This window comes from Dicentrarchus labrax, unplaced genomic scaffold, assembly GCF_905237075.1.
Source record: "Dicentrarchus labrax unplaced genomic scaffold, dlabrax2021, whole genome shotgun sequence".
Classification (NCBI taxonomy): domain Eukaryota; kingdom Metazoa; phylum Chordata; class Actinopteri; family Moronidae; genus Dicentrarchus; species Dicentrarchus labrax.
In genome coordinates, this window is record NW_026136721.1 from 10,654,176 (window position 1) to 10,781,540 (window position 127,365).

General features: G+C 40.0%; 4 protein-coding genes and 1 long non-coding RNA gene across 7 annotated transcripts; all 5 read left to right on the forward strand.

The window, feature by feature from the left end:
- The first annotated feature begins 26,386 nt into the window (after window positions 1–26,386).
- On the forward strand, window positions 26,387–65,053 carry LOC127355294 (FERM and PDZ domain-containing protein 1). Its single transcript, XM_051386023.1, has 16 exons — window positions 26,387–26,766; window positions 35,149–35,262; window positions 43,146–43,268; window positions 43,577–43,740; window positions 49,794–49,896; window positions 50,049–50,094; window positions 51,424–51,528; window positions 53,498–53,593; window positions 54,090–54,215; window positions 54,429–54,548; window positions 55,105–55,241; window positions 55,509–55,728; window positions 55,836–56,018; window positions 56,856–57,000; window positions 57,111–58,436; window positions 59,536–65,053. The coding sequence occupies exons 3-16, from the start codon at window positions 43,150–43,152 to the stop codon at window positions 62,988–62,990; spliced, it is 6,345 nt and encodes a 2,114-aa protein (XP_051241983.1). The 5' UTR covers window positions 26,387–26,766; window positions 35,149–35,262; window positions 43,146–43,149; the 3' UTR covers window positions 62,991–65,053.
- Window positions 65,054–66,648: 1,595 nt separating this feature from the next.
- Window positions 66,649–77,414, forward strand: LOC127355297 (multidrug and toxin extrusion protein 1-like). 3 transcript variants are annotated; one of them, XM_051386035.1, is made up of 16 exons: window positions 66,649–67,209; window positions 68,878–68,979; window positions 69,099–69,173; window positions 69,328–69,476; window positions 69,731–69,773; window positions 71,792–71,836; window positions 71,926–72,023; window positions 72,561–72,658; window positions 72,875–73,056; window positions 74,100–74,208; window positions 74,480–74,555; window positions 74,876–74,945; window positions 75,054–75,186; window positions 75,289–75,383; window positions 75,466–75,529; window positions 75,654–77,414. In XM_051386035.1, the coding sequence occupies exons 1-16, from the start codon at window positions 67,021–67,023 to the stop codon at window positions 75,905–75,907; spliced, it is 1,782 nt and encodes a 593-aa protein (XP_051241995.1). In that variant the 5' UTR covers window positions 66,649–67,020; the 3' UTR covers window positions 75,908–77,414. The 3 variants fall into 3 exon arrangements, with proteins under 3 accessions (XP_051241995.1, XP_051241997.1, XP_051241996.1); XM_051386036.1 differs by having other exon boundaries at window positions 66,650–67,209; window positions 69,105–69,173; XM_051386037.1 differs by lacking the exon at window positions 69,099–69,173.
- Window positions 77,415–82,144: 4,730 nt separating this feature from the next.
- Window positions 82,145–90,662, forward strand: LOC127355298 (multidrug and toxin extrusion protein 1-like). Its single transcript, XM_051386038.1, has 16 exons — window positions 82,145–82,531; window positions 83,246–83,347; window positions 83,467–83,535; window positions 83,748–83,896; window positions 85,378–85,420; window positions 85,571–85,615; window positions 85,699–85,796; window positions 86,120–86,217; window positions 86,645–86,826; window positions 86,942–87,050; window positions 87,765–87,840; window positions 88,437–88,506; window positions 88,601–88,733; window positions 88,852–88,946; window positions 89,091–89,154; window positions 89,233–90,662. The coding sequence occupies exons 1-16, from the start codon at window positions 82,358–82,360 to the stop codon at window positions 89,472–89,474; spliced, it is 1,749 nt and encodes a 582-aa protein (XP_051241998.1). The 5' UTR covers window positions 82,145–82,357; the 3' UTR covers window positions 89,475–90,662.
- Window positions 90,663–94,076: 3,414 nt separating this feature from the next.
- Window positions 94,077–103,100, forward strand: LOC127355301 (high-affinity choline transporter 1-like). The gene is made up of 8 exons (XM_051386042.1): window positions 94,077–94,304; window positions 95,234–95,347; window positions 95,614–95,769; window positions 95,864–96,012; window positions 96,351–96,494; window positions 99,662–99,815; window positions 101,212–101,429; window positions 101,585–103,100. The coding sequence occupies exons 1-8, from the start codon at window positions 94,121–94,123 to the stop codon at window positions 102,146–102,148; spliced, it is 1,683 nt and encodes a 560-aa protein (XP_051242002.1). The 5' UTR covers window positions 94,077–94,120; the 3' UTR covers window positions 102,149–103,100.
- An 8,261-nt stretch (window positions 103,101–111,361) lies between these two features.
- Window positions 111,362–112,272, forward strand: LOC127355304 (uncharacterized). The gene is made up of 2 exons (XR_007881733.1): window positions 111,362–111,522; window positions 111,962–112,272. It is a non-coding gene; the product is annotated as an uncharacterized LOC127355304 (long non-coding RNA).
- Window positions 112,273–127,365: the final 15,093 nt, after the last annotated feature.

The window sequence follows — 127,365 nt, forward strand, 5'->3', positions numbered from 1 at the left end:
AATGCCTGGCTACCCCAGCTGCCACTCCTTTGGTGTCAAATCCTGTCAAACTCAACACATTAATTTAAACTAGTCTTTAAAATATCTTGTTAAACTTAATGATCTGTTATTATAGACTAAGCGATAACTTCAGTTTCTCACTCGTGTTGTTAACATTAACTAATCATTAGCTAGTCTATACAGTTTGTTACCCCTAACTAATTCATTCCCCATGTGTTTTCCTTGGTAACTACTCAGCATTGTGTGTCCCTTATTGTTCTTCAGTGTGAATTGATATTTTCTTCCTTTATTGGGCATTCTGCAAAATACACAGTACAAATACATTGCACTATGGTACAATGTATGTGCCTTGACTCTATTTACAACACTAAAAAATTACAACAAACCAACAAAAATTGGCTTCCAACCACTGCAAGACAAATACATAGTACATAAAATATTACTGTCGCTCCCTGTTTCATCACTACTGTAATCACAGTTAGATACAAGAAATTCAATCACACACGTCCCAGCAAAAGGTAGCTTAGTTGCTACATTTACATGGATAGCAGCAACTTAAAGGTCCAGTGTGCAACATTTAGGATGATCTATCAGCAGAAATGGAATACAATATTCATTGGTTTGTTTTCATTAGTGTATAATCACCTGAATATAAGAATCGCTGTGTTTTCGTCACCATAGAATGATCTGTCTTTATCTACAGACAGAGAGGGTCTTCTTCTACAGAGGCCACCATGTGGAACCAAGAGTATACTCCCTCTTGTGGAGTAAGGGAGCAACAACTCTTGTCTTCATGTACCATGCCTGTGCCATACCAGTGCATGAAACTGGAGCACAGTGACTCTTTTGTCAACTATATCACAACATAAAACAACACATATTTTAGTTAACATTATCAACTCTGAATTAGCTCAACATGGTGCTATAATCAAATCAAATCAAATCAAATCAAATCAAATAATACATATGGTGTGGCGGGTGGCTTCTTCACATCTCCATCATGGTCCCGCCTCTTTTATACATTACAGGTGCTGAAAAGACTTCTGTAAAGGATATACCTGTGCCGCCTTGCTTATAGCTCCTCCGGCAAGCCTCTTCTCTCCTTTGTCTTTGAGATGCATTCTAGGAATGGAGACATCCGCCAAGATGGCGCGCCGAGATCGATTTCGAGACGGCACAAAATAGAGAAATGAGAAGAATCCTGTGTAAGGAGGTTAGGGTGGATGGATGAGTCAACAACACATCAGACTTTAACACATGAGCCAGCTGTTTGTTTCCAGTATCCTACCAACAGTTCACGTTTTTAAAGCATGACCACGATGGTTTCATAACCTTAAGCGTTTGTTTATCATTGTAACATTGATGACCTCTCCTAACCTTAACAAAGTAGTAATTTGAACCCAAACCACGATCTTTCCCTAAACCTAACCAAGTTGTTTTTGTGCCTAACCCTAACCAAATCTTCACCACAGAGTTTTTGAGTCATTTTTTCAACAGTGATTTGTCATGGTTTTGGAAGGCATCGAAAGTTGTCGCCCTGCCGATCAGTCAGAAAACTCTTTTATGTTTATGTTGTTTGTAGGCGAAATTTCTGTAAAATATTGAGAGTTGCTAGTTCTCTGAAGAATCACAGACCCAATGTGATGAACCAAATCTCTTTACTTCATGCAGCATAAAGAGAAGACTTCAGCATGGTTGTTCTCTGAAGGGACTTTCAAAAGGCTTCCCTTATATACCATCAAATAAACAGAAGAACAGTTGCTGACCTCCTGACAAAGTTGATTCATTCAGGTGTTTATCATATGTCAAACACCTGAGGGTTTCATCAGCACAATGGTCCTTTAGTGTTACAGTGTAACTCTGAGTTGACTGTCAGCAGACTTCCTCACAGCTTGAACACAGAAAATCACATAGACTTCACTAAATCAAGACATTGATCAGTCAATCTGAGCGCTCATCTCCCACATGTTCTACAGGGCATGGAAATGAAAAACAACACAGCAGAGAGTGTGACAGTGTCCAGGTTTGCCATTATTACCTGATCAATAAAATGTTATGTGTATGTTGAGAAAGTTAGATATTTGCCATTTGAAAAACAACTGTCACAAAATCAGTAATGATGGTACGGTCAACCTTGGATTATGAAGAAGCTAAGTCATTAGAGACTGTAAACTTTTAAGAAGTAAATGATTAAAAAAAATTTTATTTCTGGATTTTATTTCTGTCAACAGTTTGTGTCAACAACCTGCAGTTGCTTGGGTTTTATTTATTTAGCTTTCATAGATTAGGGTTTGATGGACAGGAGTGTGATACCAGATATAGGATGGTTTGTTTAGAGGAAAATAATATGAAAGAAGAAAAATGATTGACTGTGATGATGTTATTATGACTCCATAGTTATCAAAGATATTTATCTGCCTGAAGGAGCGTCTCAAGTGACCAGCCATCATAAAAAATAAATGCAAATCAGATTTTTTAACAAGGCAAAGGTCACAGAATAGCTCCTGAAAAAACGATTGAGACAAGCTCAGCAGGATAAAACTGACTGTCAGGAAACCTCACTGACATATTGCACGTCACAAACTCTCCTTGTCAAATATTCATCACATCCTTTTTCCCTCCCTGTTTCATTCCAGATTCAATAGTAATAAATACATTAGTGGATAAAAGAAACTCAAACTGGCTCCCACAGGGAGCATGTGAGGCCTCACAATCTCCATGCTGTTTGTACTTTGGAAGAATCAATTAAAAATGTACAGCTGCCATAGATTTATTATTCATACGCACATCTTTTTCAATTCATCGATGAGCAGACACATGTATTTGTCAGTTGGGTAAATACATAAGCAGCGGAGAAGGAAAGAGGAGCTGTGCTCATGCAGGCAGCGTTCTCAAATTTGTGATAAGTTTGGCGAGGTGGGAGTTTCACCATTTTGTGTGTGTGTGTGTGTGTGTGTGTGTGTGTGTGTGTGTGTGTGTGTGTCTCCTCCTCCTATCTTAGATTTATAACCTTTTAGAGAGTAATGAATGTCCTTTTGCTCAACGTAGCTTTCAAAACACTATTCTATCTATCTCTGTCTGTCTGCTGTTTTATCAACTCTGTACCTCCTCCCTCACTTTCTTACACTCTGTTGATCTCTCTCTTTGTTCTTTCTCTGTCTGTCTGTCTCTCAAACTCAAACTCAGAATGCTTGTTCAGGTGCTCCGGTAAAAACATGGATTATTGACCGGTGCATTTTTGAATTTTGACAGATTCTTATCTGATATTTTATCATTTCATCCGTACCCATCTGCCTGCCAGTCAGGTTGCTGGTGCTATAGATCCCTTATGGCTCAGCCAAAGAAACCATTGAAGCTCTGCTATGCAACCTCTCCCCCTGTGCTTTGCTTATAGGATCCACAAGCAGACCTACAAAGATGCGATTGAAGTGAAAGAGTCAAGTCAATCTGAGCTCACTCACTGGCACGCACGCACACACACAAACACATGTGGGTGTTGCGTCTTGTAACATCTGAGATTCTTCAAATGTGCTTTTAAAAAAAGTTTCTCGCCAACCACATCAGTAGAGGCGAAACTTGTGAAAAGGGCTGCCAAGTAAGACACACACACACACACCTACCTCCAGGTTTCTCCTCCATGAGAAGAGTGTCCTTTCTTCCCCTCCTCCTCCTCCTCCTCCTCCTCCTCCTCCTCTTCCTCTTCTTCTTCTTCCTCCTTATTGCATTTTTATTAAAAACATCAATCTATGTGATGCTCGTCTGACATCTGTTCTGGGGAAAGTTGTGGAGCCTTAATGGGGGATCAATAGGAGGAAGATTACTCATGCTCAGGTGGAGGGGTGAAGAGTATAGTTTAGCAGATGTTCCATACAAAGATAAGTGAGGTGCATGTGTATTTGTGCGTGCATCAATGTAAGCATGTGTTTGAACATGTGTGCGTGTGTGTTGTGGTATGTGTGAGATAGCAGATATAGAGGATCCCTAAGGGGAACCCTCTTCCTGAGAGCTTCATCCTTCAGGCAGAAAAGCTTTGGAGGAAGCATTTCATACCTTTAAAATCACACACTTTGAAAAGTGAACGACTGATAGACAGCATCGTTCAGGCTGAACTAACACCTTCGTTTAGACTTAATGCATTGCCCTTGTGAGGTTGGATCTCTCCATCGTGTCTTTGACTAAACTTGATGGTGGAGTATGTGCACACATCTTTGCCCTTCTGGTGTATAAATGTAGCTTTTATCTCCGAGATGTGTTGCCTCCAAGATAAGATGAGATCTGAGATGACTTTGTTGAAATCCCAAAGCGAAAGTATGAGGGTGAGGAAGGTCTGAGATGTTGAATGTTGTGGATATTATGCTCACCTCCTTTCTCTGTGGTGACAGCTGCTGTCATTCCAGCTCTCCACCCCAAGAGGGCGAATTCAGTCAGAGAGCCTCTCTTTTCTGAGGATGTGCACAGGGTCACAGAAGATTTTACTGCGGGCTAGGACCATCAGAAGATCAGGTGTTAAGTTTTAACTGTGGCAAAACTGAAAATGTAAATGTAAAATATGGCATTAATCTCTTGGATAGGGTTTGAAGGATCTTTGGCCACTACGTGACTTGGCTGGTGATGATCCTTCTCTCATCAATCAGTCCATCTCCTCACATGCAATAAGTGCACTGATGGCTCTGAAAATTTCCGCAATAGTAAAATTATTGCGAGAGAGACAGAAAAGAAAAGAGAGTGAAAACACACAATGACCTGCTAAAGCTGCTTTCTGACACAATTCCTTCTGGCTCTTTGCCACAATTTCTTGCTGCTTCTCTCCACATCTGGCGGTGGAACATAAAGGGGTTTTTGAAGGCTGGAGATACTGTAGGTTACTGGATGTTCCTCCACCTGCAGGTTGCTTCAATCACACACACACGTACACACACACACAGTAAAACGAGCTTTATCTGGTATGTTAAAAGCACATCCCAGACACAGGAGGAGCAGCTTGGATGTTTCCAAAGGCGCTGTTTTAGAGAGACAGCAGGAAAGGTGTGAGGAGGAAAAAATATGTGGCCTTTGACCTCAAAGGAAGTGATTTATACAGGACTATAAAGCAAGCCCCCAGGATCAGTGTTGGGCTGTGATTTTTGAGTAGTGGCCACATCCAGAATTGCAGGCCAAGAGACTTCTGCATGCCCAAAACAAACGTTTTTCATATCAAATTATTGAGTCTGTATCCAACAAAAAACAATAAGTCTTAAATGCTGTAATCATTTTCATGACATTCATGTGTGCGGGGTACAGGAAGAGAGGAGAACTGTAACGCACATGTTCTATGGGACTAAAAACATGGAAAACTGAGGAACCCTAAAGATCTTCTTCATACAGCACGGAACTTTCATTGGAATGAATGGGGAACACAGTAATTAGTTTTCTTAATTTATCCATATTATAAAGTCAGGTAGACTTTTTTATTGTATGTTATGGTGTTGATAATATGTATTGTACATATACATCTACAATGGTTTCTTACCACGGACTCCAGTGTCTTGATCCAAATCCCATGATTAAAATATACTGACAAATAACGTATATGAAATGTATATGTATCTAAAATAAACTTCTAGTAACTGTTTTTCTCTGTGTCCCCTTGTCATCAAGTGGTGACTGCCACAGCTGGACAGCCTCTAAAGACCACTAAGTAATTTCACTGCTTTTCTTCTGAGCGTAGCTTAGTGCTGTGGCTGTTGCTAAATTGACTGCACTTATGTAGCACTTTTCTACCTTAAAGGACATAGTGCTTTACAATTGGCCTCTCATTCACACACATACACTGACACATCGATGGTGACAGAGTTGCCATGCAAGGCGCTGGCCTGTCCATTGTTTCTTACCCAAGGACACTTTGACATATGGACAGGAGGAGCCAGAGATTGAACCGCCAACCCAGAGATTAGTAGACGACCTCTGAGCCACAAGCACCCCTGCTACTTGTAAAGCTGCCAGTAATATCCATCAGAATCCATCAAAATTGCTTGTCAGATGGTTGAAAAGCTTCGGAAACCCCCTCCTCCGCCCACATCTTTCCGGAATTGGGATGGCCGTGTCCAACAGTTTCTGTAACTTTCCGAAAATGGACAATCCGACATTCACATCGACTTCATGCCGTGCCTGGCCAGCTGTGCAGAGGTGAGGACGTGAGCAGGGTTTTAAATTCTCTCTTTTTACATTCTTGGCACAACTATTTCAGTCAGTTTTCATGTGAACAACTGAGTGCGAGACAATGAAAGACTTCAAGGAGAGACTGTTTGAAAATGTGCATCCCCATATCTAAACAATATCACGTCACCCCTCTTTATGACTGGCTTTTTACTCCAGCTCCAATGTGGCTGAACAACTATAAACATTTTGGTCGCCGGCATAGCAAGACGAAGAAGAATGCATCTTTTTAGCAAAACCCTCATTTGGATTTTCTGGCTCCAGTAACCATCACAGTGGCAGCAAATGGTGAATCCAAATCTTAACTTCTTCCTCTTCAAATAAATATGAGTGATCCATGCATGTGTCTATGCCAGCTAATGTAACTCACATTACATCACATTATAACAACAGTACTGTAGGTCAGTAGGACCCACAGCTCTGCTGTTGGGACACAGACTAAAGGTGCTTTGCACTCTGTATTAAAACATTAACATCCAGTCCATCCAGTATAACTGCAACATATCAGTAATACTGGCTTCACACCAAAATTTTGGACTTATAGCCAATGCAGTAGACCTGAACATATTGTAATAGACAGAGAACAGCACAGGCAGCAGTGTGATGTGCCACAAGTTAACCAGCAGCTATGCTCACACAATTTTCTCCCCTGGTGATTACAATGCACCACAGATCCACTCAGATATTAGATTCACAGACCCAAGACCCATGACAATACAACAGAACCCTAGCCAACCCTAGTGGATATTGAATATTATTGATTATTTATCATTTGCTGCATTCATCATTCATGACATGCAACATTAAAGCTACCAAATAGAAATGCTGCAAAGACACTGAAACATCCTGGGAGCGTAATTGTAAAGATGTTATATTGCAAGTTGCTTTTATAAATATTTGGTTACATTGTCATTCGGTATAATTTGCATGAATGTAGAAATGTGCCCTCACACTTTACTTTACCACAACACACACAAAAGCAGTTATAGAGGTATTTAATTGCCTTCTTTAGCTTGTTTTCTTTTCACAGCATCAACCAGCGACAGTAAAGCTGAGAAAGCCTGCCTTTCTCTCTCATTTTCCTGTCTCTATCTCTCTCTGTGTCCTGCCCTTGAAAAAGAAGAGGACAGCCTCAGACAGCCTGGGAACAGCTAACTACTAGAGGATCCGAGCAGCGCTACATCAAAGGCCACCCCATTTGCACAGCAGCTTACACACACCCACACATACACAAACACCGGCTTACATATTTGGGGTTGCTTTCTCTGAAGTTCATTACGAGTGGCAGAACTATTACCCTCTTTGACAGCATGTGTGTGAGTCAACTACAAGAGGGGAGAGTTCAGCTCATAAACAGTTCAACTTGGCCAAAAAGTTGTGAGGCTGTGGAACAGTTCCTGCATTATCGTTCGTTTTTCTCTTATTTCCGGTTTGTGGGAGCGAGTCGACTACCTGCGTGTGAAAATGTTTTATCCACAGACACTACCAAAAATATGTCGTGTACAGTAAATAGCTTTCACAAGTCAGTTTCCGTGACGGTTGGTTTAAGTTAGTGTAACAAAATGGCAAGAATCATAAGTAGATGGATTAGTGGACATCTCCTCCCACATCCTCTGATCTTTTACTGCAGCCTCATGAGAAGGAAGCCCTCTTCCACAGTCATCTAGTACACTTAATCTGAAGTGGCAATATTAGAACCCTGAGCCAGTGCCAAGACAAATGCAGCTAGCGCACACAACTGGCTGTTCTCAATGGTTCCTGGTGTACCATGTCGGGGAAAGTAGGGGGGGGGGTCCCACATGAGCAAATGGCTTGAGGAGAGTGGAAATGAGTGAGGGAGGAACGGGCAGATTAACGTGAGAACAGAGGAGGAGTGTATCGTGTGTGGGAGGGACAGATGATGGATACAAGATGTGTGAAGATCCTTAGGCAGGATGAAAGAGTTCGAGGAGTCATATTGAGTTATTGGACTAAGACTTTGAGCAATATGATAATAACGGCAGAAAGTGAGAGAGTGAGAGGTCATTGTGACATCATTAAAAAGGGGATTAATGTGCAGTTTCACCTTAAAAGTTAAGGTGGAAATGGACTCTAATCTCCCTGTGGCCCGCTGTTACTTAAGTAGGCTGGAAAGGCTTAATTTCTAGGCCAGGTCTGGTCAAAACATGAAATTTAAGTCCAGATGAATGGGGGCTCAATCAGGGCCGAGGCCACGGTGGTTGAGGTGGACAGGGAAACTGACTTTGTTGTAAAGTTTGAGCTTGCATTCCTGCATCTACCGGCGGTTGGATACAACTCGTCTCACCACATGCTGGAACCATTACATGATGTCATGGTGGTACAATTTCCCACCAGCGCCTGCATGTGTGAGAGGAAGTGATGTCACAGGGCTCAGGCTGAGCCCTGCAGATGGCACTCTGATAGACCAAGGAAGATACTATCTAAACCGTGTGTGTGTGTGTGTGTGTGGGAGGGGGGTTAATTAGACATGTCAACAGATGCACAGATCCGTTGGTTTATTTCCAAAACACCAGCCTCCTAAGAAGAGTTTTTCATCTCATTCTTTCAGTTTTCAATCTGCCATAAGCGCTGTTACTAATGCCAGTTTGAAATCAAAACCAGTGGATATATGCCTGTAAAGCACATTATGTAACTTTTTTCTCATCACTATCATTTTGATGATGAGGTGTAATAGGGGCAATGGTGCCCACTCTGCCCCCCCATGCACTAGTTCCTGCACTTTATAACTTTATGCATCAACTATGTCACTGGTTTTGGTGAAAATTGTAAGAAAATGTTTTCTGGTTCTGCAACTGGGAGCACCAAAATCCCACAAATACCAAATCTCACATACTTTGCTTTAATACTATTCTGATCAATATTTTAACTCATTGGCACCCAAAGACTATATTTAGTATCATATAAATATGTGCCATAACATTTGTTCGGATTGGTCTAAAGTCTTGAAATGGTACCAATTGGTATGGACATACTTTGGTCAAGTATCAGTACAACCTTCACATGAAAAAACATACTTTTATATATGGTCAAAGTCAGGAACGCTAAAATTATGTTTGTTTTCCATTTGATTACATTTGATACAACACGTGTTCATATCTTTGATATTTAACTTCTTATGAGTTCATAGAAACTACAGTCAATTAAATTTGTGCAACTTAAGTGTTTTTAAGGCTATTGTTTTGGTTTTACAGTCCACAAATGTAACTTTTGGTTCACGCTTACTTTCCAGAAGCAGCAGGGAGCTGTTTTCAGCAAAATGTTCTGGTAAGCAGTACATTACCTGCCCAGTAGTCAACAGCAGACTAACACAGTTAGCAACAAGCATTAGCGTTTAGCAGCATTAGAGCCAGGTATTTTATTCAGGAGTTGTGGAGACCAAAACACAGCTAAAACGAGAGTGAATATTGGACTTGGATATTCACCAGATGACCAAGAACACAACCCTGAATGAATGACAATGTTGCTCTTTGATCAGTTAAGCTTAGCGTATTTTCAACAGGAGGACCTTCTCATTAAGCTTCATTACTTCTCAATTCTGAAATGGCAGTAGTGACATAGTGTGATCAAATTGTTAAGTTTTGCTTCCAATATGACTGCTAGTATTAGTTTTGGCACCAGTATATTTTTATTTAATGGGAAGCACTGAAGCAAATTATTTTGTTAAATGATATATAATAAATTATATATAATTATATATAATCAGCATTATATAAATACCTATTTTAAGCAATACTTTCAAATATTAAGATATAGATGATTAGACCTTAATTGATCCTGTACGTAAAAACAACACATTCCAAGAGATCTTAAAACTGGAAAACTTTTCATCCTAATTTATGAGACACTATGTAGAATATCAATAAATTGTTGAATTAGTGCAACACCAGGGTAGACACAATTATCACTGCCTACAACCCTTTGCATTTACATACTGGTTATGTAAATTGGAACTAAATACTGCCACAGCAACTCATAAAACAATATGCACAACCTGAAAAGTCCCAGGTGTTTATTTGTTTGCATTTCAAACACATATCTTTTTGTGTGTAAAATGGTTAAGCGCTTAATCACTAGTTTCAGGGGAAGGGAGAGAGGAAATGGAGTGGGACGGTTAAAGTGGATTATTTTGCGAGAGGGAAAAATTGAGGGTAGAAAAGGGAAAAAAGGAGAAGGAGGCTGAGCAGCAATCGATGGTTTTTTTCCCCCAGAGCTCCACGGGGATTTGCGCTGAGTGATCTGAAGTGGCGCCCTGCTGTGCAAACCTGAGTGCTTTGACTCCACATAAAACCATTCAATCACAGAGCACCATGTTCTACTAAAAAGCCCCTTATGAGATCATTACCAAGGATGAACAAACAGGCACTAATGAAAAAGCCAGAGTTGTGTGAAGGATATGGAAAACAAGCGGAAAGTTGAAATCGCAGCTTCAGTCATGAGTTTGAATTGTGTGTTTTCTTCCTGTCGCCAAGCTAAGAGGTTACAGAGACTACTGAACTGATGCATTTGACTTTAGTGTTTCTACTTAAAGGGACACTCCACTGATATTAAGATCAGTTTGTTTATCTTCTGTGGCTCTGGAGGTGATTTGTCATATGAGAGAAAATAATCCTGATGATGTCATAGTGATGTCATCAGGGTATAATTGCATTAGCTTGGAGACTACAGATTCATAAAAGATGTGTTACAAACTGGGATTGCTGAGATTAAAAGATCTGGATATTTACCAGGCTAGAGGGGTCTAATGAAAGATTCTGTTAAGTTGCATTATGGGCATTATTATAGGATCCAGCATTTTCAGAGCTTAACCCATACTGACACAAAAAGTCTGAATATTTTAACCTCAGCTGCACCAATTTTCTCCATCCTTTATGGAATTGCAATACTATATCAGTGACGTGCCCCTTTAATCTTCCTGATATTCACAAGATTAAGTATAATTTGGATAGTATAATGGCTATAATGGATGTTTTAAATGATGTTGAAAGGCCCAATTTGTAATTAGTATGGCACTTTTAGAAACACTGAGGTCTGCATTTACAGGTATACAGTAGATACACTCACTCAGAATTACGTTAACATGCATCTAATGATAGGGAACGTTTTGCATTGTATTTATTTGCTGGCACTGGTGTATAGATAACTCTTATTTCTTCTCTGCCTGAGAAAAGTTCCAAAATGCTACTTCATTTGCTGTGTGTGTTTTAACAAACATGTGAAAACCGTGTATCGTTGTGTGAGTGGAACAACTGTAGCGACCAAATTTCCCATCAATAAAGTATTTCTGATTCTGATAACTGATAAGAAATCAAACTCCATTGGCTATAATCAAATATATAACCAAAATGAAGACCAGTTAATAACAGAAACATACAAGATAATAAGACTCTGCCAATGAATTACAGTTAAAAACTGTGCACAGCACTATAACTGAATGATTAGTTGACTTATTGATTCATTGATATAATAAACATTTCTGCATTCTGCATTTTCTGCATTTTCTTATATGATTTTATATGTGATCTTCATGGAATAGACATATGGATAAGAAACACAAAGCAACAACAGATGACTAACTAACTAACTAACTAACTAACTAACAAAAATAATAAATAAAGCCTGTTTAAAGCACAAAACATTGTTATTTTTCTTATGTGATAGTAAACATAGTATAGTATATATACATATATAGTATTTTAGGGTTTGGGACTGTTTGTTGTTCAAAACAAACTATTTCAAGGAAACTGTGATGGGTATTTTTCACTATTTCTCTGATCAAGACAATATTAACAATTGAATCAATAATGGAAATAATTGTTAGTTGCAGCACAAAGGGTCTAGCTGAAGCATTTTCTGGCACACTATGTGCTTAAACACAACATCAGTGAAACGTCACTGTACCAGAAATTAACCATTTGCTGTTGGGAACCTGCCACTATTGTCAAATTCATCAGTACTTAAGAGGCAGGCTGGACGCTGCCAACATCAAACAAACCAGGGGGCCCATTACAAATGAGCCTCAACAACTGCCGACCAAAACAAAATTCTTCTTTCTCTTTGTGGCACTCGGGACCTGGGAACATGAAACCCGAAACGGTCATATTGACAGTTCCTCCTGTTAGCACACAGAAAAACAATGTTGGGATAATGATGCAATCCATCAAGCAGAAACAGTAACAAGGGGCAGCCCCTATGCAAAGTGATACCGCTGTGTTTGAAGGCCCCCATAATGCACCTGCTTGTTTCCACAACACAGGAAAGCTCACACATTTGACCTAACGGCTAAAAACCCTTGGTTGTGCTCATACTCAAGCAGAACGGAAGTGAATCATAAATCAAAAAATCCAAACTGTGGCTGCTCAGGAGGCATCTTTACTTTCACACTCTTGTTGGAGCTGTTTACTGATATCCAGGGTTACATGAGGAACAGACATTGTTATAAGTCAGCTGCCAGTTGTCATGGACAGGTGACAAAGAATTTCTCAGGGCTTGAACAACATTATGCGTCTAGAACACCGAAAGCAATGCATATGTCACTGGTGGATTAAGTAGCCATGCCATGCACAAAGTCCTCCGTCTGCAGGCGTAAGCTGGGTTGAACCACATGAAACAGCAAGCAACAGCAGCACAAACTATATCACAGGTCTGCCAGTAAAGAGTTCTTGGTCAGTGTACAGTGTGCCCTGTTTTAGAGCCACATGCACAGATGAAAAGCCTAGGAACATTAAAGGGGTTGACCACCTGTCCCAGTCCTCTCTCTCAGGCCTGAATGAGACCACAGGGAGATCCTCTTCCTCCAGCACACCACCTGCTACCACTACCTCCCCTTTAATGTTGGGCAACTCTTTAAAGATCCCACAATGGCACTTTGTAAGAGTGCCCAGTTCAGCATGGAGACTACTTGCAAAACCACGTCACACTGTGCTGTGACTTGCCTTAAAATACAAAGTAATAAAGAGTTTAGAATTTCAGATTTTTTGTGGGATCTTATTCCTTGTTGAAACTGTTCCTGCAAAAAGAAAGAAACGAAACAAATAGAGAGAAATATCTGTTGCACAAGTGATCATGGTTTTGTAGTTTTTCCATACCTAACCTTACAGGTCAGTGTGTAAGGATGCTCTATTGGCTGAAATATAAAATTATATTCATAGGTAGGTTTTCATTAGTGTGTAATCATAGAAAAATAAGAATTGTTGTGTTTTTGTTACTTTAGAATGAGCCATTTTTAGTCTGCTATGTTGAAACACCATGTTTCTACAGTAATCCAGAACGGACAAACACTGGCTCTATGTAAGGCCTTTCATGTTTTTCGTGAGTTTCACAGCCACCGTAGTTTCTCCTACACACTCAAATGGTTGAAATCTGCAACTTCACAGCTAGATGCAATTAAATCCGACACACTGGTCCTTTAAGTCATAATATGTAAGTGTAAAAGGTATTTTGTATTTAAAAAAAACATTCACTGTACATATAATACATATTTTTCGATATTCAAGCTTCTAACTGAAACTGAAACAAGCTGTGAACACAAGTTGAAATTAGTTTGCAAACAGTTGCCTATTTATACATCCTGTAAATACACAGCAACATAAATTATAACTAATTATGTCTGCCTGCAGTTTGGAAGGTGGTACACAATGGGTTTTTTTTTACTGGACCAAAACAGTAAAAAAAATGCAAGAAAATGTATTTTATTAAAAATAAGAGAGAATTCAAGCCACTTTAAAAGGAATATGTTCGTTCGCGTGGTTCTTGCATGAGGCCCAATGTGCTGGAAGACAATGAAAAGTTCTGCAGAGTTGAGGGGAGCTGTAGAGTCGGAGAACTGCATTTTTCACCATGATTGACCCCGTTCTCATGATATGTTATCATTTGATCTCTTATTAAAATAAAAGTATTGGTAGCAAGCGCTTAAATTTAGCTTGTTTCACTAATGAATCTGCTTGCTCAGTATTGAAGGGTTTTTTTTTTTATGTGAAAACGTTTTAATCAGACAGTTGTAAAGATAATCCCCATTAAAATACGAGTGTGCTATAAAAGCAGCACTGATCTGGGTTGCATATATCTTATAAGAGAGACATAGCACTTTGGCTTTTGGAAACAGATATGTGGGTTGAAGCTTCGGTACATGTATGACACGTAGAGTGAAGAATGAGATGAAAATAATGCTGGTTGTGCAACTGCAGCCGTTAGAAGTCGGCTCTGTGGTAAAAGAAGAAGAAACAAAAACTGTGAGAAAGCAAAGCTTGTTTCATACAAAGATCAGCCTCCCTCTCTGACTCTGTCTGCCTCTCTTTGCTCAAGGCAAACCTTTTCATCTTTAGTACCCACCCAAACAGCCATCCATGACACTTAGGAGTCCATTTAACTCCAATGGAATAATAAAGAGCGCGAGTAAGGGCTGATCTCTCCAGTAGAAGTAAATTACAGTAATGACAAGCTGTGTAGATTACACAAGATGTCTGATGGATCAGCATATGCCCTTTGATGGAAGTTTATCAAACTGAACACAGCACAGCACTAACAGGAAAAAGGGGGAAAAAGAAAGGAGTTTTATGCCAAGTTGTACTCAGTGTTAAATTTAATGGTACAAGTCAGAAAGAGTTACATCAAAGGCCACTTTAAACAGCGGGTTGGGGTTTTTTTCTCCTCAAATAAAAGACAAACTGTCATCATCATTAAACTTGGCCACAGATTGTTCTTTCTCTGCTTTGGATCGAGAAAAAAAGGTTTTATCTATCCTCCATTCCTCCCACTGCCATGTAGGTCAGTGTCAGTGAATCAGATGTAACATATATTAGGAGAAAAAATGCAGAGCCACAGCCAGACCCAGACTGGCCATCTGGCAATTTTGGCACACGCCTGAATAGACAGTCCACTTTTGAGCCATTACTCACAAAAGTGATTTAATGATAGATATTTGTAAAATACTGTAGTATGAATGTGATGGGGTGTTTCATTGAGTATCTCCACAGCATTTCATTGTGAAATCAAACATACTTGGGTGTGTGCAGAACAAAATGCTGTCTTGGATCAAATTGATATGGTGTAACCACAGATTCTCCTTACTTAATTGTAATTAGATTAATCAGAATTAAATTAGGTAGTATTACAGCCTCTAAAATTGTGGTTTGATCATTGTATATGACATTTTACAGAGTCAGAAAGCCATATTCAGTCGAATATGTGTTACATAAGTGTTGGACTTGTTTGTGACATAAAAATAGCCAAAAGTTCCATCAAAAGTGGGAAGACTTTAGACTTGTTCCCAATGCAGCGGCATTAGGTTTTGATATTTTGAAACCAGACAGAATAGCTCCACCACAAACCATAAAATGATTCTTGATTCAAGTCAAAACTTTGAACAAGTTCAGCTGCAGTGGTAATAAGTGAAATTGTCTCATCCCAACACTGACATATAATCTTGAATAATCATTTTAACAAACAGAGCAGACCCAGAGCTACATTTAGCATTCATTTGGAGTCGTGATTGAGTTCACCTCATGAATATAAGTCCAATACTGACTCTCCCTTTAGCTCCGTTTTGGTCTCCACCAACTTCTAAGGGAAATATTTGGCTCTTTAGATGCTAAATGCCAGATGTGTGGACCGGAGGTCACATGACTTGGACTTGAGTCAGACTCGATTCACAAATTTGATGACTTTAGACTTGATTTAATAAAATAAATTTTAAAAAAAGACTTGCAACTTGGTTGGCTTGACTGGTGACTTTATTTGGACTTTGACTTTGTCCTTTGACTTGAGAATATTTCTTGTCCCAAGCCCAAAGATTCAAAAGTTATTTTAAAAATGTGCTACTATTTAACTTTTTTAAAAACTATCTTCATTTCCTGAATCAGCTTCAACATGAATGCCATTCATTCCCAGCAACAACACTTAATTCCCCAGACCTAGTTATTTTACCCAATCTGACAGCATCCAATCAAGTTGCAGGAGAGAATCATGAAGAACTAACGTAACATTACTAAGCGCCAGTTGGAAAAATTATACCAAAGATAATTTTGTTTCTTTCATTTAGTTATTAAAAAGGCATTACATTTGATGAAGACTTCATTATGGCTTGTTTAGGACTGAAAACTCAAAGTTTAGGACATACTTGAGAGGCTAACTTGGTGTTTGTCCTCGGAGCGTATGCAGCGAAAGCAGCAGCCTGAGAGTGGTGAGAGCGAATCAAAACAGTGAGCTGAAAGAAGCTAAAAAATCCTGAGGGGAACTGCAGATTCACAAATCTCTGTGATTTTGTCAGTACGAGTGACCTTTTTCACATTACACATTACATTACCATTGTTAAAAAAAAAAAAAATTGATGAATGCAGCTTTAAGAAAAGCCACTCAACACAAGGGAACATGTATTATTAAAAAAAGAAATCAGAAGTGGCATGCAGTATGTTTATTTGGGTACACCTCTTCACACGTAGTCGTTTCACAGACCTGTCTTGGTGATTTATACTATTACATTGTGTTGTTTCCTCTGCTGGAGGTGCACATGTGAACCCAGTTCAGATCATCAAAGGAGCTGCAGCCTGTTCTCATGCTTGTTCCTTGGGTCTTTCTATTAAATATAAGAAGATCGGGTTAAGTGATCAAAGACCCTTGGTTTCTGGGGCTTAAGTGTTGCTCTATTTCATCAAAGGCTCGTAGTCTTTTTAACCTCCACTACCTCAAGGTAACATTAAACTAGCAGGTAATGGAGCTTTGCCCTTCCTGTAAATACTGTACGTGATCTTTTCAATGGGAACCAATATGAAAGAGGATATAATGACACCAAATGGCAGCTTCTTTTCTCACATTCTTCCAACCTCTGACAACGAAGGCACCTGTTTCTTTTATCTGCTAAAAACAATACAAACAGACTTCAAAAGCATATCCGGCTGACACTTGGTTTTCCTCTGACCAAAGTGTTTATCAGACAGGCATATATCAGGCCAGTCTGGGGCATTGTGTTGCCAGTAACCCGCTTCCTCCAGCCCCTGGTTAATTGTCACGACATGTGTCCTTCCAAACCACAACTTGGGAGCTATTAGTATCAGCTTCCTGTTGATGACTAATGTATTCACATGGCGCTGTGTGGCACTCATTTCAAGCAGCAGTTAAACACATTTGTTTTGTGTTACTCAGATGGTTAATAAATCAGATATAAATGAACAAATTAACTCTTTGATGCAAATAATCTTATGAAACATAATCTTATGCACATTTTGAAGTTTTGCTGTAGGCTAACAACATTTTCCAGGCACACTCTCACACAGTAAATGGTGTAAACACTGTCACAGTAAAGGGATTCAGTGGCCACCCAGGTTACATTTGTGATACTGTGTGGTGCTAGGGAGGAAATCACCCAACATAACAAATGTTGACCAATGACAGATAGTTCAAAGTCTGGTGGAAAAACTGGAAGTGACAAGCAGGTAATCAGGTGCTCATGTGCTTCTCCGGCTTGAGCTGTTTGATGGTAAAGAAACAGATTTTCTCACAGCCGTGTCTGTGGTTTACTGTATCCATCTGCACGCCAGCTAGATCTTGAAAGGAAAATGAAGGTTTCTCTCTCATTGTCTGTCTCTCTCATTCTCCTGTGTGTGAGAGAGAAAAGGTCTTACAAAGTGCATTGAAGACAGACAGTCTCCTAAACATAAGGCCAGCATGTGTTGCCGTGCCGCACATATAGACTGCTTTGTGTCCAACTCGGCTAGTATGCACAGCAGCCACATCATCAGTCTGCTAATGCCTCTCACTTTGTCCCGCTTCAGTAACGCACAGCGTCACTTATTGTAGGCTGGTAGGCGGGTGCAGGGTAAACAACCCCGTCCTGACACACAGCTCTCTCACCAAGTGCACGTAGATTGCAATTGGTGGAGGCTGGGATGAAATATATTACATAGAGCATTTCCCATCCTACAAAACAGCCAACTAAGAAATGTAAACAACAATAATAATGTACATTTTTTTGTATAGTAACCCAATATCCCCTGAAATGTTCTGCCATGCTTAAGATTTTTACCAAAGTCCTGGTAGTATATAGTGAATTACTTGGATTCTACCAGTACCTCTATAGTGAAATTGGCCCCTCCTGTAAGGGTGCCATTGGATATTCTTGTAGGGGTCAAAATATTTAAGGGTCAAAATTCAAATTAGTGGAACTTTGGCTGCAAAATCTGAGAAAATCTGAGCAGTGCATGCCACTATGACTCAAAAGAAGCTCTCTTTGGCAGCCCCAAGCTCCATTGCTCGGGGCAATATTGCACTGCGGGGTAAAAGGCATCAGTATGCTTCAAACTAAGTGCTTGTCAGATTATCAACCAGTGTCTAAAACCCCCACTCACCACACCTTCACAATGTTGGTATTGGGGAGGCTGCTTCCGTCATTTTTTGTAACTTTCGGAAAGGTTAATTTCTACAATCACACCAGCTTCACAAAGCAGTTGACCCGATGTGCAGAGTTGAAAACGTTTGTAGGATTTGAACTTCTCATTCAAGCTCTCGTTGCATCACACAATTACTTACACACTTTTTGCTTGTACAACCAACTGTAAGATTCACTGTGTTTCGATCCAAATGCATCCCAAAATTTGAATGAATTTTTAGAAATTCAGCAAAAGAAAACGAACGGAAAAAAAGAACGAATGCTTGTCTCCATCCACTACCATTATGCTATCATTAGGAGTTGGTTCATCGAGACAAGCAGTAGGTAGCACCAATTCTCCAGTCAGAACAAGATGACATATATAACAGAACACTAGTCCAACCTAAAAAAAAACAATGCAGAAAACAGGATGGAAATACGACATTTACGTTTCTTTCATGTATTATTGTGAGGAAGGTAACATCAGACCTGTATGAAGTAATCATGGATGTATTATAGAGCCATGGGAGTGATAAGGACTGTTGGAATGTTGGAGCAGAGACAGCTGATCAGTTATGCCAGTTAAAGATTCACTTCGTCAGAACATCACCTTTAGCGAGCGTAAAAACTTTTTTGCCCTTTCTATCAACCTTTTCTAATGCAGTACTACTACAAAATGCACATTATCCAATTTATAGGTTTCTACGCAGGCTTTTGCCCCACATTCAAAGGTAGCCGTTGAGAAGATGCCTTCAGACATGCTCGGACAACACTTTGTACAAACTGGTTCGTTTCAAGCATACCTCGGCCTTAAGGGTTCTTGAATAAGACACTGAACTCCTGTCCCTGACTGTGCACACATTTTTTCTATTGAGATACATTGTGTATTAATGATGACAATAATTAGTTTAGCATTTGACCAGTCATCTAAAAAATATGAACTCCACACTTCCTCTGCACTAATGAGCACCTAATTTCCCTCTGAGAATTTAAATGCTTTAACATAAAACATACCTCACCTTTTTTTTTAGCTTTATCGTCATTGCTGGCCTCGTCTACACTTTCTCTGTCTACCTCTCAGTATCTGCTGCCAGCTGGCTGGGACCCCAAGCCATGCTCTGTGTATCGGTAAATATTCCATACAGCTCATTGGCCACTTTTTTCCCTGAAAGTATATCTGGTGACTTCACAGCATTAATCAGATGTCCTTTGAAGCTCCACTGATCTCACTTTGTAGCCAACAACAAATAACATGCACTTTTATTACTTGCTAGACATTTTGTATTTTTCCCCTAATCCTTTCAAGTTTGTCCTCAGCAGCACTGTATGTGATCCGTCTCTTCCTCCCTCCCTATCCCTCATCCCTCTCTCTCTTTCTATCTAATCCCAGACGAAAGGGAGTTGGACACTCATTCCAAAAGTTGGATTTGTAAATAGCCTGAACCACATCTAAGGGAGAGACGGAATTAGCAAGAAAACACCAACTCAGAGCAGAGAAAGGGAGAGAAAAAATATCATATTGTTCAATATTCCGGCCCAGAAATCCCTAATGTAAGTCCCATATAAGAGGTTAAAGAAGACAGAAAAGTACATTTTCAATCGGGGTTAGACTCCAAGTAAACCTTGGAGCCATCCACAATTTCCATCCTCACTTAACAAGAAGTTTTGTTTGTTCTCTGTTACTCTGAAATTATCAAAGGTAATTTGATCGCTTTTAGTCCCATGAAGAGATTAATCACTGACATGAACAATAACGACCACAAAGTGAAGAGGCGTTCAATGTGGAAAGAACTCTGACAACAAAGTGACCCACAGTGACCATCGCAGCACTTTCAGACTCAAAATTGTCTCTTTCATGTGGGTGACGTGTCCTGCCCGCTTCTCCATGAGACGCCAGCAAGGCACCATGGTCCGATTAGGGAGCTGCTGGCAAACAATACCAGGGCCCAGTGCCATCTCCAGCTGCTTCCTCTCTACAAAGGCCCTCACTGGAAGTGGATTGTACTTATTTATTCCTCTTTTATAAGGCTGACATGAAAGACAGAGCTGTTTATGTGTGTTTATTATGACTTGGGTTCGCAATAGGAACCTTAAGGAAGACTCCCTCAGAGAATCAAAGTGCTGGTGTGCGTTTGATGCTGGACCCGAGTGGTCTTGAATGGTGGGATCAGCTGGTTACTCTGGGCTCATTAATTCTGGTGACATTTAAGCATGATGTAGCGTGACCTCAGCATCTACTCAGTAGCATGTGCTCCCTCTCCTCATTTCAGCAGATTTGGGAAATCACAAAGACTAAAGGAAAGGTGGCACACTGAGTACTCTCAAAACCTGAAAGTGACAACGCTCCTGTCATTGTTGCACCGAGTACCTCCGCACTCACTCTGAAAACTTGGCCATATCCCATGCGCAGCCCTGTGGGGAATGGCAAAGCCTCACGTCTGCAGCCGATTAGGGAGAGAGATTAAGGCCTGCCAGGAGAAACCGGGCCATTGTGGAGGTGTGGGTACTGGGAGAGATGGAATGAATAAAAGACGAGTTCAAACCAAATCAGGCCTGCTGGGCTTATCCACCATCAGCTGCAGAGTGGTTGGAGCTTCCTGATAAAGATGCAAGGAACCACGTTGAGAAAAAGAAGGAGGGAAAAAAATAAAGAGCTGAAGCATTAAGTTTACATAGGTTTCAACCCCCACCACCAACTGCTCGCATGCTATCCAAAAATCTGCTCGCCTTTTTCTTCTACCTTCATCTCATCTCTCACCCGATGTGATGGCCGCTTTGATTCTAGATTCATGCTGGTGCTTTAAGCTCTTAACCAGCCATGGGAGATTTTTCTGTCCTTATTGTAATTTACAGTAAGATATTTCTCTGCATATATTCATTCCCTGATGAGAGAAAACTGTCTAATCCATTTATTCATTAGACACACTACTGACAGTTACATTTGGTTTCAATAACGTCTTCATCTGGTACCCTTTTCATCTTGGTTTATAAAGAAACTTTACTTTAAAAACATAGAATATTTTTTCTGCCTGTAATGATGTTAGATAGCACTTACCGTACCACCAGTGGGCAGGAGGGAACCTTTCAAGGAAATGCCTTTTTTGCACAATTCAAGATGGACAAGGTACACACAAACATATTAAGACTGTCGAACTAAATCAGAGAAGATCGAAACATGGGTGGAAGCTTTATTGTTTCTTTATTGTTCTGCACCAAACCAATGATATCCATGACAACATTATCAATTGTTATGTGGCAGCCAAGTGAGATGTACTAATCATACAACCATTCCTAAGTGTTCAGTTGTGCCCTTTTGAGTCATTTCAGGTATGTAACAGGAACCTACCATAGCAGGCTGGTGATAACTGGACTGCAAATTTGGATGCTTCTGGCTTTGTCCTCTTTCTTTGTTTCACTCTGAACCTACCTGAGCTTTTACTGAAAGGCACTGACAGTATGTGAGTGTATATGGAATATTGAACACGCATTAAAGGATTTCCGAAGTGTGTGTATCGCTTGGGGATGTTTATTAAAACTGGAATGAAACAGACCTGTTTTAAATTGCAATTATTTGGTTTAAAATGTCCCATAATCTCTAATATCTTCCAGTAATTCCAATTCTCCACTCTCCATTTCCAGTCAGTCTCATTCTGAATCAGGACTAGCTCCACCATCTAGTGGTTGTATGTGAAACATATCAGCTTCAAAAACGCATCCACCTCATTCGCAATGCAACAGTCTCCAACACAGAACATGAAATAGTACTCATGTTGCTTCTATGGTAACACAAATAACTCCAAGCCAATCATTTGAAGTTCATCCATACTGCACTAATGATGCTAATAAGGCTAATGACAAAGAGGATCCTCTGTTCTCCTTTCATGTCAGCAACGAAACAAGAACAACATCTCCCTTCCTTAGGACAGCATTGAATGGATTTTGGCTTCAGAGGGTGGCTCAATTCACTTTGAAAATCTAGGGGTTTTTTTATCATGAGAGAGGAGGCGACTGGAGCAAGTGAGAGAAAGCGGGAAAAGGATTGTTTGGAGTCAGAAACACATTTCAAAGGCTTCCCCAAAAACAGCCTGCGAAATCTGAGATGAAACCAGCTAATAAAGCGCCACACGGCAATAAATAATGCAACAAGAGGAAACAACATGAAAGATCTTTTCATCTCCATATAGAGAGGAAACGGGAAAGGAAGCAATGAGAATGTGTATACGCTCAGTTCTGTAGTCAATACAATAGTTTGTTGGACTTTCCTTTGAAACTTTGGTACATTCGGTCAAGAGGAGGAATGTATTTCTCGTTAACAGTCCTGATGGTGTGTTCAATTAATGTCGCAAAAAATGAGAAAGGCAAACAACATGTTTTCATAAAGCTGGGGACATGAGGAACATTATGACATTTGACACTCATCTTGTGTCTTTTCTTCTGTATGTGCTCTAGTACACAGAGGTCTTCACGCACCTCTCTTGTGGACTAATTTTCTCTTTATGTATTGTAAGATTAGTGTTGAATTTGTTTTTGTTTTTTGAAATTTCCCCTTTCCTCCATCAATCTATGTGGATAAATACTATCTCTTCCTTCATTTTAGTACTGGAATATGCTTCTACTACTGCAGCCTGTCTCCCTCCTTTAGTTGAAAAGTAGAGCCAATTCTTATGACTCAGTACAATCAACAGGCCAAAAAATCCCCTTGCACCCACCCAAAATAGTTCTGTCCACCAGCTGACGGCCAAGGACAGAGATCAAACCAACCACAAAGCAAGGGGGTCGAAACAAGAGCAACAAAAGGGCTTCCTCTCCTAATCTCTGTTAAATTAGAGTAGACGTGCGTGGCGGTGTGGGCTTCCTGGAGAGGATAAAGGGGCTCGAGTTGTGACTGGAAGTGGACTGTGTGGTTATGATATTATTATTAATAAAGGCAGCATGGACGGTGGACAAGTGCTGAAGCTGAATGTCTGTGTGTGTGTGTGTGTGTGTGTGTGTGTGTGTGTGTGTGTGTGTGTGTAAGAGAGAGAGAGAGAGAGAGAGAGAGAGAGAGGAAGTGGCAATATAGTTGTGTAACACTGACATCTTGTGGCCAGATGTGTAACTGAGCTATTATCTTGATTCTTGTTACATTTTCATTTTCCTGAGAGGACTGCTGTAATCAAAACAATTACTGAACACCACTAGTATCAACACAATTCTCCTCACAATCATAAATAGAAATTCCTTAAAAACATGTTAATGCATAACCTTCTAACTAATTGCAATGTTGTTACTGTGTAGTATAGACGAGGGCAGGCAATATCTCTCTATCCCCACACACTAGGGGTCGCCAACAATTCACAGGGGTCGCGAAGGCTTCTTAATTCTGAGGGGTGTAAGAAAGGTTTAAACATATAAACTGTGGGTCTATATCTCAGCCTTTTGTTAATTTTTTTAACTATTATTATTTTCTAATATATTTCAGAGGCTTTTATTACCTTTAAGTTATAGTGACAGCTGTAGAGTGACAGGAAACAGGGGAGAGAGAGGGGATGATACGCAGCAAAGGGCCACAGGTTGAACCCCTGGCCGCTGCAGCAAGGAGTCAGCCTTAGTACACCAGCTCTACCGGGTGAGCTACTAGGACGCCTACAGAACCTTTATTCTCTGCCAAACAGCCTCATCCTGCCTTAGAAAAGTATGAGGTTAAAACGTCCAAAGAGTTAATAGAACAATGAGAAGAAAACACGGAATTTGTCAAAAAAATGAGCATATTAAGTATGTATGATTGCTAAAAATTAAACAACAAAGAGAGAATTGCAATATTCACAGGAAATAATCTATAATAATTCATACAAATCGCTTGTTTTACACAAACTTCCAGCAGTTATTATGTATATACCACTGGTATATACCCTTACACTGTATAATGATGATAGGTCAATATTTATTGCGATGTAAATTATATAAATAACCAGCTAGAAATGCGTTTTTGGCTACTCAAGCAAATGGTATGACAAGTAGCCCCATAGGTTTGTAAAAACAATCTGTTGAGATCTTTAAATCTAAACTTAAAACAAATGTTTTGCTGTAGCTTTCAGTTAGTGCTTATTCTCAGATTAGTTCAGGCCTCGCACCTGCTACCTATATCCAATTAGTGACTCCGTCTCAGTCTCAATGAATCTATTGTTCCACTTGGACAACCATCACATTGTAAAGTTTGCAGGTGACGCAGTTATAGTGAGCCTATCTCCTGCTTTACAATGTTTTTTTAAACTGGTGTAAAGAAGCCTTTTTTAGAATTGAATGTGACAAAAACCAAGAACATGTGCACTGATTTGAGATGCCACAACCCAACTCCTGGAAACACTTTTATAAATAAGGTTGAGATTACAGATTATTTACATACATACATAACTGATAAATTGATCTTTGAAAGGAACAGATATGATGATTGAGAAAAGCCAGCAGTGTTTTTTGTGTCTGAGGAAGCTAGCCAAGATCCAGGTTGACAGATCGCTGATGACACCGTCTTATAAATCTTTTATTGAGTCAGTTTTTATTTTTTTTAGAATATGTGCTGGAATGCTTCCCTCAACCTCACACAGAAAAAACTTATTATCAATGGTGAATAAAGTTAGCACCAAATCACTGGGACAAAACTCTCAGAGCTGCACAACAAACAGTAGCTATAAAAGGCGGGATCCATCATGTCAGACTGTACCCGCCCCCTGAACTTAGAAATTAAGTTACTGCCCTCTGGTTCCCGCCTCAGACAGCCACTAGCCAAAACTAACAGATATAAATCCTCTTTCATACCCTGTGCTATTTCTGTTGTGTTGAATGTGTGAGTGTAAATCCCACTGAGGCAAATTCTGACTTGTGATGTTTTGCTACATTAATAAAATTTGACTTGACTTGAATCACTGAGAACACTGGACATACAACCATGCTTGAAAAGCTTGAAGGGATCTTGGTTTTCTCCTCTGTTTTTTACTTATGTGCAGATTACCCTGTATGAGGACATCTCTGGGCATTCAGTGCAATACTTGCATAAAGGTCTTTGCATATTTGAGTCCCAGATGCTGCGTGTGAATGCAGTGTGAATGAATAGCCGACAGTGTTGGACATGTGCATGCTTGGTGTACACAGCAACCTTCACACAGAGATGTGTGGTACTTTGATGAAACACAACTTAATTTCACTGTGTGAACAAAATACTAACAAAAATAAACTGGCACTGAGTGAACCACAGGGTTTTGGGGTTCTTGGAGGTGTGTGGCCATCTCCTCTTTGGTAATCCAGACTTAAACAGTAATACACTGTGCACAGTGTGGTGGAGAGCTGCGAGTAGCAGTAAATCATTGGCACCAGTAGGAGGCGACAGAGACCAATTAACGATCGATCTATCTATCTAGCTCTCTCTATCTATCTATCTATCTATCTATCTATCTATCTATCTATCTAGTTCATTTCTATGTTTGTGAGTTGACCATGTATGCTATTTCAGTTCAAGATAGTCAAGTAAAGTTTGCTGTGATATTTGTTATTTATTACTATACCAATGCTAGGTCAATATTTGTACAGGCACTGCTCTTCACGTTCACGCACGCACGCACGCCAGCACGCGCACATACAAAGCAGCACAACAAATGAAGTGATAGAGATGCAGGTGTGTAAACAGCTCAGTCTCCGTTCCCACTGTTTGTTTTCTCTTTATGAAACAAAGTAAGGGCCGCAGCAGCTATATTAAAACTTTATGCGTTTGTGTGTGTGTGTGTGAGAGAGAGAGAGCGAGACAGGGAGAGAGAGACATAGAGATAGCGAGAGAGAGAGCGAGAGAGAGAGAGAGAGAGAGAGAGATAGAGAGAGAGAGAGAGAGAGAGAGAGAGAGAGAGAGAGAGAGAGAGAGAGAGAGAGAAGATTACCGCCGCCTAAGCCGCGTGCGCCTCACCAGTCCGCATCTCGCGCGCTCACCTGCTCTGGGACTTTGTCAAACGCAGCTTTCTAACCGGGATCTCGAGCCGTGTTGCTCGTGCTGCCTATACACCAGGTGATACGGATTAACTGATTTCTCACTGTCCGAGGAAGGTGCGGCTTTTTTTTTTTTTTTTTTTTTTTTTGCGGCTCTTTTCGAAGTTGTTCCACATCCAGGACGGTCGAGACGGCTCGCCCTGCGCTCAGGAGGGGATTAGAGAGCAGATACCCGCCACTCGGTAAGGTCTTTACATCACCTTGTTATTACACAGCAAACTAGACTGAATAGCAACCAGACATAAAAGTGCCAAAAATAGATTTCTGTCAACAGAAAGGGTAATTTTTTTCCCCTCCAATGCCTCGCTGCAAGCTAGCAAAGCAAATGACGGCGGTGTGGCTCGACAGGCGCCGGACACACAGTTGTAAAAAGGAAAAAAGAAAGAGAGAAAGATATAATATAAGAAGACAACCTCCAAAAATGATGCTCAGCAAGCCTGTATTATCCCACATTGGCCCACTGTTATCCGGTGTATAGGTTATCAATTAGGAAAAAAAAGAAAACAAGCATGACAGGTTAACTTCTCTGTGTACCCCCTAAATGAGAGAAAAGTCTCCTCCACATTTTTTATTTAAGCCTCGCCACGACTTGTAATTCACAACCTACAGTCAGTGAACAAATAACACACATTCTCTACCCAAAAGTACTCCAGCTAACAGAGGGAGGCAGGTGAAACTTATCACCCATTCACGACTGTACCTGTTCAAATCCATAAGTCGTATGATGAAGGCGGGGTGCACATGAAGGGGAGGAGGCAGGTTGATGTGAGGGATTTTTAAGCTTAACACTCTGAGAGGTGGATTGTGTAGAAAGCACTGGGCGGTATCAGGGGGGTGGACCTTGTGCTCTAGATGTTTCACTTCAGTCAGGATAGATAGAGACAGACTGAGGCATTCCCTGGCTCTTTCTTAAAGCAAATGACTCAGTCATTTTCCTTATTCAACTACTGCTAAAGAATTGATGAACAGACTAACAGTATGTAGTCTGTGTGAAATCAAAATGTGTTTTACTAATGCATCAGTGCAACCACAAACACACAGCATACAGACACACTCAAACACACACTACTACATGCATTTGACAGTAAGATGTCGCTCCAGATATTTTGCTGCATCATGCTTCAGCCTCCTGAAACACATCACTCTGTGTTGATGCTATTGTAAGGTGGCACAATCTCCTGCTGTCTGTGTGTGTGTGTGTGTGTTTGCGCCTCCACTCTATCTGCATGTTAGGTGTATGTGCCCATATCAGTGGGTGTGTACAGTCTATACATGCATCTGTGTTTCATGAAGAGACATGAATACAAAGCGAGCCATGACATCCGGTGCAGAATTGAAACAGAAGAAGAAGAATATGAGGCCAGCTGCGTTCTGAAGGTTCTCCCATGCTTTACTAATTTATGACGTTATTTTTAGGCTCGGCTACATTTTTGATGCTTCGTATTTGTCAAGTTTAATACTGAGCGAAAACTCGGGGTGTGTCTGTCAACCTCTTTGTACCTAACTGCGTTCATGCAAACATACAGTGCACACAAGCCTGCAAACATTCAGACATACAAATGTGTGGAGATACTTGTAAAGCCCTATTGCACCGCATGATTAATAGCAATAATAAAGTTAATTGGTGTATTACTTTTCTTAAACCAAGACATGAAACTGTGCACTCATCCACTCAAACAGACACTGTTCAGCTTTAGTCTCTGATGCTAAAGCTCCCTCAGCTCCATATTCACCGTCAGAGCCTCAGAGCTTCACACCCAGTGGTAGAACAAGAAGGAGAGTCAAATATTGTTACTTCTCCAAACCAAAGAAATTACATGTTGAACTTTCAACCCCTACGCCTGACCTCCAATTGAGCTATACTTAGACTACTTTTGGAACCTGAATATTGAAAGAGGTGAATCCCTTTAAAAAGATTGACAAAACATTTGAGGATGTGAAGAAAATTAGAGCCAAAGGAGTCTTACCAGAGAGCAAAAACTGGTACACATTCCCCTGACTTATTACGACATGATGATGATGAATCAGAAACTGGTTAGGAGGAACCTCTCTAATGAGGTCTAAAAGGTTTTAGGTCAACCCTAATCTGCTTTGCTATATAGACAGCACTTTCAGCCAGTTTGGCTTCAATCTGAAACTCCTGATTAAAGGGTTTTCCAACGACAGCAAAAATAGTTCTATAAGCGCTTTTAGGGCAGTAGGCCCATCAGAAGCTATCCATCAGTACTTATTGAACGGAGACAGATAATAAACTGATACCTGCCTGCTGATTCAGTAAACTTTCTATTACTTCAGATTTTACTTCCATAAAAACTGATATGCATCAGGGTGTCATTCGGATTTCCCAGCTACCTACGGTGTGAAGGAAGAGACACACCTATTCTCCTGAGTTGCAGGATTACAGGCAGACATCAATAAATGGGGGGGGGGAGCCATACACTCAGAGCCAGTCTTTTTTTATTTTAAGCTCTAAAGATCGATGTTTCTGCACAGTGCATTCTTTGGGATTCTGAAGAAGAATTACCTAAAATAAAAAAGTGCGCCCACCTAATGTGGTTTGGTACCCCACCCTGAAACCTTGTATAGTATTCTAGAACCTTGCCTTTACAGGGTCAGGTTCAAAATTTTCCCTTACCCCTTCTAGCTCTGCCCCTGGATATGTGTAAAGCTACAGTATGGTCCCACATACTGTACTGTTGGTAGAACTCATTTGGTCATTGTCCCGTTGTCTGTCTGCACGCCTCATATGCTCAGAGTATCCACAGTATACTGTATAGATGTTCCATTGTGGAGACGATCCACTGCTGTTCCAGCTCACTGTCCACCGGATGTGTGAATGAAGTGTCTCACTTGCAGCTCACACACGCCTCTTTCTTTCACTTACACTTTCATTACATGCTGGGTCTATTTTTGCTGAACCAGCTCACTTCTCCGAAAAGTGAAATTCACTTGCAAATACTATACTATACAGGCAATTAACATTAAATTGTCAAGTCTGTGGAACAAGAGACGGAATGTTACAATTTTCTTTTTTCCAATACACAAAGATACAACATAAAGGTAAGATGGTATGCTGATGCTGTAGTTAGGCTATTTAAACAAATAAAGTACAGCCACCAAGTATCTTTTACCACACTGATCATAAATTGGCAGGAAACCGTTATGATATGATGTATAATATTTGATTAGTCAAATACTAAATGAATCACCAACTATTTTGATAATCGATTCATCATTTTGAGAAGAAACAAATAATTAAATGTGAGTTTTTGGTTTCTTGACTGGTCTTGACTATGACCGTAAACTCAATATCTTTGGGTTGTGGACAAAACAAGACATTTGAGGATGTCACAATGAGTTTTGGGATCAATATTTTTCACATTGGACCAAAGAACAAATTACTTAAGAAAATGGTCAACAGATTAATTGATAATGAAAAGAATTGTTTGTTGCAGCCTTAAAAGTTACACAGCTACAGCCAGTGGACATGAGGACAAACCAGTGCTAGCAAACTCACCTCTGTTCTCTACTGGTCTGGTTCCAGTAAGTAGTTGTGTAGTTGGCAGAAGACAAATTAAAGGACCAGTGTGTAGAATCTAGCAATGTAGTACTCCCTTACTTCACCCTCCCCTTCTAGGGGTGTGAGAAAATATCGAAGAATATCGTATGCCCAACCGTTAGATAGCAGTGTTGTAAACGTAAACTGAGGAATATGATGTTGGATGTTACAGCGACTGTGATGAATACAAATGCAGACCCCTCTGTTCTGGTTGCATATAAACTCAGATTTTATTCATATGGTGGTGTGTTCTTCATACTGTGACAGTATTGCTAAAATGGGATTTTTTAAGATTAAATTGCTCCATATCCCCAGATTCCTGTCAATACACAGCCCTACCCCTTAGAAGAAAGGGATAGCATAAAATATGGTGGCCGCAAGAAACGGGAAACCCGCGTTTGGTTTGTCCATTCTGTAGAAACATGGCGGTTCAACATGCCAGCCTCCACAAATGTCAACTGCATCATCTGTAGATAAAAACGGTTCATTCTAAGGTAACAAAAAACATTCTAAAAAACAATTATCATATTCAAGTAACTATACACTAATGAAAGCATAGTTATGCATATTATAGTCCATTTCTGCCAATAGACCCTCCTAAATGTTACACACCTATGTCTCAGTATTAGACAGATATCTATAACAGGAACTGAGTGGAGATCTAAAGCTGTAGCCATTCATCGATTTAACAAAAGTATTTGTGAACTGAATAAATAAAAACAACGTTTGCAATGTTGAATACACATGAATAAATAGTATACCACTGGTGTTACCTCGGATCCTATTTTCATATTTGCCGTAAACACCCATTTACCTTATTGACGGAGTGGAGATGGAAGATAAATGTGTTCCCTGAATCAAAGCCAACCGTCTGCTCCCTGAGACTAAACACTCATTATAAATTGCAATGAAATATGAATCAACTGAGAGGAAGGCAACTTATCATTTAAACCATCATTCCATCTGGCACTGCAGACAAAACCTACATTTGTGAGAAATATCTTAACTTTGACCTTAAGAGAAATAACAAATAACGTTAATGTAGATGGCATGAACTGTAATTCACCTATTAGCATGTGTGACTTAAGAGACACATACATGCATACAGTGTCAGCCACCTACTGTCTGTGTCAATTAAGTGATTGGCATTTACCTGGAAAGGTCATTAGGTTACAGGGATTGTTTGTATGTATGTATGTGTGTGTGTGTGTGTGTGTGTGTGTGTGTGTGTGTGTGTGTGTGTGTGCTTGTATGTCTGTGTCTGACTGCAGTGTTAGCTACTAATTGGATTGGGTCCCCTCTCTGCTGCCCTTAGAGGAGTGAACATATAATTCTTTAGGTTCAAGAGGTGAACGGACGGGAGAACAAAAATTAATGAAAGACATTAAGACATGTTACGTAACAGCTTTGTGAAAAAATACGTGTACCAAGAGCATAAACACAAGGGACACATGCAGTGCAAAAAACATGTTTAACCTAATCATAAACATCTTTCCACACAAATTTTACATTTGCTGTCAAATGTAGACACTTTCCCTAGAACGATGTTGTACATGAAGAGAACTGCAGCTCTTGTGGGGTGTTCCCGGGCTGCAATGGTGTCAAAAGGGGTCCAAGGAAGGAAAAGAAACAGAGACAGGGTCACAGGGGGCCAAGGCTCATTGATGTACGTGGGGAGTGAAGGCTGGCCCGTGTGGTCCGATCCAACATACGAGCTACTGTAGCTCAAACTGCTGAAACACTTAATGCTGGTTCTGATAGAAATGGGTCAGAACACACAGTGCAGAGCCCAGGTGATCAGAATGTTATGGCTGATCGGTTTATTATTCTACACATACCAAACATTATTTTTGAAAAAGCAACTTAAAACATCCACAAAGCTAACCTTCTGATATTATCAAATGATCTAGGACACTCCTGTGTTTATGTGTTGAGTAATATTGAAATTGCAGTTAAAGACTGCCTTTCAACAGGAATTATCAGTGGGGGAAACATCCAGAACAGGCAACCTCACTCTCTAGACCAGTACTGACCTGGAGAGGCATATATCCTGAAGCAGTCACAAAAAGTTGAGTTGGTAAACATAACAGTAGTGTGGTCAGTTTACAGATGATACATTGGTCTCTGGGCATTACAGATAAAACTCTATAGTTACCTCTGGTTTTAATCTGGAGCTTCTTAATGCAGCATTAAAGCCCCTTCATGCCAACTGTACAGGATCCACCCACACAGGTGTGTTCACTTATGATGCCTGATTAGAGCTCCTCTCAGGACTGTGTGGGCATCTCTCACTATCCTGTTAGTGTTGTTGCACCTGTCAGGACAACTCACAGCGTTCTTATTAGCAGATAGAGTTTAGGGACATTATATAATTTACAATATACCTCCACTCAACTTCCAACTGACCTGAGGTCTAATCAAAGGAATAGAAAACAGGGTTTTCATTGGGAGCAGATCACTTTATGCTGAGTCTCTCTAAAATTTCATTTCTAATTCTCATGCTTTCAGAAGTGGACAAAATGTTTGTGTAATAGAAAGTCAAGAGTAAAATCAATTACTTACAGTGTTTTTATAAGAAAGGGGTTTAGGAGAGTGTATTTATCCAGTGTGTAACATTTAGGACGATCGATTAGCAGAAATGGAATTTAATCTGCATCACTGTGTTGTCATTAGTGTGCCTGAAACAATTGTTGTGTTTTCGTTACCTCAGAATGAGCCTTTTATATATATAGCATTTTATATTTACAAACATACCTTCCACAGAGACCGCCATGTTGAGCTGCCATGTTTTTACAGTAGTTCTTCACCTTTTAAACTGTAGTCCTACTATTGCGGAAAAACTGCTTTTACATGCATCTTAGTGTGAGTGTGGTGTATTGGGGTGTTCCTGAGCTGAAACTTTTGCCATTGGCTGATGACTACTGCTGCAAATAACAATGGTGGACAAATCAGTAAGGAGGGTCTCTGAGTGAAAAACATAACAAAAACACTGTGTAGGTAGTGATCTGAACACATCCTAACAGAGTTCACACAGTGACATGTAGGTTCTTGCAGAAGTCATATGTCCTGTTAATCAGAACAGATTCTAACTTGAAATATTTGGAAATTGTTATTGTCAAATAAGTTAGACGCACATTCCCCCGTTACCCCCAGTATGAATAATATACAAACATTTATAATTTACTTTACTTTTCACAAGGTTTTTTGTGTTATGGATTAAAATAAAATTGCAGTCATTACTGCATATGCAAAATATCAGATAAATTCCCACACTGTTTAAATAGTGGGTTCTGGCTCTAGATTGGATTTCTACATCCCAATACAATGACTGTTACTGACAATACCTAAATTAGCTTCTGGTATAAACCATGTTCACTCTAAGTGGGTTCAAATATACACATTGATCCCATATAATATTTGACAACCAGGGGTGACATATATGTTCTTTAATGTTCTTTTGGTTTCCCTACCCATCATACCCTCAACTTCTTGCTCCATTTTTATATCGCTCACATTTCCCTTTCTCATCTTTCCTCTCTGCTACCTCATGTGTTTTCTCCCTCTCTCTGCCTCTGTCTGTCTGTCTCTCTCTCTCTCTCTCTCTCTCTCCCCTCATTCTCTGTCTTCGGGTCTGCGTTGGTATGCCTGTTAGTTGTTCCTGGTAGAGTGAAGCGGCTGCATTATCTAGATACATTATTGATGCACGCAGCACTCTGACTAACGCGCACACACACATGCACACATACACAACCTCCAAGCACTCACTCACATAATAAAAACATACATACACTCATAAAATCAAACACATTGTTGCACATAGACACACACATGCACGATCACAAAGAGCATGTGCCTCAATTTGTTTTTGAATGTGAGTGGGTGCAATAGAGAAAAAGAGAATGGCAGCACACGTGCATGCTGTTTCTTTGTGGCTGAGAGAACACAGCTGATTTATTCTGCCCAACTCTGTTTTTACGAAAAGATGAAGCAGTCATTCTGTTTGAAATGCGCAGGACTAAAATTAAGCACTCCACTGGCAGCCACATGCTGCGCTAATAGGCTAGCGATGTGTGCTTGCTTAACAGCATGTAATACTTTGGGAGGAGTTGAAGACTCGGAGGAGCTGGAGGAAACAATCTTTAAAAATAACTGAAGAGTAATCAGAAAAGAGAGATTCAGAACAGCAGGAAAAGACAACAGGAAAGAGTGAGCGGAGGGAGAATTATGAAAGAGGGAAGTACTGAGGGGTGACAATTTGAGTGGCGGGGAAGGCGGAGGTGGGAGGGGATGAGGGAGAGAAGAGTTCCCAGCATCTCTTTTCCCAGGGCTTTGTAAGGGCCTCATTAAATATGGATGGTGTTTGGAGCAGAGCAGGGGCAAGTGGAACTCCACAAACAGCACAAGCAGCCCAGGCAGGCCCATCCTGCTGCGATGGAGCCCTGCTGTCTTTTTCGCCTCGTCTGTCTCTCCGTCTTCCTCCTCTCGTCCCTCAACTCACTTCACTGTCTTCCCTGTTTTCCTCCCTCCTTCATTTCCTCTTTTCTGACCTTTCTCTCTTCCGTCATCTGGTGACAGAGTGCTCATTTTTTAACCACTTGTCTTTTTCCTCTACTAATTTTCTCTCTTGCTCCTCTCATCCCTGCTCCTCTCCCTCTCTTCTTTCCATTTTCCCTCGCTCCCTGCAATGATTGCTTGATGAGTGTTTGATTAGCACATGTGAATGAAGAGAGAGGCTAAACCCTCCATTGTTCACTCCCCTATTCATAGCTTTCCATCCTTTTTAGATGAAAATCATATGTGGTGCATGGAACTGTCATTGATTTATAATACTGATGCTGATACTCCTGCCTCTATCTATTTTTCTATCTGTCTGTTTGTGTACTTGTCCATCCATCAATCTGTCTGACTATGTGAAATGATTCTGACTGTGGTTCAGACTACAGCAATCTCAAATGTCCCACAGCATATTCTGAACTCTTAATTCTGATGTTGTGTTTGTCCTCAGGAGATGAAGACACATCACACTGGTCCTCTTCAGCAGAACGATGGACGGACAGAAAGCAGAGCGGGACAGTAACTGGCGCCTACATGGAGCCCTGATACATAGGGCAGAGAGCAGGTGTGTGTGTGTGTGTGTGTGTGTGTGTGTGTGTGTGTGTGTGTGTGTGTGTGTGTGTGTGTCAGTCTTTCTAAGTCGGTAATGTGAAACAGATTTTGTTTGTATGTGTGCACAAAAAGAAAGATGACAAGATTAGAGGATTAAGAAAGTGTGGGATAAGGCGAGAATGAGATGGACAGACAAAGTGAGGGAAGTAAGTAGTGAACCAGAGACAGACAGTGTCTGTGTTATAGTTTCAGCCAGACTGTTACCCTAAACAGACCTGTAAGGTTGCTGTGAAGCTCAGTCTAATCTGGCTCAGCGGGAGTGACGCACAAACTCCCTGTCACAGCCTGCAGACACACTCTGTAATCCCATTTGCCTGCTCTGTGTGTTAGTGTGTGTGCATTCAGAGCATTATGCAAAAGTTGTGTATCATGTAAGTAATGCATGTTCCAGCATATGCTTACAGCTTGGAGTGTGTTCACTTTTTTTAATTCAGACAGTTTGACATACCTGTATTACAGAGAAGCAGAGAGCATGTCTGGCTGGATGAATGGATGAATAAAGCACAAAACAAGACTTTGTGACATGTGAGCTTAGGCTACTAAAAAACTTTGTCAGGTTTTACTGTCATGGTTTTGGATAAACACTGAAACAGTTAAAGGTGTGTAAGTGTGTAACAATAAGGAGGCTCTATTGGCAGAAATGGAATATAATATTCATAGGTATGTTTAGTGTATATTCAACTAAAAATAAAAATTGCTGTGTTTTTGTTACCTTAGAATTAGCTGTTTTTATCTCCAGATGAAAGCTTAAAACCTGCTCTCTTTTAACCACTGTGGTGTGCACCTTTGACCTTTGCCAAAAATACATCTTTTGTTTGCCATCATATCATGGACCGGAGGGAGATGAATGGAGGGCCGGAAACAGCCCCAAGGCCAGCAGTTTGTGACCCCTGGTCTAGAGGCTGATGACTCTCAGTGGTGAACAGAAACTTTAGAGATCTCATTGGTATTGGTGGACATGTCTGGTACATATACTCGCTGCTCTTTGTACAGCACATACTATAAGTTATTACTAGCGTGATTATTATAAGAACATTGTCCAAAACATAATAATTATGTGAATATGTTAAAACATAGTAAACTGTAAGGGTATGGCTAGAATATACTACATCGATTTAGTGTAAATTATACCACATTATTCCTTTATGAAAGTGTGCATGTTTTATGTGCGACTCAATAGTTTTTACCTGAATTCACTTGGTTAGATTGTTTAATAGAAAAAGCAGGTATTCAAAATCTTTTGTGCACTTTCAATATGTTTGAAATGCAAAAAGAGAAGTAAGGATAGAGAGAGAAGAGATGACAAAGTGAATGAGTGAATGTACAAAAGAGAGCTTAAGTGTGGGCAGTGTGGGATAATCTTTAAGTGCTGCTGCAGCCCCATCAGTCAGCTTGTGTCACAGTGTGTATTTCTCTGCAGTTGTTGTTACCCTGCCCAACCCCAGCTTCAGCATTAAAAGAAAAATCCATCCTAAAAACACCTCACTGCTGGGAGGTGACATTAGGGTTTCCTGCAGTGTATTATAATGGACACATGCCACCTCGCCTGAAATTAAAGACCACCCCCCGCTAATGTCAATGCCAATTAAAACCTTCAAAGCACTTAACCACAATTATATTAAATAATATTTTTGACTATTGATGGTTTATAACTGCAAATTTGGTTATTGACTGAGTCATTGTGATAAAATGTGTTCATACTGTCATATAGTATGGCAAAAATGGTGAATTTCAAAGTGAAATGATCTTCCCTTGGCAGCACTATAGAGCTGTCCCAACTGTGGGTGGGAGTGGGTGTGGACACAATACTGTAACACACCCATGAGCACCATGAAACAAATACGAAAAATGAACATCCCAGGTCTGTAGAGGTTGTCTGGCTCATTCAAACCTAAAATAGATTTGATAGAATCTATACAGATTTCAGCCTTTTATTACAAAGTAATTGATAGGTTATGTTGGAAATGATTCACAAAAATAATATAATGCACTGTATGAAATGATTCTTTAAATTCCATTTTGCAGTTGTGTTAGAGGCACAGAGAAACAGAGAAACACGTGAGAAATCTGATTCCTCCCGCAGTTGAACAATAATCTAATAGACAGAGAGGGAGGGATTGCATGGTGAATAGTGGAATCGTGGCTGCAAAACATTCATGAGAAAAGAAGAGAAAACAAATGTAATGTAAAGGAAGGACCAGTGTGAAAATGAAGATTTTTCATTCCCAATTTACATTAAACCTTTAGAGCTGATTCAGTAGACTTGAAGATATTTCTTACACCTGTCCCCACAGTGCCAGATTGATGCTGTGTTGTAACTGTGCCAGTGACAACATCCAGGTCACTGGGTAGTGCAAGTACCTGGCAGAACATGCTGTAGCTGTAGAAGCTTTAGAGAAATGTTGGAGTGATGGTTAAATGTTTAACTTGTTTAACTACTTAAGAAAAACTATTTTAAACCAAGTATGGAAAGAAAAATCATTCTTTAGTTGAACTGGTTGACACATGCTTGATTCAAGCCAAATGGTCAGGAACCACTGGATTAAACCACAAGGTATGTTTTTTCTACATATGTTTTACAACTATGGCGCAGAATAATTAAGAATATAATTATTATATAACATCAACCCTTCACCCTTTTCTGAGGACATACACACATTAACACACCTTACAGCTGTGCAGTAGTTGAATGACAGTAGTGTTGCACAGGAGTATTAGTTTGTGTCACACCTAAACCTTTTTGTGTTGAACAATGGTGCGTTTTCCTATTTTGTCTGATTTAGGCTGCTCCAAACTCTGGATGGATGGAATGATACCCCTTGAAATGGATGGTCTCAATCTGTGATTTCTGGTGTTGTTCATTTCTGATTTCAGTGCTAAACTGTTCCAATTTACATAATCCATGTGTTGATTGTGGAAACTGTCAAGGGATAAATCTTGTAAACGATCTATATAAGGAAACCATTATCATTATCATTATTATTATGTTAACCAATTATGAAAGATGATTTGGTAGCTTTGGTAACATATATGTAAGCACAAGTGCAGAGATTTTTCCTGATACATCAGAAAGAGAAAAGCAAATAAATCAGAGGTGTGTTGTGCTTGTGTCCTACTCTGTGTGTAATGGCAGTTTCTCAATAAAACAGCTATCACTTCCCACGACTATGGTACAAGATGTCCCGTTTTTCATCTTGTTTCTACTGTAGCTGTCCATCATTATTTATCACGTATGAGGTTCAGTTGCAGACTAATACTGATCAGTACCACCTTTTTTTTCTCTTTTTGTGACAGCCAGAGAAAATGCATACGGTGTTGTAAAGTACAGCATGACTCCTGTTTGTAACAAGTCAGTGTGAATTCTAAACAAACTAGAGCTGATAACCAACGGCATAACATTTTGTTATCTGGTCAGGTCAGTGAGCTGAACTTAAACGTACAGTATGTAATTTGTGCTGTAGTGTGGGATCATGAGAGTTGTTGTCTTCACCGCCATTGCCATCACTACAGTCATCTTCTCTTGGTTAGGAGTCCTTCAGTGTTCATCTTTGAGGAGGTTTTTTACTGGGAGCTGAATCGTCCACAGAGGTGTGCTCCTCTCCAAAACAAATGGACCTGGCGATTAAAACCAGTAATGTATGAATAAAGTGCCTTTATCTTAAAAATGTGTGTTTCTCCAACGCTGTTTAGCAGACAAAGGATGTCCCAGAGATAACCGCAGGGTTCACTCTAGAGTCATTCTAGTCACAAGCCTTCCTTACCAAATTCTGTCACATCCAAAATGGATAACAATGACTACAAGTGTAGAAAATGATTTAAATCCTATGTTTCCATGAGGAGAAAACAAAAGTAATTGCAAAATGCATGAAGTATAGCCATGACAAGTGTAAGGTTGAGAAATGCGATGTGTTTTGTGATTGATGTGAGAGGGAAGTACAGTATAATAACCCCAGCAGCCTCTAATGTTACACCTTTAAAAAGATAATCTGCCGACATTTCCTGTCTTGATCTCTTATCTTGAACGCTGTGGTTGCAAAACAGGAATTGATGTGCGGTCTCAACACTGTTTTACCAGAGCTGACGAATAGGCTTGTACTTCATCAGTATAGTCAATCAAAGCCACTTAGGAAGGAAAACATGTTTATGGGATTAATGGGGATTAGGTGTGTATGAAGGCTTTGTCCAAGTGTTTGACATTTGAAATGAACAGACATTTGGCTGTAATCCATCCCTGATCATTTAGAAGCAACTCTTCTGGAAATCCTCGATTTCAGAGCTTCAGGGTCCTTAGTGTTTCTTTATATTTGTGTATGTATCATTTACGCTTGTGACATCACCATGCTGGGGAGTTAGTGGGATTATTCTATTCTATTCTATTATAAGTACACTTCAGCATTGTGTCTCTGTAACCTGAGAAGGGAGATACTGTGAGCGAAGCAAACAGGAAGAGTGAGCTATGGATGAGATAGAAGTGAGGGGCAGATAGGATGAAAAGAAAGAGAGAAAAGCCGTAGAGGGGTATTCACAGACAGATGGATGGATAATGTGCTTATGACTCAAGATCCCCCAGGAGACATTGCTGTCTGGCTGTGTCACTCATCACTTTCATCACTAAGCCCTCCTCCTCGCTCATATCCTATCACACTTTTCAATTCTCCTTTCATTCAGTTTTTTCTCATCATATTGTACCTGACGAACAATGCACTGGATACCTTGCATTTTGATTCTTTCTTCAGAGATGTAACTCCTCCTCTCCTTTCCTCTCATCTCCTCTCTCCCTGCCCTCTTGCTTTCCCTAATGGATGGTGCTAATGCCCATCATCATCATCATCGTCCATCTGGGGGAGATTCCTTCCTGCATCTGCTCACTGAGGGACACAACAGGCCTGCTGAGATCATTCACTCATTGATTCCATCCATCTATGAATTCATTCAATTATCTTCCCATCTTCTATTTATTCATTCATTCTTTCTGGACTCCACCTTTTTGATCGTTGATTAATTAATCTGTTCACTTATTCATTCATTCTGTTATTCAGAGTAAGGTGATTCTGCATGAATGCTCACAAGTACACAAGTATATCTATTTCCCAGTTACAGTCTAGATTCAGCCTTTGATGATGTGAAGGGGTATTGGGTAACAGCTAATGACCAAGTCTTTGTCTGACTGCCTCAGTCATCAGATTGGGAGGAAGGTTTCTGTGTGTGTGTGTGTGTGTGTGTGTGTGTGTGTGTGTGTGTGTGTGTGTGTGTGTGTGTGTGTGTGTGTGTGTGTGTGTGTGTGTGTGTGTGTGCATGCTTGTGTGTATAAAGAGAGACAGGAAGACATTGGCTGTGTTGGAAATTATAAACTACGTACTTCCCACTATATACTCATACTCACACTGCATACTGCCTACTAAATGAATGATTAAGTATGCCGATTGTTCCCACTGGAGTATATTCAAACATACGTCTTCTCTGTATCACTTAGCTGTATCGATCACAACAAGCTCCAACAGAGGGCTGTGGAGATAGGTCTGGCTACTCCAGACTAATCTCAACATTATGGTTCAAGCTACCATTGAATGAAAATTGTTGTTTACTAATATACATTTAACATTACCTCTGAATATAATATTTTCCAGTATTATTTTCAGGCAAATTAATGTAAAAAAGGAGGAAGAAAGGGGCACTAAAAATTGGATTGATAGAGGAATAAAGAATTAAGGTAAATATTAATATCACAGATGGAGCAGGCAGTATTAATAGCTACTGTACCGAGAAGCAGAAGAGGAGGCTGCTGAGCTGAGGAGGCGACTTGTCTCTGGCTCTGTAAGTTACCTTATAAAGTTGACCTAAAGCAGCGCTTAATTAAACAGATTAAATATGGAACAGTATATAGAAATGTTGCTGAAGTCATCTGCTGCTTTGGCTGCAGTGGTCTGTGGGGCAACAGGGTTCTGTGAGCGGACTGGCCGACTGGTGAGAAGCCCTCCCAAGTTTGAGCACTTTCTTAATTCGCCATCACTTTTCATAAAACTGATGATATTTGCAATCTACACCATTGATTTCTCGATTTAAATATTCTTAAAAGTGCTTTTTGTGGTAAAATAACTGTCTAAAACCATCTGCCAGTCAAGTTGAGTATGTGCAGTAAGTATATGTAATTACACAAACACAAACTCTAATAGACAAGCTTAGGGATTCTCCAACTCCAGTTACCTCCCATAGTCTGGCAAGTACTGCTGTCAGCTCAGGGAATGGCCATCCTAGGAGCCGGGTGGTTTGATGGGGGGGTCCATGGAGTAGAAAGAGGATGGAGTTGGAGAATAATCCAATTCTGTTTAATGGGTGAATTATGAAGTACTGACTTTTTGGCTCGTTGGCAGGCTAATGGATCACTCTTAGTATAGGCTTGGCATTTTGTAAGCTTTGTGTAATTGTGTGCACACAGACTGTCCGCATGCAGCCCAGAGAACACAAAGACTATATGCATGGACTGTATGTGCTGACAAAACATTTGAAAGAAAATGTATAAATACAACTAGAGCGGAAACTATTAGTCTATTAATGAATCAGCTGAATGAAGCAAAAATGTTGTCTTTTTCAGCTTCTAAAATGTGAGAATTTAAAGCTGTTGCTGTTAACTTTTATTTAAAAAAAGGTTTTTGTTATATTTATATCATTTTATCCTTGCAGTAGTACATGAGACGAATAATCAAACAAATCTGGTTCCTTTGGCTCCTCCTAGTGCTCCTAACAGCATTTGTAAGAAGCCGCTCAGACTGAATAACACAACTACTACTAATAACACAAAGAGCCAAGAAAGATAGTTGGGAATGAAACTCATTCATCAACAAACTTAAAGCCACCAACCCAAAGTGTTATTTTCTTATAGTATATTTCTTGGCTCTGATTGGTAGTTTACATTCAGGCCCAGTGGATTCTTAAAAATGCTATGACTGTGCCCATGTCCATTCCTGAGTTTATGTGGCCCTTTAAGGACAACATTAATGTGTGTGTGTGTGTGTGTGTGTGTGTGTGTGTGTGTGTGTGTGTGTGTGTGTGTGTGTGTGTGTGTGTGTGTGTGTCTGTAAGCTGATATGGCATTAGCTAAACTATTGCAAGCTTCCACAAAGACCCATTAGCTCACAACTACAGGTCCATGTATTAGCCTGACTCCACCCCACAGACACCAGAGGCGACCTATGTCCATTACATCCAGCTCACCAACCACCACAGCCTGTCAGCAATCATTTATGACGACCACCTGCCTGACAGCAAACAGGGACCCATTTAAAGGAGACTCCATTGTTATTGATAATTAGGAATTAATGATATTGATGTTTACTGAGGGTTGAATATGACATGCAAGCAGTTGGCTCATAACTCGGGCTAAGTGCCTATTAGGCTGCATGAAGACACAAGTGACATCATTGTTGGCCTCAGCCCATGCCTAATACCCAGACGTCCCACTGCTAAACATAATGTGTGTGTGTGTGTGTGTGTGTGTGTGTGTGTGTGTGTGTGTGTTTGAATTTTGCAAATTATTTCCACTCCTATGATTAAATTCATCATTTAGCAACATCTTGTATTTTTAAATACAAAGCACCGATGGAAATGGATTTTACAGTCTTATGAAACCATTAATTGAGACACATTTCACTTCCTCTCATAATATTTCAGTTTTCATCATTCAGGAAATCTGGTTTTGACACCTGAGCCATTGGCTCCTGTTTGATTTACTTCATAGTTAATGCAGGATATGTTTCATTACATTGCACTGACACTTTTATCTGTAATGTCTTTTAACCAACTGTATGTATGACTCCTTTGACTTTTGCCCCTTGGTAGGTAAATGGAGGTGCAGGACAGGAGCCGCTCCCCGTCCCGTAGGACCAGCCGGGTGGAGCAGGTGGTGGGACGATGGCTGAGACGGTCCCGAGACTTAGGCAGCAGGTCTCACTCTCTGAGCAGGTAAAGCTCTGTTTTTCTCGTATATAAATTAATTCGACTCTCCATTTCGTCTGACCTGTGTCTTTTGACTGAGGGATAGGCCTATGTGAAAATATAGAAATCATAGGAAATCCACATACCTACCTACCAAGCGATCTCTATCGGCATTTTCTATCTACAGCAACAATTTTTTGCTGTATTTTTCTAATATACACAAATATGAGGTTGTTTACCACAGAACTGATCAAACTGCCAGAGAGTAAGATGTCAAGCAAGGAAAGATGTCATTATTTATGTTTTTATTTTTATGGCCACCTGCTCCTCTCCAGAGACCGGGTTGCAGCGGATGGGAAGACAGCAGAGTCCGGTGGCTCTGATCAGAGGAATTACCCCTTCCGCTTCAATGTTCAGATCCAACGGGACCCAAACCTCAACTCTCATGGCCTCACTCTGTCCTCCCAGACCCCTATCCTGGTTCAGGAGGTCAACCCAGGTATGACAACATTTATGAAATGTAAACACAGAAGAAGGAAAAAGCAACAAAACATTACAAGGTCTTTAACCTTAAACAAGTGCAGAAAAAATCTGAATTAGTTATTAACAGTTGAGCACCTACTTCACCCTCCTGCCAGTTATGAGGGAACATTTATTAAGCTGATCACTGAACTTTGAATCAAGCTGGTCTGATATACAAACCTTGTTGTGTGTATACACAGATATGTAACCCTCTTGTCCATAAAACCAATGTAGCACTACTCAGCACGGACAACTCATGAGTAGAAGAAATACAGTACTACTCAGTATCAGGGAGTTTGATTTCATAGCTGACACTGCATGTTTGGGTGAGCCCAGCTATGTCTGGTTTGTTAACTCTCATTTTCTCCAACACCAGCTCAGGCTCCCTTCCCCATGGAGATCACATTCTACGTGCCAGTTTCCATTGCCAAGGTCTGCAGTGTTTTGGTCTGCTTTGTCTCTTGCCCAACAGGCACAGCTGCTGCTGTTCAGTTTGTAGGTGCAGAGTCCCTATGGCAGCAGCCTTTAATGACCTGTCCCACCCATGGTAATGTTAGGGCCATACCAATGTTCAGTCAGTCAATTCAGTCAAATGTAATGAATTGAATCCAATCATTTGCCTGGTGGAAATTGGGAATTTATTTTCTGCTTCTGTGAAGAGCTTTACTATACAACTACTGCAGGCATGAGGCTGATAGGACCAACCACGGTATCAAATATATTCTGGTCTTTTATAGGAACAGAAGATTTATTTTCTTGTATTCTGCCAGTTGTCTCTTATTTTGCATAGATCAAGCCACCTCAGCCAATGTAATAATGGAGCTGTGCCAGACCACTGCAGGCCTCTGGCCAGTGTACAAGACAAACCATGAAAAGTGGAAACTCCAAGGGAGGCTGATACTGCTTGCTCATCCTGCATACATGCACACAAAATCACATTAACAAAGGAAATATACTGTAGCATTGATGGTGTGTGTGCATGGTGTGTATGTGTGTGTAAAACTAAGTAGGAGCTTTACAAGAAGAGGGATTTTTTTTGCCCTTAATTGAGGTTCTCAGGCAGCACTTTCTCCCAGGCTTTTTACTGTCCCCAAGAACCTCTTCCAATTAAATGCCTAATGTACTGTTTGTTATGCAATAGATTGGTAACACTGGGGTTAGGGGTGCAATTGGGGGCAAGGGAGGTGGGATACACATAAAGCTAGAGATGTGTTCCACAGGCTGAGTAAGTCCTCAATTAAATCCATTCACAGGAACGTCAGAGTGTGTCAGCCCCAAGTGTGACCTTATCATGATGTCACTCATTGGTTTTGGAGTACGTTTTTGAAGCCTTGGGTTTGGAATTATGGATGTCACCATGTTGGTGTTTTGCTACCACCAGCGGTGACGTACAGCGAGTTTGGCTGCGCTGACTGGTTGCGCTTGGTTTCAACTCATCCGTAGCTAAATAAATGGCGGCTTGCCTAGCCACAACTTTCTTACAGCTTACAGACAAACAGTACACTAAAATATGTTTCTGAAATGATTTTGAGCTAATAAATAAAGTTAGAAGTAGGGAATCCTTTTTTTGGGGGGGGGTGATTGCTTTTATGATAGTGACAGCTGAAGATAGACAGGAAAGGGGGGGCAAGAGAGGGGATGACACGCAGCAAAGGGCTGCAGGTCAGATTCGAACCCTGGGCCGCTGCAGCAAGGACTCAGCCTCAGTACAATTCTTTTTTTACATGACATTAGAGGTGGGCGATATACATCGTTTGTGATAATATCGTCATGTTGTTTTGACAATGTGCAAATTTCCATTATCGAGTATTTAAATTACAATTACAAAAATATTGAAACGCACGCAGAAACTCCTCACATCCACTTAATACACAGTGCAGCAACGCTCTCTACAGCATGGCAGGATTCAGTCACACGACTAGTGGGCCTACGTGATCACATGACGTGATCACATGACCTCTCGCTAGCATCTTCCTTGCAGTTTAGCAGCGCGTTGTGATGGTAGAGAGAAAATGCAAGCATCTCCAGTCCAGGGTTTCCTGCAGCACTTTTGCAGCTAAGGCGGCCGCCTTAGCAACACAGCAAAAAAATAAAAAAAACTCTGTCCTGTTTTCTCCCTTTCATTCCAAACCGTGTTGCGTTTACACGTGGTTGTCTTATAGCTATACGTTTGATGATTGCACATGATTTTCTCTCGCATTGTACACAGCCAAATGGACAGAAGAACGCAACCAAAAATTGCGGGCTTCTTCATACGACGAAGCAGGCCTACCTCACCATCCGCACCCTGCACCCCCCCGTCTGATGGCAACCAATGCAGATTTAAGGTTTTTCTGCACTAGCCTAATTTCACAGACCTGATTTCACAAACCCAGAAGCTCTGTCCACTATTTATTAAAGTCTAGGGATATCCTGTAGTTAGACACCTCTACTGGATCCCATGGCACAGCCCTTTTACAGGTCACAATGTAAAACTTGGTTCAAAAAGACCATCAACCACCCAAAAAAATCATGGATAATTTTGATATGCCTGCAGATGTGTAGTACCGCCCAATAATGATGCTTAGCTTGTGTGTTGACTGCAGAGATTGCAGAGAAGAGGGATGCAACACTAGTAGCTGCACATGCTGCTTGATTTGAAAGGGGTTCTTCCTTTTAGAAAGTTACTCTCCAGCGACCAGCTGCTGTAAATGTTGTCACATCTAAAGGAGAGCTGCAGTCTTACAGTCCCTCAGTAACTTTCCAAAAATAGAATAATTTATCATCACATACAGTGTCTTGATTATGGTCTACTTACAGCCATATAGTTGTCACTCAGTTTAGAATGAATTGCCTTTTAGAGCTGATGCCAACTCATGCATAGTGAGTCATTCAGAGAATCCTGCAGTATGTTTGCCTTGCAATGTTTGTACACTACTCTTCTCATATTTTGCATGGTAGATTGTCTGTTCAGAACTGTGATATGTTCATTTTATAAATTACATTTGTTTGTATTCAAGTCTTTATTTTTTCAGTCAAGCACAAACCCTTATGAGATTCAAGTCATCATTGATAACACAATACATTATGTAATCACTATACGTAAAGAGACAAAATACAGAGCTGTGTATTCACCACATTTCTAACTCTTAATGCATTAGACAATGGACAGAGAAATAGTTCAGTTTTATAACATTAATCAGTAGGATTGATCTGCTTGGTCTATGGCACATTCCTAATGAATGCTTTATAACTGAATTAATTTAATGTTTTTGAATAAGCAGAAGTTTACACCGATCAGCCATAACATTATGATCACTGACAGGTGAAGGGAATAACACTGATTATCTGGTTATCATGGCTCCTGTCAGTGGGTGGGCTATATCAGGCAGCAAGTGAACATTTTGTCCTCAAAGTTGATGTGTTAGAAACAGTAAAAATGGGCAGTGTGAGGATCAGAGCGACTTTGACTAGGGCCACATTGCAATGGCTAGACGACTGGGTCAGAGCATGTCCAGAACTGCAGCTCTTGTGGGGTGTTCCCGGTCTGCAGTGGTCAGTACCGATCTAAAGGGGTCCAAGGAAGGAAAAGAACTGGAGACAGGGTCATGGGGGGCCAAGGCTCATTGATGTACATGGGGGAGTGAAGGCTGGCCCGTGTGGTCCGATCCAACAGACGAGCTACTGTAGCTCAAACTGCTGAAACACTTAATGCTGGTTCTGATAGAAAGGGGTCAGAACACACAGTGGATCACATATTATTGGTATGGGACTGCAAAACATTACGACCACCAGGGGGCCCGGGTCAGAATGTTAGAGCTGATCGGTGTATACTTTTATGGTCTGCATGTTTTTATTTCCCATTTTAAAAAACTAACATATTTTCCATGTTTTAAAAGTAGCGATTGTATCGATATACAAATTTGGAGTGAGTAAGTAATTTGCATTGACCAAAGAAATGCTGTTTTATACATAATAAATAATAAAGGAAAACTAACAGATTATGTTGAACAATGTGAATGACCCAGGTTTTTACATTAGATATTGAGCTACTTCTCTTACACTGAACATTGTTATAATGCTGTATGCTAGATGCTAAATCCATGAATGTGCTACAGCTAATAAAAATGACATATTTCCTATCATTGTACGATAAAACACATAGGAAATCTGAATTTAAAATGCACTGTATAACTACAGTGAAATACAGTGCATTGTAAAAAATTTACTGTAACTGCTGCAAATACAATAATAAAGCGTTACAGTTTTATATATGATATGACTAAAAATTAGACAGTTATTCATTAAGTACACCCTGTATACTTTGCTCTACTTATATTTGTACTCTGAAGTGCAGTTTGCTGCTGAGCTGCAAAGCAACAAGGATCTGAATCCCCCTGAGGTCCGGGGGCAGATTACCTCGCTTTCTCCTGTCTGGCTCAACCCTGCTCTGTCACCATCTGCTTCTGCCTGTCCCACACACACACACACACACACACACACACACACACACTGTTGCTCATGTCTCCAGTGGCCCCACTAAGGCTTGGCTCAATGTTTCCTCTCTCTATGTCTGTAGCACGTGCTGCAGCATTTTGGCAGTGAAATATGAATCCTTTATTTAAAAGCATTTTCAGAGCTATCGGTGTCACCTGCATCTGTCTATGTTCACTTTGGATGTTGTAGACAGTAATAACTTGTATCACAATTAAGTAACTCAACACTGGAGGGTTACCTGATGTTGTACAGGAAGTAATATGCTGGGGATGCTGTTGATGATTGTAATATGGAAGGCGATGGCGCAGTGTCTATGTGTATGAGAAACTTTTATGTTTCTTGACACAGTACTAGATTGCACACACTTTAAGGTATCTATGATCATAACCATGATTCATGACTTTGTGATGGTGCACACAAATTAAATACACCCTTTCTCCCAGGATAGTCATTGTAAAGACATAGACAAAATAAGCATTAAATGCATAATGTGTAAAATATCTTGAAGTTTTATATAAATAAAATATATAAACCTAGAGGTAGAGCTATCAGTAGCTTTATAAAATAACATCTTCCCAATGTTGGCATAAAGCATTGGAAACGTCTTACCATGCCTCCATCAAATATTGTGAGACTCTTATGCAATGCCATTCTCATTCCAAGTTTCTTTCAGCTTATTTCAATGTCCCCTTCTGCACAGTACTTTCTGTAATAGCTTGGCCAGAGAGCAGTTAAACGATAGGTTGACATTTTTCCAAGTCTGTTTTAAAACAATCGTCAGGTGCCCATATGAAGCTTGAAGTAGGTTTGCTTGCTGTAAACATTCCTCCTGTTCATACTGGCCATCAGAAGACCCCTTCTTAATGCACTCCCAATTTAAGTGCTTGGGAAGCAAATTAATATTCTTCACAAATATGTTCTATTTAGTATTATTGCAGTGAAGGGCGGTAACACAAAGAGGGAGACTTGAAATGTAAATGTGCTCAGTTTGGGACAGCATCATCAATGTATTTGGAGCAATTGTTGACAATAGGATTTGAAAGAAATCATCTCCATTTGCAAACATCGCCTGTAATTTCTGATCACAACTCTGTTAGCCTGGTGTTTAGCTTTTTCTTCCATGCATCTCCTCATACAATGACACAAAACACGTCTGCTTGTCTATTGACTACTGAAGCAAATCCTACAGAGAGAAGATTTTCCCCCTAATGTTATCAGTACTGGTGACAGCAGCCATCCAATATTTCTGGAGGCTGACCTAGGGACAGTAAGCGAAAGGTGTTTTTGTTGTTAAGGTTTAGAGTTGAAGAGGGCGGAGAAATATACAGTTGTTTGATTCACTCTAAACTGGATGCACAGTGATTAAATCGCTGGTCTCCCTGCGGTGGGACAGTTATGTTTGGAAACCTGTGTGAAAAATTATGCATCAGTGTGAGATGAAAGGAGACGACTAACATGCAAGCTGCTGCATGTCATCAACCCCAGTTGCAGTATGAATGCAGGCCAATTGAACACCCTCAGGCATGACAACACAAGGACATTTTGTGTGTCCAGGTGGTCCTGCAGATGGTCGGCTTGTCCCTGGCGACCAGCTTGTGAAGATCAATAACGTCGCTGTCGATGACCTGACCCCGGAGCAAGCTGCTGAAATAATCAGGTCTCCACTGACAGCTGCATTCACAAACACACACACATATGCATGATAATCGGTGCATATACCACAAAATTGCTGTTTAAAACTAAATAATGCACATCACGTCTAACCTTACTAAGACTCCTTTTACTTTTTTTTTTTTTTTTTTTTTTCAGGGAGTGTCAAGATTCGTTGACAATGACTGTCCTCAGAACAATGCTGGTGAGTCTGCTGTATCTAACTAACCACACACATTTTCACTGCACAGAAACACACATTTTCACACAAAGTTACACTGATGGACACTTAATTGGATGATGATTCATCCTCTTCCAGCAGCATTTTAGATGAAATGTGCTTGTTTCCTCTTGTAAAAACAAACATACACAGGCATGTACTATATGTGTACACATGATGTACAGTGTCTCCATACACATGGGATCTTAAAATGCTGTTGTCAACAAACACATCAACCAGCATGTCAATGAGACGTGGGGTCAAGAATCATTGCTAACAAGTGTCCTGTCGCCAAGGTCCCACCACTACATCAGTGTTAACAGTGACAGCACGGCACGCCCTCGGAAACTCCCCCCACAGACTCAGATAGACACATACTCTGTCATGATCACTCAATCTACAATGTGTGTGTGTGTGTGTGTGTGTGTGTGTGTGTGTGTGTGTGTGTGTGTGTGTGTGTGTGTGTGTGTGCTGGTCCTCAATCTGCGAAGGTGACATATGTGTTTGCACTGAGGTGAAGTAGATCGGTAAATAAATGGCTGCTCCTCAGTGATTCTCATCAGCGGTCTGCTGATGGAAGCACCTTCCCCATCTGATTCATAGCTCACAGCTCCTCTAAGAAATCATTACTGGGCTTTAAGGAATTATTAGTATTTCCTGGAAAATATCCATCTTTGTCATGCTTGTTGATGGTAACAAAACATCAAAAGAGTTCAGAACAAAGGCTTGTAAGATTTTTATTATAATCAGACAGTGATATAAGAGCAGGAGGATTGTTTGAGTGTTCTAAGTGTAAATCCCTCAATAGAACAACATCTATTTGATTGCTTGTGTTGTATTGGAAATAGAATAGTATTACTATTACATCATTAATATATTTCTAAAAATGAATGCACCCATCTATATATCATAATAATTTACTCTCTGCAATATTAGACGCTATCCATCTAGTGTACACACTCACTCTTCCCAGACAGTGCAACATACCTATGAATATTATATTCCATGTCTGCCAATAGAGCTTCCTAAGTGTTACACACTGGACCTGACCTCTCTTAGCTGTGATATTGAAGCTAGCAAAATTATTTGAACTACTTCAAGTTTTAGTCTGCAACCAAGTCCACCAAAGAAAGACAGTGTATAAATAATCAAATGTGTTTGGTAAAATGTCTGTATGCATTCATGGATGAGAAAAACAAAAGCAACAGACCATGCATGTTGTCATTTCTCTCATATGAACCACTTCACTGAAAATACATCTGCATCACATACAACCCTGTTTAAATGATAAAAATGCTTATTGATTTCTCCCAGGGCCCAAAGTCATCATTCATCACACCAGAGAAGAGGGCCAAGCTCAGGTCCAACCCTGTTAAAGTCCACTTTGCTGAGGAGGTGGAAGTCAATGGACACTCTCAGGTGAGTGAGAAATAACTCACAACTCAGCTTTCAATCCCCCATCCCTCTCTTTAATGTTAGCTTATTAGCACATTCATTAACAAATTGAAACCATGTGTCTTGTATTGCTGTAGACAGGTATCACCTTTACATTTTTGTGCAATTTGATATTATGTGTTAATACCAGGTGTAAATGGGGTCTAAAATGCGTGGGATATTGTCAGATTCACATATGCTCATAAAATTTACCCCAAAATATTTATTTGATTTGTCTTATTCCTTCAAATCAAATCCAAATCTTCAAGCAGTGTTATGGAGCTGTTTTTCTATGAGTGGGTCTCTGTGTTGTTTATTTAATGTACTCGTACAAGCTGTCACTTGCAAGCATGCATGGGTGACATGGTACACTATTCCACTGATCAACAGGTGGCTGTAACATGCCAAGATAGGTAGCAGTGCACCAGCAGAGGCAGAAAAGAAGAAGACTTAAAGCTAGTATGAATGTAAACTGTGCTGGATATAAAATAATTAAGAATCAGATTTGCAAATGTTTCATGAGGAAGGAAGAAAATTTTGATTGATCAAACCTTTTGATACTACAGTAGTTTCACATGCTGTAAAATGTTATCTATTATTGCCAGATGTACCTTTGCATAATGACAAGGAGTGATGTTTTATAATTGGTCAGTATTATTCCATACTCTTTTTCTCTTATAAGCTTGGCTCTGGTTGATCAGAGTTCACATCCTGCCAGCGGATGTGAAATTAGCTGGATGAGGAAAACCACAACGGCTGGAGTGCCCATTACTAATCACACAGAAAACACGGATCGATATTTGCCTCATCCTCCAGTCCTAATGTCACAATGAGGACAATGAGCATCAGATTAAGGAGAGAGGTAGATGGGGGGGGGGGTTGTTTTAGCCATCGTTAAAAGGGAGAGGAAACAAGAGAAATAGAAGATGGGAGGGTGACATGGGAGGGGTTGTCTAAAATTTGAAAGCTCTCCATTTGAACTTCAAAACATACAGACATCAATGTTGCATTACATCACAGTGTCAATACATAAAAACACTTTCTAAAATGATAAGAGAACAGGGATGAGGCAGAGAAAGATGACTCACCACAGTGAACAAGTTGGGCAGACAGAAACAGGCCAGAGGATATGATGGGAAGCAACATTCTGTGAGCTTAAAATGAGATGAGGATAATCTTTCTCTTTCCTACTGTGAGCATGTTGTAATATGTAAAGCTATTTAACTGTTAATTTGGCTGCCCAGTAATTCAAAATTACAGTATTTTTTGGGTGCAAAAGCAGAAGTGCTTGTGAAATGTCCTCAGATATATTCCAATAAAACAGACTTGTCATTATGTCTTTATGTTTGGCTGAGGTATCAATAAAAATAAAAATGTGAAATGTAAGTGCAATGGAAACGAATAAATCATGATGTGCATGTGACTTAAACATCCACTTAGGCTTCCGTTCCACTGAAGCGACTACAATGGCAGCAGATGGAAACATCAGATCTGTGCAGAGCGATGAGAAAACTGTGAAGTTCCTCAAATTAATGTATTAACAAACAGAAATGTCATATTTCAATTTCCCATCATTTGAGATTTGAATGGCACTCTTTTAATTACAGTCCTGACTTGGTCTGTTTCCCATTAAAAACAAAACAAAAACTAAGTGTGTTATTTGAATTCAACCTTCATTTCAAATCCATATTCTTAAGGTCTGCCAATCTTGCTTTTATCATTTAAGGAATATTGCTACAATCTGTTCATTTCTAAATTGCAGAGACACTGAACCCATTATACATGCTTTCATTTCCTCACATTTAGATTAATGTTACAGCCTCCTAAATTGTACAAAATGCAGCATCTATAGTTCTAACCAGAAGAAGAAAAGCAAACATATTACATCTGTCTTAATGTCTTTACATTGGTTTGTAAACCTGACCCTTCGCCTGACCCCATGTCTGCTTTGCAGGGCAACTCGCTGCTCTTCCTGCCTAATGTTCTGAAGGTGTATCTGGAGAACGGACAGACCAAGGCCTTTAAATTTGAACCCAGCACCACAGTCAAGGTACTATGCAATGATACAGTCCACCATATTGATATCAATTCCTATTTATTACCAAGTTCATTTCGCCTTCATACTGGATACTTAACAACTGTAGTGGAGTTTTGGGGGTTCAGAGTTGACACTGAGGTTCAGGGTGTGCTTATGTAATGGAAGTATTCCCTGTGATTCATGAAGCCAATTTTCATGCTATAAATGTGAATTAATGTGATGTAATGCCAAGCCTGCACTAAGCTTCATATTTAAACATAACCATATATTGTAACTAAAGTGATATTGGATTGAATGTATAGTCTACTTTAAAAGCCACAACTAATGTAATGCACTCTTTCAGGTTTATCAATATTAGACATACTGTACTTGAGCTTCCTAGATTTGCCAACCTTTCTGAACTTGTTTCATTGAGACCTACGGACCTCAGCTCAGCTCACGTCAGCATTTATGTTTCCTGATGTTAGAAAATATTGTCTCTCAAGATGTAATTTTCTCCTTGCATCAGGACATTGTGATGACACTGAAGGAAAAGCTTTCTCTGAGCCGTATTGAACACTTCTCCCTGGTGCTTGAGCAGCAGCACAGCATTACTAAACTACTGCTGCTACATGATGAGGAGAGGATACAGCAGGTATGCACAGTTATTCTACATGTCTCCTCAGTAGTCTACACTACAGCTCCCTTTGGAAGTGGGTTAGATCTTTGACAGTACTTAATATTTTACCTGAATTATAAAATATATAATTCAAGCAAAGTGTGTGTGTGTGTGTGTGTGTGTGTGTGTGTGTGTGTGTGTGTGTGTGTGTGTGTGTGTGTGTGTGTGTGTGTGTGTGTGTGTCTTCAGGTGGTCCAGAAGAAAGAGGCCCATGACTACAGATGTCTGTTCCGTGTTTGTTTCATGCCCAAAAACCTCCAGACGCTACTTCAGGATGATCCCACTGCCTTTGTATACCTCTACCTGCAGGTAGATTGATGAACCTCTAACCCACAGATAAACTCCAGGCTACAGCAGTTTTCTATGTATTGTGTGGTAGGGGTAGAAAATTGATCTAATCAACTATCTACGATCTAATCAAAGTGTTATAACCAGTCCAGTTAGTGCTGCTGTTGACACATTTCTGCATGATGTAAATCAGCAGACTGAAAGGTCAGCTTGTTTTAAAGTGCAGTTTTTCATCACATCTCACCATAGTTTTATTTCTGCCCTGTGGTTCCTTTATTCAATGATTTTGTCACTCAACAAGTAAAACCTGAAATGTAAATTCATGTTGCATGAGTTGCTGACTTGTTGGCTCACCATTATGAAGGAAAGTTACAGTAAGTTCTTACTTTTAAATTTCCTCCTGTTGTTATGGATATTTGTGCTCAGTTGAATAGCAAAAAAGGAAACACTGTAAACGAGACGTAACAGTAGTTTACAAACCATGGATAGTCCTGAAATGTGTACACAACATAAAATTGTTGACATTTTTACAAATTTGTCATTTTTTCACTATGTGTACTGTAACTGTGTGTGTTAGGGGGTGAATGATGTGCTGCAGGAGCGTTTCGCAATAGAGATGAGATGTAACACCGCCCTGCGACTTGCTGCGCTGCACATCCAGGAGAGATTGGCGAGCTGTGGACAGTCACCAAAGACCAACTTGAAGATTATCACGTGAGACACACGCACTCATTTTAAATTATATTAATAACCACTAAATTCAACTATAATTAACACATTTATTTACTCCACTAGTAAAGTATTGTTGTATTGTGCCATTGCAGTCTTGTACCACTAAGCCTCTTGGGTGAGCATCAAAGATGCATTTCAAGATTTCATAGGGATCAAGGGGATGCTATTCCATTGATATTCCTAGATACAGTTCAGCAGTCTTGTACACAAAAACAGACCCTCTCAGTCTGTGTTTCTGTGTTTCTCCAGGAAGACATGGGGCATAGAGAACTTTGTGTCATCCACCTTGTTGAGGAACATGCGAGAGAAAGATCTGAGGAAGGCCATTGCCTACCACATGAAGAAGAGCCAATCACAGCACGACCCCAAGCAGAAGGGCCTGTCAGTCGATCAGGCACGGATCAACTACCTGGAGGAGCTGAGTGATCTCAAGTCATTTGGAGGGAAATCCTTCAGTGCCACCATGATGGTAGGGTTCAGACTGCTTACTGTATATGTACATTAATTTCTTCTTCTCATTCTCTTCTACTCAATTTCTCCTCCTCTGTCTGCCTCCCCTGCTCCCCCACCCTTCAGCTCCAGGACAGGGAGTCCATGGTGACCCTGTTGGTGGGGGCACGCTACGGGGTGAGTCAGGTGGTCAACCACAAACTGAGCATCCTGTCCACCCTCACAGAGTTCACCAGCATTACACGCATCGAGCTGCTGCCTGAATCTGACAAGGTCAGCCTGGTCAAAATATACCTGCAGGACATCAAGGTAAGAGCAGGAATATACACACACACCATCACACATCTAGCACAGACAAAATACTGGAAACCACGTCAAAAAGCACTTTTACTTTGAAGTAACTCAATCAGCATTACAAACACTGCTACAAAGGTGGGTTATATTAGGTTGCGTACCAATTAGCATTATTTGTTCACCCTTTGTTGGTGCAGTTTGTCTGTATGTACCATGTGTTGTGATTATTTTTTGAGACAGTGCCCTTTTACATATTTAATAGGGTTACGTAATTTTGCAAATTCTTTTGAAGCACCAGCAGTTTGGACACAGGAGATTTAGCCACTGTTGAGATCTGGAAGGTCCCGAATCAAACTGCTGACTGCCAGACCTCTTTAATAGCTTAGGAACACTGCTAATTAGCATTGAACTTACCGTGCCCCCCCCCCATTGTAGGTGTGTTTTCAAAGGTGATTAATTACTTTAAAATTCCCTGACCTGTTTACATTATTTTGTGTACCCCCTCCTGTATACAATATGCAGATTTCAGCATGAAAAGAAATAGAACTGCTTTTTCAACAGTATTAGGACCCTTTTGAATTTGAACCGGGTTACTGTACGCTCATTGTTTTTTCCACTGCTAAAATGATCTTACCATGTACTAAGTCCTTGACACACCGGCCCGGGTTTGACTCCAGCCTGCGGCCCTTTGCTGCATGTCGTCCCCTCTTTCTCTGCCCACTTTCCTGTCTCTCTTGAGCTGTTCTGTCCAATAAAGTCATACAGCCCCCCAAAAAGTGAAAAAAAACAGATGTCACTCCCTTGCTTTCCCTGGCTCATCCCATATCATCTTGTCTCCTTTCTCATACTAAGCCCATCACATTGCTGTTGGAGTCAGTGGCAGCCAAAGATATGTCCTGCCTAATAGCAGGGTACTGTCGAGTGTTTGTTGACCCCAACCTCAACATCTTTCCCTGGATAGATGACTCCAAGAAGCACAGAGTGTCTGCTGAGGAAGGTGCAGAAACACATTCATAGCCCAAAAGATTCATACATCCATAAAGTCATGCACCATTATGTCCTAAATAATGAAAAACTGTTTGTTTTTGTGTTGGTGTATGTTCACAGGTTATGTGTCACGGTGTGGCAGCGACTCAGACAACTCCTCAGACTTGGACATGGAACCGCTGGTCGCCCAGGTGTCTCATGATGAGAAGCCCTGCCCTCGTGTCAGATCCTCATCAGACCCAGACGGAAGAAAAAGAAAAGACAGAGACAGAAAGAGAAACAAAGATGGAAAAGAAAAGGGAGATAAACCTTGGGGGGATAAAAGGCAAAAGGAAGAAAAAGATGCTGACACCGAAAAGGAAAAGTCTCCACTAGATAAGAATAGAGAGAGTAAGAATGAAGATATACAGCACAAGGAAGAGACTGAGAGCCATCAGAATGGACAGCAAATACAGATCGAGATAACAAACAATGATTTGGGGGAAAAAGTGGGACAAGAAGGTAGAATAGGTGGTGAAGAGGTGCGAGCAGCAGAGGAGCTGCCATCTGTGTCAGAAGCATCAGATTCTTGTCAGTCTGACTCTCGGGTCCTCACCAGCCCCTCCAGCGACTCTCTTGATGCTTTGGAGGAAGATGACTTAATTTCATGTTCTTCTTCCTCCATTGACCCCAATGCTCCATCACACACTCATGCCCATATCCACTCTCCCCTTCAGCTTCATCCCTACTCTCATAGGCGCGTTCAGCCGCACCTCCTCGCCCCTCCACCAGCTCACTCCCATCCCCTCCACCTCGCAACTCAAGACAGAGGAGGAGGGGGCTACAGAAGGTCAGGCGATGGAGCCGATCCCCAACTTCTCGCACCCGTCTCGCCCTCTCCCAGCTTTCACCACATCCAAAAATGTTCAGGTAACCCTTGCTCTGATGACAGCTCCTTGTGTTTTGCTGAGCTATCCCGCCTTGTGGACTTCCTGCCAAGCCCTCCGGAGGCCAGCGATGATGAGGACGAAGAAGAAGAGCTGAGGAGGAGGAGGAGGAAGATGTTGAAAGAAATGGATGAGTTGGTGAGAAGAGCGGGTGAAGGTGGAAGTGTGAGCGGGGAGGGTAGTTTTAAAGAACATCCACTGTCCCCTTCCCTGTCCTCCCCCTCCTCCCACATGGAGTTTGTGTTTAACTTTGACCAAAGCGACGCTCGCTGCTACTACAAACTCTGCTCCAACATCACCCCTGACAGCGCTCGCAGCCTCCCCCGCCCACTCCAACATAAAGAGGGAGAAAATTGGGAGGAGGTGGAGGGAGATCCGACTAAAGCGGTTGACTTGGAGCCTATCCCCATCCTTCAGCCACCGCCTGGCTTTGGAGACAGCAGCTCTGATGAGGAGTTCTTTGACGCCAGAGATCGCTTCACGTCACCTGAAGACCCAACCTCGGGAGCCAAGCCAAGAGGTGATGTGGTTTTCATTGTGCTCACATGCATTTCTGTCATTTTCAAACCCTGTACAGTGGTGCAAGTACAGGCTGCTTTTGCTGTCATCTAGTGGTTAATGTTTATACTGTCCAAAAGGGATACAACATTCATACAGCAGTGTGATACACATGCCGGGAATGTAGTACACGGCACTTCTGACCACACCTACTGTAACATTGATGCACACTATAGAGCCTTTACAGCTCAGTACAGTCTGGCTCTCCTCCCATAAAATATTTATCCATTTCATCCATTACACTTGACTGTGTATATATTTATTAGTTCAGAACTGGAAAGTAACTAAGAGCATATTCTACTAAGTACTGTGCTTATGTATAATTTTGGGATCCTTCCAATTTTTGCCACTTCTTCTACCTTCACTTCTATACTTCTACTCCACTGCATTTCAAAAGAAAATATTGTGATCTTAACTCCATTTAATGTACTGTATTTGACAGATAGTTACCCAACTACTTTTTATACTAAATAGTTGTTCCCAACCTTTTTGGCATGTGACTTCTTACTAAAGAACAAAAAAGAACAAAAGGACATATATCTTATAGTAGTATAGTAGGAGTAGTGGCTATATTATATAGCCTCACAAGTGAAGCCAAGGGCAAAGAAAGTGTCTAAATGAGTCACTTCTGCTTGTAAAGCTTAATTGCTAGAGCGTAATAAGTTTTTCATAATCCCCTCTCTAATATGGATTTTGGCAAGTGGGCAGTGAGAGGAAAGTGGTTAGAGAGATTTTAGTGATACAAAAATAAGATTTGGAAAAGCTGTCTCTCCCATCCCCAGTGGAAACAACACCCTTGGTACTCATAGTGACATACAACTCACTGTTAGATAAATAAACTAGTCCATGAAATCACAAAAAAAATGTTTTAATTGCAGCTACCCTGCCGGCCCCCTCTGACAAAAACCTTCAAGCAAAAATACAGTGATACAAAACTGGAGGTTCATTTGTCACTGAGTTCATTTGGATTACCTACAGTATGTCTGCTCCCTGCCTCTGTGTACTAATCAAAAATCATTTTGCTATACATTCTGGTCTGAGCCTTGTTTACTATCTTACAGATATTTGCACAGAGATGAAACTGGATTTCCTCAGCACACTCAGTCTCAGTGACATCAGAGTCTCTGTAAATGATGCAGACAAAGATGGAAAAGAGGAAGACAGAAAAGGAGGAGACGAGGAAGGAGGAGGAAGAGAAACATTGTTCCAGCTCAGAAAAAGATCCCGTAAGCGCCGTTCGTACATGGAAACTGATTACACTTCTAGGGTGTCATATCCGGAGCCAGATCCAGAATCAAGACAGGACCTGGTCTCTAGTAGGCTTCATAAGAACCTTTTGGCAGAAGCCAATGATGCACAGATGCTGAGTTCAGATCCTGAACCTTCAGAGCAAACCCAGAATCCCAGTCCTACTGTCTCCTCCCTGGCTCACTCTGAAGGGGAACCGTCTCAGCTCGAGTCAAAACCCATCCTGTCCAAACCCCGCTCGGATGGACCGGGCTCTCCTCGTGGTTTTGGGCCTCATGAGCAGACTAGAGACCCACAGGCCCCCTCCATGTCCAGGAAGCAAGAAATGGAAATGGAACCTGATGCAATGGAATCCAAATCAGTCACAGATCTGGTGAAGGCAGCATCTCCTACCATCACCGTTGTCCGCTGCCGGGTGGATCCTGATGGGAAGGAGTGTGCTGATCGGAGGGGTGATGGAAAGGAGGAAGGGGAGGGACAGGAGGAGATGGATGAGGACAAAGAGGATGGAGAGAAGGAGGAGACAACAGGTGTGTCGGGAAATGGGCCGTTCACTAGTCATATGTTTTTGCCAGAAATCACCGAGGGAGAAGGTAAGGGGAAAGAAGAGAAGAAAGAGGACGTGAGAGGGTCCTCATCCAGTTCAGAGAGACCACTCATAGGCGCTGAAAGGCAGCCAGATGCCAACACACTGCCTACATGTTTGATAGATGTGAATAAAAAGAGCAGCAATGGCCTTCTGGGAGCCTATCTGATTGCCCTAGAGCAAAATTCATATGCAGAGGAACATATGTTTGAAGGTGTGCGTGAAAATTTAAACCCTCCATCATACTCACCACCACCCCCTCCACCTTCATCCCCTCTTCCTCCAACACCAGTTGTTCACAAATCCCAAAGTGACTGTTTGGTGAGGGAAGAAGAGGGAAGCAAAAACACGGGAACCTCAACCAAAATGGCTTTATCTAATTCTGAGGAGACGCCACTTTGCCAACGAAATCACACTATCAAAGCACAATTATGTTTAGAAGTCACCACCTGTGTTCATGAGGAAGAAGCCATCGGTATTGTTAGTTCTACTATGACTGCTAGTGATGAAGTTACTGACAACACCAATTCGGACAGTGTTTTCGATGATGATGATGAGGTGTGTAATTCCTTAAATTCTAATGCAAGTGACAAGAAAGATGACTGGACTGTAGCTAAAAAGCATAGCCTCAGTGCTAATTCAGCTACAGCAGGTAAAGGGGATTCTCAAATGACTATTAAGTCTCTTTCCAACACAGTCAACTCTGATTATACTCGTGCTATTAACTCCATCACTGCAAAGCTTGGAGCCGCAACAAGTGTCACATCTCCTACATTTAATTCAGGTACTAGATTGAAAAGCGAGGTTACACATGAAAGTGCTTCATGTTCGAATCATAATGTAAACAAACCCAGAAGTGATTCCACCACGCCAAGTGTTGAAGCTAAGGATAGTTTAGCTAGTCCTAGCGTAGCAAAAGCTATCACAGCCACGATCCACAATCTCTCCAAAGAGCCTCTCTCTTCAACTCACTTCCTCTTCCAGACCTGTTCCCCTAGCATTATGGGCCGCTTGTCTGCCTCCACACTGAGGGGGAAGATTCAAAAGCTACCCATGTATTTATCGAGATCCCAGGAAACCCTCAACCAAGCTGGGGTAGGGAATGTAGCTCAGAGTCCTGCTGAGGACAACCGTAGGGACAACGTTGAGATCACCGTCACAGATGTTCATGACGTCACGCAAACAATAGACTTTGACATGGTCACCACTGCAGAATCAGTGGAGTCAGATGATTCGGATGCAACGGTTACAGGATCAGAGGTGGATGGGGAGTTTATTATGGAAACAACCTCAGAGAAGAGTTTTCACTTTGTTCCAGAGGCGAAGGAAGTAAGCTCTTCATTCCCTGTCCAGACTGAGCCCAAACCCCAAGCCCAAAATCAGCTTCTGTGCACTGGACTTATCAAGAACACACCAGGACCGATAACCGAGCCTCCAGTCTCAATCGTGAACAGCCTCCAAAGAGACACTTCGGGCCTAAAGATGGACACTCCTGGCCCTGTAAAAGATGCTTCACCTTCTATCCCCCCTCCAATAGTGGTGACAACACAGAATCTAAATGGGCCGGGAGTCCCTTTTCATAGTCAGTCACAGAAAGGAAGACGAGCCAGTAGTGACAGGCCTTTGATGGGTCTTTGTAAGCCTACAGGGCAGAATTCAGACTCTCCAAATACACTTTCTTCAGGCTGCAGGGTGTTTACCATCTGTGAGGATCCATCCCAGACAAAGACCCAAGCCGAGGTGGGGACTACCCCGCCTTTGAAGTCTGAGTTTGGCTGCAGTTCTGTGCTAGCATCTGGATGTGAGTCAGTTATGGAAGGGGTGCAGATGCCACTGGATGCTTGTGGGTGCCCAGCGGTCTACACCAACTGCTTCAGCGGCGGGGACAGCTTTGATGAAGAGCTGACTGTCTACGAGTTCTCCTGCCGCACACAGAGCAGTGGTGTGACTCAGACTTCTGGAGCAGGTCTTCCTATCATGACCTCTCCACCTGTTCCCTCCTTTCTCTCCACATCCTCCACCCACTCTCCCTCTTTTCCACGCTCCATCCTTTTCTCCTCCTCTACCTCTGAGCTCAGCCCTCTCCTCTCACCACTGTCCGATGCCTCTGACCGTTTCCTGTCTCAAACGCACAAGGACACCATCAGTCGACTAGGCCAACAGTGCTACCCAGAACCCCCAACAGGTTTCCAAGTACTCCGTGTAGATGTGGACCAGCTCCTTTCCATCCTGGAAAGTAGTGGTGCAGACAAATCTGTGGCAGGCCATGGAGGTCGCCATCTGAGGGACACCTGCCCTGCCCACTTTACAGAGAACAAGCGGGTGCTCCAAATAGAGGCCCGGCGGCTGATGTCAGGCTGCCAGAAGGTGGTGGGAATTGGACAGAGCCCAGAGGAAATGCTTCTCTCCCTGGCTGACAGTTTCCGGACCCTTGTGGAGTTGGCAGGTATATGCCTCTGGTTCTCTGGTTGCGATAGGTGTGACCGCAGGAACGCCGAGGCAGTTGCAGGTCTGGCAGATGTGGCCCGCTCATTCAGGGACTTCTGTCTAGCAGCGGAGCGAGCCAGCAGCAAGCGCAGCTGCCAGGACCTGAGCACCAAGCTGTTAGCCAAACAGTGCACCGCGCTCACCGCCTCTGTCTTCTGCCTCACTCAGCTGTTCCGCACCCTCACTGCACTATGAGCGGATCACAACCTCTGAAGTCTTTGAAATGACCTTCAAGCAACCTGTGGCATGTAACCTCAGATACATGAGGTCACCAGTGAGCCCACAGCTACTGCAGATGTGAGCAGAGTGTGACCCAGGACAGTCATGTTTAGGATGTGCAGTAGAGAGCTCAGTGACACACTGTGTCACTGAGCTCCATGACACCTCAAATGATCACAGAAACTCTCAACATCATAGAGCCAGATTGAGATCGTTGAGTGCATGTGGTTACTGACTATATGCTGTGCACGTACTGTAGCCCACAAACCAAACAGTCAGCCAACAACCAGACTGTAGAGTGGTGCAAGCTGCAAAAGCAGAATCTGCTTGCATTCCAGTATTGAGGAACTGCTATACTTGAATGTATTTTATGTTATCTATTATGTTTATTTATGTATTAATTTATTGAATTAGTGAGTTACTACAATGAGCAAGTAAGGAATGTAAAGACAAGAAGGAAGACATTTGGAAATGTTTACAGGCAAAGCTTTAAACAGAGGAGTAGTGGTGTGTGAGAGTAGTGGGCCTTTTACACACACATACATAAGCACACAACCTCAAATACACAGAGTGAATCAGTATTTGATTCCGATCATACACAGGCCTTTGACTGACTGACCATGTGGAGATAAGAAACACTGCAGTTTACTGATACTTACATATCTTTACATTGCCCAGGCTGTCAGTGAGGACTTCTTTGAATGTTACTGTTTACAAAACCAAAAACTAGAGTGAGAAATTATTTCACCAAATCATAGAAATCAAGCCTGAAGCTGTGTTTGCCATTTTATAAATCTAGTAGCAGAATGCTGATGTATGCGCATTACGTGACTTTATGAAACTGTTTGGATGAGTCCTCTGCACATTCAATTTGTTGTCATTTTGCACAGACATTTGGTATGATTTATGGCAATGTAATACATTTGCTAGCTTTTCTCTAATTTATTTGTTAACACTCTTTCACCACCTCCAGTTGAAACACCTCCAGTGCATGGTGATGTGGCTGTCAACCACCGGTCTTTTCCATACATTTATTAAGTTTTTATATTTAGTACTAAACTGTCCATTAAGAACAGGAATCTCCATTCTACAGCAGACTTAGGGTCACTTCCCAATAGATGTTTTTAGTATTATACATAGTTTTATGAGAATTCTAGCAACTTTAAGTTTCCTGCATTCTGCAAGCTTTTCATGATCATAAAAACCTGCACACCTCTGAGCTCTGGGGACAGTCAAGTAGGAAGTAGACTACCATGTCCCTTACACTAAGTGCATTATTACTACAGACTTCCCAGTATAACCACAAATAGTTATAAATCAGTGACTGAAAACAGACACAGATAGCCCAAGCAGTGCAGGATTACAGTATGTGGCATGTTTGCTATCTGTATGTGCATTTTCAGCTTCTGATTGACGTATCGAGTGGGAGGGTCTCAGAGAACAACTGACCCAATCATTGGTTGACAGCCTTTCATTTGAACTCAACACATTCGTCACAAAATCATGTACAACACTGATTAACGCAAAGCTTATTATTGTGGATAAGCTGTTGTATTACAGCATTTTCACTTGGAATGTTTCTTAAAATAAAAAGGACTGATGCACACTGGAACTGCATGTTCACTGGAGAAATTAAAGTTATCAGAAATAATTTCACCACTGCAGTACTGGGAACACAATTTATTGCAAACAGTGTTTCTATATATATTTATAATGGCAATCGAAACACTTTATTTGTTAACTTGTCCTGTTTGGTTCCCTGGTGGTTGCAACAGAATATCATTTCCTGTATTTTATTCCCAATTTGCAGCAGAGAAGAACTGATTTACCTTTACCTTGATCTCCTTGAGAAAATTGCCCCAAACAAATGATGGAAAACTTTTTTAAAAATCATCATCTGTGCTCACAAAGCATGCTGTCATAAGCCATAAAATGCATTGTTGTTTCATCAGGGATTTTATCTGTGAATGACTGAATGATGATGTCTGCTCTTGCTTTGTAATGCTCAACTCCCACCATTAAAAACAATGTCAAGATTACCGCTTTATGATTTCTTTATTGCTCTCACGTGTGCCTTCTTTGCTCAGTCAGCAAAACAGCCTCAAGGACAGGTTCATTTACTATCACTTTATTCCACAGCACAACCAGAAGGTGTAGTTTCCAGAACCACTGGGGGGAAAAGTATGTTATTAACGAGAATTTTAAAAAGTGGTTTTGCGAAACCAAAAATAGATTAGTACACTGTTTACAGAGAGGCCTATTTTTACTGAAACTTTAATTGTTAATTTATTCAACTGTTCAAATTCTTCTATTTCTGCAATGTGAGTCAAAAAAAGAATTAAGAAATAGCAATTTACACGCTGATTTGCTACACTTCTTTACTCTCTTTTTCTATGAAATGACAACCTTTTTATGGATGGTCCATTATGAACACAGTCAGACTGTAGGTCATGGTCAGTCATTAAAACATCCATCACATCACATTTCTCATACATCATTCTCTACACTCTTACTATGCTATACTATAAATACATTCTTTACATTTTTTCTTAAATTGCATTAAATTATTTTACCACTAGAGGGCAATGATACTTTATACTGTCAGTGTCTCTCCCAGAGCATTGTTCATTCAAACAATCTACAGTATGAACTGGGTACATTCCACCTGCGAACGAAGATCATGTGATATGACTGAAAGCTCCAGAACAGCTTCTAAATATGACCTTGAGATTGCTTTGACTACCTTCTGTGTGTTTAACAGAGAGAGTGTGCAAACTCACAGATAGCTTATGAACCCAGAACCTTACTGTAAGGTGCCACTGCTCACCAACAAAGAGCTTGAGAGACAAAGAGAGACACATTATACACCTGTTTGCATGTACAGGCAATGTATTGCATAACTTAACATTTCCTGCGTCTGCTGAAATGGAAGCAGTCTAACTATGAGAGTATTCTCAGTGTGTTCTGCAAAAACAACAGTAAATACCAAGAAAGTGAATTACGTTTCCCCTCACTTAGTCTTCACAAGAACCATTTATATTTTCAGTTACCTTAGAATGAGACGTTTTTATCTACAGAGAGAGCGGGTCCTCATCTATGGACGCAGCCATGTTGAACCACCATTTTTTACAGTAGCCCAGAACGGACAAACTGACTGTAGATAGGGCCTTTCATGTTTTTGTGAGTTTTGCAGCCACTGAAGTTTCTCCTGCACGCTCCACAGGCCATTCCCAGGTCGTCAAATAAAGACACGAGCGGTGTTCAGTTAGTAGCAATCTGCAACTTCACCACTAGATAGTTGCATACTGGACCAGGACTGGTTTCCAAACTATTTGTGATGTCACAAATCATGCTGGTAGGCCCTGCCTCTTACAATCAGATGTTCAATGAGCACAGAGAAACTTTCCACTTTCAGCAGATGAATGTGAAATCATCCCTCCATGGTCAAACTGCACATACAGCCTTCTGCACAGTGAAAGAAGAACAAGAAGAGAAACATGTCTGAGTGGGGGGGGGGGCTTTAAAACTGGCACAAGGAACATGATCCAGTGAGTAAGGAAGTTGAGCCAGGACCGCGTTGGTCTCGTGATGTAGCCGTCGCCCGTCAGCGTGACGTGGCCACAACCATGAGGAACGGCAGTAGCGTGCTGATCGCTGTAAAGCATGGTTGTATATCAACACCGCTGATTACCGAACAAGACCGCATATAGCATCACCATTAGAGTTGTTATATAACATCCGGCACGTGCTCTGTTATCAGAATCACATTATAACATATAAGGCCCAACCTACGTCAGATCCGTCACATGATCACAACCCGTTTCGGTCAGAAAGCGCGAGTCTATTTGTGAGGACAGCACAGCGTCCACCCCGCTGGCACACACACTGGGCGGACATTGGTGAGACATGTCCCGTGACTGCGGACGGGGTCTATCGGAGGCGTGAGAGCGCAGAGCGGCTCCACAGCTCAGCCGGACGGTACATTTAACGCGCGTCTGTTGCGGGTATGGACGGCCCTGCTGCTCCAGCAACTACAGACACTGAGGGGGGGGTCGGAGTCCTGACAGCCGCTCAACCGGCTCCTTCTGTTCACGGCTCCGGCTGCCGCTCTGGCCTGAAGAAGCGCATCCGAGGCTGTATCCCGTTAGACTACCGGAATGAGATAGTCCAACTCCTCAAACTAGCGGGACCGGTGGTAAGATTTCATATTGTGCAGGGCTTATTATATCCCTTATTGATCCGCCGTAGGGAGAAAGTTTAAACAGCACAGGGGAATGTAGGGCAAAAAGTAGAGAAGAGTAAAAATACAATAAAGTATAATAACATAAAAATATTATAAAGATGAGAATATATAGCTACACTATGTAAAATATGCAATAAAGGAATGTGGTGTGCAAAAAATATTTTAAACAGTGTATAACAAAGTAATCAAAAAGTAGAGCACAACAGGCAGACTGGCACTGCTCCCCTCCACACTGATAATGAATTGAGCTCTGTACTTCTAGCCCAAATTGTGTGAATAACAATACTAACACACATTTGTAACCCTCATCTTAGAGAGCCATGTGTTAACATCAGGTAATATAGGCTCTGCGTTTGGAAACAACGACATCTACAATATATCTGTTGTGCATGAACAGCATCTTAACTTATTTATATATCCTAAAGTTAGATTACATACATCAGGATTTCATTTCAAACTGATTTTTTTCCTTAGGCACGTTTTTTGTAGCTTACTGTCACATTGTTAAATCATATACACTGATCAGCCAGAACATCCTGACCCCCTGGGCCCCCTGGTGGTCCAGTCCCATACCAATAATATGTGATCCACTGTGTGTTCTGACCCCTTTCTATCAGAACCAGCATTAACTGTTTCAGCAGTTTGAGCTACAGTAACTCGTCTGTTGGATCGGACCACACGGGCCAGCCTTCACTCCCCATGTACATCAATGAGCCTCGGCCCCCCATGACCCTGTCTCTGGTTCTTTTCCTTCCTTGGACCCCTTTAGATAGGTACTGACCTCTGCAGACCGGGAACACCCCACAAGAGCTGCAGTTCTGGAGATGCTGACCCAGTCGTCTAGCCATCGCAATGTGGCCCTTGTCAAAGTCGCTCTGATCCTCACACTGCCCATTTTTACTGTTTCTAACACATCAACTTTGAGGACAAAATGTTCACTTGCTGCCTGATATAGCCCACCCACTGACAGGAGCCATGATAACCAGATAATCAGTGTTATTCCCTTCACCTGTCAGTGCTCATAATGTTGTGACTGATCGGTGTATGTACCAACCAACTGAATGTCTCGTATGGAAATGTTGAGTTATTTTTTTCCTTTTTTATAATGATATTATAGTCAGATATTACAGACCAGAATTCACCCACTATGTAAGGAGAACCTTGTACCTTTTGTCAAACAAGGTATTTAAAGGAACACTAGCAGTGTTTAAAGCTTTAGAAAACTTGGGAGTTTTTTTCTGAAACAGGCATACGTATATATGAAAAATAGTTTGCAAAGCACCTGAAGTTACACAAAACATCAACAAACGGTCTATTCTGACTTTTCTATCAGAAGTCCAGATGCTAGGATAGTAGTGGTGTTTCCTACGTCTGCAAATGAATCCAAGAAGCCCTCAATGCATCACATAATCACCAATCCTCATGATTTATGGTATATAGCAGTAAAGGTATTAAAAGTAGTACCATTTAGCTTTACCACCTTCAAACTAACATCTAACAACTGCATGTTAATTGTGTATAAGATGAGATCTGCCACAGGCGTTCACACAGTGTGATTTGAAGTTTCATTGACAACTTATGTTTCAACTAAACATTTTATTTATTTTCTATTACTTCCAGGTCATTTCCCAGTTGATGGTCTTCATGATCGGTGTCGTCAGCATGGTGTTCTGTGGTCACCTGGGGAAAACAGAACTTGCAGGAGTATCTTTAGCAGCTGCGGTGAGGAGAAATGCTTTGGAGCCATGCCTGTGTTTATACTGGCATCCCAGCCTGTTTGCTGGTTTTTCCATATAAAATCATACCTTTGAATTTGTATTGATTGATAATGTTGTGGTCAGTTGCAGGTGGTTAATGTCACTGGTATTTCCATTGGCACTGGTTTGTCATCAACGTGTGATACCCTCATATCTCAGGTAGTGTCCTCACCGAAGGGTGTTCTTTCCCCTTAAAAGCAGCTCAACAATGAGCTTTTGTATCAAGTTTGTTTTCTTGGCCTATTCACACCTTTGCTTAGTAGTGTGATCAGTGTTGTTTAACTCCACTTATTTATCTGCCTCTTTCATGCAGACGTATGGGAGCGGTAACTTGAAGCGTGTTGGTGTGATTCTCCAGAGGGGGATTCTGATTCTGCTGCTGGCCTGTTTCCCCTGCTGGGCCATCCTCATCAACACTGAACCCCTCCTGCTCGCTGTGAAACAGAGCCCAGAGGTGGCCAGGTCAGTCCCAGTGGTGTATTTTTATATAGAGATGGAGTGTACATAGGAGTTGAGGATGGAGTCAGTGACTGCGTTGCTAACGGCTAGATCAGAAGCAGCAGTACTGACTCGTCTTAATCACATGTGGGGATTTTAGCCTGCTGTACAGAAACCTCTACTATTTACCAATAACTTCATATGTTACAGATCCATTATATACAGGATCAGTTCTACATGTTTTTCACATACACATTGTTTGTCTTTTTGTCATGAAGTCTCTCCCAGCTGTATGTGAAGATCTTCATGCCTGCTCTGCCGGTGAGTTTTCCTTCATGACTACCTTAAACTCGCTGGCTTCACAGCAGCTGGAACCGTAAGAATGGAAAAGGACATCTGCAGTTACGTCACATTACACAAACTGAGTTTGCTGAATGGGGAACCCATTGCATGTGCATGTTGCCGGTCATTGTGTGTAATCAAACTATTTGCAAGATCACATCAACACATGTGTACATTGACAAAGCAGTCCCGTGTTGCAGTTGCAGTATACAATATTATCATGATAATCATGTAAATATGCTTATTACTTTTGAAATAGAACTAAAACATACTGGCACCTTACATTTTGTTAAAAAAAACAACACATGTTTATTGCATCACAGACAGGACAGCTCATCTCCTTCTTTATTTTAGAATCTTTTTTGGGGGGGATAAAACGGCAAGCCGAGCCTTTAGCCATGGTGACAGGCTTAGGATTTTGGAATGACTGTAAAGATGTTGGCTCCTGTTTGTCCCCTTGTTCAAAAGAAATCAGGAAAGCAGTAGATTTTATGCTGGAGAGCTAAACAGCTTTTTCAAGTCAAGCCATGTGAGGATATTCACAATTATCACGATAATGGAAATTCAAAACATAAAATTTATTTTGGTGTCTTTTATAGCAATAACATTATGTATCGTCCCATCCCTAATCAGGTTACAGTTACAAGAAGTGTTTGGAGGAAAGGTGCAACTGTTTGAGACACAGAGCTCCAGTGGTACCTACAAACATACAGTACATACATTTGGTCGCACAGTTTCACTTAATGTGAGATCCTGAAAGTGCACATGTATAGTCCACAGTTAAAAATTGTTAATTTGTCAGTTAATTTAAGTTATAACGTCTGGACAATTTATTAACCAACTGGACATTGGGTACTGACAGAAGGGTTTCATGACATTTTCCAAAATCTCAAAGTCCTGTGCATGACTAGCTGTGTAAGGTCATAATGGGGTGTACTAAGATCGGGCTTTGCAATAGTGATCTTACTGACAAAATACTAGCAAGGAGTTGATCCAAGTGTACTTGGAAATGTAGGCTTTGCCCAGCTTGCTCAATAAAGTTTAAATGGACTTTCTAGCTTAAAGTATGATTGAGTAGATAAAAGTTGAGTATGAATAGTTGAAAAAGAGTGCACAACAGTGTCAGCTGAAAGCTAAACTGCATTGCTTGAACAATTGCTGGGAGCTAAACTGCATTGCTTCACTAAGGAGAATTTAAGTTTTGTTATTTCTGTATTATGATGTTGTAAACTAAAAAAAGTCACTTCTTAATATCCCCTGCTGTCACTCTAGTGCTGAAATCAAACAGTTACAACATACCATACACGGATCACATATTTTGTGAGGAGTTAATGGGCGACGCATATTTAAAACTGTTGATTTACCTGCTCTGTGCTTGTAATACCTCCACCAAATAACGTCTCTTTCTCTCTCTCTCTGTTTCTCTGCAAAATACGACATCAAGTCCCTGACCATTAATATACCAGGCTGCCCACCAAAGTAAATCTATTTGTGTCAAAGATTGAATAACTTTCCTGTGGAATGAAATGAATGCGTCAGCTCAACGGCTCTTCTGATTGGGTTTATAGAGATCGCATGATCAAACTAATGAGAAATAATATCGGACAATTACTGTAATTTCTACATTAACCAAATGGGTCTGTTTTTGGTTAATCCTGTGAAGCAAATACCTTACAAATCAATGTATTTTAGCACACTGCTCCAATTTTACCTTAAAGCAGTCCTGTTCAATAATCTGCAACAATGGCACATGATACACCACTAACTATTTAAGGGTTAGCCAAACTTATAAGAAACTAATCTTTATTCTATCACTGTATGTTGTCTTATATCCTGGCTCTACATTCGACAGATTGTGATAACTTATTGACTATCTGATTCTGATGAATATTTTAGTCAAATTTTACTTAATCATTACTCTCAAGATCAGATTGGCTCCTTTGCTGTGCCAAATTAACACTGCTGAAATTTCACTTGTGTCTGTTTTCCTTCTGCAGGCAGCTTTTATGTACCAGTTGCAAGGGAAGTATCTTCAAAATCAGGTGCAAAGCTACAGATGTTAAATATTGGCTGAAGCACAGTTATTACAACTAACATTAAGACTAACAATAGGTTCTGCTGTGGTTTACAGGGAATTATGTGGCCTCAGGTCTTAACTGGAGGCATTGGAAATGTCTTCAATGCACTCATCAACTACATCCTCCTTTATCCTCTGGAGTTGGGGGTCGCGTAAGTTTTGCATCATCATAATTATTTGTTAGAGCTTAATTGTTAGTGTACTATAACAGTCAATCTTTAGATCTTTCAGACAAGCATTATCACTGTGCTGATGATTATAACAGCTGTAAAAAATATGAAAAATGCTAAATTACACTTTGGTTTTTGTACAGATTAAAGGAACGAGTTAGAACGTGTTAATTAGTGAGTTTTAGAGGGGCTGGTTGGTGGATTTCCCTGTCCCTTTAATGTAGATATTTGTTTATTATTTATAAATAATCTATATCATTAAGTAATTTTCTTTCACAGTTCCCACTAGGATTCTCTGTTGCTGCCAGTGTCCGGGTCGGGAATGCTCTTGGTGCAGGAAACATTATGTGTTAGAGCTTAATTGTTAGTGTACTATAACAGTCAATGTTTAGATGATTATAACAGCTGTAATAAATATGTAATATCCTAAATGTTGATATTTCTAAACAAAATAGTTATATCTTCTTTTTTTTCTACTCTGGTTCTAAAACCTGCTGGTTCTCCCCGATACTACTGAAGTGGATCAGCTGTAGCCAATGTGATCTCACAGTATTTGCTGGCTTTGTTCCTATATGTTTACATCTGCTGGAAGGGTCTGCACAAGGCCACATGGGGAGGTGAGTTTTTTTTGCCCGATTTTGACCATGACATGAGTTTGATGTTTAAATGTTTTTTCATTCTAAACTCAGCTACAATAATTCTGTTGTACTGTCCAATACTTTATAATCATGATTCATCATTCCTATCTCTTACAGTGCAGTAATATTATTTTTTATAAGCATTCCAGTGTGTCATTTTTTGATAAATTTACCTTACACACATTTGACCCACAGGTTGGTCACTCGACTGTCTGCAGGAGTGGGGTCCCTTTGTCAAACTGGCCATTCCCAGCATGCTCATGATTTGTCTGTCATGGTGGATATTTGAAATAGGAGGATTCCTGGCTGGATTGATAAGTGAGGTTGAGCTGGGAGCTCAGTCCATAGCATACCAGCTGTGCATTGTAGCATATATGGTAACTCCTCTTGCAATTAGACATGCTAATAGTGTGTTGGTTATTGCTCCCATGAAACAATCATCACTTTTCTTTTGGGATGAACTGCAATATTTAAAAAAATATGCAACAAACAACCCACCAACTGGCATCAGATTTGGATTCTGATTAGTGCACAGAAATATGTGTGATCAGCTTTGTCCAACTGCGCCCACTTTAAACCAATTGGAAAAACTCAGAAATGCATGTGAAATAACCGTTACATTTTGACAGAAAACTCTGTGTTAATGCAGGACCCATAGCTGATAGTCAGAAGCAGATAAAGAAAATAGGTTTTCCTTCCTTCAAGTTTAAACATGGGTTTAAAAATCTTTTGTGACAGTATAATTGCATTTTAATGGTCATTCTATGTTTAGTTTGACCCAACTATAGCTGAATGTCTATTTGTATCTTCCTGTAATTTGTTCTTTGTGTAAGTAGACTGAGGACAACTTATACATTCAGAGTCAAATTCCTTGTGTTTTTACACATACTTGGCCAATAAAGATGATTCTGATGCAGCAGTTTGACAGTCATGAAAAGGCCAGGGGCAAATATCCATGCAATATAATTGTTAAATGTAATGCTACAGCACAGAAAAAGGAACGGAGAAAATAATAATCTCAATTTTGGCTCATAAAAGGTTACACAAACATATGAACATGACCCCCCATAAAACCACAACATGTTATTTTTACACTTTACACTCCTCTGGAGTTGGGGGTCATGTGACTCTTGCATCATCATAATTATGTGTTAGAGCTTAATTGTTAGTGTACTATAACAGTCAATCTTTAGATGACTATAACAGCTGTAATAAATATGAAAAATGCTAAATTACACTTTGGTTTTTGTGCAGATTAAACAAACAAGTTATAACGTGTTAACTAGTGAGTTTTAGAGGGGCTGGCTGGAGGATTTAGTTAATGTTCCTTTAATGTAGATATTTGTTTCAAATATCACCTAAAATAGTGTATTTATGCAAAAATAATCGATATCATTAAGTAATTTTCTTTCTTTCACAGTTCCCACTAGGATTCTCTGTTGCTGCCAGTGTCCGGGTCGGGAATGCTCTTGGTGCAGGAAACACAGAGCAGGCCAAGCTATCTTGCAAAGTCCCCATTGTGTGTGCATGTAAGAATCAATGCAAGTTGCCGGCATTAGAACTACAGAAAGTCATCAAAGTAACGAGAACACACATTTTACTTGGGCCAGTGATATATGAACTATTATATTTAGAAAATATTTGATATATTGGACCAAGTGTCACATAAACATAAAAAAATCACCTTTTAACCCTATAAATAGAAATACAGTAGTATCTGAAACACAGGCTCTTGTGGTCACTCTTTCTTTCTCTTTGAAATTTCAACAGTTCAATTCTTTTGTTATTGTTCCCAAACAGTCATTGTTGCATGTGTTGTTGGAGCTAGTCTCGGCATCGCCAGAGGAGTTATTGGATACATTTTCACCTCAGAGCAGTGAGTAAAGTCTGTGACACAGTATCCTTCACTTCCTTGCACTGACAGAAATTTTTTAAATGTCATCTAGACTTTTGTATGTAAACTTCACACTATGATGAAAGCTGCTCATCCCATTTTCCGCCAGTCTGCCAACTAGATCCTGAATCTGAGCACCATATACGCTCTGCTGATTAAAGACAAAGTCGATGATTACAACATCTTATTCACATGCAATTTTAGTTTCAGCAATCTCTTAGTATTTTAATGTTATATTTCAGGTGTGATAGTCAGTATACATTTTTTTATCTAACAAGAATCTCTGTTTGCATCTTTTTTAGAGACATTATTCAGAGAGTTGCTGATGTCATGCTCATATTTGGTTTCATGCATGTTGGTGATGCCACTGCGGTGAGAAGCAATGCACAGTCAACTTTTCCATGCATGTAATCCATAAAGAGTTTTAATACATTTTGGCATAAGATGTGATTTGACCCAATCTGTATTTGATATGATCAGGGCGTGGCTGCAGGTGTTCTCAGAGGAGCAGGAAAACAGTTGATTGGTGCTCTGTGTAACCTGGTCGGATTTTACTTCATTGGCTTCCCCATTGGTGTGTCCCTGATGTTTGCAGCCAACATGGGGATTGTAGGTAAGACCAAACTCATAAAATGCATTACCATGTCTTGTGCCCCCCTCCTTGTCAACTTACATTAAGAAAAGACATTAAAACTCTTCTCCCATTTCTGTGTAGGACTGTGGATGGGACTTACCATTTGTGTGTCATTGCAGGCGATTGTTTTTATCACAATTTTGTGCAAACTTGATTGGAAAAAGACTGCTAAAGAGGTGGGTAGCTAAATCCTGTTGTCTTAAGATGTATCTGAAGTTAAAACACCTATCAGCAACTGTTCTTAATGTCCCTGATCAGGCCCTTGTGAGAGCAGGAGTCCAAATCACAAAAGAAAAAGAAATGGTTGAGCTGGAACACACTGGTAAGTTCAGGCACTTCCTTCACTTTCCACATTCTCTATGATTATGTGAAACATCCCTGCTTTAAGTCTTGCATGACGGTTTTGTGTTAATAGTAGACATTCCTTCTCAAATTCAAACCTCTAGACTCGAATCGGAGCCGGAGCCAGGGCCAGGTCAGTACTACTCTTTCCAGCTCTGTGAATGCTGAGGAGGATGACGCAGACCTGCGAGTGCATGATTCAGGCCACAGTCCACTACAGTCCACTACCACTACAGTGGGAGATGTTCTGTCAGTAAAGCAGCTGCTTTTACGGCGTGGCCTGACGTTACTTATCATGATCTGCATCCTCGTTGCTGGAACTGTAACCAGCAACTTGCTGGTTAAACTGCTGAAATGACTCATCCTAATGGCTCGGAAATATTGTTAACACTGAATGTCAAAGGGCTGCAAAGGACTGAGTGTCAAAGAGATTCACCTTCCCAGTCTGTGCAGCTTCCAGTCACTCTCAGCCTTATGTATTGGCTTGCTGGTCTGTCTAACTCTGGCTCTCAGTGACCCCCTCACATTCGCACTTTTCTGCTACAATGCAAATGATGGGAAGCCACAGTAGGTGACTTGTGACAAGTCAAAAAGCCAAAGAGAACTATATTTTTTTTTAAGCTAGCAGACCAAACCAGGGACAAAATGCATGCAAATTGTGGACTTGCAGCATGGTATGCACATGTTGCTCTGAATGCTTGAGTTACATCCGTCTTTTTTTTTTCTTTATGTTAGCCATACAAACTGTTCTGCTTAAAGCAGTTTTATGTACAATCTGTTAACTATTGATTGATATCACCCACAATGCAAGTCGACCACTGACAAAGGGGTTGCCGAGATTTGGGTGTGTTACATGCTAGTTACACGGAAGCCTCGATCTAGTAAGCCCACTTCTTCCTAAAACCACAGCATTTTTTTAATTTTCAAACTTGTAGTCTTCAGCCCCAACCGTCACTGCCTCGATCACTTGAGGCAGTATATTAGATTTCATGCAGTTCCCTCAGGGGCCATGAAAGGCTTTATACAATAAACCTTGTAGTTAAAATCAGCACAAATCTGAGTGAATGGGTGGAGTTCCTCAGGGAGCAATTACTGTTCCACTTAAGTCAACTAAAGTTTAGTAAAAAACATTCTTTATCATAATTATGATGACCCCAAATGTACTTATCTGTACTAAAATAATAGTCTTTGGTCCCAAAGAAGAAGGACTGAGTATCAGTACTCATCTGAAGTCTCTGTCACTAAAACCTAAATCAGAAATCTTGTTGCAGTTATGACCTAAGACTTACATTTTAAAAGCTACCACAAGACATACTGGGCAGCTGATTGATTTAAGATTTAAATACAAATGTGTAAAGGCTGCATTTAGTTTTGCTGCATATATCAGAAACATCTTATAATTAGTAAGAATGATATAATATTTTTGTATAAATCAAAGTGAAAAATATGTTTTGGTGTTGCTTTTGTTTTTATATCGTATCTGAAGATCTCACAACTATTTGTTTTTTGTAAGTTTATATAATGTCATTTAAACAGTTAAATTGGATGTGTAATGTAAAGCTTGTCAAAGTCAATGTTCCTTTGAGTTATGTGTTACTCTGAGTATGAGCAAGGCATTTCAGCCTCAACACTTTAAACTGAGCTTTTCTGCCAAAACATCATAAACGTGTTTCTTAAAGAAGGCTAATTGGGAAAAGCCTGATTTGTAAAATCAGCTAAAGTGTAAATCCTTTCACCATAATAAAGAAAACAGAGATGTGAAGAGAACACAGCATAATTGCCAAAGAATAAACATAATAAAAGTATAATGCAATGGATGAAATATTGTACAAAACCACTATATTAAACTAAACCAAAAAATTTGAGACGAGATGACCTCTGTGTCATTTAACTCCACTGTTGACTCAGTTTCTGCCTTCCTTCTACGTCATCTCTCTCTGCACTGTAAAAAAGGATATGAGGTTTTAGTTGCCTCAGCTCATTTCCTTTAATCAGTTCAATTAAAATGTGTAGTGTACTTGAAATATCAAGTTTTTCTGCGCCCAACTAATCAGTTCAATCAGAGTTGTTCAGGCAACATACATTTCTTAGTTGACTCAACTTATGTACGTGTGGCCCCTGCAAAAGTGCATATGCAACCCCACACAGCCAACAAGGGCTATACACCTCCATGTGCCACAATAAACGTACTTTTCGGATCAGGAGGAGGAGGATCAAGGTAAGAACACACTTTTAGCCTGCTTGTATTATCAAAATGCTTGTTTAATGCTTGGTTAAGTATTGTTAGATAGATAAATTAGATAAATGTTACACTAGATTGTCAAATTAAACCTGGCAGCAGCTGTTTTTAGTAACATAAGATTTTTTACGGTGAACTTCAGAATGTGTGTAATTTTTAGTTGCTGTAGTTAGTAACATGAACAGTAGTAATAACAGTAGCTCAACTATGGATTTTGTGCATCATATCTGAGTGTGTTACGGAAGCCGTAAGCAGTCATGCATTCATACATTTGACTTTGTTTTCCTAAAATAACAAGATAATTAATTTGAGATCTCGAGATAACAAATCAGATATAATAGGCCTGAGACTGTGGAGTGAATGTGTGTGTATGGCGAAGCAACAGAGCAGGTTAGCAGTAGGAGTTCAGTTAGAAAGAAATGTACAGTATGTTGCAATACACACTTAAATAAAAGGCTACAGTGTTTCAAAGTCTGGCAGCCAAGCAGCAAAGTATAACACCAGAAAAGCAAAGTCTTATTATCCCAAGATCGCTGGACAATTATCCCGTTATCTCGAGAAAACAAATGAAATTAATTCCTAATCACAAGAAAACGAAGAAAATAAAATGTTTGACTGCATGACTTCTTAGGGCTTCCATAGTGTATGATTTTAAGAACAGACAATTATTTTTTGCACGTAAGTCATGAGCCATGTTATAGCTAGACAGTGCACATCATTTATTTTCAGCCTGGTATGGTTGAATGAGTTTACAGTACACAATTTATGTCCAAATCATTAAGCTTATTCAGTTGTCCAGTATCAGTGCTAAAGACAAATGAGATACACTAGAAAGATGATGTCTCACTCTTTTTGATTTCATCCCACATCCTGCTACATAAGCCAGTGGAAAGTGATGAATGTAGAAGTGTGCCCCGACAGGCGGGTTTATTTTTATTACGTCTGTCATCATACCTTTGCGATGTCTCCACAGGAAACATACATACACATTATATGCTATACCAGGAGGAGGAAGTAGTCTTGAATCACACCCACAGTAAAGAGAAACCATTACAATTTTTTGTTGTTAGAAACATCATGCTTTCAGAAAATATTAAAAGTTAAACTAATCAGGATTTGCTAGATTTGAGTTTTTGGCCTGTGAGAGCCAAAGCTGACCTCTTTGCTCTCAATGTATTTTATGTTGTAAGGAAACCACTGATACGACTCATAATTGTTTTTGTCCTTACAGATCAGTGCAGAGTTTATGCGACTGGTTTCGACTGAACTCTTTCTTTGATGGACTGGACAAATATGTCCCGAGCCTGCTCAAAATGTACAGAGCGAAGTAGCACCAGTGCAGACCTGCGTACACTGCTTCAGCCCCTTGACATACAAGTAAGGAAAGTAAAGAATTTTTACTATTGTGTTGTGACATATGAGGCTTTATAATGTTACAATGTCATGTAAACAGTTAAACGTCTTAAAGTGTCATTTTGACAGAGCAGCCATGTCCCATTTAGCATGTACCAGATTGTAAATCTGTTCTAAACCACAGTTTAATTTGTCGCTAAGTGACACAGCAGCAACCCCAGTGTTGTCAGAATTGACATGGGCATGCTTTATTTACAATATGTATAATCACCTGAAAATGGCTTAAACTTTTATATCTACAAAATAAAAAATCACAGACCTGAGACTCCATGTTTTTTTCTGTTAAAATTATCTTGACTAAATACATTATGCAAATAAATGTATACATTTATACACATTTACCAAATTCAAAAAGTGAATTGGTAAATTGATGGCATATGCTTTATTATGTGCTTTAGCCTGGCATATCAGAAGAGGAGGTCACAAAAGGAGTGGACATTGGGCTTCTGATTGTTTCAGAGGAAGGCGGAAGCAAGCAGGAGTTGCTGGCAAAAGAGGCTGTTGATGTTGCTGTTGTCCTGGAGGAGAAAATTATTCTGCAAGATCTAAGAGATGTTGCTAATGACTTCGCGACAATGATGGGTCTGCTTTATTGTTTCAACATAGACTACCCCAAAGGACTGAAATACTTTCAAACTCATACAGAAAGTTTTCATGGGCACTGGAAGTGGCAACTGTTCGCCCAAAATTAATGGAATCGAAACAAACTGCTTCAAGGGCAAGTGTAGTGACAAGTTGGCCAGCTCCATCACATGTTAAGAAGAGTCAACACAAAAGAAAAAGGCCTATATACTTGTTGTAAATGTGCAATATTGTCTGTTGTAGAACGTATGTAGTATTTGTTCAATCAAGACATACTCAAGATCTACTTGAATTGCAGTGAAATTGCAAAAACCTTTTTTTTTTTCAAAGCATTTAGCTTTTGTTTCACACCTACCTTTATACCATAAAAATTCTTGCATGGTAAACTGTAATATTAAGATTTTACAGTTTTATTATGTAAATGTTAACAGCTAAACATGTTAAATATCTGACAAAAAAAGGCCACCCCGTTTTGAAATTCAATAAAATGGCATTCTGAATGGTCTTTGATGTTGAAGAATAGTTTTTATGTTGTACTATAGATTTAAGTTGTGTGGGAAAAAGATGCAGTTCAATTAATGAACTTAACATTGCAACTTAGATGAACTATTCCTGGAAAAAGTAACCTGGCTGCCTTAAAAAATAAGTTAATTCAGCAGTTTTATTACTATGTTTACACAACAAGAAATTCTAAGTTAATTGTACAACATGCTTAGTTTTTTGTTAGGTTTGTACAACTCAAGATATCGTTCCAAGTTTGTTGGTTTTACTGGTCATCTTATGTTGTCTAAACTAGGATTTAGGTTTGTACAACTTGAAATATCTTGTTGGTATCACAATAAAAAAAAACTTGATTAAACTTAAAATCTAAAGTTGATTGGACTTATTGACAGCTTCACCTTTGTCTCCCCAACTATTTATTCTAAGTTTAAGAAACTCAGATATATGTTAAAGCAACTTAAGTTACTAAGTTTGCCAAACTAAACAATTTAAGCCTTAAATTGTTGTCCAATTTAAAATTTTAAGGCAGACAGGTTACAAATTATTTTAAGTTGAATGAGCACATTTTTTTTTTTACAGTGTGTCAATACTGTTGAAAATTAATCTTACATGTGCCAGATACAAGACACTGACTCTGAAGTGTCACGTAGAAAGGACATTAGACAGGTTATGTAACATAATTTGCATTTTCTAGCAATTTAAGTCGTCTGTCAGTTGGATTATGCTGCTTGGTCTGTACAAGTGACGCAAAACTCTCAACGTGGTGAAAATATTGTTCAAATACGCTCAGACTGGTTTCTGTATTGTCCTTATGAAATTGTTTTTGGATGTTTTATTTTTTATCTATTTTATTTACATGACATTTAGAGAGAAAGCAAATGATGACGCTGCTGCTGTCAGAGCCATGTGTCTACAGCATTTAACAGCTTTATTCTAATTTGAGTACTCGTTACTCAAGTAGCATATATATAGACATTTGCATTATTATTATTATTATTAAATGTGCACATAACTTCATTGTGTGTGTCAATTTGTGATTATTTGACGTGTTGCATTCTGACTTATGTTCATACTACAGCTGTAAAGAGAAACAGCTTTCACTGATTAAGCTTGAAGTGAAGTGAAGCCTGACAAACTGGGACCAGAATAGTTTGGATGTTCCACGATAAGCTAGTTCAAACCTTTTTGAACCTTTTCATTTCCTGAAAATAAACCTAGCCCTAACCCATGAATGTTTTACTATCATTTACAAATACCATTGATATTTGATACTAGGGATAAAGTCGAACCATTTGTAATATTACATGAAAGGCATGGCCTAGGGCAATAGCACATGCCTGCTGTTGCATGCACAGGAGGCACACAAACTTGTGTAACTAAAGTTATATACATTATCTAAGTAAAAGTAGTGTGCAAAGTACAATACTGCTGCAAGTAAAGGCACTGAACATGCTTTAAGTATGAGCATCGAAATATTAAAGAAATACCAAAGGCACTCTTTATGCAGAATGGCCCATTTCAGAATTGTATATATGACTGGATTATAATCAGTGATGCATGAATGTGTACATCACTTTACTGTTGCAGTTGGTAAAGGTGGGGCTGATTCTGGTTACTATACTGCCGGGAAGCTTAATTTATAATAATATGTCGTCATGTATTACTTGATTTATATTTAGGATAAAAAAGCCAAATTTGCAACAAAAAACAACCAAAGCTATAAAACAGATGCAGTGTAGTAAAAATATACAATATTTGACTCCAAAATGTAAAGCCGAGCAGTAACATTGAATAAAATACTCAGGTATGGTCCAAGTGCATCAAGTTTGCACTAGTACTTAGGTAAACTGATCCTCATAATGTGAACTTGAATGCACCATCGGGTTTACTCAATGATAGTGACGCCCCAAACTGCTGCACGAGGTGGTTTTCTTTGGAGGACACTCCTGAAAGCACGTGCCTAACCCCTCCTCAGACTCTCACTTATCAAACAGGCGGACATTGTCAGTGCCCGGGGAGAGCAGCGGCTGTCTGTCCGTCCTGTCTGCTGAGAACTCGGTAGGTTGTTCTGTCATGGACGGCTCTGGAAAAACTCCCGTTAAATATGCAGAAGGGGTGAAAGAAGATTTGAAGGCAGCTGAGGCGGCTTCTTCCGCTCAGGGCTCGTGCCTGGGGAGGATGAGGGGCTTCATCCCGCAGGAATACCGGAATGAGCTCGTGCAACTTCTTAAACTAGCGGGACCAGTGGTAAGACCCCCCCCCATGCAGCTTCGTCAAACACATTTGCAATAATCAAAACCAGAGCAGCAACAATTAGTCGATTAATCGAAGAAAATTAATTAATTAAATTAAATTAAGTATTATGTATTGTATTGTATATTTTCAAGCAAAGATTACGAACATTTGCTGGTAAGGATTTTGGCGTTTTATAGACTAAACAGTTAATTGGTTAATCTGAAAATAAACAGCGGATTAATGGAGAGTGAAAATAATTGTGAGTTGTAGCCCAAATTAAAAGCTCACAAACATAACACACTAATTCATTCTGGTGCCTTCAGGCCCCTACAGGGTCTTGGACCCCAGAACACAGCTGTCAATACCTTAAACTCATAATCATTGATAATCACTGTCTGTAATAACTTGTTTGCTGCGTTTGACTAGATGATTTGCATTTTATGATTATATTTTTTAATTTGTTACAGGTAATTACAATGTTGAATAATACACAGCTAGCCATCTCTATCCAATTCCTAATTTCTGCATTTGTCCATTGATATTTAGCTAGTTATTTGGAATATGTATCAAATTGTTTTAATATAATAATAATGCAGTTGTTGCTGAGAACCACAAAAAGCCCACGTTCCTTTGCATATTTATTATATATTTATGACACCTCATGTTTATAGTTAAAGAATATATTGTGTGTAAGTAAAGGGTTTTGGGTTTGTTTTTGTACTCCAGGTTATTTCCCAGACTATGATCTTCATGATCAGTTTCGTCAGCACTGTGTTCTGTGGTCACCTGGGGAAAACTGAACTTGCTGGAGTATCGTTATCAATTGCGGTGAGGAGACTTGCTCAAATCCTCTCTGTGTTTAGACAGCCTGCTCGTACTGGTGTTTGAATGATCTGTCTTTTAATACGTGTTTTTTCCCTGAATTATGTTTTCTTTGTTTATTGCAGGTGGTCAATGTCACTGGTATCTCCATTGGGTCTGGTTTGTCATCAACTTGTGATACCCTCATATCTCAGGTAGTCCTCTCCAGAGGTTCTTTCACCTTATTTATCTAACCAAGACAAACACAGCTGCCAGGTTCCCAGGTTGTCCTGGGGTCTCCTTTAAAACAACTCAACAATATGCTTTTGTATCACGTTAGTTTTCTTTGACTAGTCATACCTTGGTTATTGGTGTGATTAGTATTTTTCTAACTCTGCTTCTTCCTCTGTCTTCCTCTTTCATGCAGACGTATGGGAGCGGTAACATGAAGCGTGTTGGTGTGATTCTCCAGAGGGGGATTCTGATTCTGCTGCTGGCCTGTTTCCCCTGCTGGGCCATCCTCATCAACACTGAACCCCTCCTGCTCGCTGTGAAACAGAGCCCAGAGGTGGCCAGGTCAGTCATTAATAGTCCATAAAACAACAGACACCTGATAGTGCTGGACATGTGGTCTTGTGACAATGTGACAATCTGTTTAGATTTGTATACATTTAGAAATAGAATGAATACAATAACTGACAGAAATTCTTACGTGCCTTTAAACCGCCTTTATATCCTACTCTCCCCCTAAAATAACAACAACTGAGGAACATGTGGCGACAAACTGTTCATTGCTGCAGATTCCTTTAGTAACTGAGCTCATTTGTACATTAAACCTGCATTAACTTCATCATGTTCAACAGCTAGTTACTATGTTTACCTGCCGTTTGGTGCGGGCAGGTAGTGTACATTGTTGTTTTAGAGTTTTTTAAAAACAGCTGCCTGCTGCATCTGTAAAGTAGAGCCTGACTGATATATTGGTTGGCAGAGATTATCGACCGATATTGGCCTATGGCAGACATATTGGTATCATATCAGCATATGCAAATAATTGATCTTATGTGCACCAATATGAAAGCTGTTTTTTTCCAGTATATAATGCAGAAAGGCTAGTATTTTTTACAGCTCTGATGTTAAGCTATTTATTTTGTTTTTATTTATTCTTTATTTTCTCAAAATGTCTCTATATGAGCCACCATATTGGTAATCTGTGAATCTTTCCCCTCTAAAATCAGTATTGGTATCCGCCTCATAAAAACATATCGGTTGGACTCCCTCCCACTGTACGGATACAGAGATACACAGTAGTGATCGGGGTCGGTGCCGACTCAATCACAGTCAGGGTCAACTGTCAGTTATGATGTGCTTCAAATAACTAATTAAAACCAAACTTATCAGAAAAACTAACACTTCAGCATACAACAGCATTGAAATTACAGAAACTATCTTTGGGAAAAATGTATTTGACGTGTACATTGATTTTTATAGTTTGGTCCATGTCCAATCTGCTAATATGGTGTCAGCGGGCTTTATGACCTATACTGCAGTCAGTCAGAATTAATTATTGATTTGAGGGAAAAACGATGATCAAAACGTTTACCACTGATTGCTGTAGGGCTTAATATCTATAAAGCTTTTAAAGACAGCAAAAAACGTTCATCTTTATTCGAAATAAGCTGCTGTCAACATAACTTGTTTTTCAAAAAACAATTGTATTGATCATTCTGTAACAACTACAAAATAAAACCAACATGGAACCAATACTTTTTCCTTCATCCTGTTAAAACCTGCAGAAGCCGGTTAAGTGATAATGGGATCAACTTATGAACAACCTAATTGGCACACATTATCAGTTAAAGGCACACACAGTGTATTCAGTTCTTATGAGATTGAGTAGTTTACAGTTTTGATATGTTTGGTTCGATTCATGCACTGTTTTAGATCCATACCAAACAATCCTAATGACTTCATATTTTATATATTAATTATATGTACAGTCATATGTCTCAACCCCACAATCTCACATGCATATTTGTTTGCCTGTGTTTCACATGAAGTCTCACCCAGATGTATGTGAAGATCTTCATGCCTGCCCTGCCGGTGAGTTTTGGTGCATTCTGAATCCTCTGCATGATGATAAGATACAGTACACACAGATTTCAAAAGTTTTTTTAAATTTTTGCTTGATCATTACTCTCAAGCTCAGATGTGCCTACAGTATACCAAAGTGACACTGACTTCCTTCTTCAGGCTGCTTTTATGTACCAGCTGCAAGGGAGGTATCTTCAAAATCAGGTACAGCAGTACAAACACACTGATGTCACCGTTAATGACTGGACCATAGTTATTCTGATACAGGGTTGTGCTGTGGTTCACAGGGAATCATATGGCCTCAGGTTGTAACTGGAGCAATTGGAAATGTCTTCAACGCAATCATCAACTACATCTTGCTGTATCGTCTGGATTTGGGTGTTGCGTGAGTTTTCCAACATTCTGTAGTGGAGCTTTGTGTAATTATTAATATATTATAACACTCGATTACATCAGGAGACACTGCTTTTAATTATTAACATGTTATGTCACTGAATTGGAGTAAGTTTGTTAAATATGCTTTACATATTACATTGAATAACCAGAACAATAACATTTATTATTTTTTTTTCTTTTAAGAATCTAAATAACCATGTGGACACAAAATGTATATGAAGTCTAGTTTCATAGCCACGGACAAAATGTGAATATGAATAAGTGCTTTCTGTTGTTTCTTCTTTACCTCTTTGCTCTCTCTTTTATTCTCAGTGGATCTGCGGCAGCCAATGCTATCTCACAGTATTTGCTGGCTGTGATCTTGTACATTTACATCTGCTGGAGGGGTCTGCATAAGGCCACATGGGGAGGTGAGTTGTTTTCTCATTGTTACTGTAAGCACAACATGAAATTGGGTTCTTTTTTTTTTCTAGAGTTGACTGCATAAATTATCTTTCATCCTCTTACGTCATTCACGTCTCTCTTTTTTTCACAAAAACACATTCCAGTGTGTAATGTTTGACAAAGCTGGTTATACTCTATAACTGTGTAATGTGGTGTGCAGGTTTAGCTGACCCGAGTGAGGATTTTTACGTTTATGTTCTATTATTTGTCCGAAGGCTGTTGGCTAACCATTTTTTTGCCAGTAGCACAGTAATTCTAGCCTTTTTGTGATTTTAACACAGATTTTGTCAAGCATAAATCTCAGCATATGTCCATCCTTTTCTGTCTTTTGAGCATAATAACCAACTGCTCACAGGAGTTAGCTCTAACATAACCTCCAGCTCTGACCCACAGGTTGGTCAATGGACTGTCTGCAGGAGTGGGGTCCCTTCATCAAACTGGCCATACCCAGCATGCTCATGCTTTGTCTGGAGTGGTGGGTGTTTGAAATAGGAGGATTCCTGGCCGGAGTGATTAGTGAGACTGAGCTGGGAGCTCAGTCTATAACATATGAGCTGGCAGTTGTAGCTTACATGGTAACTCCTCTTGTTATTACTACCATTGTAAAGGCTAACCCTGTGCTAATGTGTCAGCTCTAGTGAAATTAAGTGTAGTCTTAATGCACTTTTGCTAATCAATTTTTCCTCACAGTTCCCGTTGGGATTGTCTGTTGCTGCCAGTGTGCGGGTTGGGAATGCTCTTGGTGCAGGAAACATAGCGCAGGCCAAACTGTCTTGCAAAGTCCCCATCATGTGTGCATGTAAGAATCAATGCTTATATGCAAGAATCCATGATTATATTTTATAATATTTTAATATTTTCACTATTATTTCATTAGCAAGAAGTTAGCCCAGTGGGAGAAAGTATAAGTATATGACTATTCTGTTCATAGGTTTCACTTCACACAGTTACAGTTAATCTGTCAATCTACAGTATAGACAGTTACGTAATAACTAAATCTTATCAGATGGGGATCTCTGAGACTACACCTTATCACATAAGGGTGCTTGGCCTGATGTGTATCAATTTTGGGGTCCTTGACACCAAAAAGGCTGAGAACCATTGCATTATGTCACCTCTAGATGGCAGCACTGTGTCATCTAGATTTTTGTTTAAACTATTTTCAGTTCAATTCAAAGGAGCTTTATTGACATGGGAAACAGAGGTTTACATTGCCAAAGTGTAAAATATATGTATATGCTACACAGATTAGTAAACAGTTATATAGCATAATAATAATAATATGTAGTAGAAAAACGAAAAGTAGGCTTGTAGTCACACTTCCTATTTAAAAAGAATAGTTGAGGCCGAAACGTCCTCAGTTTGGATCAGTAATTTTCCATTTGAAAATACTTCAGTTTGTTCTTGTGTTCACCTGCTGATTTTGAAAATGATGGTGTGAAATTGTTCAGAACACACTTTTCAAGTGTTCACTGTATAAACAACATTTTTTTGTCTCTTGTTCTCATGACAGTCATAATTGCATGTATTGTTGGAGCCAGTTTTGCCATCGCCAGAAATGTCATTGGATACATTTTCACTTCAGAGCCGTAAGTAAAGTCTTGGACAGTATCCTTCACTTTCTTGTATAGTCAGAATTATTCAGTTATTCTTTTTTGTATAGTCCATGTCTCTGTGAAATAGCACTGCTCTCCAGACTGTAATACATTAACTCATCTTCATGCTGACTCACAATGACTGAACTCAGTGATGCCAAATTAAACACTGCTAAAAAAGGTATTCGTCCCACTTTCCTCAGAGTCGGCCAAATGGTGTCCATGTTTGTTCCATTTCTGTTCACCAAAACAAACCTAAATAATTTCAAATGATTACATTATATGAGCCCACTTTTCCCCAGTTTTAAGCGGCATACAACAGTCCTTAGACATGATGGTGGTTTGGAAAAATCTATGTCAAATAAGATGATTTGGCACGAAGGTTATCATGTTATGTCATTACACTTTTCTTGTTTGATTAGTGGAAAGCTCTAGTTTACATGCAGTGTTCTTACCTGTTCACTGTATTCAGTTTTATATTTTACATACACCATTAGCTCACTAAAGAACTCATAATTCCTCTCCTGTGCCTCTCCCTGACAGGACATATTGTAGTGTCCATCAAGAGTCTCTGTCTGCATGTTTTTCAGAGAAATTTTACAGAGGGTTGCTGATGTCCTGATCATATTCTGTTTCACACATCTTGCTGATGCCATTGCGGTGAGAAACAGTTTCATGCAAGTAATCAGGATTTCAGACCAGAATTGACATGTACAGAATGTTATTTAACCAAATCTCTGTTTGATAAGATCAGGGCGTGGCTGGAGGTGTTCTCAGAGGAGCAGGAAAACAGTTGATTGGTGCTCTGTGTAACCTGGTGGGATTCTACTTCATTGGCTTTCCTATTGGTGTGTCTCTCATGTTTGCAGCAAACATGGGCATTGTAGGTGAGAACAGGCAATTAATGTACAGTTCTATAATTGGTGCTTTATGTCGTCTTATCTCCCGCTTGTCAACCAATGTTCAAAAATAGCCATTAAAACTCTTCTCTCATCTCTGTAAAAGGACTATGGACTGGACTGACCATTTGTGTGGGTGTGCAGTCCCTTTTCTTCCTCACATATCTGTGGAAACTTGATTGGAAGAATGCTGTTGAGGAGGTGCGTACCTACATCCTTTGACTAAACAAAATGCTACTTTTTGTCTTCAGATATATTGAAATATATATATATATATATATATATATATATATATATATATAGTTGAAACCTGCTATTGGTAATGTCTTTATTCTCTTGGATCAGGCTCTTGTGAGAGCTGGAGTCCAGATCAAAGAAGAAAAAGTGATAGTCAGCATGAAAAATACAGGTAAGTTCTGACATGAACTGAAACAACGTTGCATGACAGTGTTTTGTTAATACTAAAGATTCTCCCTCAAACCTCCAGACTCAAATCAGAACCAGGCTCAGATCAGTACTATTACATCGAGCTGTGTGACTGCTGAAGAGGACTACACATACCAGGAGGTGCATATTGCAGACCAAAATAAATCCACTACCACTACAGTGGGGGATGTTCTGTCAATAACACAGCTGGTTTTACGGCGTGGCCTCACATTGCTGCTCATGGTCGTCATCCTCGTCGCTGGAATCTTCATCAGCGACTTCCTCGTCAAGTTGCTAAAATGAGTCCTCTAACGATGATAATCTGGCAGTCTGACTGATGGTTGTCAGGATTCATAGCATAAAGTTCCAATTAAACAATGTGTTCATGGTAACTCTAAATCACAGTGTAGTGCTATAGGGTTAACGTACTGTTGATCCCACTGAGGATCAACGCTGGAGGCTGTAGCTTTGGTCAGACTTTAGCTAAAAACTCTTGTCATGTATAACTGGACAGCCACTCTATGACAGAGAGCCAAATTAAACAAGGTTATAAGGGTGGAATATCTAGCAAGCAAACAGACTTTATTTTTGAGGGGTTAGCTGACTTATCCAGGGCTGAGTGTTTGGACTTTAATGGGATACTCATGTTCTGTTTCTGTTAAATGTATGAGTAACGTCAGGCAGGTATCTGCCTACATGATAGCCATAACAAATTTGATGAATGATGAGGCAGTACTTAATGTCATCGCTTTTTTCTGTGATTTTGTTTTGAAATCAACTCGTGAACCCTAGAGGGTGACAATTGTTTAATGCAACTTTAATTTGTCTCAGTCTGTTTGTCTCACACTATTCAGTAGCTCAGGTAGAGTTTAATTAAAAAAAATCTAAGAAATTCCATTTTGATTTTAGAGGAACATTTTGAAACGTTTACACACTGTGCCTTGGACAAATATGTAAATTAATATAAAGTGCAGAAACTTAAAGGGAAGTGTATTTGTAGGCATTATAGGTAAATAGTGACGTCATACGCCCCACAGCGGGACACCTAAGTCTTTGTAACTTTATGTAACATTAGTACTCATTATTTTATCATCAAAAGCTTGTTGTTGCAAAAGCAAAACATAGGACATTTTTTTATTCAGGTTCATTTTAAAAATAGTGTTTCTCTTTGTATCTTGGTTAATTGTCATGGATGCTGTCGTAGTATACGATGTACATGTTGTATAGATATACATGTAGATGTACTTGATTCAGTCTGTGGTATATTAATTAATTAATTCACATTAATGTCACTTAGTGTTCTCTGAATGTGTTCACTTCAGCAATACATCCACCGATTTCTTTTGTATGCCTGTGTTAACCTTGGTGAGTGTTTTGCAACTAGCAATACCAAAGATGTTTTGTAAGCAATACATTTAAATTATTTTCTATAATGAATAGTATTTTCTTCACTGTCATCTTGCAATATAAATAAAGAGTTAAATGATTGTTTCACAGTGCACAAGAGACTGTATTATGGTTTGGAAGATGTCTTTTAACTTACACAATCCAGGAGAGGAGGAGTCTTTGAATATCCCACGGACACCCAAGTACCGTTGTTTGATCTCAGTATTGCTCAGAAGGAAAATCATTTTTGAAGTACACAAGTTGCTATTTAGAAAACTGGTGTATGAAGTTATTGATACAACTGATACATGGGTTCAATCCACACCTGTAGTTTGATTCATTTGTTCCGGACCAAGGGGAAAAATGATTCATTGTTGCATTTTAGTTCTGGTTCAGTTCCTGTTCACACTGACTGACTGACTATTACAAACAGGCCGACAAACAGAGAGAAGTAAACAGGAAGCTATACAAACACTTGTAAATGAACTGACACACAGTTGGAAACAAGCACAGTAGGTTTAACAGCTTTTGATCTATTTATCAGGGAAAATAGACTAAGCATATATTATGCAACCACAGTTCACTGGCTCTTTCCATGCAACCACCAAACCAACATGATACTAAAAAACGTTTGTGTTGATTGTACAATTGTTTGTTTATCGTGTTTGTTATTAACTCTCCAGCTTGGTAAAACCACCAATGTGCCGTCACTGAAACTTTGCCACAGGTCAAACGGGGACAAATGGACAGTCCACAAAGCTGGTGTTGCATCGGTGGGTACCATGACACCTCCAGAATCTGAGCGTTGGAAAAGAGCTTGTCCTGCAGGATGGGATGTCCACAGACCACAGTCTGACCTTCCCCCCGGGCCATATCTAGCAACCACTGAGGCACTGGAGGTGAAAAATCTGCAATGTTGCATTGTACACAGTGTTGGGGAGTAGTGAACTACATGCAATTATATCAGATTAACTGCAGTAGCTTTCAGTTCAACTACATGCATTAGTGATTCAAGTGGTTGATTACTTTTGTGGCATGTGTTGTGTAGTTAACAACAGAAACTCCAGCTGCTTGTTTGGTTTATGTATGCCCTGTAAACAAATGGGGACTTGTGTTTGCTTGGATGTGACCTTTTTTTGTATCATATTTTGTTATAGTTTTGTATCACATGAACATTGTTCATCTGTTTTCCCAAAGTAGTTTGAACTCCTTTTTCTAAGTAGCTTTTGTTAACCTAGCTACATTTCACCCGAGGTCAACTTTCCGTACAGTGTGAAGAAATTAGCTTGCAAAATAAAACTGTTTTAAAACCACAGTTGTAATGACCAAAACAAGTTATGTTCAATGTTTGCAGTCCCTCGCTAACATGATCTTCCAGTGCTGGGTACATGAGCCTGCATGCGCGCGCAGCTGGGCTTAGTCTTGACCCTCAACAGGTGATGTCTTCATGAAACTGGGGGTTTTTGGTTTTTGGTTTTTGGTCGCTCCTTGTTCGGAAAAATGACAGTTTTCGTTGTGCGGGAGGGTTAAGTTAGAGTCATAGTTAGAGCATTAACAGTATACGATATATTAGATAGCTACAGTATGTCCTGCCTCAACAGCTTCTCAACTAATGTAACGTTAGTTAAGTTACAGGTAACATCAACCTCGGTAGCTACCTGAACGACTAGACGTCAAAGTTAGGACAGAGTGATGTAACATTGAGCTACCTGAGTTTATCAGACACCCACATTTTCTCATTTGTCTTTATATTACCTGCTAACTGTTATTTAGCTAATGCCTGTTAGTTGTGGACCAATAATAGCTAACATACACTAATATTGTGTCAGTGTTTCTAGCTGTGTATTACCATCATTGTCACTGTCATGGATGGATTAGCTCACTCATTGCTAGTTCAGATAAATAACCTTGGACTAAAGCTGATACTAAAAGAAAGGCACTTCCAGTCAAACTAGAATGATGTAATGGACATGCGACCTAGCGAGCAGTGTTGTTTTTTTCTGAAGTTTAGTTCGCTAGCTTCAAGTTGTAAACATTTGGTCCTCGTACTGTAAATGCTATGCAATATGTAACCGTAACATAATATTTGGGTCTTAATGGGAATGAAAAAATATAGATTTTTCTTCAAGTAAATGTAGTAGCATCTATTTTGTGCTTTAGTGGTGTGGTGTGTTTTAGCTGTACCTAGCATGTAGAGCTGTAATGAAGTTATTTTCATGGTTGATTAATGTGCCTTAATCTGAAAATAGTGAAAAACTAAAGCCCAATGATATGCAATTTACAATTCCTAACACTGGAGAAACTGGGTCTGATCATTTGTGGAGGTTTTTGCTTGAAAGATAACTGAAATTATAAATGATTAACATTTTTGCTGATTCATTTTAAGGCTAACCATTCAGTCCACTGAATCACAAATTGTTTGAGTTGTACTGTATGTTCAATGCAGCTGACTCTAAAAGAGATTTTTATCGAATACCATTGGCTCTGTGATATTATGTGGTTTCAGTGTGCCATGTTTGTCCATATTCTAGGCACCACCACTAACAGCAGCCACAGTGCCTCTTTTATGTAGTGATGGGTAAGTGTTGTGGTTTTGGTTCTTCGCCCGCTGCCCTCAATCACTTGCCCTGACTCATGTGGTGAGTATACTGTCTGCAAGCATGCCAGGCTGTGTCACTGTCCTTCCTGTCTCTGACCTATAGGCATTAAACTTGACTGATACGAATATTTTCCCAATGCTGTGCTACATGACCCTTGAACTAATGGATTTAATAGTTCATTAGAGTGACCACAAAATCGGTAATGCATATTAGGGTCTGGTTAAAAAAATAAATACACATAGAGTGTAAGAGGAAGAGTAGTCAATTTTAACCCTTAAACAAGTAGAAGTAAAGCGGTTGACGTAGAAAGTTACTGCTCTCACCCAAATGAACAAAGAAGCCAAGAAAGGAGAGGAGTCAAACCAAAACTAAATCAGACTAAGACAAATAGATGGATACAAGAAAGGGAGAATACAATAGAAATGGGTAAATAAATGAATGATATACACCGATCAGTGAAGTGAATAACACTGATTATCTGGTTATCATGGCTCCTGTCAGTGGGTGGGATATATCAGGCAGTAAGTGAACATTTTGTCCTCAAAGTTGATGTGTTAGAAACAGTAAAAATGGGCAGTGTGAGGATCAGAGCGACTTTGACAAGGGCCACATTGCGATGGCTAGACAACTGGGTCAGAGCATCTCCAGAACTGCAGCTCTTGTGGGGTGTTCCCGGTCTGCAGAGGTCAGTACCTATCTAAAGGGGTCCAAGGAAGGAAAAGTGGTGAACGGTCTGGGGCCTGACCAGAGCCTGGAGCCTTTTTTTTCTCTCTCTCTCTCTGTCTCCCCCTGTACTATGAATGCTAACTAGTGAGGAGTAAATCTTGGCTTTGGACAAATGAACTTTATCTGTTTGATGTTTTCAGCTTCCTGACTGTGACCTTTGTCCTCGCACATTCAGTTCATGTATATTTGTTATCCATTCAGCCCATCTGCCTGTCAGTGAGCTCCACAGTGACCACCATGGCTCTGAACATCCCAGGTGTGGTTGCCGTGGTGCTGTTCTATATCTTGATTCTGGGGACAGGGGTGTGGGCCGCCCGAAAGTCCAGGAAGGCTGAGAGGAAGAGCCATGGAGACAGGACTGAAGTGGTCCTCCTCGGAGACAGGAATATCAGTTTACTGGTTGGGATTTTCACCATGACTGGTATGTTGTTCAATGGGAAACTTAAGTTTTTGACATGTTTTGTTTTTGACAGATTACAGGTGTGCAAAGATAGTAGTTATTTTTTAAATCCTGTTATCTCAATGTCAAGTTAATTATCTCATATTTTGGGACAACAAAGTTGTCTGGATATTGTGATAATTATATCAGCTTGCATAGATTTGTGGTCTTGGAGCAGCTGATTTGAGCTGATGTCAATCATGGAGAAGTTTATTGTTTAATTAGTGCATCGGAGTGCAGACTAACAGTCAGAAATTTCATTGTGTATTTTTATTGGAGATAACAGTTAATTCAGTCTTGAGCATTGAAGGGATTCAGTAATCCTGTGGATATTGTTGTATTTTCTGAGATTAGCTGGATTACATTACTCAAGACAAAGGGCACTAGTTTCATGATTCAAGGCACAGATGCAACGTGTCCACTGAATACTGCCGTTTTCATTGTGGTTGGCTGTGAGGTGTGAATCAGCATAGGGTTGATGGCTACAGTAGCATGAATTTCATGGACAAACTGTCCTCTCAAAACATAATTTCCATTTGAACATGTTACATCTTTATTTCATTGCTAGACCAATAAAATATAATAGCATAATATCCACTGTGCCAGATTTGCTGTGGTTAACTTGTTCCAAGCTTGCGCAACCAGTACCAGCCTGCTGAGCACATTTTTCAAGGCCATGTTTTGTTATGTCAACACTTTCATTTCAACCTGTCTGACAGAAATACTGCAGCAGATGAAGCAATAGTGTAATAGTGTATTAGATGCAGATGTGATTACTGTGTGGATCATATATTTTCCACATTCTATCTCCTACTAGTATTCACAGAAAACAGACAGGAGACATCATCTGCAATATATTCTGCGAAAAATACAGTACACTCAAATAAAGTGTGTGTGTGATTCTTCTGCAGCTACGTGGGTCGGAGGAGGTTTTATCCTGGGTGTGGCTGAGGCGGTGTACACTCCTAAAATGGGCTTAATATGGGCTCTTATGCCTATACAATACTCAGTGTCCTTCATAATAGGTAAGACAAGTCACACGTCATGGAGGCAGTAGTTCTATTTTATTTTATTCTTATAATTACAATTATTAATAATTTTCTTCAAGTTTCTCTATTTTATTCTAGATTTCCCTCTTGGGACCAATAAAGGATTATCTTACCTTGTTTGGTACAGTGTCCACAGCATCAGATGATGAAAGGACACTGAAAACTATGCAACACAACGTATTTTTCAGTAACTGATTAAAATTGTAAATATAATATAATGGTTAATATCTCATCTGCATAAGGTGGTCTTTTCTTTGCCAAGCCAATGAGGGACAAGAAGTATGTCACCATGATGGACCCATTCCAGATAAAGTATGGCAACATACTGAGTGGTGCTCTAGTGCTGCCCTCCCTGCTGGTGGACGTGCTGTGGGTGTCCTGCACTCTGCTTGGCTTAGGTAAACATACACACCTACCAAGTAAAAACACACAGTCTTTAGTGGACGCAAGTAAAGCATTTAAATCTCTGTATTTGTGGGTTTTTTCCGACAGGAGCAACTATGAGTGTGATACTTGACTTGCCCTATGCCTATTCTGCTTGGATCTCATCAGCTGTGGCCATTATCTACACTCTGTTAGGAGGCCTTTACTCAGTGGCCTATACTGACGTCATCCAGCTCTCTCTAGCTTTCCTCAGTTTGGTGAGATACAGTGCCTCGTACAGTAGTACACACATTTTAAAGATGTACAGTATCAGCAGATATCAACATCTAGTATAAAACCAAAATCTTTAAACAATCCAGTTAATTGTGAACAGCAGTTGGCAGTATGGTAGATACACACACAGATAAACACACACACACACATCTTCAAAAAACTTCAGTCCTGCTATGAAAGTTCCTTAATGCAGACGTCACACCTTCAATGTTAGGTGTGGTGTGTAAACACAATGGATTGAATGTAATATATTCATATATATAAGATAATAGATTTGTTGTGCTAAAGTCTTCAGTTTCCCAATGTCAATATTTATTTGCAGTGGTTGTGTATTCCCTTCCTGCTGCTCAACCCCATATCTACAAACATTGCCCACACTGCTTTCAACCACACGATCCAAGAACCCTGGCTCGGCACTCTGGAGCAGGAGAACGTCTGGAAGTGGATTGATGACTTCTTAATGCTTGTGAGTTAAATATTTATCAGTATCATACTTTCCCAGTTCCATCCATAAGGTCAGAGCACAGCTACATGTCAGGGAGACAGACAAACCACCATCAATGCCTTTACACGTATGCACTTAAGTGACCTCTAATTCCTAATTCTTCAATACTATGTAAATGGGACTAAATGAGTTTATTTAATTTAGGAAGGTGGTTAGAGAAACCTGATCTCCTCAGGTAGATTTTTTCTAATGAAAGACAATTTCTTGGCAAAATAGATGTGAAATCATGTTTCCAATCAACTTTTCATGTGCATGACAAAGACAAAAAATAGAAAGTCTCTCTTTCATGACACTGTTGCAGAATGAAATAATGAACATTATTACATATAGGAATGTATACCTGAATTCAGAGTCATTTAATTCTGAGTCAGAATTTAGGATTAATGTCAATCAGGAGAGACTTAATTGAAACAGAGACTTAAACAATGATCAAATGTATTTATTTGGCACGCTCATGATGAGTCTTTGACGGTTAGACCCTAGCGTGATGTTACAGTCTGACACGGTAATGATGCCATTGATTATACAGAATAACCCCCGGCCCCCCAAAAGAAAATATTGTTCCTTTCCTAACCAGGCGGCAGCTAATTCTAGATAAATATGCAATATGAAAATTTGTCACAGAAAATATTTGATGTAATTATAAATAATGACTAGAGTGCTTTGAATGAGGTCAGCCATGACCATAATATCAGATAAAATAAAAGGGGACAATAAGCAGCAATCATTACCATAAAAAACCACCCCCTCCATTTATATGCAGGACATACCTGGGTATTTGGGCTTCAGTAGACACAGTACACAGCAGGTCATAATTATATGTTGATTAAAAAAGATCACTTTGAAATCAATAAATATACATAAGACAAAAAACAAATGTGGGCTAGGGGCATAAGGTGGGGAGGGCAATGGCCCATTTCTCCCTTCTTCATACCCCCCTACTACCGGGGACCTTTCTCAGACCACACCAATTTTTGAACTCGTTCCTCAATTTGACTGCATCTTGCACGGTTGTGATGCTATCACACTGACAAAATCTGTCCACAGACCTATAAATGAGAGGTCGACCGATAGTGGATTCTTAAAGGTTGATATATTTACCATACTTGGCAGCCTTGCTGTAAAATCAGATATTCCCCCAGGTTTAGCTCACATTTTCTAACCCTATAGCCCTAAAGTACTTCCCTTTACAGTAGGTGTCTCCAGGACCCCATTTTGCCATGATGACACACAAACACACACACACACACACACACACACACACACACACACACACACACATACACAAGGGGAAAATAATAACTAAATTAGGGTACCTATAAGGCCTGAAATGACCAGATACATTTCTGGCAATGATCTGAAAGAATTAATACAACCAGGATAACGTGCATGGAATGCCAGGGTCAGCTATGAGAGGAATTTTAGTTGAAACAGATACAGGAAATGTAGAGCAAACATTATAATGTTGTACAAGATGTTACCAAGGCGAATGGGAGAGGGTAGAAAATAGAGGGGAGCAGTGTACCCTGTATTCCCACACGTAGTGCAGGAAATGGTTTGAGAACCTGTGTTTCATTGGAAATATTGAGAAACGCTTGCTGGAGAATCACTGTTTGAGGTATAATGGATGTTAAGCAACATTATATGAGATGTATAAATATGGACATCTGTACACGTGTTGATTTGTTATTATTACATTATTTATGATCAACTTTTCGAACACAGCCAAACATCAAGAAGTGACACAACACAAGACATAGCAAGCCAGCTAATATTTGTGACTAGGCCAACAGCAAGAAGTCCAGCGTGCAGTCTGTCTGCAGCCTTTTATTTCACAAAGCTCTCTTGGCTCCACTTCTTGCGTGGCGCCGGCACCGCTCTCAGTCCGTTGAGGCGGAGTAGCCAGAGGACACCAGAGGGAGAGCCAGAAAATATTTTCTCCATAAAATATGATCCAGCTTCACCGAAATCAGTGAGATAGTTGGTGGTGTTTGACGTAGTGTCATTACGCACTCACTCACTCACTCAGTACACACAAAGTTACATAGTACAGGAACAGGCGTGGGAGTGGGAATGACATTCACCATATTACAACTCAGTGTAGCATCAAAATTACTTTGAGGCTCTTAGTTTGAGGTAGAAAAGTTACATAATGTAGCTTTAAGGTAGAAAAGTTACATAATGTAGCTTTAAGGTAGAAAAGTTACGTAACATTGCTCTAAACACTGGTTGAACTCGGAGGCAGGATGCGACAGGCAGACCTGGTGGTGATGAGGGGCGCCGATGATGAGGTAGAGGCTGAAGCATCACTGGGGTGCGAAGGTGTACATGGATAGCTTGCTGGAATGAGCCAGAGACAAGTTGGTGGAGATCAGGGTGTTGTCTGCAGCCGAGTGTTCTGGGTTAGCAGATGACACTGGGTGAGCAGGGAAACGAGTAAGAGACACCAGAGGTTTGAACTAAAAAACGATACCTCAATACCTCTTTTAATACTGCAGCAAGAATAAAAAAAGTCGAATTAAATATTTACTATGCTCCTAAAACATCTTTCCCATTTTTAACCATCATGAAATAGCAGCATGTGGTCCGTAACAGACATGGACAGGACTAGACAAAAGAGAATACCAGTACCTACCTGTAGCTGACATTATAACAGCCCATTTTATGAGCTTTTACAGGCCCTGCTCTCCTCATAGCCTTAATATTTTCCCTCTTATATGGTGGTGTTAACAAGATTATGTCTTTCAGATCAGCAAAAAAACTTTTTGACAAATTCAAATTTCAGCTGACTGAAAAATAATGAATGAGTGACTGAAAGTGAGTCAGTGAGTCCTGCTCTGCCTCTGAATGTCTTATACTGGCAGGAATGCAAGACATACATAGTATATGGAGGTAAAGGTCAGCAGAGAGAGTCTGAATTGTCAGTGTGTACTGTGCTGGAACAGTAACCTTACTAGAGTGTTTCCTTGGCTTTTGCCCTTCATCCAAGTGTAGTGAGAATAAAGGAAATACAAAGGGCAAATATTTATGTTTGTCTAAACAGTATTCCTGAACTCAGTCACTGACAGTTTCCTTCAGTCTTGTCCTCAACATGCATCTTCCTCTTCTCCCTGTGCTCTTTTTTCTAGGGGCTTGGCAGTGTTTCATTTCAGAGCTTCCACCAGAGGACGCTGTCTGCCTCCTCACCACTAACAGCCCAGTTGACCTGCTATGCTGCTGCCCTTGTCATTGCCATACTGGGAATCCCTCCAGTCTTGGTTGGGGCTGTCGCTGCCTCCACAGGTAGGAATTATGTTAAAGGTGACAGACCTTTAACACACTTGTGACCTGGAGATACTTGATACCAAAATACTGATTGTCAGTTATTTTGTAATATGACACAGAAAACAGCGCTTCATCGATTGCTACCTTCCTAAGTCTCCTACATATGTCCTCTGTACTTTAGGGTTAAGAGCTAATGTGACAGCAATGTGAAGTGTAGCTTACGTTTAGCACAGGGTTCCCACGTCCTTTAGAGAACCTGGAATACTAGTTTTCCAGTCATGGAAACACCTGGAAATTGAAATGACTAAATATCCTAGAAATAATCTATATTGTCCTGGAAATGTTTTATTTAAATCAGCCCCTTACTCAGATTGCCTGCATAAACCTGTGGGCATATTTAGTTTGTAGGATGAGCTGTGTGCTGTGACAGAGTGGAATGTCAAAATGTTACGGTTAGAGGAAAAGTTCACCAGAGACCGCAGCTCCAATCCACTGAGAATGCAGCAGAAAAATACGAGCTAGTGCGTCATATAAAGTGTCATATCCCATAGAGGTTGACCAGCTACCTGTAGTGAACTTGAAACAATTCATCATGAACCATGCATCATTAAAAAAGGAGGAATAAAACTGGGGTTAAATGTGTCAGTACTAGGCCTACCAGCAAGTGCTTTCCCGTATTGTCAAGAAAACTCCTGGGAAATGATTTCTTAAAAAGAGTAACACGGAGCGGTAACACATTTTCATTACAAACAGCAAATATTTTGATGAGGTTGCCTTCTGTGACGTATTTTTTTATTTATTTATTTATTTTTACATATGAGTGTCAGTAAAATTATGTTAAAACTGAAAAAGTAAATGGTATAATTTAAGTATGATTTAAAGCCGCACTAGTCAGTATTTCTATGTGAATTGATCAAATGTTATGTGTGACAAACCCACAAAGAATATCTCTCTGCTGTAGTTTTTGTTATGGCTCACTCTCACTGCTCTCATCACCCCAGTTTCAGCAGGCAGCTGTTCTCAGTGAAAAAGCTCTGATAAAACCCACTATGATCTACCTGCCCAGACATAGATAGTGACTGGTGCACATTTAGCATTTAGTAGCTAAAGATATTGGTATTTCCCTCAGGAATTTCGACTAGGTAGCCACAGACATGACCCCAAGCGAAGGCTAATGTTGCTCCATGTCTGCTGGATGTGTAAATACACAACTATTTACCATAACAACTTTATAAGGTCACTGTCGTGTGTATACAGCTTTTTCCACTGCCACTGAAAAACATAATTCCCTTAGTCGCTCAAGTGCGAGTTGGTACAGAATTACCTTATCCCTGGTTCCTATATGAATGCTGTATGGATCTAATATTGTGGTGAGGAAATTGAGAAGTATTTAATTGTTATTTCTCTTGTCCAGACTGGAACCTAACGCTGTATGGCTCTCCATCTCCATATGAACGTGGGGAGTATAGTTTGGTCCTGCCCCTGACCCTACAAAACCTCACTCCGTCTTACATCTCAATCATTGGAATTGGAGCTGTGGCCGCTGCCGTCATGTCATCCACAGACTCTGGCCTGTTGTCTGCAACTTCTGTGTTCTCTTCAAACATCTACAAGAACATCCTGCGTAAACGGGTAAGCAGTGCCAAATGTTGAGGGTGGCAGCTCAGTAACACAGCCTGTCTCTAGAGATGACGGTTAGGTTGCCCTGTCATTTTCCAAATTAAACAAGCACAAACAGAATCAATACCAGAATATGAATCTCCTTTTGTATGACTCCATGTTCCTAGGCATCAGACTATGAAATGCAATGGGTGATTCGTCTCACAGTGGTGGTGGTGGGTCTGGTTGGGACCTCCATTACGTTCTACACCAACAGCACTCTGGTCCTCTGGATTCTTGGAGCAGACATCTCCTATACCCTTATGTTCCCCCATCTGGTGTCTGTGCTCTTCTTCAAAGTGACAAATGGTTACGGTGCCATGGTGGGTTACATCATAGGGCTGACCATGAGGATTTTGTTGGGAGAGAACGCTCTAGGTCTTCCTGTTGTTCTTCATCTTCCTGGTTGCAAATTGGAAGATGGCGTCTACGTCCAAAAGTCCCCTGTCAGGACAGTGTCCATGCTCTGCACTTTGTCAACCATCTTAGTATTTTCCTCACTGGCTTTTTTCATGTTCAACCACGGCCTGTTGCCGGAGAGATGGGACATTTTCAAAGTAAAATGCAATGTTATTGCACCACCAGCGGATGCCATCACACAGAATCTCCAAAACAAAGCTGGAAGTGATGACGAGTGTGACGACAACAGAAATGGTGTTGCCTTACAGCCAATGTTACAGACTGGATCCTAAATGTTTGTCTTTCCTTTTGTAAAGTTGCTGGCCTGAATTTATTATGACCTTAATAACTTTGTATATTTAGAGAAATTGCAAATGTGATTTCATTTTAAGCTGCTAACTGCTCATAGTTGCTGATGAAGTATTTTACACTTTTCCTTTTATTACTGTATGTATGTTGGTGAAAATGTCGGTTTTTGGAACCACGTTACACAAACATCATCTAAAAAACAGTACATTATTCAAACTATAAAAGCTATTATACTTTCAAAAGTTGATAATGGTTAAATGGATGAATAATATAGTATTATAACATGATAATAATCAGATTAGATACTGCTAGTCGTAGCTCAAAAAAAGAGATGTGTGGGTAGCTTTTTTTCAAATGTAAATTCCCATTGCTTTGAGCTGCACAAACAAAATTATATTCACTGCATGTATTGGGGTCACAGTAGAAGTTTCAGGGGTTTTCATGGGGTTAAGTACTGTATCACTTGATGTAAGTGAGAAATGTTTTTTGTGATTTGGATGAAGTGACCTTCGTTGTTTGTTTTACTCGCCAATCAAATCTGTGCTTCTTTTACACTGTTCTCATCTTAATGGCATGACCGACACCTGGGTGCTATGTCATCCTGCTTTCCCTTAAACTTGTGGCACGCTATAAATAAAGTACAATAATTTAGTGTGCACGGTATGCTTGAAAGTAACTAGTTCAGGTTTCAGACACTATTAGCTTTTGTTGTTATAGTTTAGTTTTAGGGGCGGGGGGGGTGTTATGTGTTGTCTTCTATATTTTCATATTTTGGTACCTAAAGTTTTCATCAATCAATGCTGCTCTGCTTTAAAACATATATTAATGTGAATTTATTCCAAATAATAAAAGCTGCCTACTGACTATTATTATTACTATACTGTAATAATAATAGAGATATTTACCCCCTATGTACAATACAGACACTGATCCTCTTCTTGGAGTTATGTAATCATTTTGTTTTCCCAACAAATCATGCCAGTGAGCTATATTTGCTCTTACATTAGTGTAACATAAGCCTTAAAGGGCAGATAATCTTCAGCAGCTGGCCTTGTGCTACCGTTGGCGCGATGATTTAACAGGGCTGATTCATTCTGCAAAACGACCTAATATGTAGATTATGGTTATGAACCAGTAGTACTAATCACTGCAGGAATACCCCATTGGCTTAGCTGAAGAACTAGAATATGTTATATTAGCTGCAAAGAGAAAGTAACTTATTTAGTGGCATGTTGCGAGTTGACCTTTTGTCAGCATGAGATTGTCACCATATGCTTCTGTCACTGATGGGTGGGTTTGTATGGGGCCTAAAAAGGCCGCTGAGTTAAGATATGGGTCAATCTATTTTAGAACAGGTAGACTTGGGCCTGCATCATAAATTTAGACTAGAATCCCTGACACACATGTTTCTTTGTGATGAGATTGGTGTCGTGAAGATCCCAACACCAACGATGTTACCCAAAGCTGTGGCCTTGGGTTCAGAAACAGAAATAGTTCTCAAATGTTTGGCAAGTAACCCCATGATGGGGGCATACTGTATTTAAAGACACAAAGAGCAGCTGTTACACATTTGAGAAAAAGGTTAAAACGTGATCTAATGCTGTTCAATATAACAGCCCTGCTTGCCCCTCCTCAACCTTAGACCCAGTTAGTGTTATGTCATAGCTAAGCAAATCACATTTTTAATGCCTTACAAAACAAAATGTAACAAAACAAAGCTGTTATTGCACAGAGTGTACCTTCAACAAGAATAAAAATACACATCATAAAATGACAAACTACTATATGTTGCGGCTATGGCTCAGGAAGTAGAGCGGCTAGTCCACTAATCACAGGGTTGGCTGCTCGATATGTGTCGAAGTGTACTCGAGCTCCAGAAGGTCAGGCCAGGACCTTGCATGGCTGCCATCAGTGTGTGTGTGTGTGTGTGTGTGTGTGTGTGTGTGTGTGTGAATGATTATTTTCAATTCATCCTGAACCTATTTCATTGAACCTATTTATGCCTAGTGTTAACTTACTAAAATGATAAATAACTGAAACTCTGAACTTTAAACTAAAAGATCCAGTTGAAATCTGTAGGTTGAGAAGACAGAAACGGTTTTGAGTGGCAGCCTATCCACTGTTCACAATCTGCAGCTGCAATATGAAAATAAGATAAAGAATGAAAGTGTGTGCCAAAAAATGCCCTGTATACATAGTCAAATAAATACATAGTAGCAGAAGACATCAAATGTTGATTAAATATATATTTACACTTTTAACAGTAGCTAGTATGATTGTGCAGAACCAGGTCTCCAGGGGAAATCCTAGTGAGAACTCAGAGGTCGTTCGCACCGCTGCACAGCACATTCACAACAGTCTAACTTTCACTCACATATGCGAGCGAAATGTGCGCACTGTTGAGCCCAACATTGCCATCCCTTGAGCCATGGCTTAAATCAAGATGATCCTACTTTTTTCTTACAGTTTTCTCTACCTCGAAGTTAAATGTTAGCGTTCTTTATCTCTATAACTTACGATTTGTCTCTGCCTCCTCACACTGCTGACAGCGAAGTCACATTAAAGTACGAAAGCTAGTTTTGCTCTCCTGTAAGAAATCACAGTTCAACTACAAACCAAAGAGCATCTGTTTACCTACATTTGTTTTGTCACGTTTATATTCTCTGTTAATATGCTGTAGTTTTCAGTTCATGGACATAATTATGACAGCTATTTAATCAGGTCTTAAAAAATATGGACCACCAATCAGCCAAAACTGATCTGAACTGATCCTCAGCCTGACTCAGTATCAATCATCTCTCCACCCCTCTCTTTGCTCCAGTCAGTGTGTCTTTATTCTCGGCCCGGGCCCTGGCTCTGTAACAAACTATGTGTTGCCAACATTCTGCATGTCTTCCAGTGCCTGTGTGTGTTTGCCTGATCTAACCTGCCTGTCTGTTGACAGCTGCTGAAAGGCCTTGTCCTTGTAAACTGCATTTTAACTCTATCTGCTGTGCACCGGTGTTGGAGTCCAACTTCTTATATGAGCCACCTGGTTCGTGAAAAGTTTAATGAGTTGAAGTAATATATATCCCATTTTGAACTTAGGCCCATCCTTTGATTTGAATAATTGAATAGGTGCTAAGTGTCCCATTACAGCTTCAGTCTACTATGAGCTGGTTCTCTTCTAGAAACAACTCTTATTATTAAGATGAACTTGATTGATTATGTGATTCAAGTTATTAATTTAAGTGTAAACTTGACATACTACAACAAAACTGAATTAAAGGGATTATATTTACCAGTCTGTTATCAGAACTACTATGAGTTGCAGAAAGAGGTCGTTATTTACTCATTTAGCCAAAGTGCACACTTCCTTTTCACTTATTTAGAAGAGAGCTCAAGAGCAGATTAGACTAAATGCTAGTCTGATTTGCTGATAAGCTGTTTCCATTGAGGTGTTCTGATACATTACTGTGGGAAAAATATGTAATTACAAAACAGTTGTCATGGAGGTTTGGATATACTACATTTGGTTGAGTATGGTTTCTTGACTGTCATTGTTGACTATTTAGCATCATTGCTCCTGCTTGTGTCTGAAGGTAAACACATTGCTTACGCCCCCTTTAATGTCACCGAGGAAATCTCCTAAATTTGTGATGTGTCTGAACTAATGTGGCAGATTTAGGAGGTTCTCCATGAGTTGTAGAGGTAACAATAACATATATATTTATTCTGAGGTTTCACATTCTATTTATCCATAAACATCTGCTCTCTTAGGTATTACTACGTTTCAGAATCATATGATGAGTGTCATTTGTAGTTTTGGTTTTATGTAGCTGTTATGTAAGTGTTACAAAGTGTCACTTTTTTGCAGTTTGGTCATTGATAATGTGCAAGTCTTTAATCCTCTTTATTCAGGTAAAAATGCAAGTTCCTATGGGATATCTTTATGCATGTTCTTTTCTGAACAAAAGTACAGAGAAAATACACTGCACACACACTTGCACATTAGAGACGTCATGGAAAAATACTCCACTGTGAGTGTTCTCTCTTTTGTGGTATGGCAGAGTGAGCCAGCTGGTTCTTTGTGTTCACTACTGACAGATATACTGCTGTTGTCATTATAAAGTTATGTTAGCCAGTGGTGTCACATGCTCGAATCTATATATGGTCAAAATATTTAATTGTTACCTTTATTGCTATGCCATACACACTGCTTTGCTTCTTTGTGTACTTGGCTTGCAGTCTCTAGTGAGTATTAAGATGGCAATCATCATGAACTGAGAAGTGAAACATTTCAATTAATCTTATTCATTAACACATTCATTGTCTGGAGGATAGCAGGTATTTATCATTCATCAAAGTCTTGATTTTTACATCTTGTTGTCTCAAGGAATGTGTTTGTGCTTTTGCTTGGTGCAGTGCCAGTGTGGACACAAAATGTGTCTCAGCTCAAGAATGCATGTTCTTTTGGATAATGACTTAGGATAACATGTAGTACTGCTCTGTCTTATCTGGTCACCCTCTAGTTCCTGTCTACACAAGTAAAAGTCCCACCCTGTATGTGCTTGCAGAGACAGGCATGTTTTAAGGGTCCAGTTTGTTACATGTAGGATGATCTAATTGCAGAGCTAGTAAGTTATTGATCAGAACTCAGATAAATAAAAGATATTAAATGGGGATCAGGGGCAAAAAAAACTTGATTGGGACATTTTTACAGAGAATCGTGGAGTATCACCGGTATTGGTATCAACTATTACATTTCTGGTATCATGTCATCTCTACAGTAGCCTAGAATGGACAAACCAAACAATGGCTCTAGACAAGTTCTTTGAGATCTGTCAAGAGGGACATTGTTCATGTAAACTGGTGTCAAATCAAGTTATCTCCTTTTGTTTTCTCAACCTTTAGGGAGAGGTTGTTATCTTGACACCATGTGAATAGGTCCCTCAACTCCTTCTTATGAGCGTTCTCATTCTCATCATTCATCAGTCAAACGCTGTGGTGTCATCTGTGAATTTCTACAATGCTGTTATTATATTTTGCAACATAGTCATGTGTGAAGAAACTCTAGGGTGAGGGACTAAAGCAACAACCTTGTGGTGCCAGTGTGTTGAGAACTATGGTAGATGAGTAGCTGTCTGATGTCTGATGTCTGATGTCTGCCATTCAAAAAGTCATATTACAACTTACAGACGGAAAACACCAAGGTCCCCAAGCTTTAACCCCAATTTAGATGGTACATTGGCATTAAATGCAGAGCTGTAGTCAATAATAACATTCTGGAATAGGGTTTTTTTTCCTTTAAGGTGTTTTAACACAAGTTGCAGAGCCACAGATCTTTTTGTCTGATAATCAAACTGTAACAGATCAAGGTTGGCCACAGTGTCTGACCTTTAGAGACTTTAGGCTCAGTGAGAACCTGTTACTGTTGCAGCCCTGTAAAGCCCTTTGGAAAAATTGGACATTGCTTTATACACATAAACTTAACTAAATGAAGTGCTAGGTCCCAGTCTTCAAACGTCCCGCCACTTTTTGTCCGGTGCTCCAATAACAGTGGACCAAGTCTTGGCCAGGACCATTGACAGTATATGGCCAGCACCTCTGTCAATATTTTCTTGTTTCCTGTACTTAGATATGCTATGTGCTCGGCTCGTCTACGGTGTAAAGAAATTGAATTTGAATTCAATTTTGAAAATGTTTAAAAGATAAAAGCGACATGTATATATGGTCACATCTTAAGTTAGCTAATGTTAACAAAACACAAGCTAACTAGCTAAATAATGCTTAATGTAAATGACCTATCTAATTAGGTAGCGTTTTATTAACATTAGCTATCAGATGTAACTAGCTAGCTTACGACTGACGTAGATTAGAATACATTGAGTAATGTGCTGGACAGTTATTTGTAAAATCTGCCTGAGCTCATTTCTGGTGTGAAAGCACCTTTCTATACAAGATACCTGTCTTTCTAGTTAGGTTACTGTTCATGGTAGGTGTGTTTGCCAATCTTTGCATAACTTTGCTGTTGGGAAGGCTGGCCTAATGCACATGGACCTTTGCATGTGTCATTTACAAGATGTTGTCAAGGGTGTGGTTAAGTGTGTGTGTAAATAAGAGTTAACATTCAAATTAGTCAATATTTGCCAACCAGACTGCCTCATATCAGACAGTAATTGTGATTAAGCACTGGTTCCTCTGCTCTATGTGGTCCATTAAAACAGATGAACTACCTCAACAGTGTGAGGCTCTTAGCTGTAAACTCTGCTCCCAGCTTGGAGAGTGAGGTGTTTACCTGGCTGTTGGCCTCGACTCCTCATCATGTCTGCCAAGTGAGAGCAAGTGTTTATACCTAACAAATATCTGCAAACACAATAAGCATTGCAACATGTTATGTGGGCTACAGCATGTGATGTTGCAATACACAACATAGTACTTTCATAGTCGGGGAGCAGCAGCAAAAACGTTGAACGTTGAAGTTCACTTACTGGCACCTCAACAGCATTCCCACATCAAAGGACAAAGGATAGACAATAAACCATACATCTGTGAGAGAAAAATTATTATTTAATTTTATTGTGTAATGTCCAAGCCATCAGTGTCCAATGGGAAAGAGATACCAGCAATATACAACCAATAAATTCCCAATAAACCTATCTACACATAATCACCAGCAGAGATGTCCTGAACCAGGTTGAGACAGATTCCTTAGGTGTTATGTACAGTTTGGACTTGCTGCTGTGTTCTGCGTCCAAACATTCAATCTCTAACCTGGTTTGCTGCTGACCTTTTCAAACATCCAAGGCTACTGCAGCCGATCAAGAAGCTGGAACACAGACAAAGCATCTCTGAGATAAGATAATACTATATAATTCAAGAATATGGCTTTTTGCCTGCATTAATCTAACTGTTCTGCGTATAAATTATACATATGGATGATGACATGTCAGCATTGAGCTCTTGGCCCCGACTGTAATCCAGCGGCACAAGCAGCTCAGATTGCTGGACACAGCCCAAGAATGCAGTGACACTGAAGTCATCGTTCACACAATCAAATGATATGGTATGTCAGATACTGGTCCCATAAAGCTCAAATGTATTTCAATACCTCCACCTCTCTGTGTTTCTATCTGTGTGCACATCAATGTCTGAGCAGCTTTGTTTTCAAAAAGTTCTTAGAAGTAGCAGTTTGTTTCTCTTACTGCCTTTTTGTTCAGGCAGTCTCAGTATCAATGCTCTTGATGTTTGTCCTACATAGCCCTGTTGTCTGGCTACCATTAGCTGCTATGCCCGCCTTGTGTAGCAAATTACATATAATTACATTTCCTGCCAGTGGTGTACTGTCCTGTTTGTACTGGTTGTTCCTTTGTGTTTATCTTTGAAGAAAATATCAAGCACACTGCCGCACTGGCTTCGTCAGCAGAATTAAATAAAAGCTACCACTCTGTGGTGCAGTGTTGGGCAACTTAGTGCACTGTTCTGCCTTCTGTTTTATCTTTTGGTGGCAGCAGGGCTGCAGCTAGATGGCCAGTGGTGGAATATTACTAAGTTACTTTGCAAATTAAGATTTTCACACACTAAACATATGAAAATGTACAAGTACAACTGAAAAACTCACAGAATAATCCACTGATAGAAATTTTGATTCATCCTTCATTCATTCCTGATCATTTAGACATTTTTTAAGCAAAAATGTGTATGTTTATTTCCTTATTTATTTTGCATCAGTTTTGATTTTGCAGTAAAGGAGTCACTTTGGGCTATGGATCATTGTGATGTAATTTCATTTTCAGAACAAACCAAACAGTCAGTCAATTAATTGAGATAATAATCAACACATTCATCCATAATAAAAATCATTATTTGTTGCAGTCCTACACAAAATAATAAAAAAAATATCTATCTACCAACTACAACAGTAAAATCCTGCTTTTACGTAAATACTTGAGTGACATAATTGAAATAATTATTTTAGTGTTAAAAGCAGGATTTTACTGTTGATAGTATAACAGTCATGGGAGGATTTAGAGATAGGTGACACATGCAGTACCTTTAATCAGTTGGGTGTTGAGTGACACAGAGAGCTTGACGTCAGGGATGACATGTAGTGCCTTGTTTATTCTCGTGTAGTGATTTCACATGTTTGCTAGGAAATACTTCATATGGACGATTTCATAGGATTCAGTGGTTTAGGTTCAGTAGGTTGGCTATAACTCTATCAGGGTCACACACAATGCTGATAGTTGATGGGCGTCACCATATCACTACAGGGTCATTCAGTTGATATCACTTTCAACAAGAAGAAAGTATGGACAGTTTATACAGTCACACATTAGACACAATCGCTCACTGATTTTAAAGTTGCCCTTGCTGCTTTAACGCAGACAGTGGTCACTAAATATGTAAAAATGCAGACTAATCACTCAAAATTACATGAAAAATTAGCATTTTACCTGCTCAAGCGCCTGTCTCGCATTAAGTCCCTCCTTATCCTACCCCCACCCCGCACATATCTTTTAGCATCATCGTCATTGTGTATAGATTTTTCTGATTACTAAAAACCCAGAGAATATTTTGATTCTTAAAATAAATCACCATAGGGGGAAAAACTAATTAAAGATACATTACAACAAAAATAATAAATTTTTAACAATGACTTCTGATATTCAAGACTGTTAATAATGCAATAGTGGCTGCAGTACCAGTCTTTACCAGAATTTGATGGCTAACGTGGCATGGAGGAAATGAGATTGTCATTGCAGTCAAAGCATCCTCTGTTATCATATAGTTGATGTGCGTCACCCTATCACTACAGTGTCAGAAAGACTGGAGAGTTTATGCAGTCACACAATAAACACACACAGTTAATCGCAGTTAAATTAGTTGTGTTTTTATCTAGGTTGTGGAAAATATAGTTTGAAACAAACAGAACAAATTTCCGGGACTGTGGTAAGTATATACTAGAAGCAGGGTATGGGTAACATTACAACCCTGAAAAACCGAGGAACAAGGGGATTGGGGAAGTAGAAGTGGATTGGGGAAGTGGTTTGGTATATGTCGGGTAGCTGCATTTCATTAATAGTTCCCCTTCCAGGTACTTAAATGTGATGCACTTGACCTTGTAGTCAGTAGTCATGATGGATTGTCGGCCAGTGATGTGTGCTGTGATATCTTGTGCCTTGCAGGTGCTTCACAATAATTCATGATGCCTTTCAATGAGGAGTACTAGAAAAATATAAAATGATTTTTTATTTGGCTGTTGATATTATTTTTTAAATATATGTCCCATATCAGATTCCATTGTGAACAGATCAGTATCCCGAAGTGATGTTGCACAAAAGAACAACACGTCATACAACACACACAGCTGTCATATGTAAGTACATATGGAGGCCGCTGAGGACAACATGTATTGTTTAATTTATAAATTGATGTGCAGTGAAAGCCAGTGAATTCATGAGCAAAAGATAACAGGGATGGAGATGAGGAGAAAGTCACATTTTTTGTGGAACGATGGCTGCAACTTCTGTACAGAGACGTGTGTAGATGCGGAGTTGGAGCAAACAGACTGCAAAGCAGACTGGTTACAATTCGACCCCTGAAGTTTTGTTTGTCTTAAGTGTTATCCTGAATACATGGAGTTTCATAACTAGGTTCGAGAACAAAGACCACGCCCCGAACTCACCTCATTTCCGCTCAAAAAACATACTTAAGCACACCTTATCCGTTCACTCCCTCCTTGACTCATATTCTACATCCCTCCCTCCCTAACCCTTTTTTTCGTCATTGTCTCTCCCTTTCTTATCCAAACACAGGAACCACTGGGGCCCTTGAAGAGTTAAAGAGACGGCTCCCCCACTCAGCGTCTCAGCACCCACTCTGTTCCCTCCGACCATTTCGCCAAACTTCTCCCTCCATCCACCTACCTAACCAGTCTTCCTCCCTTTCTATCAATCCTCACCCATCCTTCCCATATCCCCTCATCCCTCAACCCCTTCTCCTCATCCCTCGACCCTTACCCCTTCATCCCTTCATCCTTTCATCCCCTCCACCCGTTAACCTTTTTCCTCCCACAGCATTCCACATTCATTCATAAATGTGTAATAAACTTTTCTTAATCCATAAAGCTGTTGGCTTGGTCTTTGTTAGTGAATAACGCCGTAATGTCCTTCCACTGACGACCTCCATTGCGGCTGTCTTCCATGTTTGTATTCACTGAGTGACTGTATGTGATCTAGAGTGACGTAAAAAAGTCTCATGAATTCTGATCACACTCAGATCAGATTCCATGTGTGTTTGCTGTTTGTCATGAAACAAATAGATCTGAGTCACATATGAGCAAAAGAAAATCTAAATTGCAGTATCCACAGAGGATGCAGGCTGAGATGCAAGAAAATCATGCAAAGATAGACAGGAAAGGAGGAAATGAGCAATGAGATGTCCTCTCCTTTGAAGCATCATGTGAAGTTTTATGAAGTGTGTTTCTGATGACGCCAGCACAGCTGGATCTGCTGCATAAAGCAGTCGGTGTTGTTAACGTTACATTCATACTGACACTGACAGTTGCCCCCTCTCCCTGCCTTCATGACTCTATTTAGACACAATCACTTATATTTACCTCCCTATATTTAACCTCTGACGCTGGTAAATGAAGCCAACATGGAAGTAACAAAAACAGCAGTTCCTCAAACAGCCACTTGACGCTGGATACAGAAGTGATTTATCTCCTTAAGACCCATATTAGAATACCCAACTGTACAGCAGAAATAAACATATTTACAGCCTGGTACAAAAATGTACGGGGGCTGAATTTTAATAAAACTCACCCATATAGAACTAACCCCTTTGATATAAATGCTAGTTTGAAATCAGTCAAACATCCAAGGGACTATCAAAGTTTTCTGTGCCAAAAGCCCCACACAGAGATGTCCTTATTGTAGACTATACTTTAAAGAAACCAGTGTGTAAGATTTAGTGGCATGTAGCTGTGACATTTCAGATTGCAAGTAACTAAACATCGCTGGTGTCTGTATTTGTCGACCTGGGAATGAGAACAGGTTGTGAAGTATGTAGGAGAAACTATGGTGGCTGCAAAATGCGCAAAAAAACGCAAAGGGCCCTATCTACAACCAGTGTTTGTTTTGTCCCTTCTGGGCTACTGTATGGCAGTTCAGCATGGCGGACTCCACGGACGGCGAGCCACAATGTCCATTCTAAGGTAATAAAAACACAATGATTCCTATATTCACAACTGAAAAACATACCTATAAATATTGTATTCCATTTCTGCCAATAGATCCTCCTAAATGTTAAACGCTGGACCTTTTAATATGAATTAAAATTGAATTAAATTTTAATTTATATGCAAGCAGAGAAGGCTGACACAAGCTGATAAACAGTCAGTCAATCATGATTAGAATAGCTCACTGGTTGTAATAAGTTTTGTTTTGACAAAATGTCCCTGCGGTGGCGAGTCTTTCCTAGAAACAGTTTACAAGCTTATGAACGTCAATAAGCATTCCTTCTGCACACAGCCTCTCCACTCTTTAATACACACATATAATAGTATACACACACCCATTCCCTCCCATCCACTCCCCTCTTTCTCATTGCATTGGACTATAAAAATTTGTAGAACTGAATGTCTGGGAGACTTGGTCTACTTAGTGTGCACACAAAGGATCCTTGGAACACCTTTGCTTGCACAGTTATATCTCACACCTTTTTTTCTGTTGACTTTTGCCCTTTCAGTGTGTTTCTGCTGAGGCATTGGTTGTTTTGTAATTGTTTTAGATGAGTATTGACTATACTGAGGAATTCATTTGAATGTTTCCCTTGGGGGTTTTAAACAATATGTGGTCACTAATTGTGTGAAAATGCAGGCTATTGTAAACCATATATAACTACAGTGGTGCCACTCATAATCACAAGAAAAATTTGCATCCACCTGCTAAAAAAACACAGTATGTCCCTCCCTATCCTAACCCCTGCCCACACATACCTTTTTGTGCTATAGAAATTAGCAACACACAATATCATGTATAGTTCTAAACAGATTTTTTTGTAAAACCCCAGATAATACTTTGAGTCTTCAAAAGTCATCATGGGGGAAAATTAGATACATTAAAACATAAGTAATACATTTTTAACAATATCTACTGATTTAAGAGTACAAAGTGCAAATGACAAATACTTACGTAACACATCCCCGACAGTAGGGGAAGATGATGTGACCATGTGTATGTACACTGATCAGCCAGAACATTATGACCACCTGGGCATAATGTTCTGCAGCCCCATACCAATAAAATGTGATGCACTGTGTGTTCTGACCCATTTTAATCAGAACCAGCATTAACTGTTTCAGCAGTTTGAGCTACAGTAGCTCGTCTGTTGGATCGGACCACATGGGCCAGCCTTCACTCCCCACGTACATCAATGAGCCTTGGCTGCCCATGACCCTGTCTCTGGTTCACCTCTTTTCCTTCCTTGGCCCCCTTTAGATAGGTACTGACCTCTGCAGACCTGGAACACCCCACAAGAGCTGCAGGTTTGGTGATTCTCTGACCCAGTCATCTAGCTGCCCTTGTCAAAGTCGCTCTGATCCTCTCACTGCCCATTTTTCCTGTTTCTAACACATCAACTTTGAAGACAAAATGTTCACTTGCTGCCTGATATATCCCACCCACTGACATGAGCCATGATAACCAGGTAATCAGTGTTATTCACTTCACCTGTCAGTGATCATAATGTTATGGCTGATCGGTATATATATTGTTTTGTTGTTTGTTAGTAAGAAAGGGGATGCAGATGTGACATTAGTTGATTAGATTGTTTTTTAATGCTATCTGGCTCTATATAATGCTATAACATAAGGTCTAAGGAAAATGGAACACTAATTGTTATCCTCACCAACCAAGTACACATCTCCAGTTTTCTGCCAGGGCCTCAGTGACCATTGTAGTATTGCTTGTGTACGCAATGCAATTAACGCCAAACGTCTCCCACTGATTACTTACAAACGTCTGCTAAAGATCTTTAATGAGCGGGCCTTTTTGCATGATCTAGGAATGGTACAGAATAGGCCTTATCCCCTCAGTATACCTGGTCCTATTTCAAAAACTCATTCACTTACATCATAAACAAATATGCTCCCACAAAACAAATGTAGAATCAAAAACCACTACAGCCCTGGGTTTAGTTCTGATCTGTCTGAGCTCATCTATCAAAAACCCCTGCTCTGGCGTAAAGCAAATGCCTCCAGCTACACACCAGACTGGCAGTCCTTTAAGGAAAAAGGGAACAAATGCACCCAGTCGATCAGGAGAGCAAAATCCAATTACTATAAGCAACAATTCCTAAAGACAGTTCTGGAAAAACACATCCTCTCAATCACCCACTGCAATCAAAACAGAAGACACAACACAATGGTAGACTATTTTAGTCCCTAGCACCGCTCCTCTTGCCAAAGCAACTTTCACTTCCAGCCAGTACAGGAGAAGGAGATGCTTGGGGAGCTGCTCAAACTGGATCTGTTTAGGTCTGACAGCTCAGACCTAACCGTCATATGCGCTATTGACAGAAAAGAATATTGTGTGGCCATATTTATTGACCTGGCAAAGGCTTTTGACTCTGGGGACCATTGCATTTTGCCTCATAGGCTCAGAGACATTGGACTGACTGATGAATGTCTGGCATGGTTCAACAGCTACCTCTCTGATCGTGTACAAACTGTGAAAGCTTAGGATCTCATGTCGGACCGATTATCCCTGTCCATAGGTGTCCCTCAGTGTACCATTCTAGGTCCAACCCTCTTTACAATATACATAAATAATGTGTCTTTATATACACCTATATGCTGACAACACTATCTTGTACACATCGAGCCCCTCCCAGAACACTGCCCTGTCCTCCCTGCAACTCAGTTTCAACAGTATCCAATACGCCTTCTCCCACCTTCACCTACTCCTTAACACTAATAAAACAAAATGTACAAAATGGTCTTCAACAGGAACTTACAAGTCACCAGCCCCCCTAATATCACCTCCTTGGATGGTTCAGAACTTGAATTTGTCACCTCCTACAATTAACTTTATTTGTGGTTTGAGAGTTCTCTCTCTTTCCAATCCAAATCACCCTTTTCTCCAAAGTCAAGGCCAGAATCAGTTTCCTTTATTGTAATAAGGCATCCTTTACCCACTCTGCAAAGCACAGCTTGGTCAAAATGACAAATTTCCCAATCCTGTACTATGGGGACCGAATATACGGGTTTGCCTCCAAATAAACTGGAATAAACTGGACGTCATTTTCCATACCGCTATCCACTCTGTCACAGGTGCCCCTTTCAATACTCATCACTGTAACTTACTCACTGTACTCCACACCAGTGTGTGGTTATGGATCCTGATGATTTAATTTCATTGCCAATTGTGTTTATAGAATTCTGTTGAGTAACCATCAGAGCCAGGTGACTTATTGTTGGGCATGGAAAAAATGACTTTTCTAAGTTTATCTGAGGTTATGGGTCGGTCTAATATGGTGGCTTGTTCATTGGATAATTTTGGGAGGTCAGTGCTATCAAGTTTGCTCATTGGGGGAGTGGGAATGTTGCATGTGCAGAATTTTCAGTTTGTGTTCCAGTTCTTGCTGTTTTTCTTGTTCCTTTTTTCTTGTGTGTGGAGTATGAGATGATATGTCGCCTACTAACTGCTTTTGCTGTTTCCCAAAGTACTGATGGTGAGATTTCTGGGGAGTCGTTCACCTCCATAAAGGATGTCCACACTCTGGAGAGGAGATTCTTGAAAGGTTTGTCTGCTAGAGGTGAGGTGTAAAGTAAAAGTGGACTGTCATTTTCAGAAAACATACTCAAATTATCCTTAGTGAAGCAATACAGTTCTTAGTAGCTCCCAGAAATTATTTGCAATGCAGTTTAGCTACTAGCTATTATTCAAGCAATGCAGTTTAGCTCACAGACATTATTCAGGCTATGCAGTTTAGCTCCCAGACATTATTCAGGCTATGCAATTTAGCTCCCAGACATTACTCACGCAATGCAGTTTAGCTCCCAGTCAATAAAAAGTACAGCAACTGGGATGATCTGATAAAAGAAACAAATAATGTGCTTTATGGGGCTGCGGATCACAACTTAAACATCCCTTTGCTATAAAAACTTAGAGAGGCAGCTTCAACAAAAGGTCCACTCAGAGTGCTTCCCTGAGGAATTTAATGCCCGCAAAACTGATAGAGCCATACCTCAGAGAAGAAAACTACTCCTCGTTTCCAGAATATCTCTGGTCCCTCATCTTGGTATGATCAGAGTGAGAGAGCAACTTTGAAGAGCAGAGGCCCTTTAACATGACAATATCCATTCAATTACATTGGATCTAAAACATCCCATAACAACTCATTATCAAGCATTATGATGAGAAACTGCTCCACTCAGGCAGGGTATCCACTGCATTCTCTGTGGTAACCAAGCCATTCGCCAGCATCAACACCAGTTTTAAGACTGTCAGAGACGGAGAGCCAAAGGTCATTCCCAAAATGGCAGACCTTCCTCCAGCCGTCTTAGAATATTTAAGCCCCCCTTCTGGTCCAAAAGATGTTTGGGGGAGCTGTTAGAAACTGCAAGTTTATTTCCTTTGGTGTGGTGGTTCAGGATTGTGGTAGTACCTCCCACTTTATAAATAGAGGCCCAGATAAGGCATTCTCGTCTTTGTCTCCAAACACCTTTACATTGTTTGTAGATGGTGTGCATGTGCGTGTCTCTTTTGAATAACCTTCAATCTAAGTAGTAGTTTCTTTAACACTATTGGTGTGCTGGATAATTGACATGAAGGTTAATGGATAATCTTTGATCTAATTTGGTAAATAATATTATGATGAAGTATGTATTTTGATATATTTAGGGTATTTTAATGTTCAAATATTTAACATGTTTTTTTTAGGAAAGATATTGTAATTTGTTTCTTTTTTTGTTTAGAACCATTGTAGTCATCGTGACAATCAACATCATTATCTGGATAAATAGACTGTTGATTGCAACCCCTATTTTGTGGTAGTTTGTGGCTCTAGTTAGAACCTTATATCCATAATAACATATTCTAATTTGTATATATGTTATATGTGTTGTAAAATTACAATAAATGAACCTTGATACCTATATGCGGTGTAATAGAAATAGCAAATATCTCTGTTAGGTTGTCAGAATAGCATCCCTGGGGCACTCTTTGTGTTTTTGTTGTGGTTTCAAGTTCTGATACCATGGAGATGAAATGCAGAATGACTTCTTAGAACTGCAGAGTATGAGATGACCATGAGGTGCCATGATATTAAGGAGAAAACACAGATGGCCATGTTACAGTATACCTGCAGATTACTTAACACAAATCGTACATTTGTCCACAGCCAAATTTGTTCTTTGAGTAAACAAAGAACAAATTTATACAGGAATCTACAGGAACTCAAACTCCATTTAACAGTTAATTCGATGTTAAGGAAATTTCATTGTCATCTCCAAGCTGAATCGGATTGCATCAGGGGCTGTGCTTACAAACTACAACAATGACCATATTGCCAGAAATCTCTATTACCAAAAGCTGGACCATAGTCATATTTACACTACATTTGACCCCTCGTAAGTTCTGCCCAGTTGAGTTAGCTTTGGTGAAACCCTTTCTCCTTTCCTGTATTTAGAAATGCTATGTGCTCAGCTCGTCTACTGTATGTTGAAAAGACAATCACATGTTGAAGATAGTTAAATGATAAAATCAAAATATATAGCCACATCTTAAGATAGCTAACTAATGTTAGTAAAATGCTAGCTAACTAGCTACCTTATCTACATCAGTTGTTAGCTAGCTAATAACTAGCCAGCTAACTAGAAAGCTAATGATCAGCTGGCAAGCTAGTTAGCTTCAAGAGATGAAGTATAGGCATTCCCTATTAAGTTTAGGTGACCAGACGTCCCCGGTCACACGTCACCCAAAACGGGGGCTGTCCCCGGTCAAAGCTGTCCCAGAAAATGTCCCTGATTTTGACACTGAATGGGGGAAAAATGCGCGCGGACTCAAATACCAGTTATTACGATAGCCATTTAACCCATCGCCAGAGAAGATGTCGTATGACGTACAGACGCAGCAGCGTCCACAACAACAATCTAGAGGGGGAAAAAAAGGAAAGAAAAGGAGAACAGCAGCGGCGATAAATGATATGTTGTGTATGAACTTATTTATTTTGTGTGAACTGGCAACTGGCAACCATGTGCAGTTTCTGTAACCACACCTCTACCTCTATCTATCTCTGTCTCTTGTGTAATAAAAGCTGGTTAAAATACATGAAAGAGTACTTGTCCCCGTTTTTTATTTCATAATGATAATATTTTATGATTTTTCACCACCGCATTGAAAATGTGCCCGATTTTAATTTCTGAAATCTGGTCACCTTATATTAAGTTATCACATGAAGTAATAAAGTACACATCACGCCATGTAATATATTTATTTATATTGTGTCCGCATTGATATCTGCATTAGATAATGGCCTTTTATCATCATCTATGTTAACTAATATGCATTTTATAATAATACATTTTATTTATAGAGTGCTTTTTAGCTCAAAGACGCTTTACATAAGTTAAAATGATCATAGAAGACATTACACTAAAATATATAACAAAAAACTTTGTTCACACTTTAAAAGCAGTTCTGAAAAGGTGCATTTGGATAAGCCATCACACTGTTAAGTGCAGTCTCAGATTTGTTTGGGGAGAGAGTTCCAGAGGTAGGGAGAAGCTATGGACAAGGCTCTGATCCTTTCAGGTAAACTGGTTGTTGGCTGCTGGCCAAAAGTTGGTCAGGCAGGTTTTGGTTATGTAATACACTCATCAGTAGCACAGAAAGGGAAACCAGTTTTTGTTTCACATGGACTTGCGACACTGTAGAATGCTCCCAAGTAAGAAACACATACGCTCCACCTCTGAACTTTGACATTAAGACAATACGGATTTTCTCTTTCGAGAAAATTATGGAAGGACCTCCAGTGTCTTTTATGGCTGAAACTCAGTTCCAGCAGAACAACCGCATCTTGCCTTGTACCAGTATTACATGTTAGACATGACTGGCTACCCCCCTAAATGCAACATATTGATTGATTATTTACAAATATGAACATATTTGCCAATTAAATTATTTATCATGTGTTTCATAAATGCTTCTATTATTCTCACAGTACACACACTAATTAATTACATAGAATTGATTTGTTTGTTTTTTTATTTATTATTGTATTTAAAATGTTATAATCCTTCTGCTATTGTAAAATTAAATCTTGGTGAAACTCTACAAGGCTCTTTAAGGGTCTAGCTCATGTCAGCCTATTAATGGTCCAGTTAGTAAAAGAGTAGTCGGTTTTTTGTTGCAGTAGTCCTCACCAAAGAAAAAACCTCTCAGGATGCAGCACCATCTCAAATCATAGGTCCTATGGAGCAAGAAACCAGAAGTCAGACATTCATCCAGGTTTTAACAAGCCAACAGTTTTGCCATACTAGAAAAGAGTATCTTCATTGTCATAGCACACAAGTACACCAAAATTCAATTTGCAGCTTCTGTACAATACTATAAAACAGAATAAAATGTTTTTAAAAAATGTTTAAAATGTTTATCTTAAATTAGATAAACAAGCAGTAAAGTAGCAATAAAGTGACAGTATAAACAGTGCAAACAGTATCTGGCAGTAATGGTGCTATTGTCTGTGAATGTCTTAAGATTTGACCTGGCAACATTAGTGTCCCCAGATTTAAAAGCCTTAGTGTGTGCTTTTCAAAGATTGGTTATTCATCAATGGTTTCTGGTCAGGAAACATCTTTTGTCTACTGTGACATTATCCACACAGCTGTTGAAGAACAACTCCCAGTGAGTGTGATCAAAACAGTCCTGCAGTTGTAAGGTTGCATCCTCAGGCCAATTTTTGACTGTTTTCTTTGCAGGTTTGGTCTTGTGGATAAGAGATATGTATGCTGGTGACAGAAGCAGTGAAATATTATCAGATTGCCCCAGGGGTGGGCTCTGGAAAACTCTGTATGTGCCTTTAACATGTGTACACTTGGTCCTCTGGTAGGGAACTGCACAATCTGATGGAATTTAGGGAGTGCTGATTGCAAGTTGACCTGGTTAAAAATCCCCTGCAACAATGAAGGAACTGTCAAGGTGAGCATCTTGCTGTTTGCTGACAGTCCAGTGTAGCTGTGCTAGCACCAGTTTAGCAATAGCTTGCAGGAGATGTAAAGCGATGAAACAACAACAACAGAGAACTCTGGGCAGATAAAACGGCCTACATTTGAGCAGTAGATATTCCAGATCTGGATAACAAAGGCTCTTTATTGCGTTGTGGGTTGAGCATCAGTCATTACTGATGTAGATACAGAGCCCACCCCCTTTGCTCTTAACAGAGTCCTTTGTCCAGTCTGGACATTGTAGCGTCTGGCTCGCTAGTTCCACTAAACTGAACATTAGTATAATACAGCTAGCTATCACCACAGTAAAGCGAGCACACCCGGAATGTCACTGTGTACAACTACCAAAAGTATAGTAGGTTGAATTTAAAACAGAAAGCTGGCCTCTCCTCATTCCTCTCTTTTGTTCCATCTCGTCTCCTCGCTCCTTCATCTTTATGCCTGTGACCTGGAAATTGATCACAGCGCACCATCTTGAAGGATGTGTCAATTCCTAAAGTGCACCTTGAGGAAAGAAAGGGGGGACTTGCCAGAAGAGCTTTGTGCGAGGATGGACTCTTTTCAGCACCCCTGACATATAAAAGAGGCATGACAATGGACAGATGATGCAGTTGTACCACACATCATATTTCATTGACGGCCCTTCCACTTGCATCTCAGGTGGGAGGAGCTAGGACGCGAGCAGAGGAGTTGAGAAAAGGAATCGAGGATGCACAATCTGAAAAATGATAAGAGGGGTGGGAAGTAATTTTATATATGTATATATATAAAAAATAGTTTTTATATATTAAGATTCCTACAGGAACGTACTGTCAAAAACACAGAGCAACATAAAAGAATCTTTGTTAAAAAAATACTGTTAAATGCAAATGAAACTTCTCAGATGCAATGATGTTTGTTTTTCCTGATGGAGTGGATACAACGATCTAAAACATCCTCTGTGGCCTGGTGCATCTCGTACATCTGGCATGATTTATCTTGCATACATCAACAAAACATTGGCTGATAATGATCAGCCTATGCCTCTCTCTTAGTTTCAGCTGTAATCACTCTTCTCCTACACCATTGCATAACCACACACAGTCTGTCTCTCTGCCTTCCCATCATGCTCTGAGGCCTGAAATAAACACAGATCATCATATATACTGTATTTATATAGCAAATGCAATGTTTTGGTTACTGAGATTAGCATGTGTTTGTTAGCTGTGCTATTCATATAAAATAGTGTCTACGCAACATATTTAATGCTATTTTGTAAGGAAGTCCGTTTCAAATGTTCAAAATGTTCTAATTATCTTGATGATACAAGGTTACAGCCAACATTAATTTAATGTAATGACTATAGAAGAGCTACAGTGATGTAGTCAGGCTCGTCACAAAATAAATGACTTGTAAAGCACCAAGAGAGCACAGATGTAACTACGGCATGCTTGCAGCACTGAGGCTGTACTGTGAGGCACAGTGGTGCTTTAAATTAATGGCATACTAAAAATTCCATAATTACAATGCTGGTGTTTAGGAGGTAATCTTCGACATCTTAATTTAGCATGCTTATATTAGTACGAAACACAAAGGACAGCTGAGGTTGATGGGAATGTCATTCATTTTACGGTCCAAAGTAGTGGAGAAATCGAACATGAATGTGTTGTACTCACATGCAGACTGGACTGGCATAGACCTTCCTCCAAAAAATCCAAAATTCCAACTGCATGATATCACCATAGGAAATGCCAGGAGATCACAGAGCAGTAATTAGTAGGATCCATTTACTGGGGTACGGAGCCCCAAAGGGGAAATGGGGGAGAAAAGAAAACCTTTTGCATTCTCTCACAAACCTTCCTTGTTTGCCCGAGAAATATTTTGAGTGGGAAAAAAGCACCTCCAGATAAAAGAGTTAAAATCCAAGGGTTAAAGGGCTTTCAGGTCATTGCTTCATGCAAACCAAAGCTATGGAGGGGCTTGCAGGGTTTTACTTTGTCCTCGGCCTTTATTATAAAGAAATTAAGTAAGTACTCAGTTTTAGGCATGGTTTTCAAATAAGTGAAAGACAGCTGAAGATGATACTTCATGCAAGGAGAGGTTATCAACAGAAAACATACTCAAGCTTGGTGGACCTAACTGATTTCTCTAATGTTACATTTGGTTGGGTTCCTTGGTAGCTCATCTGGTAGAGCTGGCGCCCCCCGTACCGAGCCCTTCCTGCATGGGTTTGACTCAACACACTCATTGTGTGTCATCCATACTTTTTCCCCCCTCGTCCCTGTCACTCCACAGCTGTCACTATCAATTAAAGGAAATAACCAAACAAAAAATGATCCATTGTAGTGTGCTATGTAAAGACGTACAGTACCAATGAGCCAGTAGGCACAACAGCAGGGCCCTGGCACTACTACACCTACAGGAATGCAGCAATGATTGAACATTACATTTCAAAAATACCTTACATAGCTTGCCACTAGAAATGCTTTCCCCCCTGTGTTGCTGTCTTTTATAGCTTGCTATAGGAGGTACCACGGTATATCACTAATTTGATCACTCTTATATTCCTCTACAAATCCCACAAATGAAGTGGAACCCATCTGGAACTTAATGGGATGCAGTCCTGTCTGCATGTGAGTACAAGGGAGAGAGGGGAAGAATGAGAGGAGGCTAAATAGATAGGCATGAAGACAGAAATGCCAACTAATCAACAGGAAGTGAGACATGCAGAGAGCAAGCAAATAATATTTGAGTTTGAGAGATTACGAGGCAGTGTAGAAGAGACCGACTGACACATATACATATAGCATGTGCATTTGCATGGGCATACACACAAACACACACACACACACACACACACTAAAAGCAGAGTTCCTGAGTTTTTCTTGGTACAGGAAGAGGACTCTCAAAGGAACAGCGTCAAAAATAAGTGGCATTAACCTCAAACAGTGATTTGTTTTATTTAAATATCTGTCCTAACATTTGCTTGCTATAATCTGTTTATTAATAGCATAAATGGGGAGTATTTCCGGGACTTGTGGATGCCAAAACCAGTACTTCAGTGAGTGGAGTTGGGTATGCAAAGTCAGTGTAAAGAGTCATACACAACACTGTTCTAAAAAGGGTTGTTGATTCCCTGATATTGTTATTCCTGATCTGCACTATGAGCTTCCAGACCCATAATCCCTTGACACTAAAGCTGCCTATGGTGGCTTCAAACCTGACTAGGTAAACAAATTGGTGATGATAATATAATTTCATCTTCACATTAAAAGAAACTGTGTCCATTCAGTTTGACTGTGTTTGAGCACCAAGCATCATCGATGTAAACACAGTGTCAACCTTCTCTTGTCCTGCAAACACGGTCTGCCTGTCGAGTGCTGGATGTTGGTGGAGCAGGTCTCTGTAAAGATGTGGGAACAACAGTCTCTGATTTGTCAAGTCCCGTTGAGTCCAAACTGGACATTAGCCAGGAACAGCCTTAAGTCCAAGATGGGCCAGAAATATACAGTATATGCTCATCCGTTGCCATGGTAATATCTGCCAAAATAACTTTATGCAACAGTGAAAAGTCCTATGCTGAGAAAATTGATGCATCACTGTAAAAATATTTATTTTATTTGTCTATACATTTCTATATTTATTTATTGATATTTTAGTCATGTTTCGTCTTCCATATATGACATGATAACTTCATTTTATGTAGCTTTAATATCTATATAATGTCTGTTTATCCTAGCATTTGAAATAGTTACTAGAAACATTCTAGTTCATGAAGTGAGTCACAACAATAAATATCAAACCTACTCACAACTGGGTAATATATCAATATAATGTTGATGGAGATATGTAACAAACTTTAAAACACCAATAACTGAATGTGTTTGGCCATTTGGGGGCAGCATAGAAACATAGTAAAGACAACACTGACATGTCATAACTTTTACTTTTACTTTAGGGTTAGTCGTACCATTATAGAGTGTATTGAAAGAAGACAGACAGACAGACAGACAGACAGACAGACAGACAGAGGAGATGAGGTTGACTGGTGATGTTGAAATTCCTTGTGTAATTTAATTATGAGAAGTTTTTTTGTTCAGTGAGGAAGAAATGGTCAGAAATGTTTTTTCTTTGTCTTTTCATTGTCTGTAAAAAAAAAAAAAAACAGGATGCAGGTTTTCGGTCTTATGATCTTTAATTCTATATAAATAGACGTTCTATACAGATGTTTCTGTTAGTTTTGTTCTTCTTCTTAGTTTTTCTTGTTTTGTTAGCCGTCTTTTTTTTTTTTTTTTTTGGCCTTTATTTAAAAGAGACAGCTGAAGACAGACAGGAAAGGTGGGCAGATAGAGAGGGGATTACACGCAGCAAAGGGCCACAGATCGGATTCAAACCCGGGCCGCTGTAGTATATGGGTCGCCAGCTCTACTGACTGAGCTAACCAGGCGCCCGTTTGCTGTCATTTGGACAACTATGTGTTTTATGTTGGTTTTTGCATTTGAATATTTGTTTATTGTGAAGGCTGGCAGCTGACTGATGATTTACCCTGAAGGTGTTGCTCACTTATTGCTCTGTTACTATAGACGCTGGCAAGCATTCACACACACACCTATGTCAGGTTTGCTGAATGTGAAATGGTTTCATCTTTCCCCACCAGTGTGAGAATATGTGAAAACTGAAAATATTTGGTCTTTGAGGCCTTGTGAGACAAATAGCTGACATTTGGCTTCACCTGGACCACACAAAGACACCTTTATAGCATTCTGTGTATCACGGCAGACTTTGATATCCTCATGTTCAAAATTAAATCATTTCATTCTGAGAAGGTAGCTCCTCTGCAAACATGAGCATGAGCAAACTCATGTTAGTAACTAAATGCTGGACACACTAAACCATATGGTCAGAACAAGGAAAGCTTTGTGAAAGTCCTGGGCAAGGAGGCAGATGCACGCCCACACTCACACATGAGTACACACTAAAACTGAAGAAAAAAACAGGGGCAGCCTGGAGAGGGAGGTATTTTTCTCCATGTATTGCGGTCATGTGAGGAACCTGGTGGCATCTGTCACACTGGCTGTACGGTCGCTGTGAAACACAGCAGGTAGGTGAGAGATAGAGAGGTACAGTGAGTCATTTCTGATAGAATAGGTGGGAATAGAGAAAGAGAGCGTTTTGATGAGAGGGGCTGTGAAACAGAACTCATTTTGACAGTGGGTAGGAAAGTTGAAAAGAGGAAAAGGGGAAAAGAATAAGAGATGCTTGAGTTAGAGAGAGGCAGAGTTGGACAGAGACAGGGGGAGTTGGTAATGAACTGATCATGAGCAGTGCCGGGCCACTGGCACGGACTCACTGAGAGTGACTTGTTGATCACAAGGTAGCCACACCCTAATGCATATGCTGCTTTTATCATCTATATTACTTTAAATGGGGCCATCATTTACAAAATGAACATTATGCTGTATGGAAGAAGACTGGAAACAAGAGACTGGGACTATAAACTCATTAGGAATCTGTTTACTGAGCTAATAAATCAAGTAAGAAATTGTGTAATTTCTCCAGAACACTGCATGGTATTGGTGTGTTATTGCTGCCAATGGAGTTGCCCCCTGCTGGTTCATTACATCGATTGCAGGTTTAAGAAACTTCCACGTTGGCTTCACATCACAGACCCAGAAGCTCTGTCCATTATTTTTACTGTCAGTTCCCGGTAATGAATTCTTCTTCAGCTGTCCCTGTCAAAACAAACAGACAAACAAACAAAAAACAACTGGCCTCCATTGGTGTAGGAGGCTGTATTCAGGCTTGCTGCTCTGAGATAACCACGCCCCCTTCATATGAACATAACAGATGGAAATAAACAGAGCTGCAAAATAAATGCGCCATTAGGAAATAGAAGTCTCCTGAAATAAATAAATGTGGTAAATATTTATTTGTCTATTGAATATGACTCGTGTATCTATTGCCTCACATATTTCACAGGCATATTCCTATTTTATTTCAATGGCACTC

Bases quoted from the DNA above. Each gene is read 5' to 3' on its own strand.
- LOC127355294 (XM_051386023.1), top strand. From the start codon at position 43,150: ATGGAGGTGCAGGACAGGAGCCGCTCCCCGTCCCGTAGGACCAGCCGG. The intron at 51,529-53,497 runs GTGAGTGAGAAA...TCTGCTTTGCAG, and splicing joins AAGTCAATGGACACTCTCAG to GGCAACTCGCTGCTCTTCCT. The intron at 58,437-59,535 runs GTGATGTGGTTT...ACTATCTTACAG, and splicing joins CTCGGGAGCCAAGCCAAGAG to ATATTTGCACAGAGATGAAA.
- LOC127355297 (XM_051386035.1), top strand. From the start codon at position 67,021: ATGGACGGCCCTGCTGCTCCAGCAACTACAGACACTGAGGGGGGGGTC. The intron at 69,477-69,730 runs GTCAGTCCCAGT...TTTGTCATGAAG, and splicing joins CAGAGCCCAGAGGTGGCCAG to TCTCTCCCAGCTGTATGTGA. The intron at 69,774-71,791 runs GTGAGTTTTCCT...TTCCTTCTGCAG, and splicing joins TCTTCATGCCTGCTCTGCCG to GCAGCTTTTATGTACCAGTT.
- LOC127355298 (XM_051386038.1), top strand. From the start codon at position 82,358: ATGGACGGCTCTGGAAAAACTCCCGTTAAATATGCAGAAGGGGTGAAA. The intron at 85,421-85,570 runs GTGAGTTTTGGT...TTCCTTCTTCAG, and splicing joins TCTTCATGCCTGCCCTGCCG to GCTGCTTTTATGTACCAGCT. The intron at 88,734-88,851 runs GTGAGAACAGGC...TCTCTGTAAAAG, and splicing joins AGCAAACATGGGCATTGTAG to GACTATGGACTGGACTGACC.
- LOC127355301 (XM_051386042.1), top strand. From the start codon at position 94,121: ATGGCTCTGAACATCCCAGGTGTGGTTGCCGTGGTGCTGTTCTATATC. The intron at 95,770-95,863 runs GTAAACATACAC...TTTTTCCGACAG, and splicing joins CTGCACTCTGCTTGGCTTAG to GAGCAACTATGAGTGTGATA. The intron at 96,495-99,661 runs GTGAGTTAAATA...TCTTTTTTCTAG, and splicing joins TTGATGACTTCTTAATGCTT to GGGCTTGGCAGTGTTTCATT.